Genomic DNA, 108,352 nt, shown 5'->3' on the forward strand with positions numbered 1-108,352 from the left:
CCTGACCCTGCCTGGGGAGCACAGAGCAGGAGCCATGGCTTGGGGAAGGGTTTCCAGGTGGCACTTCCCAGGTCTGGGCTCTGGGACGGGCTCTTCCCAGAGTGCTGGGCTTGGGAAATCCCAGCCCCGACTCACTGCTTTCTCAGGATGCATAATTAGGAGAGCTGAATCCCAGCCTCAGGGATCAGTTGATAAAAAAAACTACCCAAGAATCTCGATGTCGATAAACTCAGAACAGCATCCACTGAAAACCCCGGACTGCGCACATCCAGCACATGGCCAGCAGCAGCTCTTTTCAGCAATCCCCACAGAGGAGGAGGAGGAGGAGCAGGAGCTGATGGTAAGCCCCATGGCAGAGCTCTGCCCAGTGACCCGGGGAGCAAGAGGGTCTGGAACTGCGCAGCAGAAAGCTGCCCCTTCTGCAGCATTGCTGCTGCCAGTCCTCTGAGGTGGCTCCACATGTACCCCGTAAAATCATATCCAAAAACTATTAATAAACTGAAAGGTTAAGGAAAAGTGGAGGGGAAGTAAATGGAGTTATAGCCTGGTTTAGTTAAATGATAACTCCGCATACTCTGCTCTTAGTGCCGGTTGAGTCCCTCATCCTTTAATTCACCCCACTTGGGAAATCAGTCCCTTTGGGAAGGTTGCTGATCTCACCACACTTCCCCAGCCTGGCTCTTTTCAGATACAGGTGCCTAAAACTTTGCACCTAAACCCAGGTATTTTAGAAACCCAAATGCACCCACTAGAGAGGTGTAACAATAAACTGGTGCAATCTCTGTGAAGAGACCAGCTGTCTGCTGGGCAGGACAAAGCTACAGCTGAGCCATTGGCAGGCACCAAGGGGTGACAGAAGACAAGCAAAACAGGAGCTTGTGAGCCCACCAAGGCCAAGCCCTGCTCAAGCATCCTCCTCCATCCCCCAGCTCAATGGCACCAATTCTGCAGCTGCTCTCATCAACCCATTTTGGTGCTCTGCTGCCGCAGCAGTTTTCCTGCACTTTAACCTAACCCACATTCTCCGGAGCTGACTCCACACCCTGCATGAGGAGAGCCTGGCAAACCGAGCCCCGTTGTCTCCTTCCCATCTTTTGCATATTTGAAAGCTCTTATCGTGTTTCACCTGAAACTTTTCCCCTGCCACAGTTCATGTCTGTGGGCACAAAGGCTCGCACGGCGCAGCCCCAGGCTCCCTCCTGCCAGGGTGCCCAAATAAGGCCCCCGCACACCAGCCGCAGCCCCGCATTACTTCATCCCTTGTACATGCAACACACCTATTTATACATTTTAATGGGATGCTTGCCTTTCCTGCAGCCCCATGGTGTTATTGCTGGCGTGGCGATGCCCCAGGGCTGTTCTCCTTCCAGCCCTTCACTCTCCCATCTCGCGACGTGCACTCGCTCGCTCCTGCCCTCCCCTGCTGCTCCTTCTGCCAGACCTCACTCTGGGTTGCCCATCCAAACAGCGTCCCACAGGGACCCAACTCTGGAAAGCTCCTTCCAGTTCATCCCAATAAAAACTACTAACAGATATTCTCCAAATACCCCAATAAAGGAGAAAATTAAACTCTGGGGTCATAACTTGGAAGATGTTGGGTGTTACTTCTCCCTTATTTGCTATGTGCTTGCTGCTAATGTATTTGCTCCTGTGTTTCCCCGGGCCTTTCCACCCTTCCCAAGGGGGTGCTCCTTTCCCCTCAGCCTCTTGGCATCCCACCCCACCTCCGTGCAGTCTCACAAGCTGTTGCAGTTTCCTCTGCATTAATTTCCTCCGATGAATTTCATCACCCACAGCTGCTGGGAAACCCCAGCTGAGCTGTTCTCAATTTCTTTTCCCCTACTGCAGCCCGGCACATGAGCAAAGTTTGCTTTCCTGGCTGCAGCTACAGTGTTTAGTGAAGACTACGGGGAGAAACACCTTGAAGCACTGAACCTTCTAGGGTTCATCATCAGCTTTCCCTTCCTCTGTGTAGGACAAGCATATGTGGGGACTGCCTTACTCTTGCCCTTGCACCCCGTACAAGTGGTGCCCCAGTTTGCATCCGTCTGCAAGCACTGCTCAAGTGCTCCAGGCCGATGTCACACCTCATCTGCAGTTGTTGGTAGAGCCATCACGGCCACAGGCACCGGCCAGCGAGGACAAGGTCCCTCTGGGTGGCACCGAGGGTGTGCACGCTGTGGGAGGAGCAGCTCTGGTGGCACTGGTGGCATTTGGGGACTGGTACGGCTGGCACATTTCTGCGGTACAGCACCACCACTGGATCATTGTCCCATGGTGAAAAAAAAACAACGGTGGTGGGGCTCAGCCTCATCAGCCAGCACTCACCTCTGGAGGCAGCTTTAGGCAGGCTCTGACGGATGGAGCCAGCTCGGATTAGCTCCTTTTTAAGAACACTTGAACACAAACCCCTTCTCCTGGAGGCAGCTGAAGTTATTCAGAGCCCACGCAGAACGCATGCGTGCCCCCGCTTCCTCGGGCTGGAGCTGGGCCATGTTCATGGAGAAATGCAGGGAAAACCCCAACCACCCACCCAGATCCCAGACTGCATGGAGGGGGCTGGGGACACCCCTGGGACAGGGGTGCCCTGCACAGCTTGGCAAGGACATCTCCTGCACCTGGAGGGAAATGAGATGACTTTGAGATGGGGCACAGAGCCCAGCCGGGCTGCCCACAGACTGCATTGGGATTTGCCCCACAACCCAAAGCCAAGCTGCTTTGGCAGGGAAGGGGGTGAAGATATCTGAGGCCAGGCGTCCCCCACCTTGGGGGGGTTCCTCTGGGGAAATGGGAGGGGTTCTGCCAATGCAGGTCACACCCCAGACACAGCTGACCCCAAAAGGAGGGATGTCTCTGTCCACTTTAGATTTAGGCACCCACGGGGAGAAGGCGGTTAGTGCCTTGACCATTTCCTTCCCTTCCATCTTCCCCACCAGCTGCGTGCTCGGCCTGATGGCCTGCCGGCCTTCCCTGGCCCCCACAGTACCTGCATGGGCCACCAGGGCAGGCCCAAGATGGTGGCCAGGTCCAGCTGAGAGCCCAGAGTGAACCAAGAGCCCAGATCCAGCAGCGCCATGGTGCCGAGGTGGGGCCGGGCTGAGGCTGGGAAGTCAGCCCAGGGATCAGGGTTGTGCTGGGCTGGTCCGTGGCGATGAGGTGAGGATGTCGGGCTGTAGGCTGAGCCAGGCACGGGGCTGAGGTGGGCCCCAGCGCTCCTCCGACACAGCTCCCGCAGGGACTGATGTCTCAGCCGCGCTTTTATAGGATTTGGGGGCGACTTGGCACAGGGTGTGGCTGGTCAGGGCAGGCCCTGCTGGTGATCTAATAGCTGTCATTAATTAGGTGTGTCTCTGATATTGGAAGATGCTCCTGGAGCTGCCACTGCCGGGGTCTGACAGTGCCACATGTGGTGGTGACGCAGCCTGTACCCAGGGGCCGTGGGGATCCCCATCCCTGACCTGAGCCCAGAACTGACCAGGCCAACGTGGTCATACCTTCAGTGCTGGGCAAGACAGATGCACCATTTCGTGTTTACTTTCACCCTCCTTTATCCTTTGCCTCTTCCACAGGCAGCAACATCAACAGTTTCCATGTCCTCACCATCACATACCTGGTATCACTCTGTGCTGTCCCCAGGGTAAATGCTAAAAGAGAATTCAGCCCAAACACAGCTCTGGCTTCGGGGTGCAGAGTCCCCACGAGCACCCACCAGCCCGTGATGGGGAGCAGTTCTCACAGCACTGCTTTAATTACCGAGCCAGCTATGCCTTGCTTCAGGGCCAAACGTAGTGCTGTGCCCACAGCAAAGCACGGCTCCAAATTCAACAGGGAGGTGTTTCTGGCTGAACAACAGCTCTCACCTCCTTCTGCCAACCCAGGATGCCATCCCAGCCACACCTACACCAAATATATATGGTGGCTCCCACATTTAGAGCAGCTACCTTTCACCTGTGGAACTGATGAAAGCACAGGACAGAGATGCAGCTGTCATCAGTATCTTTATCCCTAGTGGGATCTCCTACAAAGCCATATTTCCACAACTTTTGACTATAACAAAGATAATAAGAGGAACAGGGGCCAACATGACGTAGCTGCACTGAGCAGTGAGGCTCATTTAGGTGGAGAAACAGGGCTGGAGGGTGAAAGTGGACAACAGGTCCCTGGGAATGCAGAGAGGTTCGTCTACACAAAACCATAGCACCTCAGCCATAGCCATGGAGAGAAATCTCTCTGGGAGCACCCTGGGTCCTGTGTCAGGAGTATTCGAGACAGAAGAGGAATAAGGACAAGCCACCGCTCTTTGGTCATGACATTCAAGCCTCACCAGAGGAGATCTTTACTGCTAGATCCAGATCTCTCACCCAGCATTTCGGTGCCAGGTGGGTGTAAGAGCAGCTCTGGTGATTCAGAGGAGCAGCTCCAGAGAAGCTCTCCATGGTCACAAGAGCTCTCCTGTGTTGTGTGGAGGCCAAGAGCCACAGACATCCTTCATGACCACTAGTGAAAACCATGAGCTTCAACTCTCTTTAGCAGTTCCTTTCCCTTAGACCAGCTTCCCTTGCACACAGCATTCGAGGTATGATCCACAGATCTCCCGGGCCTCAGAGCTGTGGATTGCCTGTGTGCCATCTCCACTGCCCTTTGGAGCACCTGGCATGGCTGGTGACTTTGCAGAGGACCTTGGATCAGCTTGGGGATCAGGGCAGCACAGACAGACGTCAGAGCAGGGATGCTGGGGGAGGGTGGGACTTGGGACAACCTGGAGAAGTTGTCTGAGTTGGGATCCCAATCCTGGAAACAGCCTGGAGAGTCATCCAGCAGGAAAGTCATCTCTCTAGCCTGGAAGTGCCCATGCTTTCCAACAAAGGCCTCCAGAGGTACAAGCTGCCAGGAGTGCTGGGAGCATGGGGAGGGCCAGCACTGGCCCTTCAGCACCGAGGTGGTCCCCAAGATGCCCTTCATGCAGCAGAAAGCTGCGCCTCCTTCTCAGAGGAGCTTCACAAGAAGCAAAAGCCTTGGCAGTTCATTAAATGCACGAGCGCACCTCATGCCTTGTGCTCAGCAGAGGCAGGACTGCTTTGCTCTCTGCAAAGGCAGCACTGCTGCTTGTCCTGACACCACCACAGAAGCCATCTGCAATCCAATGCCCATGGGTGCCTGCTTCAGCAACACCCCGGAGCACGACACGATAGCCACTGGTCACATTTGCCGCTCCCAAGTGCGGGCAGCATGGGTGATGCTTACCCCTCCCGTCATACCCTTGAGCTTTGAGTTCCTCCCAGAAGAGGGAGACCGTGGCAGAAGAAAACGGAAATAACCTCTGTCCCTCTCCCAGCTGGATGGGGAGAGAATCTGGTCCTTGTGTTGTTTCTGTTTCTTATCCAGGATAAAAACACATTAACTGTGCTGGTGGTAAAATCTTACTAAGCTATGGAAACCAGCTCACACACGTCGCTTTTTGTGGAGATCAGCCGTCTTGCACTTGTATCTAGAGGGTGGCTCAGCTTCATTCAGAACCCTTCCCCTAAGCCATGCAACCAGCCCTGTGGACTCTCTGCCCAGCTGCTCTCACAGGCAATTCTGCAGGAGAAAAAGGCTTCTCCACTGGGTAGTTGCAAGAGGAGAAGCCACGCACAGGCTTCCCAGCCCTGCATTGTCTCATCCAAGGGCCCATTTCCATGGTCTCTGACCTCATCCTCCCCCAGGCAGCTCCATAGAGTGGAGGAGCCATGCAGCACCCAGCTTTCATTGCCGCTGCATTGTGTGTTTTGGGGCATTTGGCTTACCACAGGCAAACCCCAGGAGCTGCGCACACTGCGTTGAGGTGGTCTGCAAAAAGCACTCAGCAAAGCTGCAGCCTTTGCTCCCAGTCTGAGTCAGCTGCATTGATGCAGAAGAGAAATTTCAGAGGAAAACCACATTTCAGTGAAATAGAGGAAAAGTACTTTGAGTGATTTTATTCAGGATAGTTTGGATTTATTCCTGACAATAGCTCTGGAAGCAGGAGTTTGTGACAGAAGTCTTTGGAGTCAACAGTTAGAAAGAGGCAAATCAAACAACCAGTGCAAACATCCACAGGATTATGTATATGATAATTCACAGCAAACTGTAGAAGGGGATCTGGGCACAAAACCAAAACCTGAAAAAGCAATGCCATAAATACCTGCTCCGTTTGCCTGCTCAAAACAAGGACCTGTGCTTTTCCTGAGGTGTTTTCAGGCCACATGCTCTCCACGGGGTCTCAGTGGCACAGAACCTCTTTTTGGCCTTGCAGCACTGGGAACAGGCTCAAGATCTCGCCATCCTTGGCCCAGACAGCCCAAATTGTCTTTTCCAGTGTGTGTTGCTTAATATCTGTCAGTTGCTATTTTGGGCTTTCTAGATAATGAGCACGGTGAAGTGTACCCAGGAGCAAAAAGCAGAAGAGCTCTCGGGACAAGTTGCCTGCACCAGACCCTAACCACTCCGGCAGTGCTTTCTGCCCTGGCTGGCACAGCTGAGCAGCCTTCGAGGCGAGCCCAGACAGACTCACAGGGCAAAAACCTCACTGGAGGTGCCAAAGGTGAGCTCAGGTATGAGCTCAGCTGAGCAACAGCTCAGGAACCAGTCCAAGAACACAAAGCAACCTCAGGAGCGTGCGGTCACGTAGGAGATGGAGAAGGCAGAGCTCTGACTGCCCAGGCATTTAGGGGTGAGGAGCCACAAATTCTCCATTCTCAAGGCAACCCCAATGTTGGCAGCATTGCCTCTGCTCTGCAGAGCCACCCGCCTTGCACAACACCAGCCAGGATCAAGAAGAGCGAAGGGGTGAAGACTGAGCCTGGAGAAGGAGCAAGATGCAGCTCCCTTTGCTGCCGAGACAGCAAACCCAAATGGGTCATGGTTCGTTCCCTTTGGTTTGTTCCCCACAACATCTGTTCTCATCTCACAACTCCTTAATGACCAGTATCCTGAATGAGCACATGAGAAACAAACAAAGCGTCTCCAAATTACTGGGAGGCTGCTTGGGCTTTGTTGACCGTGCCTTGTTCACAGCACAGCAGGAACGAGTGAGGCATCTGGAGAAGAGCGATCATGCTGCAGAGGAGCCTGGGCTGCCGTCCCACTGCCTCGACCAGGGCAGCCTCCGAGCAGGCGGCAGAAGGCCGCCTGGACCACAGTCTGCCGTAACACTCCTCTGTAAGCCCAGAATTTTGTAAATCCTGAGCACAGGATTTGGTCTCTGCAGCAAGTCACTACAGCAGGTTGACTTTGGCCACGACCTGCTTGCAGCCCATCCTGGAGTACTGCTTGTCGCCTGTAGTGTAGTAACTGAGCTGGCTGGCTAAATTCTCAACGTGGTCCTGGTCGGGATACAGCCCTTCCCTCCTCATCTCCTCTAGGAAGCAGTTGATGACGTGACTCTTCTCCAGGAGAACGAAGGGGATGACATCTGCAGACTTCCAGAGAGGGTGGGCATGGATCAGCACAGGCTGGACAATGCTCAGCAGCTCTTCAGCTCCCCTCTGCTGACGCAGAAGCTCAGCAGATGCATTCTGGATAACAAACTGAGTTATTTCGCCACCTCCTATGTTGCTTATTAAGATGTAGATGGCATTCAGGAACTCGTTGGTTTGATTGGGTTCAAAGAATCGGCTGAGAGTATCCAGCAGGACTGGAGACATGAGCTCAACCTCATCCAGAATAAACAACGGTATCTTCTCTTCTATTTCAGCTCTTGTAACCATGTCAGAAATTTTCTTAGACAAATCTATTTCGCAAGTAAGAGGAGCCACACCGTTTGGGCAGTGATGCATAACAAAGTACTGAAGCACGAAGTCATTGTCCATGACAGAACGAAAATGTTTGGCCAGCAGCCAGCCAACGTGACTCTTCCCAACCCCTGTTGGGCCATTTAAAGAAATTACTAGAGGCTTGTTGTGTATGTGGGTAGCCAGATAGTCTTTCAGCAGTTCCATAATACTTTCCACAGCAACCTTCTGCCCAAATACTTCCCGGTGCATTGTTTTCTCTAAACCATCGAGGTCGTATTTTTGGAGGTTGTCATCCAGGTTCTCTATAGCATTGAGAATCTGGAAAAAGATGATGACAATGAGCAAGAGGAGGCAGCGTTTCGCATTGCTCTTCTCCTCTGTTGGAAGGTATCTTTTTGTTTTATCTGGATACAGGACTATCCGCGATTTCCTTCGTTTCTTTTTCCGCCTGGATTTGTTCATTGCACGCTGCTCCACAGATGTGTCAAAGGTGAAGTACTGTGACGTTTCAAAGCCACTCTGATTAAAGAAGGACATGGAAGAGCTGTACAGGCTGGATCGGTTCAGGGAAAACTGCCTCTGGAGCAGCCGCGTATGGACATGCTCTGATGATTTTTCTCGAGGGAGCTCTAAATGCAGACGGCTTTTCTTTTGCACCCGGTATCGCCGTCGAAGGCGGACAATTGCCCTCAAGGGAGAAGAAATAAAAGAGATTTTCTTTGAAGAGGCAGGGTTTTCAGTATCAGGCCCTTCTTCCCCATCGCTCTCATAGTACAATGCCTCTCCTCTTGCATCAGTCTCAGCACAGGTCATCTCTCCCTCCCCGTCACTGTCCGTGCAGGGCATCTCTCCTTCCACACTGCCCTCAGCACAAGGGGCCTCTTCTTCTGCATCACTCTCAGCACTGGACACGTCTCCTTTTGCATCACTCTCGGCACTCAGCATCTCTACTTTCGCATCGATCTCGGCGCTCAGCATCTCTACTTTTGCATTGCTCTCAGCACTGGACATCTCTCCTTTTGCGTTGCTCTCAGCACCGGGCATCTCTCCTTTCACATCACTCTCAGCACAGGACATCTCTTCTTTCACATTGCTCTCAGCACTGGGCATCTCTCCTTTTGTATCACTCTCAGCACTGGGCATCTCTCCTCTTGCATCACCCTCAGTACTGGGCATCTCTCCTCTTGCATCACCCTCAGTACTGGGCATTTCTCCTCCCACATCCCCCATGGCAGCCGGCATTTCTCCATCCACCTTCTCACAGGACAGCTCTCCGTCCATCTCACCTGGTTCTTACAGCACATTCACATCGTCTTTTTTTCTAAAAGAAAAAAAAGGACAATATAATATCACACTATGTAAGACCAGAAAGTGGCTAATAGCAGCCAAACGAGGAAGCTATCCCACTGTCTTACAAGCAGAGCAATTATGTGTAGCCGTCAGCCACAGGAGGGTGGCAGAGGGAGACTTTCAGACTTCAGCTAACTTTCTCGAAGACCTTCCAGACACACAAGGCTACAGGTGAACTTCAGTGTGAATAAATGCAAATCGATGCCTCTCCCAGAAGATAACCCTGGCCTCACACACATAAGGAAAACTCGTAGCTGGCTGGATCAGAAGTCATGATGTGTGCTGCCTGGAGTGCATCAGCTCAGTCACCAACAGAGATCAAAAAAAAACCCAAAGCTACATTAAGCATGATTGGAAAAGGAACAGAAAATTAAATGGAAATATCATTATGCCACCGTACAATCCCCCAGTGTGCCCAGACATCAACTCCTGGAGGGCAGATGGTTGCTGGTGGATGGAACCTGGGGCTGGGGACAGGCGGGGACCCCCCTCTGCTCAGCCCAGCTGAGGAAGCAGCAGGACCGTGGGCAGGCAGACCCTGCCCTGGACCAGAACTGCCCCCTCTGATTTCCCTAACATCTGCCAGGCAGGAGCAGCACACGAAAACCACACCTCTGCCCCAGCGTATGCACACATGCACGTACGCACACCTCCATAAGGAAACATTCACCTGTCCTCCATGGAGACCTTTTGGGGTGTGGAAGTGTGCACGGGATAACTCACTGCCAAAAAGCTCAGGCACAGGTTTTCGTGGCACAGCGACTGCCCTGGGGGTGATCATTCCCAGCTGTGCTGAGGCTTTGCAGACAGACACAGGGAGCAGAGTGGAGCTGCCCCACAGCCCCATCACCCTCCTGTCCCCCATCCTTCACTGCCCCAATTCCCATGTGAAACCCCAGAACCGCACAGGGGAGCACAGGGCCACAAGCATCTCCCCAAAATTATAGCCGCATGGGTAATGCACGGACAAACCTCGGTCGGTGAGCAGGGAGGAAGAGGATGCACTCCGGCAGCGGGACACAACGATGGGAGCACAGACCTGCCGGGGAAACCCCCAGGAGGAAGCAGGACTTCAGGTCTGGATGCGGCCACTTCCACGTGCGGCAGCACCAGTGCTGGCTCCGTCCCTGCCCTGCACGAAGATGCTGCCGGCAGAGCTGTGTCACGGTGGGAGGGCATTTCCCCACCGCCTCCAGGCCGCGCCAGCGCTGACGCAAGGGGACAGTTGGCTGCGGTGACATGGCCAAGCCCGTGAGCAGGAAGCGGGGATGGGCAAGGCGAGCAGAGCCGCTTCCATCGGCCACCTGGAAAAAGCCCCTGGCAAAAGCCTCGCGCCTGCGGGGAGGAGGTGGCCACCGTAGGGCTCGGTGCTCTCTCGCCACGGCGCAGCAGGAAGGTGCCAACCTGCAAAACGTCGTGCTTGGGCAAGGGTTTTACTTCGGGGAAGCTGTGCCCAAACCCGGCACTCGGCTCCTTGTGGGAACTGGGCCAGGGCAGGCGGCTTGCCGCGCGCTAATGGCTGTGCGAGCTGCTGCCGTGCAACAATTAGCCCTGAGCACTAATTGCTGACCCTGCGCAGGATTTGGCCGTGCCCTGCAATAAAACCAGCCAGGCAAGATTCCTGCAAGGAAGTGCAGTGGCGGTGGGGGCAGCAGAGCTGGGGGCCGCTGCTGGGGTCCCTGAGCTATCCCCACACCACCCCGGGGCCACACGCTTGCTTCTCCCCAACTCGTTTGGTCTTTGCCCACGCGCTGCCTGCAGCCCCTTGGCGTGGCCATCTCAAAAGCTGCTGGGAGCAGCCCTGCACTATGGAGCTTTGCCTGGGGACCGCCCCCCCGCTGTGCTGCCACACACACACAAAGTTTTCTTATCCCCGTAGGTATAGAGGGATGTGGAAAGGTGAGGGTTCAGAGAGTGGAGCAATAACGTGAGGAGCAGTGCCACATCCCGAATACACCCCAATGGATGCTGCAGGGTCGCAATGCACTGCCCCACTGCTGCCTGCAGCCCTGGCGAAGTGCTGTGCGGCTCCATGACTCTGCCACCGTGGTGCCTGCAACTGGAGCCCGGGGGTCCCCAGGCCCCTTCCCCAGCAGCTGAGAGCCCGAGCAGCCCATCCGTCCCCCAGCACGGGATGGCAAGGCCTCCGTGCTGAGCTGAAGGAGGCTGGGTGGAGGCACCAAGCCCCATCTCCAGCAATGACTACGTCCAGTCATGCATAAAATAATCCTGCTAATACCGTGAGTCAGGGCCTAATACCTGCTGTTACTGAGGACTTGAATTTTGTAAGAGCGGCCCCTGCTTGCTCAACAGGGATGGGGGAGGCAGCCGTGGCAGCATGCGGAGACGTGCCTTCAGCACCCTACTAGGATGTTTGGTGAAAATAATAAGCAAAAACGCCAGCAACGAGATCTGTGGCATCCCCAGTGCTCGTGCAAACACAGTTAGCCGCTTCCCCCCAACTGCTTCAGCCCTACAGAAAGGACTGAGCTTGGAAACGCTCTGGAGGAAGCTCTGGATCTCCTCCGCCAGCTTGTCCCTCAGTCCTTGCTCATCTCTCGCCCTGCTCCAGCCCAGCCTGACCCAGCCTGCGGGGCCACATCCCCACGGCTCTGAGCATCCAGGGAGAAGGGAGCAGCACCCTGAGCCTGGCAATTTGGGAAGCAGAAGAGGGCTGGTGAAGCTGCTGGGAAATAGGGAACAGCTGGAAAACCCCAAAGGATGATTGCCCACCCCCACCGCACTGAAATCAACCACCTCCATCTGCAACCAAACATTTCCGGGGGAAACGTGAGCAAAAGGGCCCCATGCAGAGGGTCAAGGACAAAAGGGCCAGGAGCAGAAACCCTGGCTGTTGGGGAAGTCCGAGATGCCCAATACTCCATGCTGCCCAAATCGCTGTGCCACCCAATTCACTGTGCCACCCAAGTCGACGTGCCACCCACGTCGACGTGCCACCCACATCACTGCACCATGGGGCCAGCCTGGGAGCGTACCCCAAAACCTCTTCGTGTCTCAGGGCACGCACATGCTCACCGTCTCCCAAAACACCGCATGAAGGTGGTAGCAAAGTAAAACCCACCCATGACGCCCCAAAGCCAGCTGTCCACCCAACCCCAGGTTTTCACCAACCAGAGCTCAGTGCGTGTGAGGCCGCAGGGCATGCAGGGGACGGGGACGGATGGAGCGCAGGGACCCGCAGCCTCTCCTCAGGGCCGGCCGCTGGTGCTCCCCTTCAGTCGCCCCAGCCCAGGCTGAGGCCTCGGACGGGCCGGCCGCCGCGCTGCCCCTCACATCCGTATAAAAACCCAGGCGCAGGGAGGAAATGGCGCGGAGGAGTGGCCCCGGCGGCACTTCCTTCTGCTCTGCCGGCCGCTCCGTTTTCGCCCTTCTCTTGCTCAGAGCCCGGTGCGAAGGAGTGCGAAGGCTGCCGGGCGTGGATGGGGCTCCGAGGTGAGCTCATCAGCCTCGAGATCCTTGAGTTTGGGCAAAACATCCCCACCCTGTGGGGTGTGATTAACCCCAGCCCAGCACCGGAGAGGTTACAGCGGTTGCGGTGTGCTCGGGGGTTATCGGTGCAGCTTGGGGCAAAGCCAGAGGGTGAAACCAGGAAAAAGGAGCGAGTCCGTAAAAAAATAGTGAGCCTGCCAAAAACAGTGAGCTGGGAGGCATTGGTTTGTGTCTTCCTGGTCTTGCAGTGCAGGAGCTTTGCGCCCCCCCCCCCCCCCCCAGCCTCCACTGATGCCTTTATCCCCCTACAGCACCCATGCCCGCTGCAGAGGGGACCTGACTGAGCTCGGCCCCATGCAAAAATTCACCCCAGACAGCTTCTTCCACTCACAAGTTTAAGGGAGAGACAAAAAGCAGTGGGGTTTTGTAGCTCTGGTGGTGCAGAGGCTGCTGCACCTGCAGCTCGTCCCCCCAAGCATGTGCCCTGCCATCCCCACATTCTCACCTGGGCTTGCATGGCCCTGCTGGGCTTTTCCCAAAAACCAGCGCCAATTGGCAATGCCTGCCCAGCCCCAGAGCCATCCCTGGGCACTCTTTCAAGCTCTTTTTTTTTTTTTTTCTGGGTGAAACCCCAGGGGAAAGTGGACAGAGGGAGCTGAAACCTGGTCCCCACAAGAGCAGCTGCCCAGGACCAAAAATAGGTGGGAAAAAAATAATCCTAAAACTTTTCCAAGCCTGCATGGGGCTGCTGAATCTGCTGCAGCCAAGGGGATTTGCCTAACAAATCCTTGCAAACGTGGGGATTTCAGAGTCACGAAGGCTCAGCACCTGGGGTGGCAGCCGCAGCAAGGTCCCCTCCAGAGGAGCTGGGGTGGGCATTTTGGGAGCTGCCACCTTCACAGGTGGAAAAAGAGGCATTTTCTGGTTAATTCAGGGGTTTGCAATGGGGGAGCTTCTCCCCAGCAGGGCTCAGCGTGGCTGAACACCATCAAAAATAAAAAAAGGCGATATTCCCCACTTCATTAAAAGCAGCAATTAGGAGGGCAAGAGGCTTCCAGCCACCGCCTGAAGGCTGTTAGGGAATGTTAACAGCCCAGGAAAAATGGGCTGCGATAATTTGGGAGGGGAGTGAAGCGTCCCCAGCGTGTGGCTCAGGGGAGCAGGAAGCCTCCAAAACGCCGCAGGAGAGTGAGAGGAGGGTGAAAGCACCGAGGGATGCTCGCCTGGTGGTGTTGTGGGGCGCCTACATCCCACCAAAGCCGGGGGGACAGACAGATGTGCTGGGGGGGGACAACGCATTGGGGGACCCACGTACAGGCAGTGCAGTGGGGGGGCTGTGTACATAGGGGGGCACGCGGTGGGGGAACAAGTAGGGGCATCAGGCAGTGCAGGGGGAGGCAGAGCATTTGGGAGCACTTGGGGGGGGGCAGTGTGGCTGAGGGGGGCATGCACGTGTGTTGGAGCAGTGCAACAGGGTGGGGGGCGTATGCAGGGGGGAAGGCTGGTGCAGTGGGGGGAGCACGCACGTGCTTTGGGGCAGTGCAGTGGGGAAGGGGGCAAACGCAATTTGGGGGCGAGTCCACGTATTGGGGCAGCGCAGAGGGGGGGCTGTAGGCATGGGGGTCATGCAGGTTGGCAGAGCAGGGGCTGGGTGTTGGGGGCAGCCCCCTCCCCTCCCAAGCCCCCCACTCACCTCGGGACACCTGCGAGGCCCCTGCCCTCGCTCCCTGCCTGCCCCAGCCTGGGCCCCCCCGGGAAGGAAGCGGCTGCTCGCGGGGACCGCACGGGGAACCGAGAGCAACGGCTGCGGGCGCTGCTGCGGCCCTTCCTGCAGGGCCAGGAATGCAAATCCTGCCCAAACACGGCCTCTCCCACGGCTCGGCCCCAGCCAGGGCCTCCCCGGGGATTAAAGGGATGAAAAATCCCAGGGGAAATAATGGGGTACCCATTGACTGCGGGTAAGCGAACCGGTGGGGTACCCCATCCCTCGTGTTGGTACCCAGCACACTGGTTTGGGGCACCCATGCGTTCCCGCTGCTGCCTTTGCTTTCACACCAACTTTGTTATTTTCCTCCACGTTGTGGCATCTGTAAGCCGGGCACATGCAAATCCTGCCCCAGCGTGAGGGAAATGAATCCCCAGGTGCAGCTGGGGCTGAGGATGCTGCCAGGAGCTCAGGAGCACCCCAAGATGCAGCTCCCATGCTCCTGGGAAATATTTTTGGGCCATGGAAGGCAGCTGGTGCTGTGACCCCAAAAAGGGAAGAATAAAAAAATTAAAAAAAAAAAAAGAAAAGGAATTTGTAATCCTTCCCATGGTGGACACAGCAGGGTGGGAGCATCTCAAAACCCAGCGTTTTGGCCAAAATCACAAATTGCAGCAAGCTCAGTGCAAAACCACGCAGCAGAAACGCTGATTAGAGGCTGCCCAGGCAGGATGTGGCCCCGGGGCCACTGAGCTGGCCCCAGCTCCGCGCTGTTCCCTGTTTCACTGTTAGCAAAAATTTCCAACTTTCGTAAGCAGCCCTGGTTTAACGTGTCCTGAGTAACCCAAACAGTTTACGTGTGGGCTGCGGAATGTCCCTTGTAGGGAAGAGGCATCCTGCTCGGTTTATGGTGGGCTTTCTAAACAGTTTATAAATAGAGCAAGGTAAATGATTGCCACCGCTCTTCTCGCAGCAGAGCAAAGGTTTCCGCCCAGTTTCTTTTTAAAGAAACTCGGAGCAGACCAGTCCAGATTAAAACTCTTAAGTGCCAGTTTGAAGCCACTGTTTCTCCCCGAGCAGAACTATATCCCTACCTCGCTAAAACAAAGAGAGAAGGAAAAAACAAAGCAAAGTGGCTTTGGCAGCTTCAGCCCCTCACGTGCCAGGCTCGGTGGTGTCACAGGAACGCTGTGGCCAGGTCAGGGAGGTCCCAGCCATGCAGGGACAGCAAGCGGGGGAGGCACCGGGAGCTTTTTGCATGAGTAAAAATGTGGAAATTCAGGGGTGGAAAAAAAAAAAAAGGAGGAAAAAAATTTGGAAAGTACAGGGAGAGGTGAGCAGCCCCAGCAATCCCTCCCATGTTACCCAAGCACCATCACATCGCTCGCATCCCCCCGATAACATAAATAATGTCTTGTTTCGCAAGCGGTGATAAATAAAGCGATCTTAGCACTTCCCTGTGTAAACGAGCATTCGCCAAAATAGTTTATGTTCTATAGCGGGGGCATTTATAAAGCGCCACAGAGGGACTGAAGCCATTTCTAAGCACCTAAGGAGGCAAGAAGGATCGATACACGTTTTCAGGCTTTACATTTTTCTTTCTTTCCTCTGCCAGTGGAAGAGATTTGCAATGGGCACGTACCTGGGGCTCCCGGCATGGCCTGAGCCGGGGTCCGGTCGGGATGCGGTGTCTCCTCCACTGGCCGGAGCGCTCCCATTGCACAGCGCGGGGATGAGCCAATAGCCCTGGTTTGTTTTTCTTTTTTTTCTAGCTTCCTCAGCTCAGGCTGAAAAATTCCCTCCCTGGCTTGTTTCAATTAACATGAAGCCCTTGAGGTTCCATCGCAGCTGAAGCGCTCATTAAACCGGAGTTTTTCCTACTGTAGCACTTTGAACCTACCGCAGCAAAACTCGCCCTGTGGCTCTGAGTCAGGGACGTGGCGGGGACGGGCGCAGCTCCTGCCCGCGCTGCTCAGCCCCAGCAAACTCATCGGGGTCAGGTTGGTGCAGGCTGCTCGTCCCGTGCTGAGCTCCGCTGCAGCTCCGTGCAGGCTGGGAAGAGCCCCGTGTGCCCCGTGTCATACGCACGCCAATCGAGAAACTTTTTTTTTGTGGCTATCAGCAAAACACAACCAGCCCTGGCAGCGCTTGCAGCTGCTTTCGAGCCCCGGCTGCCAGCTCTTGCTCCATCACTGGTGGTGGCTGGGGACAGCCCCGCTGCAAAGCTGGTGGCGTCTTTGATCTCGTGTGACCGAAATATGTCTGCCCTCCCCGTCCCAGCCATGGAGCATCCAGATGTTTGGCGTTCAGAGCGGGACTATGGCAAATGCACCCGATGCAGCCACTGCCTGGCTGCTGCTGTTCCATTTGCTCAGATGGCTTTATTTCCCAAAACCAATCAAACAAACAAACAAAATAAAATCAGAAGAAAGATGAGAAGGTGTGAAACACGGCCTCTGCTCCTACAGCCCATATAGAAAATAGGTACCCCCTTGGGATGCCCATGCTGTGCTCCCTCTTGCCTTCCCAGGGCATGTGGGGTTGGGGTGGAGCCCAGGTGCCTGGGGGCTGCTTTCATTTATCCAGGGGGGGCAGGGGCTAAGCCAGAGGTGACCAAAGGTACGAGGAGGTGAGCGGTGTTCAAGAGAAGGAGGAAAAGTGCCTGGGAAGCATTTTCTGCAGGGGAGAAAGCGTCCCCTGTATCCAAAACCAGGACCAGCTCCAGGAGCACAGAGACCAAAGCCTGGGACTCGGGAAGATTTTGTCTCGTGTCCTTGTCCTGTGGGTCCTGGACACAGCTCCCAGGGACGTCCCACACTACGTCCTGGCCACCCCACTCCCCTTCCTTGGCCCCAGACAAGTCCAGCAGGGTGTCCTACCAGGGCCTGCTGGGCGCCGCACTTGCTCCTGGCACATTTGGGCACAGATTTCCTTCCCTGTCTGCTGCCCTTTGGGACTTAGCCACCACCTTTCTTGGCTTTGCCTGGAGCAACGTCCCATGCATTTGCTGTTAAAAACAAATTTTCCTGCCCTGCTCAGGGCTCCTGCTCCTTGCAGCACCATGTGTGCGCCCAAAGCCCACCTACATACACCCCACATTCACGCTGTCCCTCCCCACGTCCCCCTTTGGGCCACCAACCCTCAGCTCCACATACCCAGCACCTACCCCACTGCCTGCAGTGCCCCATGTCCCAAACATCCCCATCCCCTTCATCTGGTCGCAGACAGCCCTGCACAAGGTGCCCACCCTCCTGCCACCCGTCCTGCCCACCAGCTGTCACCACGGTCCCCAGGCCATGGACAGGCACAACCCCCCGAAGGTGCTCTGGGGTTGAGGGCTTCTCAGCTTCTCCACCCCGGACAACACAGCTGAGAGTAAAACCAGGATTTGTGGGCAGCACTTGTTCAGCTTCAGGAACCAAAATAGCCTCAACTGCCCCAGGTGCAGCACCACCACCGCCAGCAGCCGAGCCAAACCCTTCTTGGTTTTCCAACGTACCCAAGCACAGCTACTGCGGTGGCAGGGGGCAAAGCCCTGTCCGTCAGCAATGGCTGTCACCCAGAGCGGGAGACCCAGGACATCCTGCTGTCCTTCTCTGAGTGGCAAGAAGCGTTGGACCGGGGATAGCCCAAGTCCAAGTCATCAAGGAACATCCTCATCTGCTGGCTGGGACACAGAGGATCACCACGGGACAGCCTCTGACCAGGGCACGGGGTGGTCCTAGGGCTTTCCCAGCTGGGATTTGCCCACTTGGGGAAGAGCAGGGGGCTTGGAGGACAGCCCCCAGGGCATCTCCAGGCACTGCTTCAAATTGCCAAAACTTGCACCCCCACACCAGCTCTAGCTGCCTGAGAGGAGGACACGGGGCTTTTGTTCCCCTCTGTAAGAGGGACAGAAACCCCTGGTGCATCCTGATCACAGGGGTTTTGAGGGTTTTATTTAGTTATTAACAGCCCCTAGAGCACAGGGAACATTTGAAGCTTAGTAATAAAACATGTTAACCAGTTCCTAGTGCCACAAGACCACGAGCCTGGAGCAAAGTGCCACAAGACATGCTCTCACCCACAGAGGAAGAGCTGCAAATGTGCACAAGAGGGAGATAAGCTGAGAGCCCACAGCAGCGCTAAGGGTGCCCACACTGGGGGACTTACAGGCCTTTAATTTAAGTACAAAAGACAAGGCTGGATGTTAAATACAGGTTGTTTTACCTGCTCTAAGAGTCTCTCATGCACCTGGACCCACAGCAGAGCAGCCAGGGTTACAGACCGACCGCCCCTGTACTCTGTGTGTGGCCGCTGGTAGCAGTTTCAGCTGCCTGGGCTAAAATATTCAGCAGGGGATGGAAAGACTTCTTGGGGTGTGGAAACTCATTTTTTGCCTCACAGAAAGCACATTTTTTAGGAAGAGACAGATTTCCCCAGCATATTCCTCCCAATAAGCAAAACCCACCTGGAAAGCAGGACTGGAACCCTGAATGCTATTCAGCGGAGACTGAATGCAATCCTGAAACACATCCATTGCTCACATCCATTGCTTCATCTTGTATCCAGGCTGGGGACACAGTGTCTAAGCGTAGCTCAGGGATTATCCCATCCAACTGCCTCACTGATCTCAGCAATGCCAGTAACCCTGAAGCACGCCAACAATGCACACTTGGTTGTAACAGCGGTGGTTTTCAAAGGGAGATGTGTGTTCATGCCATGGTGGAGCTGCCCTGCCAGTGCCTGGGTAGTCCGCTTACATCCTCTAGGACTAAAGAGCTTGCCTTGAAGAACTGCTGCATGTCATCATCTAAAGCACTCTTCATTCCACAATAAAATTATTCCACCCATCTTAAAAGTCCTGAACAAGGGTAAGGGGACCTTGGAGTCTCCTCGGAGCCAAAGGAGAGAGGATGAACACCACACTTGTTTTTACATAGGGCCTCACTCACCACAACCAGCCTCAAGAAGCTGCTGGAGCCACACAAGGAGACCCAGACGCAGCTGCAGCCAACAGCCCCCTCCCAAAACCTCCCGGGGCTTCAGCTGGAGACCCAAGGAAAGGACGATGGTGCCCAGCAGGCTGGGGACTTTCCTGCTGGCCCTTTCAGCGTGGGAAAGCTGATGCAAAGAGCACTCTGCCAAGAGGAAAGAAAAGAGTTGGTACCATCTGAAAAAGAGGATTGCTGTTTTTTATTAACCACTGAAGTAGACCCAGACACTCATTTATGAGAGGAAAGTAATGCGAGCAGCGGCTCCAGTCCAGAAGTTCTGTGGGGTGCACAGCCCAGGCCTCTGCTGAGCTGTCGCCACGTGGAGAAGGACACCCTTCTGGGAAGGGGGCACAGCAACACCCCCTCCAGCAAAAAAAGTTACCCAGCAGGACGCAGGGAGCTGGGTGGCACTGAGGAGCTGAGCACAGGCCCAGAGAAGTGACACACAGGAAAGGAGGAACACTTGCAGTCTAGTTGCAGTTCTTGGGCAGGCGATAGACGCCTCCGGAGTAGATGAGTTGCTGGTCCCGCACCTTTTTCTGGAGGAACCCCTGCAGCTCTTGTGTATCTATTTCTGTGACCACTGGGCCCGTCATCACGAACATCTTCAGCATGCTGTGAATCCTCTCCAAGGAGAGGCTCTCGAGGTTGGTCAGCATTGCCTGGATGTATGTCCAAAACAGCTACAAGGGGACAGGCAAACAACAGTAAATCACAATCACATCGGTGCCATGAAGAAAAGGGGTGCTTTAGTATCCCATATCCCAAAAACACAGCAGGGCTGTGGCTGGCAGTAAGTTCTGCTCTCAGCCATGAAGGCCTGGCCTTTAAACAGGAAATATCCAAGAAGAGCATCAGGTATCAGGACACACAGCTAGAAGGCAGGATCTGGCCTGCAGCACATGCATGACCCTTAGTGGATAAACACAGGTAGGACACCTTCATGCTGCAAGGTGGCACAACACACGTGCAACATTGCACACAGGTAAAAAAAAAAGTGCTGGAAGTGTCCAGGGCCCCCACACAGACAAAGGTCCAGCCAATAGTGCTGGGTAAACCTTTTTAGCAGTCTAAGAGCAAATAAATACTGCTTGGGTAAATCCAAGTAATGTCAATTTTCAAATATGAAATCAAATCTCAGGCTACTACTTTTTTTTTCTTTTTAACTGAATTAACACATTTACAAACATCCAAATAGTTGCCTGGCTCAGGCATTTTTCTGGAGTGAAGGCTGCCATACAATACCTGCATCGTCATTGTTAATTATGTTAATTATTTATCACTCCAAAAACCCCTCAAGCTGGACTTGGTCACTGTAGTGGAAAATGCAAACCCAAAGTGCAAGTCAAATCCATCATCCGAATCGGATCCCCCAGAGCCAAACACATTGGATGTCTGCACAGGCACCCAAGACACACGGACAGGTACCTGCAGCTCTTCCTCCTTCTGGTCAGCCTGTGACGCCATGGCAGAGTCCCCCTCCTCGTCACTGTCGATCAGAACAACCTTCTCCACCTGGTCCTTCTGCTCCTCCTCGATCACGGTGAAGGTGCCTGGGGGCTCTTCGCGCAGCACACCCTGCTGCAGCCACAGCGTCATCTTACGCTTCAGCGATGTCACGGGCACCTTGAGCACTTCACTCAGCTCCGTCAGCGTCCACGTACCTGCGGAGACCACCGCTATCAGAGAGGAGCGCAGGGCACCTGCCCACCCTGCAGCACGCCAGGATTTAATCAGAGGATGGGGAAGGCTGGTGAGCCACGGCCAGGAGCAAGCAGCTATGTGCAGTGACTGCCTGAAAGCAGACTGGGTGCTGAGCTGTGGTTCTTCTGGGTGCCGTCTCCTAGCAGAGCTGGAGACCCAGCCCTAGTTACAGTAGATCCAAGCCCAAAGCAGGTCTTGCTCCTTCTGCAAGATCTCTCATGCCCCGCAGCCACCAGAGCAACGTGGCCTTTCCACCCACCCGTGGGTGATACGCAGAGTGCCTGCTGTGTCACTCACTCTTGGTCTCGAAGTGCAGGATGATGGCAGCATGCACAGGAGACACTGACAGGGAGAGGGTGCGATCGGCCAGCTCCACGTCCAAGTTCACCAGGCCCAGGTGGTATTTCCAGTTCAGGGTCCTCATGGCCTGGAAAAGGGGGAAGCAGCAGATCCTCCAGCCCCTCTATTGCCATGGTGAGCTGATCTCTATTCACCTCCAAGAAATACAAAAGCTGCTCCCCTCCCCAGGAGTCTCCATCCCACCATCCATCCATTCCCCACACCCTCAAAGGAAACATCCTTGGCATAAGTTGTTGTCCCACCCTAGCCCAAGACCAAAGCCCCTCTCCTGCCTGAAAACCTCTGGAAGGGTAAGCACAAGTTGAGGAAATGCTGAAATTCCAACTGCACCACTCAGGACAAACTCCTACCAGAATTTAAATACTCATGTGGGGCAGGATTTCCTCAGAAGAGAGGCAATCTCTTCTGATACCAATGTGCAAAGAGCATTGTTTGTTTTGAAGGCTGAAGATGCTATCAAGTACTAGAGTCAAAAAAAAAAATTAAAAAATAAAAGGCCACTATTGTACCACCCCTAACTACTTTTTGCAGGCACAAACATCAGTTGGCATCCACATCTGGCACACAGCTGCAGCAGCAGGAGGAGAGAAAATACAGGATCTAGAGCTAGGAGCCTCCCAGCCTCATGGCATGTACCACCTGGTATGTAACAAGTTCAAGAAAGGATATGGAAAGCCAAGCCTCAAGTGGAGTCAGAGCACAATGGGATAGGCAAATGGAAACATCAATGTGAGACACCAAATTGTGTTCGAGTTAGCTGCAAAGGACCATCTGTGCATGCACAGACTCTACACTGGCATGACAAGCAGCTTTGAGTGATCCATGATCCACAGGCGTGCTCTGCACTCCACCAGGTAAGAAGCAAGGAATAAAGGTAAGATCACAGCTCTGGAAGTGACCTACATCTCTCCATAACTTCCAGACAGATGCTCCTGCTTCCAGCCCATTGGCTAACTGCCAGGACCAAGTGCTGAGCTGCAAAGTGACCAAACCCACTTGCACCTAAATCACCTGTCACAGAGCTGAGGGACCATCCTGAAATGAATGAAACATCCCAGGAAAAAACACAGAGAGAAGACACAATGTTCACCTCGCTCTGGTCTGACATTGAATCTCCTGCAACAGGCTGGAAAGGAGACCATGCGAAAAGGGCTTCTTTTCAAGAGGACAAACAGAAAAGTGACAGGGTACTGAAGATGAGAGGTCCAGCATGGACAGGATGTCACTCTTGTTACTATAACAGTTATGCCAACAAGCTTAGACCAGACTCAGATGCCTAAGTCCTTCCACCTCACTGTCCATTTAACTAACACTGGTCTGTTTTAGAAAATTCTCTAAACTTTTAGAAAACCCCATAAAGGCTACTAGTCAGGCACCCCATAAAGAAACCATTCTTTTTGAAATAGCTAAGCTAGTGCAGCTTCTAATCCAGTTTCAAAACTGAAGAGCTTTGGGATTCCACCATAACAGTGCAGGTGTTGTAGCAGCTACACCTTAATGGATGGTAAAGGGAACTTTGGAAAAACTGTGCAAAACCATGCTATAAAGTGGAGTTAACACCATAAACCTCTTTTAAGGAGGGTTAAGGATGGCTCACCTTTAATTTCTCATACTTCTTGGAATAGGCTTCCATGGCTTCCTTGACCTGCTCTGGAAGCTCTAGCTTCTCCTCTTTCAGCGGTGGCCAGAACTCACTTGACAGGATAACAGCAACGAGGCTGAACGGCGGCCTCTCCTCCTCTGGGAGCTTCTCTTCCTCATCACGAATGTTGGCATTAATGCGCCTCGAGTCAGCCATATCCTGGAAAAGGCAAAGGAGGCTAAGGCAGCTCCTCCTCTTCCAAGTCAGTGCTGAACCTTAGCAAAGGAGAAGCTTAAACAGGGCACCTAACATTGTGTCCAGGAGGTGATGGGGACATTGGAAAAGTCATCATCATTTGTGCCTACTAGCCACTAAGCCAGGCTATTAGATACTCAGAAACATTTGTGGGGAGGCTGGGGAAGGACTGACAACTCAACACCGCTCTACAGCGGAGCCCCTCCAGACTTGTCTTCTTCCCACAGTGCCCCCAGTGAATGAAACTCCATAGCCCCAACCCTGGAGGAGCTGGAATAGTCCAGTTCCTCAACAGCCAGAACCCTGTACTGCAAGAAGGGCAGGAGAAACAACAGCACCGGAGCAACCACCCCCGAGTCAATAATCCTACCCACAGGACTTGAAGAACAGACATCAGTGAATGCAATTCTGCCAATTCAGCCCCCTCATTGGGATTCCCATAACCCCATTTCCCTAAAAGACCCTTTTGGGGTCACTAAATCCCTCACCTTCACCAATGAGCTCAAACACCCAGGACTTGAATTAACAACAACAAAATCACCTTTAACATGACTTCACAATAGTGCATCTGAGCTTCACCAAACCGCAGCTTGAGCAGCTCCACATTGCGGATTTCCCTGACAAGAGAAACAAAGGATCGGACACATGTTCCTCTGACAGGCTAGCCTGGCCTGGCCCCTATCCCTTGTGACACAGCCAAAAAAAAGGAGTCCCTGACATAAGGGTGCTCTTCCTAGGAAGCCTTGTAAGGCTTCTTGTCTGCAGAGGATGCCTCCCAGCATCTCAGTGAGAAACAGTCACTTCCTCTGTAGGCCAGCAGCTTTTTGAAGACCCTCCAACCCCTTTCGTTTGCACAAGCCCAGCAGCAGGCCAGCCTCCCTGACTCCACAGTACAGCCCCAGCATTTGGCGAGCTACGCGCAGGAGACTGCTCATCGCAGACATGGCCCGCACTGGCTGCACGTCACGGAAAGGAAAACCACTGCAGCTGATGATTCAATAGACAAACTGGGTTGTGGCTGAGGTTTCCTGATGCTTCATCCCCTTTTTGTACCTTTACACTTTCTGCTGACCCAAAGCAGCCCCTGCAGGTTGTCAGAGCTACCAGAACATGCGGGATGGAGCTATGAGGGTGTTTGTGCTTCCAGTTTCCTACATTAGTGCAAGCAAAGGGCAACACTGAGCAGGAAACAGCCAGTGAATAGGTGAGCACATGAAATTCTAGATGCAAACCCAAAGCTGCAGGAAAGACAGAAAGATAATCCCGACTCCAGAAATGCCATTTTGTAGGACCAAGTCTGAAGCACAGTTTTGTCAGGTGATTTTACCTGGAAAGCCCTGGGGCTGGGCATTGGGACCTCACCTCTCAGCACTGTAGTTGAACTGATGGAGCAGCCGGTCTGCCAGAAGCGTGCGGTATTCGTTGATAAACAGGTCCTTGCTGCCATAGATGCTCACCAGCAGGCTGATGATGTCTGAGGACCGACGCTTGGAACTTGATTTCCCTAGGGAAATTCAGCAGACAACAGTGGGAGATTAACAAAGACCTGCCCCAGCACAGGTCAGCTCTAGAGGACTAATGAGTGACTCAGGACTACAGACAGCCACGGGAAGAGAGTGGGGTGCCTCGACTTCTGTCCTTGGCATCTAACCTGGATCTGCATCAACCGGGTCAGGAACCCAGTCCCCTGGTTCTGAGATGTCATCATCACTCTCCTGGCCATTCTCCAGCGTCACAGGATCAGCTTTTGAGAGCTCATTTGCAAGATCACCAGAGCCCTCGGCATCCCCTGTAAGGCCCGCCACAATCTGCCGCACTGTGTCTTCCCGAGTCCTGCCGAAAGGCAAGAGAAACAGCAAATGAAGGGGAGGGAAGAGAAAAGGAATGCACAAGACTGCCCTGCAAGCCTCTTACCTGAGGTACTTCCTGATGGGCTCACAGGCAACCTCCAGGATAACCATGGAGGGGTCAAGCTCCCGCAAGGCTTTGATGGCTGAGATGTACAAAGTGATGATGTCTGATGTGTTGACACCTACAAGAGAGGGGCAGGGGGGCAGTTCAGAGTCCCAGAGCACAGACTAACAGTCTGGATGCAAGACAGGCTGCTCCAAGCCCTCTGTTAGATCTATGGAGCCGAAGGCAAAGGGCTTGCTGCCCTTCTGCCCTGTCCACAGGGATAGATCAGACCCATATGACTGAGAAACCAGTCCCAACCACAAACACAGGCTCAGAGACTACTATAAACCAGCTTAGTCCAGGCTGTGTGTTAACAGAGAAGCCTTTAACCGCTTGGATAAAAGCTAAAGTTCTAGCTCGGCTTCTCACTGTACCACAAAAATGAGGCAAGAAGGGGCTGGGATGTAATCAGCTACTAGTGCCCAACACCGGGAGCACACAACGTGCAGAGCCTGGCTGCCTCTCGCTCAACAAACACAAAATGGGATGACAGCTCCCAGCAGATCCCCACTCATGACCAGGCTTCTTACAGTGTTGTGACATATGCAGGGATGTAAAACGCACCAGGATGCAGAAGTCGCATTTCCAGAGCACTTTTCAGGGAGCTGAGCAGCTGCTGCCTCTGATTAGTCCTTTCCAGGCAGAACTTGAGGTCCTCCACAGCAGGCTTTGACTCTGGGAAATCTACAGACCAGGCAGTGATTAGAAACTGTGCCACGCTCCACGGGCAGGCAAGAGGAGATGGCATGGCACATTGGGAGGTGACAGATCTATCATGAATCCAAGCCCAGGAGTGAATGAACACTGAACGGGTCACGCCTACCTCGAATAATGCTGAAGAGCTCTTCAATGCGCATGCTGGCGTAGATGCGGTAGAAGAACCTCTGGACGTGGCACCGCCAGCGTTTCAAGGTGCTGCTAGCTTCTGGAGTGGAGCGAGCCAAGGGACCATCTTGCAGAAAAACTCTGCTGAGCCAGCCAATCACTTTCTCAATCCACTGCAACGGAAGAGGGAGAGCAGAGAGCTGGTGAGCACCACAGCCGATGCACAGCCATGTCCCACACCTCTCCATTACCAGGCAGCTGCTACAGCAAGCAGAAATGAGCAGCCTGCCAAGCATAGCATCACCTCTAGCTGCTCTCCAAACACACCCTAGCTGGGGTTATAGCTGGGGAAAGCCTAACTGGAAGAAGAGCTGAACCCCACTACCTACAGGATGTAGACTGCAGATTTCTGTGAGAAGATCAGAGGTGACTGAGGACCGTGCACAGGCGCTGGGCTCCAAAAAAAAAGGACAAGGTATATTCAAAAACTTGCAGACTATTCAATTCTTGCAAAATTCTGTTCTTTTCTATTCCACACTTGCGGAACTATTCTCTTTATGAAAATTTGAGTAAATTGCCCATCTCACCGTCTTTGGCCCAGAATTTCTGTGCTTCCTGAAATCAATAAAGAACAAGCAAGCCACCTCAAAGACTCGCAGATATAGTCATACCAGCCAAACTCAGGCACTTGAGACAAGACCACAAATACCAACCCTGTCACTTAATAATTAAATCCTACAACCTAGTCAAAGAGCATCAGGAGGCTAACTTTGTATATTGGAGATTTAGTTTTCTACAGAGAAATGTGCATTTGTCTTTACTTCAAATGTACTCAGCTACAATATCCAAATATTCAAAACAAATTGTTTTATTTTCTCTTTAGGGTAACAAAAGCATAACACTACCTGAGGTAGTATTTGAGTATTAATAGTTACTAGATATTATTTTTTGATAACCAGATTTGGACAGCCTGAAACAAAAATGCTAAGTCCAGATCTGTTTTGCTGATGTTAATTTTTAGTTATCTGTTTGACTGAGGGAACACTGAAGACGTGAGGAATGCACAAGTTCTGCTAATAATTACAAGGCAGTACAAACCTGAGAAGTACAGAACACCTGGGCAGCAATTCTGGGCAAAACTGTAGAAAAGCTGATAAGGCATTCTGCTAAAGAACAAAATGAAAGGACTGTGATGCAGAGCAACTCAATTTTAAGGAATACCATTATTATCAATCCAACCCATTTTTTATCCTGGGCATTTGTCTTCTCTGAGTGTTCCTGTTATAGCTGGATTATCAGCTGACATTCCGGACTGCCTCTGACATGTCTGAGAAGGAGGTTTGCTCTTAGCACTTGTACATTTACAAGCTCTTTCTCAGTTTTCTCCTATTTCACCGTTAGCTAGCCAGGTTTGTGCCTTTTTTTCTTTAACGTCTCTTCCTAATGCTAACATCTTCTAATGTCCTGCAGCCAAACACACTGGCCTTTTCTGAAGACGTGGGAGCGTGGGGACCTTCTGCAATGTGTGACAAGTGGAACGCAGCTGCATTTTCCCTGGTGTCCTTAAACAGTCTCCAGGTCACCTGAAAGCATTTTACACTAGGGCCAAAAAAGAAAGTGTTGCGCAGCAACTACAGGGAAGTAAATTCCAAATCGCTGCCGCTGTTTGCAGACAACAAAAAAGGCCAGCATGACAAACAGCGAGGAAACTGGGACAACCACGCAGAGCAGTCTGGTTCGCATGGCAACCTGACCTCACGCTTTGTTCTTCAACGCAGGCAAACGCAAGGGCATGCACCAAGGAACAAAGAGTGCAGAGCAAGCCTGCAGAACAGAGACCATATCCCAGAAGAGCCATAACTCTGAGAAGAATTTTAAGGTCATACAGAGCAAATAACTCAACACAAACTTGGTTTAAGGTAGCAGCAAAAGAACTGGATAGATGCAAGGAATGATTTTAATTCTGTATGCAGCCCACTGGAGAAATCAATACCAGAACCCTATCTCCCTTCATTGCTTCCTGATTTAAAGGGATGCTGAAAAATTAGAAAGTGAAGAGAAAACAGCTGCACAAATTGAAGTTATGGGCCCACCTATACACAGGGAGGGCCTTCTACAGGTTAGGTGGCACTTCACATTCACATAGATTGTAGAACAGAACCACAGAAATTCCCTTGTTAATAGGGACATCACCAGGTGAAATGTAGTGGTGTGCTATGCATAGGTCAGAGCAAACATTCTCCTGTAACATTAAATCAAAATGGAAAGTTTTAACCACTCCTCTTCTGCCTGGGATGGTGGAAGTCACAGCCCAGGAACAGGCATTTTCAGGGAGAATCAGGAATTTCACCTGAGCAGCTACACCAGTAACAGGAGCAGCTCCACATCTCCAGAGCAAGGGCCCTGACTGCCCCCACGCCTTCCTCACCTCCTGGAACTCATTCAGGAAAGAGTGCTCGTATTCGCCCCTGCATCTCTGCTCCATCCTCTCCTCGATCATCCTGTGCAAGATGGTTGTGACAGCATCGGCGCTCACTCTCTCCAGCAAATTCAGCCGGCGGCTGCAGACACAGACAGAGACCTGTTTCAGAGTGACCAAAAGCAAAAGTACAAGCAAATAAAGAAAATCTAACTAACTGAAGGCACCGACCTCCCTGCGTGGTCCATGGATGCAGGAACAGCTCTTAATTTAGATGCTCTGAGAGCCTGCACAGATGCACTACATATATGATAGATGAAACTACTGCTATCCCATCTTATTCAGAAGCATTATTTTCTAGCTATCAAAAGCTTTTTCATTTAGAGAAGTTTGCTTCTTTGGGACAGAAGGCCTTAGAAAAAGACAGTGATATTCCCACAGCCAGTAAAAAGAACTTCAGTCTAAAGATCTGCTCCAGTTCAGCCACCAGCTAGCCAGCAGCCACAGAAACTGTGTGTGAAGTTTCCTAGGCAGTACTATGTCACTGCCTGCGTAACCCCATGCACAACTCCTCCAGTTCTCAGACACAACAAGACCTGCTGCTGCCACCCTCCCTGGACTATCTGCTTGTTCTGTGAGACACCACCACCCCATAACGTACGTACAGAATGTCATTGAGCTGCTGAAACTGCTCCATGGCTTTGGGACACCAGCACTGCTCCCTCTTACTGCCGCAGCCTGCGCACACCTGGCTCTCCCCTCCGCCCTCCTCCGTATCACTCTCTTGCTCGTTCTCACTCATGCTGCTCTCACACTCGTTCATTCCTTCTTCTCCTTTCTTCCACTGCCGCATGTATATCCGGAAAGTGCGGCTATAGAACTGCTGGATCATTTCTTGGAAGGACTTTGTGGTGGAGAAGAAAAGGATAGCTTTGAACATGGTGTAGACCTTCTCTTGCAGCATCTGAGCGCCTGTCCCCAGCAGCAAGCCCGCCTTGGTCCATCTCTCCAGGAGCTCCAGGCTGTTTAGGTAGGGGTCCAGGCGGCACTTGAGAAGACAAAACGCGTCCAGAAGGAGCGAGGAGCACTGAGGCTCCTCCGCAGTGTTTTCATACTGGCCAATGCAGTTCCAGAACTCAGGAGCTATATTTGCCTGAAGGTCCGTCTGCAACACCTCGATGAACCACTCTTCCACGATCGAGTGCAGGTCGTAACAGCGCAGCACCTCCAGGGCAGCCTGCAGGTCGGCATCCTTCAGCGGCCCCACAGGATCAGACCTTGGTGCTGCCTGGAAAGCAGAAGGGACAGCACGTCAAGCACACTTCTGTAGGTAGATCTGTGGCAGAAGAGACTGCTTGGCCCTGAGGAGTGGAGACCAAATGCACGCAGGCTCTGCTGAACAGCACCAGGCCAGGGTCTCGGACCACTGCTGGAAGCCAACCATCCACCTCAGAGGCCCAATTCCCAAACGCCACCCACCGCAGTCCCCGTCGGTGGCTGCTGCAGGAGGCACAGGCTGGTGCCGTGTGCCACCCCAAAACACAAGGCCCTGGAACAAAACCCCAAAATTGTCTTCTGCAGGGAGCAATCAGGCAGAGAGCTGCAGCACCGAGGGAGGAAGCAGCGGTCTTTTTGGCCGCTTTTCCACCACACAGCTCGTCACAGAGGGCGTTTGGGCCATGGCACCTCATCACGGAGGGCTTTGGGGCCACGTCGAGAGGGTGAACAGAAAACCAGACCCGAAAGTTGAGGGGCCGGGGCCGGACCCCGGGACCCCCTCAGGCACCACGGCTCCTCCGGGTCCCCCCCGGCCCCAAGACGAGGGCGGCTGCGGCGCCCTCCCCCGCGGCCGCCGCGAGCCCTCGACACCCCCCGGCCGCCCCCGGCCGCCCCCCGCTCACCAGCCCCAGGGCCGCGGGCGGCACCAGGGCGGTGCTGAGCTGGTGCCAGGCCGCCGAGAGCTCCTCGCCCGCCGGCGGCTCCATGCGGGCAGCGCCGCAGGAAGAGGCGGAGCGCGGCGGGGCCGTTGGCAGGGCCGTGCCGGGCCGGGAGCCGCGATGGGCGAGCAGGGAGCGGCGCTGCAGGGCTACAACGCGGCGCTGCTGGAGGGTGAGCGGGGCCGGGCGGGTGAGCGGGACCGGGCCGGGCCGGGCCGGGTGCTGACGGGCCTGGCCGGGCCGGGCCGTGCCGGGCAGGGCTGGCGGAGCTGCGAGCCCGGCGGGAGGAGCTGAACGGGCGGATCCGGGAGGAGGAGGCGGAGCGCGGCCGGCTGCAGGCCCGGCTCGGGGCGCTGAGCCAGCGGCTGGCCCGCACCAACGAGAGCCTGGCCGGGCACCTGGCCGCACGCAGCGACCTGGACAGGAGCATCGCCGAAACGGAGGCGGCCTACGGCAAGGTACCGGGCCCGACACCCTGCCCGAGGGAGTAAAGGGGATTTGGGGTGGTCTGGGGGCTCTGCTAGGCTGCCCCCGGCTGAGCAGGGGCGGGGGAAGCCACAGCACGCTGTGAAAATAGAGGAAAATGGTCCCTGGGCCCCCAAACCCTGACAAAAGGCCCCCTCACCAACACTGTCGTCCGAGGAGAGGGGAAAGGAAAAGGAGGAAAGCAGACACGGCCAGAAGACCAGGAATCCAAGCAGGTAACAACAAACTGTTGGCCCCGCTCTTGCTGGCCTACGCTCTTTTTGCTTCACTTTCATATAACCTCATCTTCTGTCTTTCTGTGAGGCAGCATCTGCCATATCGTCATTGAAAGAGCAGGAATGTCAGAGCAGTAAGGGGGCAGGAGGCAGGCGAACAGCACAAGGGCTGACCATCGCTGTCATTTCTGTTGTGGGATGGCTCAGTCCCTTCACCTTTCCTGGATTTGTAACCTCTGTTGGGCAGGGACTGCTTCATTCCGCTGACAGGACAACAGCTGAGTTCGCTTTTAAAATAAAACTCCAATCAGCTTTTGAAAAAAGTAAAAGAATCTTTCCAGGTAGTTGCCTAAACTTTCCTTTACCCCATTTTTTTTGAATGCAACAACTGCTCTAAGTGTTGAATCCTCTTATCTCCTCAGGCCAGTACCTTCTGGCCAGCCTTCCTGGCAGCAGCTGTTTTTCAGATGAAGCTGGAGCTGACTTCTCTGCCTGCTTCAAGACCTGATGGTTTAGGGTGAAAGGGAGAACTCACATAGAAAATGTAACAGCTCAGAAATTTTGTTGCAAAGCTACACAAACAACAGCACAGGTTCTAAAAGAAACCTTCCCTGAGATACAAATCACAACCCCCTATTCTACAAACGAATTCATGTTTATTGAAATTAGAAGACAAAGTCACAGTAGGTAAAAAGCCAAGGTGGTTAGGAGAGGAAACGCAGACATCCTGCAAATAGAAACAAGTAACAAAGTTCCTTTCCTGTGGATTTCCATCTCTTGTCTGTAATCATACTCCTTGCCTTTCCCCAGCCCATGAGTCGCAGGACTCCGTCCCCATCCACCGCATTCTTCCATGGACACAGACGACAAAATCCCAACTTCTACTGGCGTCTCGGCCTGCGGGACACTTGCCTTCATCTCTTCTCTGACCACTTAATGATTTCCACAAGTTCACAGGAGTGTAAAAATGATCTTTGGGACTACAACCCTGCTATAACATTTTGTTACAGTTGTCCACCGTGTTAAAACTTTACAACGGGGAGATGGACAGGCAACAAGATTTTCTAAGCCTAGCATAGCCTTGTATCCTAACGCACCACAAGTGCGAGTGCTAAATTATATAAAACATAAGCTAAAAACAGAAGAAAATGAATAAAAGTAGAAAGAATTAGTCTGACTTAAGGTCATTGTGGAGTTGAGTAACATCTTGAAGCAAGAAACCTAAAGTGTGCAGTTTTAGTAGTAGAAGACAGTTGAAACGGTGTCTGAGTACAATTCTAATACTGATCTAAAAAGCCCAAGTATCAGCATCTCTTAAAAACTAAAGTTTAGTCCACAGCCTGCTACAGCAGGAAGTTCTCTGTCCCGTGTTCGAAGACAGATAAATTGCTTAAGTTATTTCTTATTCAAAAAATGGGCATAAACCAGGGAAATTCCTCCACGGATATTCCTGCAGTGAGATAGAATACCTAATTCTCAGCGGTGTATCATCCTAAGGGATGGAGAGTCCCTCTTGCTCCAAGGTAGATCAGGTGAATTCAGAGAGAACTGTTTAGTTGATGTAAAAAAATAAGCTGTTTTTATTTCCTTCCTTCCCAGATTCTGGAGAGTTCTCAGACATTGCTAGATGTCCTGAAGGGAGAAATTGGGAGTGCTAGTAAAGCCAGTGAGCCGAAAAGCACTTCAAAACAAAAAGAAAAACGAACAAGTGGACAAAAGCATTCCTAAACTTGTTCTTCAGCCTGGCAAAGCCTGTTGGGCTGGGACAGCTGCTGTTCTGGTACAAGGATGCCACATTTAATAAAAGTCTTTGTTTGCAGGAGTACGTTTTCCTTTCAAATGCACTTTGGTATTAGTTAGAGGACTGCTAAAGGTAATCCCCTCATGCTAGGGATCAGGGTAGGTATCCTACAAAAATACCCTTTCTTTCGGGCACAGTGATACCAAAGCATATCAGAGGAGGTGACACATGAGCTAATGCTCCTGCCCTGAGCCAGCCTTCAGCTTGCTTTGCCAAGAACAAGCTAAGCATTCGTCTGGTACAGACAGGGATTAGCACGCAAAGCCGGGAAGTGCAAAGGCAGCACTCAGCGAGGTGCGAGTCACAGCCACAAGGCAGAGCGGGCAAACTGGGAGAGGGAAGAGAGAGGTCAGCAGTACACCAGAGCACCATGGGCCCCTTTTGAGATGCACGCTGCACTCTCAGGCCTCCACCGAGCCCGTCCTAAGTAGAGAAGGTGCAGGCACAGAGCTCATTCACTGAGATCAGCACGCAGAGTACCAGAGCAGCATTTCAGTCAGCTGAAGTCAGTGAAGCAACCTGAAGGATATTGTTCACTTTGTTGATCCACAGCAGAATGAAGCCAGGACTAGTTCAAACAGCTTGTCCCTAACTTAAACTGCAAGCAGCTTTTGCTTCACCACTTGCAGTTTTGTTAGGCTGCAACTCTAGAGACGGGGCTGCTATAAGGCCATGGCCTGAGCTTTCTGCAGTAAAAGATGCTCACTGGGACCTTTTCTACTAGAAAAAATGTGCAGAATGTTTTCCTCCCTGCTCACCTTTGGCCCTGTGTGCAGCTACTGGCTGTGGGCACTGCTCAGTGTTCACGTATCTGATAGTTTAGTTTTCCCTTAAATCACCAGCAGTCTTAGCATCTTGCTTTTTAAGTGTTTCATTACTGGGAAAAGACCTCAGCACATGGGATTCGCTGCTCTTTCCACTGTATTTCTGCCATTTCTAGATAATTTTAAAAGGACAAGTCTTAGAAGTGCAAGGAGAAGAAAAGTGCTCCTTATACCTCCAGCCAACATTTAACAAACTGTATCTCATTCTTATGGATTATCTTTCCTGAAATACACAGGCACCCAGGGCAGATGAAGAGAACAGGTATGGCCTAGCATTTATCCTCAACTGTATTTTTCAGCAGAACAAACTTCCTCCTGCTGCTACAATATACACCAAAATGAGTGCAAGGCATACAGAACATTTTCAGTTCTTAGATCGGTGTCAGCTTGACTAGACATTCATTGTCTATATATAATAGACAAACCAATAAAAGCATCAAATGTAAAAGATGCCAGCCGGGTCCTTTAGATAGAGCCACATGCTGGGGTACCACTCATTTCATCAAGCCCAAAGAGGCCGTATCTATTCCAACCGCATCTCTTTTAATCTCAGAAGTACAAATCACATTAGCAGCAGTGTTCAGTCTTTTCCAGAGTGCAGTTTTGACCCTGAGTTTACAGTAGTAAAGAATTTAAATGGAAGAGTCTAGCAGATTCCTTTGCATATTGGCTGCATTAAACATTTACAATGGAACTATAAAAACACTAGAAAAAAATCATATTCCTTGTTCAAGTTCTGCAGAAGAAAGGAGTGAAATAGCCCTTCTGTGCTTTGCATAGAGAAGCAGAGTGAGCATGGCAAGAAGCAAGTCTCCCCACCAAGACAAATACATCTTGGACCTGGCCTCATTAGATTCTGGAACAAAACAAGAGGAACTGGCAAACAAGCACAATTAGTAATTATTAGAGACTGGACAGCAGAGGCAGTTACGGAAAGATCAAAGCTATGGCCAACGTTTGGGAATCTTCAAGAGGCTCAAGCCAAGCTAGCCTGGACGCGTCTTTACAGATCAGTGCAAAAGTGACACCTAAAACTAAAAGCATTTATTCCCCTTCCCACCCCTCACATTCAGCTTCCTTCACAAGAATGTAACTGGCACATAAATTCCCTGACAGCTCAGGGAAACTAGACCCAGAAACATGTTGGGAACAAACTGGGAACCTTCAACAGTTCTCCGAGCTGACACCTGCTGTAATCCCACTGTCATATCACAACCACAACAGCTACCTGCCCAGATATTCCCAGTGCTCAACCTTCAGAACTGTTCTCTCGTTAGGGACCCCAGTGAGGAAGTGTTACAAAAGCTGTCCAGACCCCATACAGTGCTTGGATGAGCGGACTCGGGTAAGCACTAGGAGAATCTACATCCATCCTGTATTACAGATGGGTTCTTAAGAGGCTTGTCTAATCGACAGCTGATCTTGAACAAGGAATATGCAAGGCCACAGGTAGAATAAATCATATGCCCTAAAAGTAGTAGTTAGGTCCCAGAATCCAGTGCAAATATCCTCCATAGACACCCAATGGCATCTAGTCCACCCTTGGCATCAGGATCCTATGAAAACTGTGATGAGGGAGGGACCCAGAAGCTTATTTCTGTGGTGCTTGCGTGGAGTCTCGTGAGGTGCACTGACGGGTTCTGTCCAGCAGCTGCTGCTGCAGGCTACAGGAAGAAGCGATCAGAAGTACAGGGCAGGCTCACTGCTGAAGTCGGAGAGTCCGCCCTTCTCCGCTGGGGTGAGCTGTGGAGAAAGCAGAGTCGAAATGGAGGCCTCATCAAATCTAGAGCAAGCGAGTATCCACACCTCTGGGTGGTGAAGGCTGCATTGGCATCTTGCCCGGGGCTAACGAGCACATTTAATTCCCCTCCAAAAGTGCCCTGCAGTACAAAGTGTGCCAACTGCCTTAAGACTTTCTCACACACAGGGAGAGGCAGGGCTGCTGGGGGCAGTGGAAGATTGTGTTGATCTCTGCTCCCCGTGCCCAGGGAGGCGTGCCACGCAGGTGTTCAGGGGAAGGCACGTCCTGTCCCACCCGCTGTCCAGACTAATCCAAGAGCCGGACAAGAGCGGGACAGGACAAAGCCGCAAACTGCTTTGAAGTCTTACCATGACTTGGTTCCCATGGGAGTCAGCTTCCTTCAGGAGGGGTCTCTCGGAGGCAGGCATCTCCTCGTACTTCTGCTCCTGCCACTCGCTGAACTTCACAGAGTGCTTTGGGGTGTAGCTGGATAGATCTGCTGGAAGGACAAAGCTGACATGAGCATTTCTCACCACCCCAAAAGGAAGAAGGGTCAGGATCCTGGCCAGGGACAGGACGGAAGCTGTCCCTCTGCAGGATGGGCAAGGAACTTGTTCTTTTTGCAGGTAAAAGCCCATGCCCTGCTCTCTCTAGGGGCTGTCAGCTCCCTAGCAGACATCATGGCACCACCTACCCCTCTCAGTTAACCTAGCAAGGAGCATGAAGCGTATTTTTAAGTTTTGGACAACGCATAGCATCTCAGGCAAGAGAGGTCTGGGAGTTCCCTGATCTGGTTCAAGCCCTGTCCCTGCTAAGCCCCAATTCTGCTGTCAGCTGGCAGAAGATCACTTCCATTAACATTTCCAGCTGTGCAGAGTGCCATAATGGGCTGTAGGAAACATGGACAGTGTCAGACGCCTCCAATAACCCCACGATGCAAACAGAGCACCTTGCTCACCTGAGTTAGGTGTACTGGGATGCAAAGTGCTATTTGGGCGTGGAATGTGAAAGGTGCAAGACTTGTCCTCCTCTGTTTCAGAAGCGTGTCCTTCCTCTTCGTCCTCTTCTTCTGCCAGCGAGCTCTCTGATGGATACTCAAACATGGTCTGCAAACTTGTCTCATTGAAGGAGATCTTCATCTAGACAACAGCAAAGAAGAACTGTTACAAAGCAGCATCAGAAACCACTGATCCACAGGTTTCTTCTGGCAAAGACCACCTCCCATCCCAGGGCTCTGCCCTACAGTAAGGAAGCCATCACGTCTTCCCACACTTCTCCCCATATGCCTTGCTGAACCTCATACCGCACTGACAGAAACCACAAAGGCAGATGGCCAAACAGATGGGACAGAGTCAGGAGGCTCAGAGGTGCTCCTGTGTTTTGCCCCAGCACACGCCTTGCCACCATCTAACACCGTGACGCCAGCAGCCAGGGAGCTGCCGGCATGTCCCTCAGGAGGACACTGACAAGGAGAGGAGAGCATCCTCACGTTGAAAAGGTGGCGTCTCTAATGCCTGCCGACTCGTTTGTGTACCCATGCTCTAGGCAATAGAAATATCAGTGACTAGGACCACATTTTTGGGAGGGTATCATGGCAAAAAGCTATTTATGCTCTATAAAAAAAAAAAATTAAACACCAGAATTAAGAAGATGGAAGCAGCTAAAGGAAAGATGGTAACAGGAGGTATTAGAGAGCGAAAATATTGGACAAAGGGGAGGTCCTTAAGGTTCTGTTTCAAAACCGACACACGGGATGATGTTTAAGGCCAGCCCTCGCTCTAAGAGCCTGCTTAGGATTTTAAATTCATCACGTGAATAACTGAGAAAGCACATTCTGAATTGGTTACAGGACTGTAATCATCATTAGGATGCTGCTTAAATAACCCTGGAATGAAGCAAGGAATTTCCACTGGGAACTGGGACTGCCCGGCTCCAACCTCCCTCTAACAGCCATCAGGAAGTGGGAGGCAGGGATCAGAGCCTCCTTCTCTCCTCCAGGCCAGCAAAACGGCTTCCTCAGCTTCCTCGCCAAGCCCAGGGAACCCCTTGGTGGCCTCTGAAGGACTTGCTCCAGTTTCTCAACATCTTCCCTGCAGTGGGAAGGCCAAACCCAGATGCAGTAACTCCAGATGTGGTCTTCCAAGTCCAAAGCAAAAGCTGAGGGCAGGGGTTGTTCACCTGCTGCTTTACCTGTCCTAATCATTAACCAGATCTTCTAAGCAGGACTGTAGGTACAATTCATCATTCTTGAACAGGTCGAGATGAAATTCAGCCCATTCACGCTACCAGAAATAAAGGTCGAGAAAAAGCATAATGGCTCTTTGTAAGTGCACCAAGAAAATAAACACCAAGGAGCAGAGAAGAACTGCTGATGCCAGCATACAACACAGACAAACAAGGACGATAAGCCTGCCAGGAATAACTTTAAGCCAAAAAATAAGGAAGTATCCAGCCAACTAGGATCAAGGTTCAGGACCAGCTGCCTAAAAGGGTGCTGAGATCCCTTTACTTATAACTGCATTTAAAATTGAGCTAATAGGGTTATGAACAGAATTAAACAGACACAGTTGCTTGTGACAGGCAGTAGGAGCCGGACGATTCAGAAGATCTCTTCTGATCCTGTGTAATGACCGGTAGGAAGAAAGTACAGCACATCTGCCCCACGTGCCGTATTCGCAGTTTCCATCACGTACAAAATACACAACAGGCTGAGAAACAGCACACGGCCCTAAGCAGCTTTCAGGCAACCTCACACCAAGCGTGCCGCTCAGACACAAATGCTTCATGCAACAGCAGCAGCTCGGCATCTCCTTCGCCTGGTACAACCCTGCTGCTGCCTTGTGCCCTGCTCAGGCCGAGCCCACAATTGCAGGGGTGGGAGCCTGCGGACACAGTGGAGCTGGCTGCCACGTTGTGCTGCTCTGCCCGAGCCCAGGATGCGCCCCAGGCACAGGCTGGCTCCTTTCCCCACACCCCAGGGGAAGGGGATGGAAACAGAGGGGGCAGCCAGCCGCCTCGCCCCGCTCCCTGCCCCGGCCGCTTTAGCTGTCCCCAGGTGACACGGGGCGCGATTACAGTTCAGAGAAAAGGGACTGCAGTAAAACTGCCCTGAAGTTCAGAGCACCCTGGTTGCTGAGTTTCTCACCCCTGCTGCTGCCCTAGATGCTCCCTGACCCGAGCCAGGCAGCGAGTGCTCACAATGTGGCCTCTGTGCTCCGGGGGCTGTGAGGACGGCCATGCCCGGTGCTCCTGGAAGCTGCGGGGCCACCCCAGGACCAGGCACGGCACTGCCAGCACGTGCTGCAGGGCAATGCATGGCTAAGCATGGCAAGCAAAGGGGACAGGACAGATCAACCTGGTTTCTCTAATTTAAGCTTGGGAGACGCAAGTAGGTTTTCCTGGTTTTCTGGTAACAAAAGGAAATCTCTAAGAAAAATAACTTTGAGACCAATTTAGACCAAAGCCGCGCGTAGAGCAAGGGGAGAAAGCAGCCCCACCCAGGGAGCGAGGCCAGGGTAGGAGCAGGAAGCAGCAGCAGTCACCAGGAGATCCCCGGCAGCACCCGAGGCCGCGTGCCACAGCCCAGCCCAAATCAGAGCAGCCCTGCTTGGTTCGCCCGCGGCCACGCTGGGTGAGCTGCAGGAGGCTCCGCGCTTGCCGAGTCCCTGCCGCTGAGGGGCCACGACGCTGTAGGAGGCAATGCTGAAGTTATTCAAAATGAAAAGCAATCACTGCCTGCAGCAGTGCCAGCCCGACGCATCAGGGCCCGAGGGAGGGCTCGTACCCTGAGGGTCTGCTGCTTCAGCAAGCCCTCCCACTGAGGCAGCGCAGCCTGCAAGAAGGCTGATTCCAAGCACAAATTCATCACGGTGCAGCCCCCCCAGCACCTCGCTGGCCTGCCCCGTGCTGGCATCCCAACCCCTGCACCCAAAGGCGCGGCACCAAGGAGCAGGAAGGGCCCGGCGGCCGCCCCAAGGCTGCAGTAACGCTCTTGAGGACGCGCCCAGGCAAAGCAAACAGTGGGGGAACAACCGCCCGCTGGCACGGGGTCGGACTCCAGCACCACCGCCTTCCCCGCTCCTGCGCACCGCGCCGGGGACACGCGTCCACCCCTGCCCACGCAGAGGGAGAACCGAGGGGAAAGGGCCCCAGAACCAGACACGGCCCCGCGGAGAGCCGGCCGGGGCAGCGCAGAGCTGCTCAATGTAGCCAGGAAAGGATGGAGAAAGACTTATTAAGAGAAAACAAAAAACGAAATGTGGTTATATGGCTGCCTCAAAAAGCCTCTAAGCAGCAAGGAGCAGAGCTGGGCACTGTCAGAAACTGCATGTAAGGAGCACGGGCTGGGTTGGCCCCAGGAGCACCTAGAAATAAATAAACCAGAAACCCAGTAATGGTACAGTCAGCAGCCAGGCAGCCCCTTGCGAGACCGTGCAGACTTTTACAGAAACACGAAAGGTGACGGGGTCATTTTCTTTAGAAGAAAAATGCGTCCCAGAAGAGCCAAGCACGCTGGAGCCCCGTCGGAGGAGCCCGCTCGCGGCGTCTCGGCACGGCTCCCCCGCCTCTGCTGCAGCAGCAGCTGCCAGCTGCGGAAAGGACAAACTCTGCACCCTTCAGCTGTGGATGTTTGCAGGGATTAATCAGTATTTGTTCAACTGAATGCTTTGCGCAGAACCGTGTCGCATAACCAGAGTTCAACCCCATGCTGTGTATCTATACAGGAACAGTCTGCCCAGCCATCAGGGCCACGCTGAGAAGAAAGAAGCAGGTTTTTCAGGGAATATTGTGCGGCTCAGCCACTAGATTCTTGTTGCCATAGCAAAAATCATTTATTTATTTGCTAGGATTTGAGCAGTAATGAGTAATAGAGTACCCAGGAAAGGGATGCCAGGGTAAACATTGGCCAACAAGCCTAAATCTGGGTAGTCATACGTGGCTTAGGAAAACAAAAAGGAAAAAAAGGCGGACTTGCTTCAGGGGATGCTGTCAGGACCCAGTCTGCACCCAGACCAACAGCAAAAGAGCCCCCAAGCGCAGAAACAGATTAGAAATAAAAACAGCCAATTTACAGAAACATGCTACACGAACAACAAAGGTTGGCAGACACCAAGGTGGGAAAGCGTGCGCGACTCTGCAGCTGATGAAAGGGCACACGCACCCGATGGCTTCTCACAACCCACGGATATCAGAGTAAATCTCCGCAGCAAACCATGGGGCTAATCTGCATCATTAGCTCCAGAAGCAAATTCTTTCTTGTGGCTTTTCTCCACCCATTAGCACACTCACTTCTTGGCAGGTGTGGCAGAGCCAAAGCAATGTCAGTGCAGGGTGTTTTACACCTTGTGAAGTCTTCAGAAATTGATATCCTTGTCTTAAAACAGAAGAAATTTGTTCTAGGCATTAAAAGGAAAAAAAAAATCACCCTTTTCTTTAAGCACATTCCAGTGTGGACTCCCCTGACACAGGGACCAGGACAGGGCAGCGGCTGCTGCGTGGTGACAGGAGGGACGTGGCAATTTTTCAGTGATGTGGAGATACTACCCGAGTATTCATAAGACACCAACACTTGCATAACATCAGGGATCAAGAGCTTTTCAGGTACTAACTTCCCTCTAACCATTCTCTCTCTGAGCAGCATGATCCTGAAATGACAGAATTAGGAACTGCACTGTCTCCTACAGCCCTTTGACGTGCACGGGCTGCCAACAAGCTGCTGGGCGTGATTTATGGCAGCTGGTTTAGCAGCTTTTCACGCCTGGTCAGCCAAATGCCTCCTCCTTTCTCAGCAACACCAGCAGGAGGGTTTCGGTTGATACCTGCTGGGAGCATGGACAATTCAGCGTGATTACAAAAGAGTGAGTGACTGAAACCTCAAACAGGCATGAATAAAACCAGTGTTTTGAAGAAAAAATCACCTTGCACTTCTGTATAGCCTTACACTGCATTTTGTTTGACTACACTTTCACACATTTGTTTGACTACACTGGTAGTCAGAGATTTGGCCAATGATACGAGCACAGGACATCGCTCCAGAGACCTGAGGCTGCAACAGCAGACAGCTGGGCATGCATCAGGAAGCCTGCCAATATGCAGCACCCCACAGAGATCCGCAAGAGCTGTCACCAGCAGGGCAGCAAAGCTCCTGACACACCAAGACCCATTCAGCAGGCTGGCTTGGGCGGCAGGGCCGTAACACAGAACATCCTCCAAGCTCCGTGCTGCCATGGGGGGCACTGGGCAAGTACAAATAACTGCCTGTGAGTACAGAGGGTAGAAGCAGACATTTCACAGTGGACAGAGATCCCCAAAGGGTTTTCCCTGGACTTTCCTTCTGATCCAACCTCAGCATTCGCACAGATCAGCAAATTTAGCAGGAGGCGGCGGTGTCCCAAAGGCGCACCCTCTGCAGGGGCTTTCATTGTGACCTGCACTCGGTGATCTCCCACCTGATGCACTTTTCTCTCTACAACTTTTAGATGAAGGATCTTTGGGAAGACTAGCCATTTCAGATGAGTTAGTGATGAGCTTATCATTTAGGAGAAGATAAGGAGCTTTTGTACATCTAAAACCTTTACTTGACACAAGAAGAAAGGTTTTTCCCTTGACGGATATGCCTAAGAATGGAGGAGATGCAAGATTTGGTTCCTCTATCAGATTAACCCCATACTGCTATGGCTGACGCACCCTAAACACGCTCAAAAATTGTAGATGGTTCTGTTCTGCCACTCTGTACAAAACCAAAGAGCTCCGTTGGCTGCTCCACCTTAGGTTCACTTGATCATGCTTTTCTGAGAAGTGTTTTCTAAGAGCAACACTGAGTTCTCCTCGACGATTAACTGCATAACAGAGCTAGTTACTGAATAGAGATAGAAACACTAAAGATTTACAGCGGTAGCACATCAAGGCAGTGCTGTGTTGCTGGCAAAGGAGAGATTGCCTCCAGGACTGCATCCCAGCTCCCAAACCACAGGGCAAAACAGGAAAGTCTCCATTTACAAGGCAACCCACAAAGCCAGCTCTGTGTAATCAATATGCTGAAGCACATGGTAGATAGGAGCAATGCATGGAGATTCGAAATATTAAACTCCTTGTACAAGACACGGGGAAGTTTCAAATTCCTGATGAGAAGGGACAGGGTAGGGACAGTCCCGGCGAGCATCGCAGGGCAGACAGCTCTTGGTTAACTCTTCCCTCGACAGGTCAGCCAAGAAGAGCTCCCAGCGCCCAACCACCCGCCGGGCAGCCGCATCCAAGCCTGACGTGGCACAAAGCAGTCATTCACCAAAGGATCCCTTCATTCCTTCGCACATCTGCAGACAGAGGAGCCAGAGCCCTCGACAGCTTAACAAGCAATTCAGCTATTACTTAGCCCGTAAGAATCGGGCAACTCTCTCTACATATACGGCACAGGTCTCGTCTGAATGCACAAAGAGAGCAGGCACTAACACGATACAATCAGTGCCAAGACTTGGTGTCTTCACGAGCGCCATGCGAGAGGCACACAGCAGAGGATCCTGCTCCAGAGGCAGCTCCGAGGCGATGCAGACAGCCTGTGGCTACAAAGCGGGGCAGTGTTGGGAGAGGCCGCCCACAAACATTTCTGTGCAGCCCAGCCTGACCAGCGCGGTCCAAACAAACGCTTCTGTTTCGGGGGAAGTGAACCTTCTCCAGCTGGAATGGGTCAGAGGGAGCATCATTTTCCAGGCATACAGGGAAGTCAGGAACAGAAGTAATTCCCACCCTTGCAAGGAGCTTATTCCAGACTTCAGGGCCCAAAGGCTTGATGTATATGCTGCACGTCAGAGTTCACACCTCTCTTGCCCTCTGTCTGTACTACAACATGCAAAAGACACTTCCTGGAAGAGAAATGACTAAGTGCAGCAAGTTCACCGTGGGGCTTACAGATGTGTCCTCACACCTGTGTTTTCACTAGCTGCAAGCTATGCAATTTCCCTAAGCACACAAGCGTTTTGCTCTCATACTGTCTTTGAGATGTTTTCCTTCAGCTTACTCATAGTCCATCAGATGCTGGTGAAACAGCAGATCCCTGCCAAATTCCCAGGATCAGCTGAAGGACACTTCTCAGAAAACTTCAGCACAGAGTTCCTTCAGTCCAGATCTTCCCAGGATGTTTACAGAAGTATCTCAGTATGATACAGACACTTCACATGACTTCCTACACAAACCATCCAGATGGAGATAACAGGACAGCCTCACGGCATACCCAGACCCACTGCGGTCGCTGGAAGAGCCTGGCTTTGGAACTGGCTTTACGATGGCACAGGTTTTCCTCAGCAGACGAGTGCTGAAGCTGGGCAGCTGCACAACCCTGGGGTGCCCAGAGGTGGAGGAGATGCTGCTGCAGCTCCTACTGGGATTTCCTTTACTGCCACAGAGGCTGGAAACTTGGTGTTTTCTTTTCTGCAGCCACTTCCCACACAGCAGCCGACAAGCAGGACTTCTCCCCTAGTCAGTCTGAGCATGTGCTCCCTACCCTTTCTCAGGAACACCATGACCACATGCTGGAAAAAACAGAGTGCGTGGGGGGAACCCAAACCCAAGACAAGCTGAATACTTGAGATAGAGGGAAATTACAAACTATCTCCCATCTGGTCCATAGATTGAGGAAACTGATTAAGATAACGTTAGCCGTAATCCGCATGATCAGAACTCAGAGCGCAAAGCACTCCAAATCTCCTCTTGAGCTCTGGGGCCAGGCTAAGCCCTGGGCACGTCCTACCCAGCTTCAAAGGCAGGCTCCTCTCCTATTTGCGTAAGAGTTTCTATTTTAGCTCTTCGGTCCCATTCATCAGGCTGCGGGCAGTGGCAGGAGATGGGAGGAAGAGCACTGCGGGAATTTGGGAGCAGCTCAGGCTGTTGCTGCTGCACGGGGCAAAGCCTGGGAGTGGCAAGGCCACAGAGAACCTCGAGTTGCAGAAACTTTCCCACTACTGAGAGGAGATAAATATGACTCATCTGCTCTGCCAGCGCTTTGGTACAACACAGTACCAGCACTTGAAGGAGTTGGCAGGCAGCAAGGAAACAGAAAAAACAACATACCTCCCCACCGATGTCCTCAGGTCCAGCTTGTGAGGTGGTTTAGACTACAACCACAGTGAGATCCTGGTTTCTACAGTCTTCAGCCATCACCATCATAGTCTAAAATCAGCAGAATTAGAAAAGGGCAGGGAAGTAGCACTGTCCTGGTGTCCTGCTCAGATCTGACCGCTGCTGGAAACCATCTCCACGGGGGAGAGACCAAGTCTGATCATCCGAGACATGTATTTTCTGAGCAGCACTTGTGACTGCTGACCTCGTTTGCCAAAAATTCAATACGTTCATGTCAGATACATACTGCAGTCCCTCCTTAAAGGCAGCAGATGTATTTCCATGACAAAGTGTGGTCACAAGACAGAAAATGGCAAGGTACAGGCTCTCCAAGTAGTTCAATAAAACAAATCTTCAACCCGAGCCCCCCAGAACACAGAGAGGGAATCTGCCAGGTTTTTGCAGACAGATTTCTGCTTCTACCACCAGGCTAATTTACTTGTGCTATACCTTGCAAAAAATACTGCAGGCAGTCACCAGTATTGAGATTCCACACTGTACAGACCTGCTCCAAACAGGTTTGGGCAACAGCTTGAAGTGTTCATCCCTGCCAGCATCCTGAGCCTACATCTGGTTCTCACAGGAGACCATCTCCAGCAGAAGTGAGCAGATGGAAAGCTACAGAGCAAGAAGTTCAGCAGGTTAGACCAACAAAATTGCTGCCCAATCCTGCCCATGCTGAAAAGCTGAGGGGTGTTTACAGTAGTTTTTCAACAGACATTCAAGTGGGCATTTGCAAGCCACGTTCAAGCTTTATGCTGCTCAAAATGTTAGAAAATTGACTGTGCTAAAGTGGACATAAACTGGGAAATTCCATCTTCAAAGACAATTTGCAGAGAAGCAGAGAGGCGTTAGGTTCCAGCTGTTTGGATCCCACTAAACTTCTTCTTGTAGGCCCTGTTGGTACAAAGCTACAGCTCACCTTCCAGCAGTCAGCAAACTGCCAGCCGACAAGCAAAAAACGTTAACACCATCGCCAATCTGATGCCTGTTGGTTCTCAAGCCCTGTTACTTACAGCATTTGGGTTGCCTGGCTTAGAAGTCACCTTTCCTGCAGGATCCTCGACAGGTACCAAGGTCCTGGAGAGGGCAAACTGTGACAGGGGATGCACTGGAGGAGTGACCAGACCTAAGGAAGGAGCAGAGTCTGGGCAACTTCTGTACACACAGGACCTTCACGGCAGAGTCCAAGCTCCATCGGGTTGAGAGCGTGAAGCCTGAGGACCGACAACCACTCCTCGGCACTCCACTGGCTCGGCAGCTGGTAGTCCTTCCCGATCGCTCGCTCCGACATGCCAGTCACATGTTGTACAGAAACTCAGATTTCTATCATGCCGACAACCCTACGTACATTATTTTGACAGTTAACCAAAGACTGGTTCTCATTAGCTCATCCAAGCCAGATTTTATCTGCTGAGATCCAACAGATCCACATCCTGCAGCAAAGCCTTCCCTTCCTCCCGGGGCTGCCGTGCTCCCCGGGGACTGCTGCCAGGCTGAGATTTCTTTATTTCTTCTGTGATAACAGAGGATGAAGACAAGCGCTGAACAGAGGTCACCAGCCGCGCTCTGCATCCTCTCTCCCATCCCCTGTTTAGAACAAGGGTCAGCAGGTCTCCTTCCACCCCACGCACGTATCCTGTCCTCATCGTCATAGCTCAGCCAGCCTCTTCCAGCGACCGCCTAGCGCTCCCCTTGAAACCAAACATATCCGTTCAGGGCAGCGAACGTTCGCTTGGCTTTCCAACTGAAGCCACACCTCTCGCTGTACCTGAACCACATTCTGAGGTCTCTTCGAATGGCCATGGAGCTGAAGGGCCTTGCCATGGCTGCAGGAGGACAAGAGTTCAAACTCCCTGCTTGTACGGGCAGCCCGCTCCCCACTACAAGCACTGCTGGGGCTCTGCCCTCCTCCTGCATGTCTCGACCATGGCTCATCTCACACAACCCCATGTTCACCACCACAGCCCTCAGAGAATGCCTGTCCCACCACGGCAGCTCAAGTTGCCTGAACAGAAGAGATGGGAAAACTATTTTGCCCCCTAACACCTCTATAGCATTTCTCTCTCCCCTTCATCAGCTCCGTATCTACCTGGGGTTGACAGCTCCAGCCCCAAAGCAAACAGCTACTTCACATACTTGAAGCGCTTGGAAGGAGCAATAAAGCTGTTTTCCAAAAGACCTTGAACACCAGCTGCAAGAAGGCAGCGTCCTTCAGGCCGCAGCAAAGCCAGGAGCAGGACTTGGCCCTGCAAAAGCCACCGTGCCCCCGAGAGCTGGGGCTGGAGCTGCTGGCACACAGCCCCCAGCAGCGCTCAACCCACTCCTGCCCAGCCCCAGCACACCAAAACACCCCCAGGGACACGGACAGAGCCAGCCCCATGTCGCTGGCACCTTGGTGGCCACACAAGGGGTCGGGATGGCAGACTGGGAGGCTGAATTTCAGCATTTGAAGAAAAACAGAGCTTGACTTCCCCAGAAGCGTCAGCGTCCCTGCTGACACACCACCGGCCCTGATGCCTGCCCACCCCCAGGAGCACGGCACTCCCAGGCCGATGTTTGTTTTGCCCCGATTCCTCCCACACACCAGCAAGTGGATGAAGATTTTTCAAGTAACCGAAGTCTCACTGAACACTGCTTTGCTGGCACACACAGACCCGCCAGCAAACCCCCGGCTGGGTTCAGACGTGAAGCTGCTGAGGCAGGAGGCGGCTGCACCCAGGGAGTGCGGCCCCAGAAGGCCCCAGGCACCGCGTGCCACAGCCAGCAGCAGGAGCGACGTCAGTTTTACCAAACTACAGCTTCCAGCTCGCAGAAGGGTTTGCTTCTGCCCAATCCAGGCCGAAACCAAGTTTCTGCAAACCCCGGCGTATCTTTAAACAGAACCCTTGGTTTTGGCTGGTTGCCTTGACGACACAGCAATCTCTTGGGAAGAAACCAAGGAATGCGGTCTAATACAAGCTCCTTCCTTTTCAGGCATCAACACGCAGCCTGATTATCCAGAGTAAAAGCCACAAACATCCTCTAGGCTACAAGTAAACAGAAATCTTTCCATTTGCTACAGCATCTTCTAAGTCCTGGCTACAAAGTCAAACAACATCCCTTGCTTGCCACCTCTAGCGAGGGGAAATGAACAGAGAGAAAACCCAGTGCTTCTCCCACTGCATCGCCACGTTTTACCCAGAAACTTAAGTCTCTTTACAGCTTCTCCTTTAGGCTGGATGTTATTTACTGAAGGGCTTACCCATTTATTTCAGCCTCGAACGTAGCCTGCAGCGTAACAGGCAGTTCGCTCCTTGCCTTTAATCTCTCTTTTACCAGAAGGTAGCTCTTTACGCGAGCTCTCCCGCAGGACAGCCCCTGCACACAAGTCAGTACTCACTGCGCTTCATCTTCAAAACGCCTGCAGCGGGGCACAGTTAATGCTATTATGCTGATAAGAACAGAGGCAGAGAAGCTCCGTGACCCTCCCGACACCACACAAATCCAACACACGGCAGACAGAACAGCTGTCAACCCACTGCAAAGGATCATGCGGCATTTCAGGCTGGGGAAGGACCCCTCGAGGTCTCTGTCCCAAAGTCGTGCTCCAGGCAGGCCCAGCCAGACCAGGCTGCTCAGGGCTCTGCCCAGCCACGACTCAGGTAGCCCCGAGGACGGAGATGCCACTGCTTCTCTGGGTTCTGTTGCAGCGTTTGTCTGCCCTTAAACAATTCCATCGCTGCACTAGCCTTGTCCTCATCTCTCTCCCTCCTTCCTGTAATATTTAAGGATGGCTTCCACTGCACAATATTTAACAGGTTTTGTTTACTTGAGGCTTAATTTTCTTACAAGCAAGACTACTTGCTGCTCCAGCAGCAGCATCCTGCACAAAGCAATCAGCTCCTCTGGCAGCATCACGAGTTGGGCATATCTCAGAGTTTGCCCTGCAGGGTTTCCTCTGTATTTTCTGCTCCATCCTCAGAGTACCCGTAACTGTAACACATCTTGATATTTTCACAGTTTATACCATGCATGTCACACGGGATTTGGTGTAAATCCTACTAATGCCCCAAACTGAACAGAGCAAAGCCAAGAAAACAGCTGGAACCAGTGGCAGCGTGGAGGTGTTCAGGAAGCAGAACAACTCCAGCCTGATTAAGAACTTGCCTGCAGGAGACAATGAAAAACTGCAGTAGCACTTAGCGAAAATCCACACCTGTGCAGATTTGCCTATTCTGATGCATGGCTCTCGTGCTTCAGATTTGCCACCTGCCTTAGTCATGATCAGATTAATATACACAGTGTGCTCCTATGAAGGAACTTAAAAACATTAAGCCAAGAGAAACAGCACTTGCTGCCTCGTTTCCAAATGAGATGCATCCTATTCAAAGGATTTCCTTGAATTATAATGCTCAGTGCCTCAGGCACCCATGTAGATTCAGTCCATCAAATATTTAGTTGAATTTAGGTAACGGAATGTCAAACAACACTTCCTGCTATGGAGAAACATGTCACGCCACAACCCTAGAAATCGGGATTTGTAATGACATGATGCCTATGCTGCCTGTCACCACGGTGTGCTGCTTTCTGAGCAGAACGATTCACGCCTACTTCTTCAGTTCAGCAAAATAACCCGCTCTTTCTACATGCCTGTGTCTTGATCATATCCAGACACGTTTCATCGTGCCACACAAAGATTAATTCCCAATTTAAGGCTCCCAAGGATCTAAACTAGATCCCAAGCACTGAGAAAACCTGGCATTCGCTCCAAAGAAACTTGGAGCACTTGAAGTCTCCTGGCTCTTCAGAGATGAGCAGCAACTGCACATGAGCAGACAGGTGGTATAATCATATCAAGAGGAGCTAAGTTGTTGCTGATCTCTTTCTGCCTAATAGAGACCTAATTCTTGAGCCTCTATCAATAGATCACTAATCTGGGGAAGACGCCAACGTCACACTGCCCATCGCACTCTGTAACCAGGCAGTGATCAGAGGGACCTCAACGCATGAGCAAAAACAGAGTGAGGGACAGTCTGCAGCCATTCAAACCATGCAGCTCATCTCAATTTTCTAAATACCACAAATATCTCCCTTTCCGTTATCATACCTCCAAGAAGCAATGGTAGGCAGCCCTGTGGTTATCACAGGTGATATCCCACTCCGACCTACTCAGTGGGACAGCACCAACCCTGCTCCCCACAGGCACGCCTTTGGCTCTCAAAAGGAGCAGAGCACAAAGCTTGCTGCTCATCTCCCCACCCAGCAGCTCACAGGACTGCTTAAGATACAAACAAAGCACTTGCCAAAAGCCAAGCCAAAAGCAGTAGGAAGCTACTTTTGGCCTCCCTATTCAGAGCAGAGGCACCCAAGGCAGTTACCTTCTTGCGGCGAGAGCCTGTCTTGCTCATGCAGGACCTCTCCAGGGACAGGTACCCACCGATCACTTCGATCTCGTTGACGGTGGGGTAGCGCTTTTTATGGGACAACCCCGCCTGGGGCCCATCAGCATTCTCCACAGCTTTGGCTTTTCCTTTGCTTTCCTCCTCCTCCTCCTCTTCCTCCCGCTGAGGCCTTCCACCAGCATCAGTAAGAGTCTGTGGCTCCGAGACAATGGGCTTCCTTTTGGGCACGACAGTGAAGGTGTTGCCTCCCCTCTGATGGAGGCCAGGGGAGGCAGAGTGAGGTCTGTAGAGGGGCACAGAGGAAAACTCCATCTCCAGGTCAGGGCCAGCTCCTCCAGGCTGATCCGCCAAGTTCCCCGTCCTCGTGGCCAAGCTGACCCTGGGGGAGAGCTCCCCGCTGTCTGGCTCCACAATGTCATCGATGTAAGTCACAGGTACCAACGGATCCAGAGGCGCCGGCAGGGAAGCGACAGGCTCTTCCTGCTCTGGAGCGGAAACCCTCAGGGGCTCTTTCTGTACCTTCTGCTCCGAGGACAGTGGCGGCCTCGCTCCTGTGCTCTGTGCTGCAGGCAGAGCCGGGCCGCCCTCCCGTCGGGGCACGAAGACGAAGGAGTTGCGCGAATTCAGGCGCAGTTTGGCCAGGGCCTGCGCTTGCAGGTCATGGGCAGGGATGGCAGCCAAGTCAGGCTTGGGGGCCGGGAGGATCTCAAAGGAGCCCCCAGCCCTGGGGGCAGACGCAGAGAGCGGCTGGGTGGCACTGGGGGCCAGACTGGCACTGGGTGGGGGCGACACAGCCGCTTCGGCCTCCTCCTGCTTTGGCCTCCTGGCGTTGGCAGCGCTGGTGGATGGCACTGTCAGCCCCTTGGGCGGCACGCTCCGGCCGGAAGACTCAGGAACACGGTCGATGGGCTTGGGGACATGGCTGGGGGGCTCAGGGACACGGCTGATGGGCTCAGGAACACGGTCGATGGGCTTGGGGACACAGCCAGGGGGCTCAGGGACATGGCCAGCAGGCTCGGGGACACGGCCGGCGGGGGGCAGACCCCGTGGGGTCACAGTGAAGGAGTTGGAGCCAATCTTGTGGAGGAAGCAGTTGGCCTGGGGAGCCGCGGCCTTAGGGACACCCAGCGGTGCCTGGGGAGGGAGTGGAACTGCCTGGGGGGCCACAGCCCTGGGGGAGACTGGGACCACCTGGGGGGTCACAGCCCTGGGGGAGACCGGGACCGCCTGGGGGGTCACAGCCCTGGGGGAGACCGGGACCGCCTGGGGGGCCACAGCCCTGGGGGAGACCGGGACCGCCTGGGGGGCCACAGCCCTGGGGGAGACCGGGGCTGCCAGTGGAGCCAGGGGCTGGGGGGTGGTAGCCCGGGGGGTCGCCGGGGACTGGGGGGGCGCCGGCAGCGGCTGGGGGGTGGCGGCCCGGGGGGAGGTCGGCAAGGGCAGGGGGGAGCCCGGTGCCGCCGGCAGGAGTCCCGGTCCCGTCTTCGGGGCCGAGGCGCGGGCGGAGCCCGACCCCGCCTTCGGGGGAGCCGCGGCCCGGGGGGAGCCCGGCACCGGCGGCGGGGAAACCGGCCCGGCCCGGGGGGTGGCGGCGGCGGCGGCGGGCCCGGGCAGCGCCTCCCCGCCCCGGCGGCGGCGGCCCCGCGGTCGCTGCCCGAACTTCTCCAGGAGGCGGCTGACGGTGCCCGGCTCGGCCGCCTCGGGCGGCTCGGCCGCCTCGTAGATGAAGACCTGCTCGGCGCGGATCTCGGCGAGCGCGGCGCCCTGCCGGGCCAGCAGCTCCCGCAGCGGGTCCGGGCGGGGAGGCGGGGAGGCGGCGGCCGGCTCCCGGCGGCGTCCCGGCAGCGAGTCCCCGTCGGCGAAGCAGGAGGCGGCGGCGGCGTCGGGCTGCGACTCGATGATGAGGATGTTGTCGGCGCGGATGGTGCGGATGCCCGGCACGGCGCTGTACAGCTCCAGCAGCTGCTGCAGCGGCCGCGCCGCCTCGGGGCCGTGCCCGGGCAGCCCCTGCCGCAGCCGCCGCCGCTCGCTCTCCAGCCGCATGAAGGGGTTCTCCCGGAGCGGGCCCAGGCTCTCGGCCACCACCAGCCGCTCGCCCATCGCCGCCGCCGAGCCCCGCGCCGCCGGCCCGGCCGGGGGCTCCGTCTCGCCGCCGGCCGCCCCGGCCAGCTTGGCCCGCTTGCGCTCCAGGATCTCCCGCTTCCAGGCGGGCTGAGCCCGCGGCCCGGCGCCGAGCGGCGGCGGCGTCTCGGCGCTGCTCATGGCGGCGGCACAGGGGGCACTGCCGCGCCGCGGCCGCCGCCTCCGCCCGCCGCACCTGGGCAGGCCCCGCCGCCGGCCGCGGAGCCGCCCCCGGGGCCGCCCTCGGCGGGGCGGAGCGGGGCGGGCGGCCCCGAGGGCGGGGAGGGCGCCATGACAGGGAGCGGGCACGGCCGCGCCCTGAGGGCCCTGCGGCACCCCAGGGTGTTGGGGCCGGGTTCACGCAAATCCAGTTTCGTACTAAACCCGGCGGGGTTATCACAGCCGTGCGGGCCCCCACGCGGAGAGGGGGCCGCAGGAGCCCCGCCGGGGGGGAACCAACAGGGCCCGCACGAGCTGTGGTGTGGCCGTGGCATCATGGAGATGGAGAGCCCAAGAGTCGGGGCTGTGCGACCCCCAAGCCATCCAACAAGACTGTGGCCCCATCAAGTCGGTCTCTGTTGGCCCCAAACTTTGTTTTCAGCAAGGGCAGTGTGCCCCGCTCAGAGGGGAAGGGGGCTTGGCTGGCTCAGCTCCCCTGGGGCCGGCACCCAGCTGAGGTCTCTGCCCACCAAAGCCTCGCACCAGCTCACGAGGGGACGGCCAGTGGGGCCACAGGGGTGCCAGCATGGTCTTCCCCTCAGCAAGTGGCATAGCTGTCTTGCCCCCAGGCACTGGCTGGCTGACAGGAACTACAGTGACTAACCCTACCAAAAAAAAAAGAAAAGAAAATCTGTTATTTTTTACCCCTCATTTAGCAGCCTGGACTGGCCCATTAAGCGTCAGAACAAGAAGCAGCAGCAGCAGAGGAAGGGAATGAGAGACACTGGTCAGGATCACCTCACTGTCAGCTCAGCCATGGTCTGAGAAAGTGCAGATGTCTGGATGTGAGTGGGCAGCAAGATAAAGGAATAAGCAACAGGCACCAGAGCAGCGTCATACCAGGCCCCTTGTGGACAGCACATCAGAGAAGCGCTTTAAGGGAAGCTCTGGAGGAGACAGTGGGGTTTCTGCATTGCAGGGCCGCAGGCACGGCTGGGGGAGGCCGATGGGGAGCAGGACCACAGGCAGGAGGAGGGCGAGCCTGCAGAGCACTGCGGGAGGTTGGCTCCATGCAACCAGGAGCACAGGAAAACATTTTTCATACTGCTTTCACTATTCTGTGACAGCTGCTCATTACACACAAAAGCACGGAGAAAAGTATCGCCACCACGTTGTTTCCAGGCAGTGCCTGTTATCAACTGCCACCACGTTTCTTTGGGAAGTCTGTGCAATCAGGAAACAATTGAGAGCTCAGGACTTTCCATGCCTCAGATAACACTGTGTGCCGAAATCCTCAGCCCATGAGGTGCGGGGCAAAATGGCACGCTTGCTGGCACACAGTGACGTAAATAACCTTTGGCCAGAACTTGCTGAGGTCCTGGCCTGCCCTGAGCCGCACCCCAGCGTGAGGGCCTCACTCCACCGTCTCGCTGAAAATACAGGTCTGTTTACTGGAAGGAGCACTGTATCTTGCTGGTAAGGCTCTTACCTTTGCACTCCTGAGCCAAAGCAGAGCAATTGTACTCTTTCAATGAGACCTGAAGTGGGCTGGTGGTGGTATTTTGTTGCCAAAGTTGCCAGTGTGCTGGGAACAAATGGTACAATGTCCACATCTGCTGCCTGCCCTGTCTGCGTGCAGGCAAACCTGAGCGAAATGGAAGGAGGCAGCTCTTTGCAGTTAAGCTTTAATAACACAAGGGTGGTTTAAAGTTTACACACAACCCACTGTGCTCAACCAAAGCACAAGACCATGGCACGTCGTCCCGCATCATGGCCCTCACAGTGGCCCTCAGCGGGTGCCCGGGATTGAAAATAAGGACAGGGCAAACGGGTAGTGACATTTCCCCGCCTCTGGTGACTCATGGCTCAGGCACTTACAGAGCCAACAATGTGTCTTTGTATTCATAGATCTCAATGGATTTCTCTTTCATGGTCTTGTCTAGTTGGCTTTTGAGCCCATGTAAAGCCCACAAATCCTGAAATAATGAATCACGCAGTTTGTCTTGCACCTGGTACAAAGAAAACACCTCCCTTTGTGGGGATTGAACCTGACATATGCTGGTTTTGCTGCATGCCCTCTTGCCTTTATTAAAAAAAAAAAAATCCAGCCATTATTCATGTCCTCCCTTGCCAGTCAGGGTTGTAGAGCCTTCTATCATAGTTCCTGTCAACTGTTTTTTTTTTGTTTGTTTGTTTTTTTCTAGGCTGAGTCAGTGAGACAGCATGAAGGACTGGAAAGTGAAACTTGGCTGGCTATTGAATGCTCTGGAGCTAATCCCCTGTGTCACTGTATTTACACCCGTGGATAACCCTGGAGTAGCAGCTGAGTGCTCTAAGAGGCTCCTGGGAATCCCATTCACCTCTCGTATTTTGGCACAAAAACAAGCGCTCGATTACAAAACCCAGGTGTGACAACAGCAGGGGACAGGACCAAGAGCGTGTGATGGCAGGCTGCCACCGTGCAGCACAGGCGTGAGTTTGCAGTGTCCCAGCGGTGTGGCACCAGGGCACAACTGATATGGCATGTACGACACGTCACTACCAGGCATGGCCAACACTGCCTGCGAGAGGGGCAGGGCTGGCACCGATAGTATCTGATGGACAACCCCACGTACAGCCAGGTGGTGAGGGAACAGGGAAAAAGCCGGGCCCAGCGGGACTCAGACGTGCATTATTTCACCTTAACTGCAGTGAGAACTCCACCTGCACAGCTCCTGCTCTGGGTTTGTCCCCAACACATCACCATTTGTGACAAAGCACAAGGAGAGAGGGAAGAAGGTGATAGATAATAATCCATTGTGTCTGGGCTTCTGCAACAAATTTGACTTTGTACCCCATGATACTGATTTCAAAACAGCATGGTATGGACATGAAATGGTTCCAGAATAAGGAACAAAGGCTGTATTTCTGGCCACCAGGTTACTCAGGGCACCAGTAACTCAGTGAAGGCGTTAAGAAGAATAGTGGCCAAGTCTCTGGCCAGAAGCCATCTGCGCAGGCGGTGGTGAGGAGTTAGAAGTGGTTTCTATCATCTGCCACACTGATGAGACAGATAAACACACGTCACACCTGTTGTTGTGGCAGCGCGTGGAGAACAACATTTCTAAATGGGGAGGGTGCAGAAATGAATACTGGAAGATCCCAGAGCTGAAGAAAAGTGCCTTAAATGGTGGCAATAAAGGATGGGAGTGGTCCAATCTGTTTAACTCTGTGCTAAGAGGGACTACAGTTACAGCACTTACCGAAAGGGGAATGTGCAGGTGACTTTCAGCATTGGAGAAAAAGGGAAATCTTGTAGCTGGAAGTTCAAGCCAGATCTACTTACTCTGGAAGTTGAGCAGACCAGGGACAAAGAAAGTGACTTATGTGAATTCAATTTGTGTGTCTTCTGTCCTCCTGGGAGATGTGCTTCATTCAGAGATGCAGCGAGCAGTAGGGTTTGCCTGGGATCCGATGCCCAAGTGGGTCCTTCCCACCGCAGCCCTGTGGGAGAAGCACCTCTGGCAGCAGGGACCCGTCCTCGCTGCACACCTGCACGTGCTGCTCCCTTCTCACACAGGCAAACCCCGTGGCTGCAGCAATCTGCAGAGCTACTGCCCCACTGTCCTGGACCCACACCCCCCTACCCCACCATGCCGGCTGCCCAGGGCCTCCCCTTGTGAGGGCACGGCCCGACGGCGTGCTGCGGGTGCAAAATGTCCTGGCGGAGAAGGGCCAGTCACTAGCTCCTGGAGCTGAGCTGGTTTGCCCAGAAGGACTATCAGGTTTTTAGCCTCCCTTGAATTTCTCCAAGCCTCTGTTTCTGGGATGGTGCTCAGAGATCGGCCTTCCTGCAGGAGAAGGTGCAGTGCTGAATGCTTGGGAAGTTACTCAGAGCTCCAGTCTGTACTCACGAAACCTCAGAGCTGGAAGCCTCAGAGCTCAGAAGCTGGAGCTCTGAATCTCTCCATCCTATCTCCATCACGGGATTTGCCTCCCTCAGGTGGTCCCTTGTTAAAGCATTGGGAGATTTTACTGTTCTCCCCTTCTACCTGCCCTACACCGTGCTGATCCCTGGGGCACAGCACTCATCCTGGCCTCTTGCACCTCCGGAGCTCTGCTCTTCAGTTTTCAGCATTTCCCTCGCTGCTGCCACTCAGAAATGCCTGGCGCCTGTTTCTCCCTCATTTGCTGGCACAGCAAATGCATTTGCCAAATAGCATTTCCTGGTTTTATGAACTCAGCCAGAGAACAACAACAAAAATTAAAAAAAAAAAGAGAGATAAGACCTGCTTTCCCAGACATGTCTCTTTTTATTAAATCACATCTTAAAACCTAGAAACATTCATGTATTTGAAACCTGGTTATCATACACAAAGCAGCAGATAGAGAAATATGTTAACAGTGGCAGCAGAGATGGCAGAGGTCTCCTGCATCGCAGCCAGGGCTGCCCTGTGCCCAGACACCACAGAGCCAGCCAGAAACTGCATCTAGAACCGGGCAGTGCCTCGGAGTAACTTTCTTCTGCCCTCCCCAAGGAGCCAGAGTGCTGGTGCAGGGCCCACTGAGAGCTCAAAGGTTACAGTCCTCGTGTACAAACCTCTCCATTCAGACAGTTTGCCTCAAACCAGCACATCTGAAGCTCGGCTCTCCAGCCCAGAGGCTCTCTAGGGGCCGACGTTTCCAGCCCCTCGTGCACCTGTCCTGTTTGGCTCCCAGCTGAGCTGGGACACGCGGGCTGCTCGGACACGCCGGCGGCCGGTTTCTCGCGGAGCTTCACCTGGGGCGGTGCAGAGGAGCACAGATGAACGCATCGGTGTTTCACTGCTCCTACACACCTTGGTTTTGAAAGCAGTAGGGTGCTGTCAACTCTGAACACGGGTGAAAGCAAAGGCCACAGAATGTTTCATCTGCACAGGATTTGTCAAATGGTCAATTACTATTCACACTCGGGGTTGTTTTCTCCCCCCCTTGTTTTGACAACCACACTTATTTCTTTCATTTTCTCATTTGGATGAACATAATTTGCTCAAGTATCTCAGAGCTTAAAAGCACTGCAGGACATAAAGTATCCTTCTCCACGTTTTCAAAGCCTGCACGCTTACCTTTCCCACTCATTGCTCACATATTTGGGTTTCTTTTCAGAAAACCGATGAGCGGCCTTCACTAGCAGCTCTGCAATAGCAAAGTGAGGGCTTGCAGCTGGGGGGAAGAACTGGAAATGAAAACTGGTGTCTGAACTCAGTGGAAACAGTGAAGATATTAAAAGCATGCTGACCTCCCAGCCCTGCGAGCACAGTTTTTGCTGCGGCTGTCGCCTGACATCACAGCTGAAGTCACCCAGTTCCAGGAATAGTGTTGGTCAGAAACAACAGGAAACACACAGCGGAAAAACTACAGCCCCTTCTTGCTTATTTGGGTACAACTCCAACCCGTTGCCCTGGGATGTGGCACACAAAGCTCACTGGGTTTCTTCAGTATCCCCACCTCAACACCTAATAAAGTAACGTCTCATTCAGCAAGTGGTGCAAGGGGAGCAGGATCCATACTCAAAGCACCTTGCTTTGCTGTACATATCTGAGATGTTTTTAGGGCATTTCGAATGTCAGGGCAAAGATACCTGCCACTTCCCCTCAATTCCCAGCTCTGCACCAGCAGGACCTTCTAGTAGAGACTATACCAGTACAACTGAGCTTTAGCACTTTAAAAAAAAAAAAAAAAAAAGAACTCCAATAAAATAACCTCCCACTTTCTGTTGAAGCTTTTTGAATGCCACCTGCATGCAGGTGTGCTGGTCCTGAGCCAGGCCCAGCGTGACCGCAGCAGCGAGCGGTCCCTGGCCAGTTGCCGCAGCCTTCTTAGCACTGCTGCAATTCCGCTTCCCCAGGTAAGAAACACTCCACGTGTACAAGGCGCCACATCCACGCACAGCCACGAGAGGAAGACGACATTCAGACACACAAAAACCCCACTGACACCCGGGGAGCAGGGGAGGTGCGGTGCTAGCAGGTTATTGCTGTACGTACTCCGTGACTCAAATGAAGGGCTACACCGCTAGGAAGGATAAAAGCTGGGCTTTTTTGGCTGCCTGAGGGTCCCTGGGAAAACGTCTAGGGCCACTACTGCTGTGATCGACCATCAGCTCATCTGGATGCTGCAATAAGAAAGACCAGAGTGACTAATTTTAAGGATACTCTAAAAGCAATACAGTAATGTGAAAATTTACTAGGTCATGTTCTTTAAAGTTTATTAAACATTTATGGAAAAATGCAATTTAGATTCCCTTCAGGTGGATTATTTACATTTAATGTGCATAATTTTGTTACTTCCAGTCTTCCATGTTTTCCACACTGATTGGCAGTATGTTGGGCAGAATTTGTTTTTGAATCAAAGCAGCTATCACTGGGATTGTAGATAGACAGCAAACTCTGATATCTTACTGATTACCTGGGAGTAATGACAATTACAGCCAGGTTCATAGTCATTAAACCACCCATTTACTCACAGCTCCAGTAAACAATTATTATTACAAGCTGACTTCTCATCAAGGCTATAACAGTTTCCAGTTGACTTTGGCTTGTATTTCCACAATGGAGAAATAAAAAAAACAGTTTTATGAAAGACGTAGAAAACCACAGATATTCTGTGACCGGTGGGACAAGATACAGGATCACAACTTTTTATTTTATTTTATTTTTTTACAGATGGCTTGGAAATCCCCAGGGAGGATATCTGTTTGGCATCCTTGAGGAAGGTCTGTCTGTATCACCAGGTCCAGGGAACGTTATGGCAAAACCACGAGTATGGAGTGATTCAGCTGAACATGTACCTGCAAATCTCCTTCCTGCTCCTGGCAGTGTGGTTGGGTTGCTCGGGGAAGGATGACACAGTCCAGCACATCCTCTGATGTTCTGGCAACTCATGCCAATTGCCAACAGCCTCAGAAGGATTTTTTTTAACCATAGTAACATATCACATCCTGGATCATTAGTAATGTATGTGTCACTCTTAAACTGGGTTTTGATGGGTTGAATGTTTACGTGGACACAAAGAAAGCAGAACGAGCCTGTTGTTCCACCTCCTGGCGGGGCTGGCGTTAAGGACAGACTCCCCCTTCCAGGTCCCACCAGGCTATTTAATCAGCACTTCCCTCTTTCAGCTAGCCCCGATTGTGTTGCCTGAAGGTGACAAAGCAGCATTTGCAGCCACTTTGCCAGCAGAGCCCTGGAAACAGGAACTCCCAGCCGCAGGTCACTAACACAGTCGGGTCCTGAAACAACAGCAGCTATTTGCAAAATGGATGCATGCCAAGAGCTGGAGAGATGCTAACACCGCATGGACGACAACGGTGACATTGCCTTATGCTTTACTGCATGTGGCAGAACAAGCGAGGGCAATTGAGGAGGAAAGTCTCCCCCAGAGCATGGGGAACGTGACTGCGTGTGAAGAGACGGTGTGAAAGCACGTACATGCATGCTGTCCAGAAGCCACTGGAGCAGGAAAACTGTGCCGAGCTTCAGACAAGTCCAGGCTGGGAAATAAGGAACAAATTCATTTCCAGAGTCCCCTCAGCAAAGCAGTGCTCCTTGGAGGCAGAGCAGAGCTCCCCAAGGCCATGAGACGTGGCTCAAGCTGCTCCTGAGGCACTCGGAGGCAGAAGTGGGTAGGTCCCACAGTTATGCACAGCAGAGTCCTCACACAGGGACAGGGAGAGTTGGCTGGCTGCCTTTTGCAGTCAGATGTTTCACTAGAGCTACAAGGATTTTTCTGTTTACTTAACGCAGTAAAGGGCTGATCTGCCAGTTCCTGTTTCCCATCCCAGGCCTGGAGGTCAGCTGCAAAGGGAAGCTGGTGGCTGCAGCATGAGGAGGGGTGCCAAAAGCTGTATTAGTTTTTCCTCTGTCCCCCAGGTAACTGAATTTTCTTCTTTCCTTTCCTTCCCAGCCAATGGAAGTGAAAAGAGAAAAGCCTGTCTAGGAAACCTTGTGTAAAACAAGTGCCATCCAAAAAGATGCCCCCCCCCAGGCCTCTACAGCAGAGTGAATGTTCTCTGCAGGCACCACACTGTCAGCAGCTGCTTCCAGTGCCTGAGCCTGGCCGAGGAGCACCAGACTGAGCAGCTGACGCACTTGGGGCTTCCCTTTCTTCTTTCCTGGAAGCGATGATCCCAGCCCAGGGCACTGCAACTAGAATAGCCCTCTGCTGATGTTCATCAGGCCAGGAGAAGGGTTAGAGGTGACATCCTGCACTGCCTCACAGAAAGAAGAGCAGAAGCTCTCACACATGGTTGGGGTGAAACGATTTAGCTATCCCAATTTAATCTACTTCTCTCGGGGTTAAACTGGTGTCCCTGTTTCTCCTGCCCTTGCTAAGAGCAAATCCAGACTGCCCAGGAGCTGCAGTAACACCAGGCAGCCCGCCGTGGTGGGGCAGCACATAACGGTGCAGAGCCCAAAGCAAAAGGGCTGCTGATCCTCTAACAGGGATGGTTAGCATGAGCTCACCTGCTCAACCGCAAACTGCTCACTAGAATTATCCTTATTAGAGGTAAGCTCCAATTTAGACAGCAATTACTGTGTATGAGCAAACCTGTTTTAGGGCTTCCGACAGTCACATCTGAACAGCAGATAGCCCAAAGCTGGAAAAGCCTGAAGAGGTGGAAGGACAAATTGTCCTGTGTGCTCAGCAGCCACAGTTCCCCCAGGCAGAGCGCCCTGCAGGCAAGCTGTGCCTTGCAGGCACTGCCGGGGGCTGCCCTGAACAGAAGCCACTGCACAGGCGCGCGGCGTGCAAGAACGGGCGCCTGACCTCTGCGGAGGGGATGTGCTGGCTGTGCCGTGCCGTGCCCTGATGGCAACTGCACACAGAGGTCATCTTTTACAGGTTGGTCCAACTGAGGAAGTTACAGGCTCTATTTTTAACACTACAGTTTAAATACTTACAATTTTTTTTTCAGCCTATCCTCTGCTGATCCCTTCCTTCCCCAACAGACACTTGAAAAATTCAACAAGTTAAAGAGGAAGAAGTCTTCTTTTCCTCTTTCAAAAACGGTTAACACTTCAATGACACTATTTGCACAGAAGACTTTAAACACCAAAATTCTATTGTCTTTCCCATCACAGCTTTTAGAGTATTTCATCTCTTTAGTTAAATGAATGCTACAAAGGAAATAATACGCTCATGTCATAAACATCACAAACTATGTGGAATATAGATCTTTGGAAAAGAGAGAAATGCATTAATTGTTTGTCATTATACTTGTACTACAGTCAACTGCACCAGTAAAACAGTCGTAGTGTTCATTCAAACATACATCTTCCTACAGAAGTTATGCAACTGTACAATCTACCCTTCTACTTTGCAACCCAAGTTCTACAAGTGGTCAATGATAATAGATATACACTAGTTCTACAGATAAATCACTGAAGTGGATATATAAATGGGCCCTTTCAGAGTTATAGAAGATTTTCAATAGTTCCACAATGCTACATTCATGCTACCAAGTTCACTGAATTGGGATTTTACTTTAGAAAAGAAAGAGGAAGAACAATTTGTTTGTCTCCAGTTAGGAGCATAACCATAGGAGGTAAAAGGGTCAGAAAGGGAGAGAGTTTTAGAAAGGGAGAGAGTTTTGCTTCAGCATTTTCATCCTGCCACTACCATCTCCTCTAAATAACGTATGACTTTTCTTTCTGGTACCTACGGCTCCCACCTCTCACAACCACAGCTGGTGGAAGCTACCATGCTAAATAACAGAAAATTGGCTTTTTTTTTTTTTAATATCTGTCACTTTTTTCCCCAAATCATAGGTCTCTGCTCACTATTCGCTTCACTACAGATCTGGAAAACATGAGTCCGGCCAGGGGCGAGGTGCAGGTACCAGCCCTCCCCATCGTCACGCCAGCTCAACAGGCGCAGGGCAGCCTCCTAACAGCTCTTAACCAGAGGGGGAGGAAACAGCTCACAGCTATTTGGTTCAATGTGTTACTTCCAATGGCTCCAGACTCTCTCTCCACCTATTCCTCTCCTTACTTACCATATGTACAATGTTTCTTTGAAAGCTTTGCTATAAAACTGCTGTAAATGTACAGGGTTCAGCAGTTCTAGCCAGGGACCTGCTCCCCAAAATTACAACCACAGACATGTCACAGAGGGAAGGAGTACTCTACAGGTCAGAACAGCTAGTTCTTTTTCTAAGTATTTAAAACAAGATTTGTACATGTATTTGCCATCACTTCACAATGAAATAATTTAGATAGCAGGAAATGAGGAAAACAAGGTAATCCTTCCCTGTTATTCCCCAGTACATTTCACTTATATAAGAAATAAATTGTATAATCTCCCAGAACAGCTAGTGACCAACACAGACTAAGTAGTATTTATCCTCTGAACTGGAGAGTTGCAGATGAAAAAACAAAACAAAACAAAACCCATCCCAAAACAGAAATCAACCCCCACCCTAAACAAACAAGAAGTAAATATATTCCAAAATATATCCTCAAATATCAAGTACAAATCTGGGTTCTCAAACCACACCTGCTTTGACAAAGCTCTGTGTTTACTTTGTCCTACACAGGAAGGGATGTGAGCAGCTCAGACCAACAAACAGGTCTTTATAGCATTGGAAAAGAGGTGATCTATGCACAAACAACTTGCAATCAAGTGAGCATAGGGAAAATTCAAACTCATGCTACAAACCCGGGCTGTATTCTTCAAGAAGCATTTCTTCCAAATGCCTCAGTCTCCTTGGAGGATTTCCGGTGGTCATGTAACCTCGCTGTTCAACACAGCAGACTAGAAAGAGAACTCATCTCTCAACACGTAGCAAAACACCGGCATGAACAAGTAATTACCATGGCTATTAATTTCTAATTCATTTTTATACCATAGAGAACCTGACCGAGGTTTCCCAGTCAGACACTGTATTCCTAACCTAAAATATTTCAGCAAAACTAAAGTCACATAGTTTTGCAAGCAGCAAAATAGAAAGTAACAAAGTTGTGGCTAACTGGAGGAGAAATATACATTCGTGAGAGCACATACAATTAGTGCAACACAGCTACTCTGAAAGTAACAAACCAAACCAGATTAATCAATGCAGCAGACATGCAGGGTCTGCTAAGTTATGTTAAAACCATGTTTGCTGGTGATTAAATATGTCTACAGAAGATATATTACCATTTTGAATATATTTTCAAGCAGACCAAAAATACCTCATCTATTGGTTACTGGTGTGTTATTTTTAACTAATTAAATATTGGGAGAGATTTTACCCCCCTCTCTATAAAAATTGCACTTATTTTCTATTAAACAAAACAAAAAGTGTTAGACTTCAATTCTATATTCCAGTATATATTCACATTGAAACTGGATCATCTTGATCTAAGCTTGCAGGAGTAGGTGTAGCAGTCCTTGCTCTCCGAGATCCCCCAAGCACAGAAGGTCCCATCAGTACCAAACCCTCCCTCCTCTGTGCTCTGGTCACTTCCTCATTGTAGTGCATGGGTAATTTATTTTTTTTTGTAAGAAAACCTGAGCTTTAAAAGTCTTTAAAAGGACCTGGAATCAAATCTGGCCCATTCTGACCCAAAACAGCTCAGTTCTGCAAGGAACTCCATCCTGTCCTCATTTCACACAGCTCCTCCTGAGACACCACGGCTCTGACCTGAGGCGAGTGAGGTGTCAAACCCTTTCCCTCCAGTCTCTCTTGACCCAGGAGACTTTCCTCCCGATACACTTCTGAGGGCTCCTTCTTCCCTCCCTTTAGCTCTGCTGCCTCCTGTAGGGCTTTGAAGGGCTCCCTGTGCCAATAAAAAAGTCTCTCTGCAATAAGCATGACTTCTTGGACACTGGTGATCAACAACTTCTTGCAAAGTCCTCTCCAGCTCATAAAATGTCATCGTAATCCAAAAGTTTAGAGTGCTGGCGGGTCTTCCAGAGGCGGTAAAGGCGGAAGTCAAAGTAAGTCTCAATCATTTGCTTACCTAGGAGAAAAGAGATGAAGCAGAGGAGTTACACCCTGCAGCACAGGAGAAACAAGACAGGCCACAGCACCATAAACCAAAACACCTACAGGTAGGGGCACAAGAGAACCTGTCTACATGCCTCATTTGGAGAATACTGACATGCAGCATGTACCCAGGGCATGTGAAGGTGCCCACGAGAAGCAAATGTCTTTTTAGAAATCCTCAAACCCTGAAAGGCTCCTCATAATCCCCTGGCAAGGTCTGTCCATGGAGGTGGGAGCTGAACACAGAGTCTGGCTCCAGACTTTGACCTCTGCTGCGACTGCAGAAGGGGGGACCTGTAGAGTATCAGACAACAGCTCCAACAGCCTGCACAAGGCAACATTGCACAGAGAATTTAGAATATTACAAACCATGAGTAAACTCATTGTACAAACGTGTGGGAAACACTAAAACAATTCACATTGAAAATTCAAAAATTTGTGTTTTTTTTTTTTTTTTGCAGGGAGATGGGGAAGGCGAGAATTAGCATTAACAAGGTATCTCTGTCCTGCAGATTTGTCTTCTCACAGCAATAAGCTCAATAGCACACTCTAATACAACTTCTGCACCACTGGCACCACTGATTGAGGGGGGTCTCACAAGGCACTTGCAGGCTGAACAGCATGCACAGGACTGGCACTGGAGGCAACGACTACATTTGAAAACACAAGGGACAAACAACCCTGGACTCGGGGCTCATGGAAGAGATTTTCGCTTTTGAGGCCTGATTAAGATTAGTTTCAGATGACTTTGAGAAGGATTAGAGAGGTTACACTATTAGCGTGTCCCAGATTGATCAACAGGATAAATTCAGACGTAGTCTTCAGCCCAACCTCCTGGAAGATCAACTGCTTAAATGCATGCGCACTGACTCCATGGCCTTGCCTGCTGGGTTGTATATAAAACCAGGAATTTCCCTGCAAGTTGCTTCTTGGTATACATGTACAATCGTGTTTGCTGTGGGATCTGTGCAACCAAACCTCAGCAGGACACGCAAAGAACACTGCACAGCACTAACGTGCTCAGCTGCTGTACATTCCTATGGGTGGTAAGTGGGAGTTATGAATAACCTGTCAGTGCTGATGCCAGCTGTGAGCAGCACGGGAAGGATCCACGTGCAGCAGCCTAGTGCTGCATGTTTTCATCCGAGAGAAGAAAGTACCAAGGACTATGGCAAAGATAAATTAACATAGGCAACTTCAGAATAAGTCAACTACATATCACTTGTGAAACTGCACCCATACTTGCATTAACCAAAACAGGAAAAACCTCTATAGCCCTTGAAATATCTTAAACTACAGGGAAGAAAAAAAAAAAAAACACAAGCAAACAATAAAGTGGACTGAGAGGTGGAATGGCTATAATGGGCTCCATCCAAGACATCCGTTGATGAGACAAGCTGCTTGGTACCAGTGGTGTGAGTCCTCTGGAGAAGAAACCCCTGCACACGCTTGGTTACAGAAAAGGTTCTGCTCGTATGTGCATCTCTCCCAAGGACTTCACATGCCCTAGTGAAATGACGAATCTCCTAAATTCAGACTGGAAAGCAGCCTACAATTCAGGATGCTTTGCCACTTCCAGTAGCCTGGGCAGAGGCTCTGCAGCTTCAGGCACAACAGGATAGCTAAACTGTGAACAGAACTGCAAGGAACAAACTGGTGGCAGAACTGCAAGGGGAAAACCAGGCTTAGCAAATGAACTACACTAAAGGCAACTGCAAGCAAAAGGAAGATCACAACAGGGCTTAACAGAGCTCAAAATTGCTTTTTCATGAAGATGCCCAATAAAAGAGGTAGGTTGATCAGGAAGACGCATTTCTCTGTACAGAAAAGAAATTACCTTGAGCTGATAGTTCAAGTGGAGACTCAAAGGCAACCCTATAAGGATTCATTAAGTTTTTCAGATTCTGAAATAGCTGAAAGGAAAAACGTATCAAGAGTTAGAAGCTGAAAACAAGGATGAACTCTAGGGCATCCAGAATTGCTCATCCTTCTTCCCTACCTCTAGAAAACGTTCCACTACATGTCTTTTAAAACATCTAGTTCAGCAGTAAATAAACTAAATGCTTTGACTGACTGTTCCCCCCTTGAGGCTTTGGCTCCTGTCCCTTCTTGCATGTCACCAACCAGTCCTCCCCTGCCCTCTGGGGATGGCACAATCCTCAGGCGGTTCATCCATTAACAGCCACTCATGCGATAGGACGCAGCATGTTCCACACAGCAGAAGAGGAAGGAAGGTTTCGACTGCATAGTGTGACTGCTCCCTCCCTGGGCTTGGTGCTACTCAGCAGACATTCCCAGAGAGGTGACCCAGGAAGCTCTTACCTTCTCCCCATTGGGGTTTCCGAGAACATAGCAGCCCATGATGTGAATGATATTTGGTTCAGGATTGACTTTACTCATCAGACGGCTCAACCTCTTCCAGAAGCTGGAAGAAACAAAATAAATCATTTAGAAATGTATCTCCTCATATGCATGAATAATCACATGGATGTGTGAGCACAAACAAGGGCCTGAGGCAAGCTGCCCAGGAAGAGCCATTGGCTCTTAGAAAAGAAAGAGCACGGGCAGAACAGGTTCAAGTCACACAGTAGAGAAGGAAGAGCTGCCCATTGAGTCAAAAGAGCTCCAAGGTAAAGACAAGGGAGCAAAGTCCACCAGGAGTGTTTTTAAACTGGCAGTTTTACTAGGCATTCTTTCTGTGGCAGTTCCCTCCCATTTCCCATCTCCCCTCTCCCATTTCTATCAAGAATTGCCCTTTCTAAGCATGAGTGTTATCAGTGTTCATTCCCAGCACATGAAATCAACAGAAAGCAGCCAGAGAGATTATTTTTTTGGCTGTTCAATGTTAGTGAGTGCTTGCTGCTGCTCAGCAGAATCAGACCTGCTTTACATTTTGTCACTGCTGACATACTGTGTCAGTAGTGTCACAGACACCGTATGTCAGTAGTGACAGTAGTGACATACTGTGTCTCAGGGCCATGAAATACAACCACGTTCCTTGGGCAATGGTTATGGCTGTTTGGTGGGCTCTGAAGCCCAGCAGTTCCTCTTTGGGTCTGTGAGCAGATGTTTGTTTGTGGTATAAGCTCTTCTCAGGACTGCCTCCCAGGCATGTACAGGTTGGATGGAGACGTTCGCTTCCAAGCATCCAAGTTTTCAGCTGCACATTCACAGCTTTCTGAAGGTGCCTGAATTACCAACTTCAGACCAGCTATTCTTCTAGTGCATTCAGAAGCATGTATGTGCACACGTGCCTAAGAATTTTATTGACAGTGTTTGTGCCAGAGCATGAGAGTGCTGAACAGATGTGGATTTTAATATTCAACTCTCATGCCAACAGTATGCTGTGTAGGAACAGGTTGGTATACATGCTCTCCCCCACAACGAAGCGCTGTTAGCCAAGTAAGTTTGAGCCAGCACAGGGAAGCAGGCAGCAAAACAGGCAAAGCTTAACTCTCTGCAAGGAGAAGTAGAATTGCCTCAGCAACGTGCTGGACTTTGAGCAGGCTTTGCAGAGACAAATTCCATTTCCCCCTGCAATTAGAAGGACAGTTATCAGAGACAGCTGTGGGGGAATGACTTGGATTTCTGCCACTACTCGCCTGCTTAGAAAAGCTACCTCAGCCACTTCCAAGCACCAGAGGCATGAGGTGCATGTTCTGCTTTCTGGTCAGCAAAGCCTTTGTTAAGACAGGGAACTTCTTTTTTTCTCTTTTGCTAATCACTAGTCCAGAGACACACTAAACAGCAGATAAGAGCATAAATCTTCTGCTGACTCGTCCCAGGGCTAACACCAGCCCAGGGTTGAGTTCGGCTCTGTCATCTTTGCAGCTCTCCCTCAAGGGGAGAACTGTTAGGGTAAGCTGCTATTAAATTCCCCCTCGTCCTCCTCTTCCCCAGGCTAAACCATCCTAGCTCCCTCTGCCTCTACTTCTAAGCCACTTACTACAAACAGAGCAAAGAGATCAGAAAAACGCTATGCGAGTCTAGAACATAACAGAATCACTCACAGGATCATATCTTCCTCCTTCTCCACTTTGGCGAAGGTGGCAACTTTGTTCTTTAATAAGTATAAGTGGCCGGGACCTCCCTGCAAGAGAGAGACAGACAGATGCCAACCACCTAAAGAAGCAGACCCTGGACACATTTCTTATTCCGTACAGCCATACCCAGAAGTGCCACAAGGGAGCAGAGCGGACACGCCAGGCTGGCACAGCAGCTACAACCTCCAGAGGAGAAACCGTAGGCACTAACTCAGAAAATATTCACATACAGAGAGTATGGTGGGGGTTGGATTCTCTGGTTTTTTTTTAATGTTACATGCCCACCTCACTCTAGAAAGAGGCAGTAAAAGAAAAAGAAAACTTCACTGTGGGTGACTGGAGAGCAATAGGGAAGACAAGAAAGTCCCTTTCATTTGGGGATGTTAGGGGACTTGCCATGGTGGGCAGACAAGAAGGGATAAGCAGACAAGATATCACTGTAGAAGAACTGCTATTTGGCAGTAGCAGACATAAAAAGATTGAGCACAACCCCAGGAAAATTAAGAACTGCAATCTCCAGCTCAGTGGGGTGCAAACACTACTGCTCTGCAGCGTTAGGCATGCACGAGGAAGTTCAAGTCAGTTCGTGTCCTCACTTCCCATTTCAAGGTTCCCTGCACAGCTGCCGGGGGAGTCCAGAGATGACCACCCCAGGAACAAGAGCCTTGGGAAGGAAATCCCCAGCAAGGCCCAGACAGAGCAGGGCCTAAATCTGTCCCAGCCACAGTTCCGTATGTCTGTACCCTGACCACTCTCCCTCCACTGAGGCTGCAAACTGTGCCATCTGCTGGTCAGATCAACAACACCCTCCATTGTCAGCGTCACACTGAAGCTGCATGAAAACTTAGAACCATCGTATCAGAAATGCTTCTTTCTTTCTTTCTCCAAAGGCCTTCTTTTGAGGTCTGTGCTAATACAGGTTTGCCTGGGTTTCCTTGAAAGTAGCTGAGAAGCTGCCCAGCTCTGGAGCTGGCTACACTAAGTCAGATTTTATTTGCTGCTGTCACAGCATCTTGTGACTGCTCACTGTCTGGGGAAATGAGATGTGAAAGCTGTATACATGCGCTTACTCTAACAGAACCTGACTTTGGAATATTGGTTCCTCCATGTAATTTCCCCCAAAGAAAAAGAGGAATTTGTAACAAACTACCCAAGCGTTTAAGAACTTTCATGTACCTGGCAAAATATCAGCATCTTCCAGATCTTGCAGCCTTTCCGATAGATGTTAAGCTTCTTCTCTATTTCCTCTGAAAACAAAACAAAAACAAACAAACAAACATGTTGGAAAAGATAAACCATGGAGGAAGTTAAAAATTAATCTCTCAGAATCTTTCTTCTTCGCATCAGAGTTTAATCTTGCAGGCAGGAGGCCAAGCTGTGAGAGGTGCTCAGCACCTACATTCACACTGACGTCAAAGCAAACCCTTTGCTTTCATGCCATGGAAAGCAGGAGAACGTGGCACGTCACAGGACAGGCAAGGTATGGTGCAGCACCAGACACTGCTCTGCTGTGACCACAGCACTGTACCAGACCTAACTGTCCTCACCCCATCAATACTTCCACTCACCTAAATACCACAAACCAGTATCTTTGCTGACCTGTGCTTCAAACTTCCCTTTCGTAATCTGTGACTGTGGCATAAAAAATCACCTACAGAAGTGAAGTTTTATTGCTGCAGCACATCCAATAGTAGTTGACTGAGCGTCAGGTATCACTGTAGTGATAAAAACACCATGGCATGTGGCAGGTAAGGCACGGGGCAGTGACTTTAACGCACTGATAATTATATTTGCAGCAGGCAGGAGTAAAGAAAAAGAAATAACACTCAACATACCTAAGATGTCATCAAAGGTGGCGTGTTCATGGTCCTGGAAACCAAGAGAGGGAAGACATATCAAGGTCACTACACCAGCTCCCCTGACATATCTCTAATATTGCATACAGTCATATGCCCAGACAAACATACTGTAAAGCATGATCAAAACAGCTGATGGCTTCTAGTCAACATCACAGGAATTACCACCCTAAAACACATCTCAAAGAAACTGAATTCTGAGTGGTTGTCCTGGTTTCAGGTAGGACAGAGTTAATTTTCCTCCTAGTAGCTGGCAGGGTGCTATGTTTTGGATTAGAATGAGAAGAGCGCTGATAACATGCTGATGTTTTAATTGTTGTAGAGCAGTGCTTACACCAATGCAAGGACTTTTCAGCTTCTTGCTCTGTCCTGCTAGCGAGCAGGCTAGGGATGCAGCAGGAGCTGGGAGGGGACAGACCCAGGACAGCTGACCCAAACTGGCCAAAGGGGTATTCCATACCATCTGATGTCATGCTGAACAATATATAGGGGTGGCTAGCCGGGGTGGAGGGGGGGCCGGCTGCTCGGGGATAGGCTGGGCATCGGTCAACGGGTGGTGAGCAATTGCATTGTGCATCACTTATTTCGTACACATTATTACTATTAATACTATTATTATTATTATTATTATTATTGTTATTGTTATTCTTTTCCCTGTCTTAATGAACTGTCTTTATCTCAACTCACAGACTTCACTTTCCCGTTTCTCTCCCCCATCCCGGAGAGGGAGGGGGGAGGGTGAGCGAACGGCTGTGTGGTGTTTGGCTGCCAGCCAGGCTAAACCACAACAGTGGTCCATGAAGACCAAGTCCATCTAAAGACTGGGAGATGAAACCCACAGACAAGTCCAAAGCACGTGCCATCAGATGCAGTCAATGCTATTGTGTATTTTCCTCTTGGCCCATGTTTTGTAGCCAAATGATGGCTTTACACATGTCCAAGCTGGCTAACAAATAGCCACGCTCCAAACACACCTGCCTCTGGCAGGGTCAGCAGGACAACTGTACAGCTCTCAGAGAGAGAGAAGTAACAAAGCTCCAGCAGCACTGTCTGCTGCACGTGGAAACTGAATTCTCTGGGCTGTCAGTCCAACCCTTCCCTTTCAGTTTAAGTGAATATGAAGTGATTAGGAAAAAGAGACCCATGATTCCCTGGTGGTATTTCAGACACCTGCTCAGGCAAGACTCCTAGTGAAAATCAAGGTTAAATTAATGACTGCTGGGGATGCACCACTGCACATAGTGGGATGGTCCACTGCAGAGCTCTGAGGTCCTGCACTGCCTAAGTATGAGCATAAGGAGGAGCCCCGAACCTTGCAATACACAGCTTTGCTGATATGCTCAGGCCTGCCTTGCCTTCCCTTGTTCGCCTTCCCACACTGCCTGGCTGTGCCTACATAGTCTGACAACCCACATGTGCAATTTTCACTCCACTTTGCTCTTCCACCTAGGCCTCAGCCCTCAAAGAACTGTGCAAGACCCCAAATCTGGGTCCAGCAGTGTTTCCAAATCACTGTAACAGGAATTAGGGATAAGGACAAAAACAATAACAAAAGAAAAAAAATATCTGTGTGGAGCCAGCTTCTGCACTGCTGGACACAGCAGAAGCGATATACTTACATAGAGAATGGGGATGATAGAGGGATCGTCCCTGCGGATAATTGTTGGGACATACTCAGCTTTGGGCACCTTGGAAGAAATGAGCTGTAAGGGGAAAAAAGAAGTGCAAGAGGATAAGGAGAAGCCAATAAAGTCCGTTCAGAAGCACAAAGGCCTTGCTAACAGTGTCCTGCTCAGTTGCTCCCAGGTCTTACCGAAACCAGCAGCTCATCCAGCCCACCTGCATTGCTGGGGAAGGTCCTCCCAGCCCGTGGTCCCCTACGGAGCACCTAAGGCATCACAGTCTCCCCAGCACCCAGCAACTGAGCGCACAGCTCTGCCCAGTGAGCAGGACTGAGTCTGAGGTAACAGTTTGTAAAGAGGAGACAGCTGTGCACAGAGGATGCAGCAGCTGGTGCATCACCACAGACAGCTGTATCCCAGTAAAGATCACCCTGTGTGAGGGTCTGTGCCTTTGAATTTGCACGCACAGCTGGCCAGTGGTGGGATGACTGCATGCCTGAGCTGACATGAGCCAGGGCTGAGCTCAGCAGTTGCCAAGGGATAAAATGGCATCAGACACAGGTATGTGCACAGCCGTAGGATGTCAGGCAGATGCAAGTTGCCTGGCAACTCTGGCTGAAGCATTCAGCCAGCTCTGTAAGAGTCTAAGCAGATAGACCTGTCTCAGCACAAGCCAGAGGGCTATTGAAACACAGCTGATCCGGCTGTGCTGTGATTTCAGGCACCTCTGTTCACCACTGGGAGAGTGAAGCAGGCACTGGTGGGCCTGGAAGCACAGCCGGGGCTCCAGCTTTGGCTGCCTTCAAAGCTCTCCCTCCTGGCAGGCAGCACACTGCTGCTTCGGCCACATGGGAGATAATGTAAAACTCCTGAAGAGGCACAATGTGCAGAGTCCAGAAATGGACACCTCACATTCACATGAAGATACTGAACTTAGCAGCTGTTACAAGACAGACAGGGCATGAGCAGATAAAGATAGCTGGCTTGGAAACCCTCACCATTATTTTTGGTGGAATAAAGTCTTCTCCATCGCATGCCATGGCTTCAAGCTCCTTTTCTGCTTCCCAGTTCAAGTCAAAGTCGCCATCCAAAGTGCCGCAGGAATCCTGAAGGTCATGGCCTGTCAGAACACAGGTGCATTACGAGGGCAGATCAGCTTGCCTTCTCCACTCGATCCTATCTAGCAGCTACCTCGCAAGAAGTAGCACAAGCCATGAGACTTGTGCCCTCCTTTCCTCCAACAGAGCAACAGACACCACACTTTGGGGCTGGCGTCTCTATACAGACAAACACTCTTAAGAAACGAAGAGTGCACACACAAAGCCTGATACCACATACCACGTAACATTTCACCACTCTCACAGTCACCAAGTTTAGCTTTCAAATGCTAATTCACAACATTCCCTGTCATTTCAGAAATGGAGGAAGAGATGGAATGCAGACAGACTCTCTACACTTTAACATTGCCAAGCTGATGAGCAAAAGTCCAGAGACTTCAAAGCTGGTCTCTTGTATTAATTACTGGACTACATCTGCTGAGTGCTTATACAGAAACTCCGCCTTTTTAGTCAAACTGATCCTGGCAGAGAATCCCGGAGTGTGAGGACAGCCGTAGCAAACACAGTAGTATTTCAACAATATACTTGAATTTGCTCTCCAAATTCACCTTACCTGTTGGCCTTCAATGCCTCCTGGGGAAAAAAACATCTGGAAGGAATATAATTGACCATTAAAGGTTAATAATAGAGGTGGTCCCTGAAGCCTGAGGAGAGAGAACCATGATGCTTCTACTTGTGCCTTTGGGGATGTCCAAGTACCAGTGGCAGTGTCTGGAGCACCGAACATTTCTGTCTGAACCATGTCTTTTCCATTCGCCTCTGAGTTAGCTGAGGGAGCGGGGAGGAATCAGACTGCACAGGAACAATCGGGTCATGTTTTGAACCTGGCCTTTCATATATCTCCCCCTGCAACCTGGTATGGTGCCTTCTATAGCTAGGAGGGCTGGACCTCATGCTTACCTGAAATTGAATTCGTTAGTTGATTTCATTAGTGAAATTTATGTAATGAATACAACCCATTTCAGCATGGACAAACTCATTACCACAAAGTCCCTTGCCTGGATTTCAAATGAAAACTGTGTAAAACAGCCATTCCCTTTAGAAAAAAAAAAGACAGTGGGAAGATGCTGGCACTTCCTCCTGCAAATTAGCACAACAGCATCTCTGTCCCCACAAGCAAAACACTGCAGCATTACTGGGGATTCCCAGAGGAATTCCTGGCAGCCCAAATGAAGATCAGATTGCCCCCAGCTATCACCTGTGCAGCCAGCACAGCCAGGAAATCAAAATTACACCTCTCAGAGCACTACAGCTGTGCTCTGAGTCATTCCAGCCTAGGAAAGAGCTCAGAAGAGGCTCTTGCACAGGCAGCTGGGCAGGTTAGCCCCACTATGGTGAATGTAGCCTTGGACGGGTGTGCTTCCAGGTAGGGTGTTTGGTCCCAAGCAAATAAGGGATGAAGGGAATAGAGGACCATAAGAGAGCTGTACCGCTGGGTATCCTTTGGCCACTGCACAATAGCATGAGGTTAGATGTGCTTGCACTCTACATATAGATACACACAGATAAACATGTGCATATACCTGCAGTGTTATTTGCTCAGATCTCACAAAACTAAAAGGATCACAGATGGGACAAAAGGGCACAGAGAAATTACTCCAGTGGGACTCCAGTCAACACCTCAGCTGGAGGGTTTGGCCACAGGAGGAAGCTCAAAGGACTCAGAACTCACTTTCTCGAGAGTCATGGAAGGAATCAGCTTTGATGGGAGTCGGGTCACTCCAGGACCTGCTGAAGCTCCTCTCACGCCGTTCGGCAAATGCTAGGATAAAACCAAAGCACGACATTAACAGACTCCACAGCCACCTCTGTTGCTGCCAGCAAAACAAAACATCCAGTAGATTCCACCAAAGCTACACATCATGATCTCCCCTGTGCTTGTTCTTCCACCTGCCAAATGGGTGTCCTTTCCACACAGCAAACAAGGGTCTTCTGACAGCAGCAAAGTGCCCACTTTCTGACCATAGCCACTGCAGGATACATAACACAGAAAAAGGAGGACACTTCATGGTCTCTCCTTAAATGCACACTGCTCAAACCTCAAATTAATCAGGGCTATTCCAATGTCCCAGAGTAAATGCTCTGACTCAAAGGCCTTCACAGGAAGGTGCACTCAACAGCCAACAACACTTGTGACCAGAAAAAGGCAACTGTCCAGTCATTTCTCCCTGTTTCAGGGCATGTTCTTGCTCTGTTTCCATCAGAGTTGGACCAAACAGAAGGGGTCTCTGGAAAGCTTATGCTTTCTGAGTTTTGTTGCCAAAGAAGAAATCCTTCAGTTTTTGCTTGCCTACAGTATCACAAACATTTTTCTCCCCCACAACCTTCTTTTTTTTTTGTTTCTCCCTCTCTCCCCCCAGTGGCGTTTGTACTGGCATTTCCCAAGCAGAATCCACGCAGCTTGGCCCAGGCTGGCTGCCCCACAGGAAAATCCCTGGGAATTGCTAACCACAATGTCTGATTTGGCAAGTCCCTGTGAGAGTCATTACACCTAGATTAATGGCCACTTATAGACACTAATACCTATTTCTGATAGCGGACAGATCAAGCTTGCTGCAGTATATATCTAGTAACAGCATCTTGTGTCGGGGCACAGGAATTCACTGCAGATTTGCGTTACAAGAGCTGAGAAGCAACCTGTCCTCCGCTGCAGTGTGTCCAAGTGTGGGTGTCCAGGGAGACAAGTCACACAGTAAGTTGTTCAGGTGATCTCCATCCTCAGCTTTCATTTAAAACCACACACGTAGCTATGGTGCACATGAAGAAAGCTTTGAAAACATGACCCGAGAGTTACCAAGGCAGAGAGACATGCCTGAACTTCCAGACAGCTCTAGGGGAAGGTGAGCCCTGTTCATTTCAGGCAGTGCTAACTCAGATGCCAATAAAGACACTTCAAAGGGCAAACCTGTTTGCTGTCTACTTCCCACAGTGTAAGAGAATGGAGACAAAAGAATGCAAATTCAACCCAGCAACACTTCTGTGGGCAGTTTGTACGTGATGCCTGGCCAGGGGGTGGGAAGAACAAGCTGTTTCCTCTTCTGGAACAATCCTCAGCTCTCAGGAGCTGGTTACACCACTCCCATTCCACAGCAATAAAGGAGCCATCCCAGCCAAGTTCTGGCGAAGCGTTACCTTGTTCAGGAAAGGAACTGCTGTTTCCCCAGCCTAAGAGGTGATTTCTTCCCCAGTGAGGAATAATGCTCCCCTTATTTACCCCTTGCTCCAATCTCTTTGATGTTCTTCTTTCTCTCCTCCACCTTCCTCTAAGCTCCCACTGGGCAACTTTCCCCCAGGTCCTGCTGCAGAGAAGACGTTGTGGTGGGTCAGGGGAGGAGAAAAGGGAAAGCCACCAGTCCACATGGCACATGAAGCACTGACAGTCCCCAAGGAGCCACAGCAGGCACACAGCTCCAGTAAGAGGCCAGGCAGCCCTCGCTTGCTCAGCTCAGCTCTGATTCTCCTCTCAGGTGTCTACATCGGTGATCGCTGAATACCAGGCAAACACGGGACAAGGACGCTGCAGCTCTCCTTCCACATCTCGTGCTGAGGACACAGGCCTCCCGCAGCCAAGACAGCGGGTCCGTGGAAATAGCTTAAAGGCTGCTTGCAGATATCCGTGTGTCTTGGAGACTTGCAACAATCTGGCCTCCTCCTCGTAAGGTAAAATGGCATCAGCAAGTCAAATCCTTTCTCCAACCAATGCTAGGTCCTTTCTACCCACATGTGTGCACAACATAGGGCTCCCTGTGTCCCACCAGCACAAAGCTCAACTCCTCACAGCCACATCTTACAGGTTGTCACTTACTTTGTGCTTTAACCCTTCGGCTCCCCACCATGCGGAGGTGCTTCCGAAAATTCCTGAAAGAAAGGCCAAACAAAATCTCTGAGAAAAGTGATATAAAGCTGGGCCCAGCGGAACTGAAAAAGCTGGGGAGGAAAAAAAAAAAAAAAAAAAAAAGGAAGACAGCATATTTCCCTCTGGGCATTCGAACACTGGAGACCGGGTCCCCAACCTGCATCTATCCAGCTGGGGAGCATTACAGCTGTCAAGCGTGCAGTTGTTGTTCCTGAACTCTCTGGGCCAGTGGTACAGGGCAAGGAAGCTCTACCCGGCAGTCCCATGGCCTGCTCTGGGCTCTTCGCCCACTCTCCTAGGACTAAGGTACCTGCGCTGCAGCTTTGCTGAACGGACTGCTGCTGCCCTTGCTGGCAACACTCCCTCTTCTCCTGGCAAGCAGCAGGAGCTGCTCCCCTCTCCTCTCTCTTCCACACATGCTCCAGCAGGAAAGTGGGGTGCCCCGGGCTCTGCCCTGCTAGGCAGCGTGCTCACACAGCTCAGGGCTGTGCTCATTCCCAAACACGTTTGTAGCAGCTGCTAAAATCTCACCAGTGCTGTTAGCAGCCACACAGCCCATATTGCTCTCTGGGGCAAAATGCTGGGAAATACCAAAGTGGCTTCTTCCTTCTTGGAAGCACTGCTCAGCAGGGCTGACTGTCCTCGTGGGCCAGCTGGCTGCTGTTGCTGCCTGTCTAACCATGTGCTTTCCTGCCCAGGACTGCAAGCAGATTTCAGGGGGGCTGCAGAGTGCACAGCTCCAGGGGAAAGCCCACCAGAGGGTAGCCTCCAGTATGCAGCCGTGCCTGTACTCAGGTCTGCGGAAAACAGACCATCCTGGCCACTGCTGAGAGCGTGAGGCAGAGGGACTCTTCGTCCAGCCCCTCCGAGAGTCAGGGACTCTTCTCCCTTGGTTTCTCATCGCTCACTGAGACAGGAACCACACAGGACAGCAGAAGAGACACAGGGAATGAGCAGCAGGTGGACTAGCAAGGAAAGGCTCACTCCTCATGAACTCTGCTCAGCCAGGGTGACTTCACCCTGCACCGCAGCCCCCGTGGCCCCCGGGGGATGTCAGCGAGCCCACGTACCAGCGGCCTGCACGTTCCTAGATTCCCTCCTGTTCCACCAACACACACCACAGACATCAAGCAACAGAGCCTACTGCTGGTGAAAGAGGTGAAATGACAAGTCATCTGGCTCACACGCGAGTTAGTGGGATGAGTAATGAAGTGTTACAACCATGCAGACACTTCAACAAACTGACTGGACTGGAAGACACTTCCAGCACTGACACTGAGGCATTCAGAGCAAGTCAGAGGCACCTACTCCGATTCAGAGAGATCAACACAGCCCTCGCGAGAGGAAGAGCACTTAACCCACACCGTGGTCTGCACTGTGCCCTCTTTGGCCTTGGATCCCATCAAGTCAACAGAATCCAAATTCAGCAACTCAGGAAGGAAAACCAGCAGTGCACAGAGAAGCCAGGAGTAGCACTATTCCATGATGAATTTCCACCTGCGCTTTGGCTATTTATGACATTTTTCAAAGGTTTATTTCAGCTCTACTTGAATACATGAAGATTCACTGCTGTGGATCAGACAACAGGCCTCTCCGAACAAGCAACTAAAACAAGATGTTTCTCAGCCATATGCTGGACCAGAACTGTATGCAAAGCCTTCTTGGGTGCATGATGACTGATAACCTGGGCTGTTTTACAGCATGTTAGATTCAAATCAAATAAATACAATGTTCTAAGGGAACCAGGCATGTTCTTTATCAGATAGGTCTTAAATATGTTGTAAGCCACTGGAGTGAAAGTCTTTGTGGTCCATTGTGAAACTAAGCTCACATCAGACACTGAGCACCAATGTTAAATGCCAAGGCTACCATTAATTACATCCTTCAGGGCTTTTGGCATTTCAGAATAGAATTAATTTCTCCGTTATATGCTCAGTCGTCCTCTCCACAGAGGAGCTTCTTCAGGCCCTGGAGGTGGGGGGAGCAGACTTTGCCATAAAGTAGTGCTGCTCCCAGCTGCTTAGACAGCTTTGTCTCTCCCATTAGTGAGGGCTGAGAGCAGCTCTCTAGATACATCTTCTAAAAACTGCTGCAAGCAGCTCCAGGCAGAATTCAGGGCTAACCAACGCACTAAAAACCTGGAGAATGGGACAAAAGTGATTTTTGTCTGCTCAGCTCTTCTAGAAAAAAGCACTTAGGAAAAGAGATCCAAGCCTGAGACTACTTCAATGTGGGCATCTTACAGCTATCGTGCAGCCTTCTGAGAGCTTTTTGCAGCTGTTTTGGTCCTCAGGCCCCTCTGTGCCTGCATGTCAGCATGGCAGGACTGGCACAACACTGCCCAGTCAGCAGCACGTGGGGAGCAGCAATCTGCTCCGTGAGCAGTCAGGCTACAGAAACCTGCCCAGCCATCCTGCCTGGCTCCCGCACTTGCACCCCAAAAGCCCAGTGTTATCTGATCACTAGCAAGATCTCTTCACCCACTGAAATCCAACAAGCACCCCTGAAGTTACAGTAATAAAATCCCGTTATTACTCCCTGTCCTGCAGTGCCAGCTGCAGTGACTCATCTCCACTCTGAAGAGAAGCACCTTCGTTATCTGAACAGAGGTCAGAGACAGCGATGGAATGGCTGAAGTACATCGGTGCTCTGCAGAGCTCCCGACAACACCTCTCACTTTCTCCTCCCCAAATTCTACCTGCAGTGGTCACTAGTTCAGCAAATCACTGGGCATCGCTCTCTCGAGACAACATCTATCACACTGGTACATGTGTCATGCCACACAAACCAGCCTCCCTGTGCACCAGGCACAGGACCGTGCACGGACAGGGTTGTGTGATAACCACTGAACTTCCAAAATATCTGAGGCCATGAAGGGCTACACAACTAGCATCCAAACTGAGATGGGGCTGGGATCTCACTCCTCAGTGCTGACTGCCAGGCAATCCTTACAGCTCGGCAGGGTCTGCTTGCATGGCACGGCCACAAACCCACACCAACTTCAGCATTATTGCAATCCTACCTCCTCTTTACCACCAATAAATGCAGACTGGCTCCCACGGTACAATCCTGTCTAGACATTAAGTGTCCACAGGAGGCTGAGCTGTCCACATAACACGAGGATGGCACAACAACCTTAGTCCCGATTATGCAGTATCACCGATGTATGCAACTCCTATTCCTGACTTGCAAGCTGCAGGAACAAGTCATTTTCTAACAGCCTCATCTCTGTCTAGCAAATTCTGAGAAATCTTTCTTTTTAAAGATACACTGTCTATTTATTTACCACGTCTTCAGTTTTGATTCTTATTTGTCTTCATTATCGATGGAAAAAAAACACACAGCCCCTAAGTTACTGAAAAAAAAATCTTCCTGGCAATTGCCCCATTGAAAAAATTATGTTTTTCTCCCACTTTGTTTTGAACAGTGCTGAGGTGATCATGGCAGTTTTTAGCCAATGACACAAATGCTATGTTATCCTTCCTAGTAGGCTGCCAAAATACACAAGCCTTGGCACATCTGAAAAAAACGGAACAGTTCTGATTACCACAGTGACCAAGTGATGTGCCTTGTGAAACCAGCAGAGGGTAACCAGGGCCCTTTTGAAATAACTGAACAAGAAATCAATCCAATTCCCCTTTTCCTTCCTTTGCGTTTTCTTGAGGTACATATGTAGGTGCAACAATAGCACATAAAAGTCACTGTTTAGGTATTCAGTTACCCTCAATCAAATTCCAAGTATCTGTGAATGGGCTGGGGGAATTACATGTATTAATATATATATATATATATATATATATATATATATATATATTCTTCACCCTGAGACATAGATCCTGTATATTTGGAAGCTTAAAAGAGACTTGACAGTGTTCATTTAAGAAGACAGAGAGAAGCTATCTCGAGTACTGCAGCATCATTCACCTCCACATTTCCAACGCAGCCACTGCTAGGGTCCCTATGAACAGCAACACAGACAGGGACAACCATACTCAACGTCATCAAGCGTCACTAATGACACCCAAAGGGCCCATGCAACACCAGGCAAGGTTACGGCTATCGGAGAAAGCGGGCCCTACCTCTGTATAACAGCTGCAGAATCATTCTCTCGTTTCCGTCTCTTCCTTTCTGCGTAGCCCCTGAACGCCCTGGGAAACCATTTTAAGCCATTAACCAACTACGCAGCTTTGAACTAGAAAGGACATGAAACAGACAGCAAAGCTCTCACCAGACAACAAAAAGAGTTTAGGCTGACTGAAGAAGACAGCCAGGCCTTGCAGGACTGGGTGTGAGTCAGGGGCTGGGCAATAGTCACCAAACCAAAGGTCCTCAACTTTCTAGAGTAGGTGGCTGGACAAGCTCCTAAAGAAAGCATAAGAGTGGCCAGAATACAGCCCAAAGAATAGGGGCGAAGAGCCATCATCCCTGCTACAGACAAATGGGCCAACCAGACTGCAGACATAAAACCTCTGTACACCAGCTTCAAAAGGGACAAAAGCTTGCTAGCCTCTATAATCTCTGTTTTGAAGATGAGGATGGGTGTGGTGTGATGTAGGCTTATCAGGTGTAGCCATCTAACCAACCTTTTGCCAGCTGACAAATAGCCTTAGGATAGGGAAAGCACGAATGAATATGATAGACAGGAGAGGAGAGGACAGTTTATTCGAGACACCAACAGACAAGGAAATAAAAAATGAAGATTATACTTACGAGATGCTAGAGATTCCAGGAGACGCAGGGAAAAAGAGAAAGAAGAGGAATTCATTAGTGCTCAGCCCTGGCCAGCATCCTGAGGGAATCCTCACTCCAGAAGGGAGAAGCGTTTCTTGTTAGGTGGAAGGAAATTGCTTTTTAAGTTAGTTCTCCGTGATGAAACTCATGCTTGACCAAGCTAAAACCTCTCTGGGGCAGTGATGGCATGTGGCTTGGACACAAATTAAGCTCCGCGTAGACCCAAAGAGCATGCAGATGTACAACTGAGAGCTGAATGTGGCCCATCAGGATACAACAGCAGCTCAGTACCAAGGGCTTCTGGAGCAGGGAGGCCTTCTCCCTTGTGCAACCAAGACTCGTGAAATCAGCTCACACTGTCCAGTCTATGAAGGAAGCAAGCCCTGGGCTGAAAACACTAGAGCAGAGGCCATGTGGACAAGGGCACCTGGGGCAACCTCCCAGCCAGCTCAGGGAGGTGCCCTGAACACAGATGTTTCTGTGTGACTTCCAGAGGCAGCACACTCTGCAGAAATGTTAACTGAGGAGCTACGTTAACCAAGAGCTCTGCTCCTCATGGGTTTCCTTAGGGCACTGTTCTCCAAACCAATCTGACTTTGGCCTCCAAGAACTCCAAGCCCTGATAGGGGTCGCCATCCTGCAACAAACCCCATACGCAGTAAGGATGACTTCAGAGAGCAAAGGATGTGCCCATAGGCAAAGGAAAAGTGCTGGTTTTGCACATTGTCTGGTTTGCCAGATCAGACTTGTAAAATACCAGTCACTGTTACCAACCAATATTTGTAGGGCAAAGCAAGAATCCGTCACGTTGTCCTCAGACTGCTCACAGGCCCTGTCAGCCTGGTGCCAACGAGCATTAACCAGCCAGGGGTGCCACCAGACCTACAGTCCTTGAAGAGGAGGCAGGAGGACACAGGGACTAAGTAACAGAAGCAGCACAAGGGTCTGCAGGCCGGCACCAAGCAATGCCCCCCAGTAATGTTCCCCAGGCTGGGAGGTGGGCTGCACCTCCAGCTGAGGTGGTATGGTGAGGAGTGAAAGGGCATGAAAACAGAGTTTTCTTCTGGGGACAGAGATCCCTTCCATATCTCGGCAGCCCCCTCTCCCCAACACTGAATACAGCCCTCCTGGCCTTAGTGCCTACAGGCCTGATTCAGCCTGGGTTATCCCAAGATCAACCACCAGCTTCTTTGGGGGATCTGGGGAGGGCAGAGAAATAGACTACAAAATGGAGAGAGCAGATCAGACAAAGAGAAATAAAGGGTATAGTAGAGCTGTGGCTGACATGGATGTAGGAAGGAAGAAGGACACAGGAAGAAGGTGACAAGGCTGGAGAAAAGCCTTAGAAGACATGACATTATCTCATTTCCCTCATCACCTGCCTTCAATTTTTATCCAGGTATGAAACACTTGAAACCAGAAAGATGTCATTTCCTGGTAACTGGGTACAACCTTGAAATGAGGCTTCCTTTACACCCTCCTGTCCTTCGAGAACAGCATTCCCCCAGTGCACAGTGGCACATCTCATAATACAGAAACGTTCTTGTCTGGAGCGATGGATGGTGCCTGGATTAACATTCCCTCAGAGCAGCGGCTGCAGCATAAGTACCTGGTGGAGGGTCTCAGCTGGTGTTCCCACCAGACCCTTGCTCTGCAGAGGCACTCAGGGACAGGGTACAGTGTCACAGAGAAAATAAAGGAAGCAGAGAACTGGATAGCCCAAGGACTTAGAGAAGGGAATAACAAACAAGTGGGAATAATAGGAAAGAGAAATTATGAGTGCAAAAAAGAAGAAATGAGACACAAGGTTCTCTCATCCCCTGACTGCAGTGCCAAACATACAACTTAGTTTGCTTCATGCTCTCAGATACTGTTTTGAGTGGGCCACAAACTTTGAGATATAGGATCAAAGTTAAGGAAGTAGTTTCACTTACGCTTGCATAGTTGTAGTAGCAGTTTGAAAACTGAAGAGGTTCTCTTTTGGGAACCAGGTTCGTATGGGGACATCATCTGGAAGAGAGAGAGCAAAACTTGAGAATCCAGCAGGCAGAGCCACGGTTCAGGCAGCAAGACTTCCCAGGCTCTTTCTCTTAGTACATTTCTTCAGCATCCTGCCCTGTGTTAAACAAGAGAGTCTCATCCCCTCATTTGGTATGTATGCTACCACCAAATGTTTTGTAAATTTATGCTAAGCCTGTCTATCACACTACTAATGAAGAATGAAAGCTCTCTCCTAAGCACAGAAGACTAGGATAATCTAGGAACTACAGAAGAGACATTTGAACAAGAGGAAAAAAAAAAAAGGGGGGGGAAAAACATTTTTCATTAAAAGCGTTTTCCTGCCTCTGCTTTTTCCTTAGTACCATTAGTTTGAAACGTCCCATTCATCCAGTTCTTTCTGATACAGCCTCCTGTGGAAGATGAAAAGCATTCAGCTTCTTCTATTCAGAAGTGTAAGCCAGAAATATACTTTCTATTTCTCCCACTGAGGTTTTCCAATATACATCTCATACAGTCGTTTCTGATGACCTGGACTTCGGGAGTTTTTCTGGTTGTAGAAGTCAAACAGAACATCAGCTGTGTAATCTGGAGATAACTGCGCTGATTTGTCCTCTATGTTTACACCCTGACCTGCCTGAACCAACTGAGGATTATTTCCTAATTACGTTAGGACACCACATCATCTTCACATAATGCCCACTAAGACAAAAAGCAGGCAGCAAAATAAGTCGCTAATTATGCTTGTGGAATGGTGGCGACACAGGAGGAGGAACTCGATCAAGAAGCAGCTCCTGTTGAGAAATCTCAGGCTGGGGTCAGTCAGTCAGGGAACCAGAGGTAACATTAAAATCCACTGACACCAGCTGTGTGAGATCTTGCTGCGCTGGATCCCCAGGATTTGGAGCTAGCTGATTCTCCATCTTGCTTCACTCCCAGTTTGTGGTTTCCTTGCTTAATGCTTTGCCTCATATTGCTGATCATGTCTAGATTCACTCACTCAAGTTTTAAGATCAGTAGCAACTACAGTATCTTAGTCACTGATATTCTGGCATTATCTAGAGTATTTTGTTTTTAAACTAACTTTTGATGGCCAAAACCCAATCAATCCCACAAAATAGCTGCAATTGCAGACACACACACAAAAAGCCTAGATGTAAGTGGGGAGACTGCCTTTGAAGTGGAGCTTCTTAGAAATTACACAGGAAGCTGTAACAGACACTCCTTCTCAGCTAACAGTTTATGTCAAGCCTTGTATAAAGGCACCCTAAGGAAATAAATATTTTAAATGAAGTCTGAATTCTAGTATGTTAAATACTTATTATGAAATTCCTCTGCTTGCTCTCCTCCAAAAACCAGCTAGAGAAGAAATGCAAAACAGCTCAGAACGCAAACGAATTATTTGTTTAAAGCCTCAAACCCACAAAAGCAGCAAAGGAGGAGAAACAGTACAAATTCTCGTTTAGCCAACAGTTCTGTACAGAATTCTCAGGGACTACACATCTCAAAAGATTACAACCTCTTAATACATTTTACAGCTTTTAAGTCACTAGTTTGAATTCAAAGCAGAGCTTATGAGCAGCAGCTAATATCTTCGTGAGGTGCTGTCTGGACTATGGCTGGAAGCCTCCTCTCCTCTTCTGACAGAGGGAAGTCAACCTAATAAAAATGTCTCTCCCCTACCCACAGTATTTAATGGAGAGTAAAAGGATTTGTGACCCTTCGGAGGTGCCTCTCTACCAGCCAGAGGTGGAGCAGGAGCAGAGAAGCACCCAGCTGGGGACTAGGGAGCAGAGCACAACTCCAGAGCTCATCTGCAAGATTATACCCGTTCTGCTTCCAGGTGCAGGTAGGAGGCTCCTTTTTAGCTAAGTAGAACATCTCATTCTCCTTTCTTGTTATCATCAACTGGGATGAAATAGCCAAGGAACCACGGGTAAGAATGAAGGAATGATGACACCATATCAGCATTTCTAGCACCTGCCAGGCTGCATGGAAATCTCAGCACCTCTGTCCGTGAATGGATGTGTTTGTATCAGAGGCTGGGTGCAGCACAGGAGACAACAGCTTGTGCTTCTTGAATGGTGTTAGGCGTCATAAACTCAGCATAAAAATCCATATTAAATTATGCCAATCTGGCCTAACTGCCATGAGTGTTGGTTTGCAGCAATAACATGTCATGTCAATCCAAATGGAGATAGCAGCATTGGAAAACAAATCTCGGGGGAAATCAGTCTCTCTCTCAGCTCCATTCATCTCTGCTCTGATTTCTTTGCTAGCCATGCATGAAGGACATTCCAAGAAACATTTCTCGCAACCTGCTATAAATGTGCAACTCAATTCTCTCCATTTTTTTTTCTCCCCTGAGCAACATTGCTTGGACAGACTGAGCAAATGAGACCAAGTCGAGAAAACTTTCAGCCCGCGGTGCCAGTGCTAGGACAGGATTTGGTCTCAGAGGCACAGTGCTGCCAGTGCAGCCACACGTGCAAGCGCTCAGATGCTGGGGACAAGCACTGAGGGTGGCCGTTGCCTGCCCGTACAAAATGTGAAATATTCATGGAGGCATCTGCAGGTTCAGCACTATCTACTTTGTTCCCATTTAAGCAACTACTCTGCTGTATTTTCAGAACACAATCTCCAGCCCTAATGAAAACTGCTGCCTAGTTGAAAATGCATATTACAGACCCCAAGTCTCAGAACTGCAGCATGGCATCTCTCTGTAGCATTTGCTAGATCATGTTTTTTCCAGCAAACAAAGTTTGGCTTCAGCTACAAGGAATTAAACTTCTCCATTAGCAATCCGGAGCCTTCCTTTGGCTCTGTATCAAGCGACCTGCTTCAGTCCCGCAGCACAGAGTACAATTTTGATTTGTTCAGGAAAGCTTTCAACAGAAGTCTTTCACCACCAGAACCAGAAACACTCACTTTCTTAATTCAGAAAGTGTTATGAGGCTGCAAATTATTCAACTTAGCACCCTCACCTCCACAAGACCAAGCCCCTGGGATTGTGATCTCTTTCCTGAAAGGCTATGACTGATAGGGCTTTCTTCTTCTACATTCAAACAAGATTCTGGCTGTGTCATCATCTGCAGAGCCATCTTTCAACTGGTAAAACACATACGATTGTAAAACATGCAAGAAAAGGAGAAAGATTTTTCCTGTACTTCAGCAATAAAAATAAGAAATTCTAAACTGTACATGTAGTGTCTGAGGTAAAGCCCCAAAATCATAGGGTACAAGCAGAGAAACAGTGGTTGAAATTACACGCAGAAGTTAGTTGGACTCGAGGTGTTCTGTACATTTGATTATCAGTTATTTTTTAATTCTTTTTTTTTTTAATTTTATTTCTTTAAGATTAACCCATATATGAATTTAGTTATGTAATTCTAAGCATCCAACTGTGAAATTACAGTCCAGAACCCAAGCTTGCTGTAATTTTACGTGCAGTAAGTGTCACTGTGAACCCAGGAAAGGTGTACAGTGGGATCTCCACAGTCCTTACACTCTACCTAAATCTTTTCAAGGGGAAAACAATGACATTTCCTGGCTGGACGCTCATCTCTAAAAGCCTTGATGTGTGTTTACCTAAAAAAATATATATAGGCATTAAAAAAATCAGACAAATTTGGTCAGACTTGGCCAGCCACATATAGAGCTGACAAAGATGGACTGTGTTCTAGCTTATTAATTCAAAGTGCATAGATTGTGACAAATATTTGATTAACGGTTAACTTTTTAAACATGATCAGGAATTTTTTAATGTAATTAAACAATTACAATCCAAAGTCCCTGAAAACATTCAGCAAATTGATAGTAAGTGTGGGAAAAAGTCCAGTATTATTTGCTATTATTTATGGAAAGACTGAGGTGGCACTACGTGAGGGACCTTGCTAAACTGCTTCCAGCCACATGGATGAGCATTTTGGGGATGCAACATGGTACAGAATGATCTACCTGAGCTTGAGGCTCCCTCTGAGCACCCTGGCACATTCAGAAGGGTCTCACCTGTCTCAACCCCCAAACGAGGCAAAGGAGAGAGTCCTGCCCTGAATGGCCTCCTGGACAAGCAAAAAAAACCGCAGGTGCTTTGACACAGCCCCTCCTCTCCTGCTCTTCCCTCAACAGTAAGGGAGCCCACAGAGATCGTCCTCACTAAGGTGCACCAAGCCACTGGGAAAAGCACCCAGCTCGTGTGCTGCTGATGAGCAGAGACGATGGGGCTTGGACGAGCTGGCCTCAAATGGAGCTCAGCTTATTGTAGACTCCCCCTCTGACAATCCCTCTTTGTGGACGCCAGCAAGGAGCTGAAGGGGAAACACTATGGGGCCCAGCTCAAGGCACGTGGCAATGACACCGCCACGCTGGAAAGAGACAGGTGTCACCCTTCACACGTGCGGACACGTCCCTTTGTGTCCTTCCAGCATCCAGCACTTGCCTTTACTTACCAGACACTCGATCGACACTGTACATCCTCTCCAGCCTTTTTCTGTGCCACCCAGTCTCACTGGATTGATGCTGCTCCAGGTCAAAGGAATGATGGGAAGGGGCAGCAAGCCGGGAGCAGTTTGGGCACTCCTTGGAGCCCTGCCGGCTGCCTGGCCAGCCCTTGCAGTGCCTGCTGACGCCGTGAGAGCCGCCAGCGCTGTGCGCATGGTGGCCGTGGTGGCATTCCTCTTGGGCAGCCCCCTTCATCACCACCAGTTCCATGCTTTCGTTCTCGTGGTCTGACAGCATCGGCCTCTCGCCGGAGATCGTGTAGACCCGTGGCTTCGGTCCCTCGCTTGGCATCTTCTCTGTCTGCTCCTCAGAGAAGCTCCTCTCAAACTTGCCATCGGAGATGACGGAGAGCCTGCGCTTGTTCTGTGCTGCCTGCTGCATCTCGGGGGAGTCCTCCTGGCCGATATAGGAGTCTGCTAACAGGTGATCTGAAACAAATTGCACACTTTACTGCTTCACACCAAAGCACCCCAGACACTGACACATTCAGGAGGCTGTTACAGAAAGGGGAAAGGAGAGAGAGATGGTAGGCTCCCCCCAAGGAACCTTTTATGACAAATGTGTGCCCATAGCCTTGAAGACCTCCAGAACTCGTACTGAAATGAGAGATATTCCTCACAGATATGCCCAATATTTCAAGCTTGTACGTGGCCACCATACAAGATGGGGCGAGAAGCAAATGCAGCTCTTGGTGCACAGCCTGAAATGACTTATGTGCAAAACAGCCCTTGTTCAGCTGTGCAGTCCCGTCTACTTCATGGGTTTAGCCACAGATGGGCTGCTGAGCCGGGGAGGGGTTGCAGGACAAGGGCCAGCATCATTTTCTGTAAGAAGTCACAAACGCTGAATGTTCTTTGTGCACCAATTCATTATTATTTTTTAAACTAAAAGGGGCAAACCACTGTTTTTTGTTTTTTTTTTCCTATTTTTCTGCCAATTGGTTTGACATGAAAGAAATGCAAAAAGACTTCAGCTGACAGCTGCAACACAGCGCCCCACTCTCCACAGCACCCATGGTTATAGCAGGCTTCATCGTGCGTGCAGATGGCGATAGCACCGCCTGCAGAAGCTGTCCGGAAGGAAAATGCAGCCGCTCCCTTTGTAGGGTAGTGAGATCGAAAGGAGAGAGGCCCATGAGTGCAACTATCTTTGGAGCCCACACACTGGATGAAGTGCCAGGAAATCTCAGCATTTCCATGGCAATTCCATGCATGAACCCAACAGTAGCTCCCACCCACCTGCTAATCCTTTTTTCAAGTGGCTGCTAATTACCTCTTACACTTCCCTTCAGATGGGAAGCAGCTAGGGGACTGTTAAAAAGGCTCAGCAGGGAATGCATTATTCATGTGACTACTACCCCCAGAAAAAATAAAATCATTAGCGTCCAGCATAGACAGCAGCATTGCAAACAGAAGCAGAAAGCAAACCCAAGTCTCTACTTCACCAGCTATTTAACGAATATCCTTCCATTAGCTCCTGAGCCATGATCTGGAAGGACGTGACAACAACCTGAGGTTTGGCTACCTTTTGGCTGGCCATGGAGAGATGAGGGAGGAATAGACAAGCTACCTCGGAACAAGCCTGCTCTCACATGTGCAACACGGAGCTTGCACTGCTGCCACATTATGCTTCCTATAAAGCGCTCCCGTGCTGCTCTGAAAAGAGCCCTCCCAAGCTGAGGACGTACACAACCAGCTCTTGAATTTGAAGCCCAGCCCGGGTTGTGCTCACATCGCCAAGAGCCTCTCCTGGTGTTCCACCTGCAGCTGAGACTGAACTGAATTTAGCTGGTACTGGTACAGCGTGCCACCCTTCTCTCGTTTTTCTGTTTGAGATACAACTTCCCCCAGCACCACGAAGAGATAAATATGTCCCTGGCCTCTCTGCTCCAGAAGGGACTGTCAGGACCATTTAGGCTGACACGACTGGCAGCTCTGTGACTCTACTTGAGCGGGCCAGGAGAAGGAGCCCATAGGAGTCCTACAGGGAGATCTGTGCCCTTGAACCTACAGCCGATGCTGTCTTTCCAGACTTCACATGAAGTCCAAAATGCATGCCTGAGTGTAGCGAGGAGTCATGCACCTCACTGATACTGTCCAGGTAAAATATGAAAGGTGGGCAGTGGTCTACTTCACCCTTAGTCCCCTGCCCAGAGGCACCACGGACATCTGTACCTCCCCCAGGAGGAGAGCCACAGGGACTACAAGGGCCACCAGCAGAACATTTTCAAGCCCTACCATTCAAGTGGAAGAAGTTGCTCCATCAGCTGTTGCTCAACAGCTTGGCCACTGAGTGCTGGCAGCTGCATGATATGGTGTCCCAGACCAACCAGTGCAGTAAGCAGCCACGGGCTCCAAAGTAGCTCCAATTACTTTTCACCCCTTAAGAGGCAGCAGGACACCACATTTGTCCTCCAGTGACTCAGACCCTCTCCAGTCCCACATCTAACTGTGCTCTAGAGAGGGCACGTCTTGGGAAAACACCGGCATACAACTCTTCAGGGTCTGCCAATATCTGCGCTGACTAATAGTGCCAAGAACACCATTTTTTAAATTAAAAACAAAGGCCAGTTCTAGGTACTTATCTCATCTTATCAAACTTACCCATCTGTGCAAGCATAATGACACTCCATATTTCTTAAGACACCACAAAACACTGGCTGCCAGCTGGCCCTGTTCCTCCTAAAATGAATATTTCTATGGAGGACGCACAGCATCACAAGAGCAAAGACACGGGGTTATGCACTCTATGCACGCACTGACAGCATCACACCTCCCGTGCTAAAAACATGTCAGGTGTTTGGTTCTCAAAGTCAGCCACGTCTGAGCTCTGGTATCTGACAGCAAATGGTACTGCAAACAGTCTGAAACGTGGGGCCTTTTGCTGAGGTTCTTACACCACAGTCATCGCGGGGAAAACAAAGTGCCCAGAGTATAGCAGGTCTGAAAATGCTGATGACTGCAAGTGGAGAGAGACCAACCACAATCTCAGCTTCCTAAGCGCTGTTTGGGCTCCACAAAATTTACAGATGTAAATGGGACATGACAGGTTTCAAGTAAGAGACAACTTTTTACTGAAATCATGGCAGTTTTACAGTTCTTGACTGGATATATTTGAGAAGCTGCCTGTCTGATCTAGTCTGCAGAACGTGAGGATAATCTTTTCTTCCTACCCTACCTGTCCCCTTCTCAAGGTGTTTTCACTTGTTCTTATCTAGGAGTTTTCATGGTGAAACACCACAAAGGTCTACTACCACTCCAATGTTTTCTCTGGGTCAAACAACTGGATACTTATTTCTTTTCAGTGAATTTAGCACCTTCAATACCTATACGCTGGAGAAACAACTTCATGTGTAAAGGAAACATGAAGCTTTATTCAAGACCTTTATTAATAAAGAATTTATCTACAAAGATAAGTATAAAGGAAAAAACAAAGATCTTCAAGCATGCATCGTAACCAACTCTTGGCCTCCCAAAATGAACATGCACTTGCTTCAGGGAGTTCACACGTGTTCATGTGCACCAGCACATGAGATGTTACCAGGTAAAAGCAACCGATTCCCTTATCTATCCTTGCAACGAACTGGATCCAGGTGCCAGAGCACTGCAACTGCTTCCACCATGGCATTTAAGGTTAATAGTTTGCTTCTGCTAGAGAAGAAGCCCAGCTGGTCCAGAAATCAATGCTGAATTAAATCAGAGGCACAGAGACCATTAGTGAGGAGAACTGAGAAACTGTAACAGGGGACTTCAGCAATAACTGGAATTGCCTTCCAAGAGCCAGCTGAAGCAGACTGCTGTTAACACGCTCTGCCTGCTTACTGCTGCTCCGTTCCACTTCACTCGCACGTTGCTCTTGCCACCTCTCCCACCGCCAGCTGCTCCCCCACGCTGCCACGCCAGCCCAGGGCACCGTGCCCTCCCCAGGAACAACGCTGCTCTCCCGACTGCTTTCAGCAACAGCACGTTTGTCTCGCACAGCTGCAACACTACCTTGGAGCAGACAAATCAGGGCTCTTAAGCGGATTTCTTTTCATCCATATTTGTGCTCTGCGAGGATTTATTGTGCCTGAGATATTTAATAGCGAGATGCAGGGATGTAAGCAGACCAACATGTTTTCCACTACTGATCACGTGTCTATTGGTAACAAACATCCACATCATATTTTCATTGCTTCCACGCTCACCTGAGCTAAGTCTAACAGGCTGTCCAGGGCTGGGGGCTCAACAGTCCAGTCCTGGGAGCCAACCCACCTCTCATTCCTCTTGCAATTTACTTGAACACATTTCTCACAGGCTTCACTTGCTCCTTTATGGTTTTTCTTTCTCCATCTTGTGCACAGCACTGCCCAACGCAGTCATTAGAGAATATGCATGGCCAAACACACGGCCGCTGACAGCAGTCAGCAATACCTTGGGGGAAAAAAAGAATCCATATTTTTTGTGCATGCAGTTCCTGATGAGTAGGCACTTAATTACTACTAGATAGTTACTGAATGCTAAAGAATGTATTGTGAGTATTTCGAGCACATGCCCTGACCCAGGTAACCAATAAAAGGCTTTTGCATTTTCTTTCCCTATCAGAGCATTTCTAGAGAAGAGGTAACACGCTGGGATAAGCCTCAGCTGACTGATGCCTATTCATAACAGTGGAGATGCTCACTGAGCCAAACTCATATCTGATGCAGGCTGCCTTGTAACCTCATGGGATGAGAAGTTTATAAATCAAGGCAGAATATATCCACAAGGCATAGACAGAAGCTTAAAAAAATAGCCCCAAATTTATTACTGTTTTTAGCAGCCAATCTGATGATTAAAGCACCTTAGATTTAAAACCTCAGCTCCAGCACTGGAAGCGGAGTGGCAAAGGGGAATCTAGATAAACTCCATTAAAAATACATCTGTCATCTCAGAAAAATACAGTTCAGAGAGCCAGTTCCCTCTTCCCTGCTCCACCTCAGCTAGACCCCTCCACACCTGATACTCAGCCACTGAAGATGAATAGAAAGATTTCAGACGTACACAATATGGACTTGCAGTATTGTTTCCAGCAGGGGAAATGAGATTAACACACTTATTTTTATTATTTTTCTTTTACACCAGAAGGAGTCCAGGTGACACCTTCAAAGAGAGGGCAGATGGGTGAGCTGGCTAGAGCCTACGGCACTGCAAATAGGGTAACAGCTTTTCAACCAGCAAGGCTGAGCAGGTTGTCCTGCAGTTTCAGTTCTGATGCATCCCATATGCCTGCCACTGCCCTCGGGCCTGCTCTGACACCGTCAGGTCTTCTCCTCATGGGGCACAGAGGCAGCATTGTAGCTGCAACACAAAGCTCCCCACCGTGTCAGCTCTGTCCTTCCCAAAACTGCTAACGTACGGCATTGTGTCCCAGCCAGTACAAGGACGGACGGGCAGCTGACTGCACCCCACTGCAGGGCTGAACAGTCGTGGTAAAAGAAAAAGAAAAAACAACAGGAAACTTATTCCAAATATTGAAACATGAGGCAGGGAGGTTAACATGGAGACAACAATTATTAACAAGTCAGAGAAGCATTTTAGCTGCTCGGTAGCTGGTGAGCTGCTGGTTAGGTACGACAAGAGCAGCATGGCTGTGACAAGGGCAATGCCCAGCACGGGGTTACAGAGCCTGACCAAGCCAGCCCCACCACGACGTTACCGGGCGCTCTGACGCCGACTGTACGCACTTCTCAGCAAAACCACAGGAAAAGGCAAGGCCTGCTTCTGCGAGGGAACAGCTGAGAGAACTGGCGGTCACTTAAATATGACAAGATGGATCCAATCAGACTTCTGAGCTGAAACGGGTCTAGAAAACAAACCGACGCTGCTGACATTGCCTCACGGTTACACTCTCAGTAGCTTCCTAGCCCGGCCTGTAACATCAGCACAAGCAGACGAAGTGGTTCCTGCAAGGCATGACCCCAGGGAGCAAGAGGCAGCTACCACCAGCGCCTCTGCATTTCCATGGAAAGTCCCCGAGCTTCGTTCCCAGTCACCTTACGGGCACCAACACGTTCTGCGCCAGGTTTAGGACACATCCACACCACAGCCGTGCAGGCTGATGCCAGAAGCAGCCCGAAACCTGCAGGGATGAGATTTCGCATCCCCACTCTACCCTTGCAGCAGGCCAGGCTGCAGGGCCAGGCCCACGGCTGGGACCCATCCGGGGAACAGGGGAAGCCATGGAGGAAAAGGCAGACTTGCCCTGAATCAGGCCCCACTGGCAGGCCCACGGCCCGAACATTGGCTCATTGAAGGTCCCTCTTAGACCACAGCCCCAGCTTCGTCGAAAGCACAGCTCACAGGGTGCTCACTGGACCTGAAGCACCTGCAAAGCCTCACACCGGAGCTTCTCAAGCTCACCGTAAGTTCCTGGCAGTGTGAGAAACCTACTGCACTTCCCTGACAGCATGAAACCTCTCTGCCACACGGCTGCTGCTCTCCGCACACGCTCACACCCATTCCTCTGAAGATCAAGGTGTGAACACAGGCGTTTGCTTCGATGAAGTGCACGCATGTGGCACAGTAGCCTCAGCAAACACAGACTTCTCTTGCCATCATTACCCATTGCTATCTGGCTCGAGGAAGGCTGTGAGCTGCCCATTTCTCCTTATGTTTTCAGTGTTTCCACTGCTGGCTGAAGCGTAGCGCACAAATAAAGGTAAGAAGCGAAGATGGCTTCTTTGAACTTAAAAAGAAGCTTCTTCCAGTTTCAGGTAACGACCCATTTTGGTCCACGCTGATGCAAAGCACACACTGGTTTTGCTAATAACCACAGCAAATTTGAGTCAAGATCTGCTAGGCAGCTCTAGCCCAAGGCCCATCACCTCTGCAGCACTAAGAACACCTTTTACTTGCTGGGATCTTTCTCTCCCTTGCTCCCAGAGCCTTTCACATACAGGTTGCCCACAGCAGGCAGCCTACAGTGGGGCAGCCCAGCGCTGCATCCTCCAGAGACAGCCCCAGTGCTCCAGCAGCAGCAGCTGCCCTCCAAACAGCCCAGCTCAGCAAAACAGAAGCTGCCTGGTTAAGAAGCACCAGCACAGCTCCTTCCTTCCCTCTGCAAAGGATCCTTGTGTCTGAATCCCACCTCACTGGGATGTACCACTGCTCCCCCGAGGCAGGAGAAGGTATCTTAAGTGCTCCGCTTGCCATCATTTTTAACTTTACTGCTCCACGTCCTGGGCATCTGCTTCCCCTCACAGTTCCAGTACATGGGTATAAAGGAATTTAAACTGGTACCTCAGTGTGGGGGTCTCTGATGCTTACAATAGGAGAAGGAGACTCTGGGAATCTCCAAAACTCCTTATCCCATGAGCACTGGTGAGCCCCTGAGTGATTATTTCTTACACATTTTACTATCTCCAGCCTTTTTATATTCACCTTTTACAACATTTTAATCTTTTTCCCTCTCTGTCTTCTAGGTCTGTCCCTAGGGACACCCACTCCTACACTAAAGTCATTCCACAGACAAGATGGAAAGTCTTTGGAAGGTGCCAGAAAGCTACAAGAGTCAACGAGGACTCTGACAACAGCCCTGTAGTCAGAATGAATGCTGAACGTGGGAGAGCACTCTTCTTGGGAGCCCTTCCAGACCTTCAGTCTGCATGAATAAGGAAGCAAAGAACAGAGGCAGGAGATGCATTAACACCTCTGCACCAGCCCCTTAACAGATCCGTGTCCTTTCGGCTGCGGCAGAGACCAACCCTCCTTTCCCCCCCCCCCCCCCCCCCCAGTTCCACAAAATAACCTAAGGATCAATGGGAAAAAAGAAAAAAAAAAACAGAGCAATCCCCAGGGGCCAAGTCCTCTGACAGCAACACATATCCCACTGCCAGGCCTGCTGCAAAAGGGAAGCGAAGAGAAGAAAACAGTATATTGCCACCCGTGCTATAACCAGACGGAACACAGTCAGAGTACCCCAAGCCAAGCAACAGAGGAGAAGAGGTAAGTGTTCCTCCCCAGTCACCTGGAAAAACCTCCTCCAGAATAAGACAATGAGTTCCTAGGGCTAGTTACATAATATTTCTGATCCATGAAGTTCTCAGGCCTCACATCAGGAAGAATCAGAAGCCATAACCAACAACACTCTCCCTCACCCTTTTCTTGCTACAGGTACACCCCGCAGTCCTCTTCATCTTGTGCTGACGTTCAACTCTGTACCCACTGCCCTAGTGACAGAAGTAAAGCACGGACAGACCGCAATTTTATTGAAAACAGAAGTCAAACAGCCTTGCAAGTAAATCACCCCTCATTAAAATGCTCAGACGTGGCAGCTGGCCCATCCTGCCGCTATACAATCCCTCTGTAGTTCTCTGTTTCTAACTTCTCAAAGCCGTTCTGCCACATGCACACACACAAGCACTCCAAAGGAGCCACTAGAGAGAGACTCTGGGGCATAAAACTTACCACCAAAGAAAAAAGCTCTTTGATCTGTAGGGCAATGTGAAGTAAGAGGTGGGACTGCAAAAGCTGTTATATTACCCCCTTTTCCTCAAGGGACTCTAAAGATACAAAAGTCAAACCAGAACGGATGATCCTCGGAGAACAAAGTGCAGCAGAAATGGAGTAGTTTGAGGCAGCCTCTGCACACTTGGCACCTCCACGCAGATGGTGGGTCTCCTGCATCTGCCTGGGGAGTTAGAGCTCCTCCCTTCTGCCTAGGAGCTGAATCAACAGGTAAAGCAGCAAAAGAAGTGGCATCCCAGACTCACACCCACCTCGTTTTCTGCATGAGGACTTGTCCCTTTGCCAGCCCCTCTGCAGGTAGGGGAGAGGGTTCTACCTCCTGGATCTGCAGAAGAGGAGGATCCTGCCCTTCCCTCCTTCTCTGCTGTCCCACTGATGGCTCTGTCACCTTGCCCTTCCTCCTCCTCAAAGACCACCATCCCTCTCCCTCACTGCATTCAACAATGACTTTAAACGCCACTCAGTAGCTGCTTAAAAGGTTTTTTGTTTTTTTGTTTGTTTGTTTGTTTTGTTTTGTTTTCCCGGACAATAAACTACTGAAGTCAAAGCCTGTCTCCTTCCATTCACATTTAGGCTAGAGCCTTAATCCCTGCCGCAGTCTGCTGACAGTGCAGGGAGCAGCCACACATACAGCTGGGGTTATTACAGCAGAACGCAGGCATGTGTCACAAGGTAAAGACACCCATGGTAGAGGCCCAGAGCACTACCAGCAGAGACACACAGGCACTGAGGGCTCTGTTCTTCAGTGTGCTGAGCTTCCTGGACCTAAGCCACCAACACATGCAAGTGGGATTAACTACAGGATACCAGTGGGTGTGTGCAGCCACGACAGTGCTTCTTCCCTGCTCCCTTCAGCCCAGCTGGCGAGTTGGAGCAGATTCAGGTACTCCTAGATATGTGCTACATCTTCAACTAGTGTCAAAGACATCCTTCATTTGTTCAGTGGGAGTCATCGGATCGAAGCTAATCGTACAGCTGAGCCAAAGGTGAAGTGTTCAGAAAGTTGCAAAGCAACACTGAGATGCACTGAATTTCTGCAGGAAGGAAAGAGTTGAGTTCTCTCTTATTGCACAACTGGGATGAACAAAAGGGAGACAGATTTTCTACATTCAACGTTTTTATAGAATAGCAGCCTTCCTACCACAGTTATTTATAAAGAAATGCTACAGACTGTGTTAAATTATATGCTGCAGAATTTCAAAAGATGACTTTAGAAGTGATAAATTTTTTTTTCTTCTTCTATAAACACTCAGAATCATTTCTAGGGAATTTTACTGATTTATTTCCAATTTAATACTGACAGATCCTGTAAGAATTTTGGTATATCCACATGTACCTGTCTCTGCTCAATTCTTAACTATGGCAACTAAATTCACTTGCATTCAAAAAGGAATTCTTGTTTTGCCTGCAAGAAAGGACCAGCAAAGGCTCCAGCTGACAGAAGCAGCTGCAAAAACGGCCACCATAAAGTCTGCTTTTGCCATTCTGGGAAGTCTCCTCAGATCTGCCTGGCCTGTCTCTGCAGGCTGTCCAACCCTCTCCTTCCCCATGCCTCAGACTCCACATCTCAGCTACATTAAACCCCAGCCTTTTCCTACCCTTTCTCCTCCCCCACCACCACAGGTTGTTCTTAGATCAAATGCTGTTAACAAGTAATGTGTCGCTGGAGTTTTCCAAGCCTGAAAAAAATATCAGAGAAAACAGCAGTACATTGTTTAAAAGCCCTTCCATTCACAAAGCTAGCACAACTCAGCCAAGGACAACTTGAAGGTCATCAGCACAGATCCAAGAAAAAAGGCAGGGACTCCTTCACCAGGCTGTCACACACTAGAGTGACCTTACTCTTGCTCTCTGAGTAAGAAGCTTTTCCTGCCTGTAGAGGTCTAAACAAACACACATTTACAGTTTACATAAAATGATAACGTCACTCTACATTGCATTCTATCTGAAACTCTTACAGGGGACAAAGTTGTTAATGTTACAGAACAAGCTATTATCCGTTCACACAGGATTTTCCATGGATTCCACAGGATTTTCTAATGGATTTTTTGTAGTGAATTTAATGCCTGCAAAACATTTTCTTTCCTCACTGAGAAGGCACAGCCCTGTTACAAGCCAAGTGAGTTTCTCTCATGCCCCCTGTCCATCAAGTAAAACTCATCATAGGCTGACAGGGACAATTTCTGTATCTACGAAATTAACACATTAGCTAGCATATGCTGGTGTCCTCAACTAGAGGAGGCAAATCGCTTTTTAACCCCTGCTGAAGCAAACCCTGGGAACAAATCCAAAGGTTACCTTTGCCAGCAAAGACAGATTGCAGAACACATACTACGCAAGTCAGCTAACACACCAGAAATCACTTTTTTTTTTATTCCCCAGTGAAATTAAGACCTAAGAGTGACAAACCAGTGCAGAAGTCTTGTGCAGTGTGGTCTTTCATTCTTCAGCTTAAGACTCTTCCAAGAACATCAGCTCTAGGGGCGAGTTTATGACAAGGGACAGGGACAGCTCCACTAAGACTGAACTTGTCCCCACAGCCCACCCAACACTTGGGTCACCAAACTGCCTTTCCTCCTCCGGGGCGCCACACAGATCCAGAGGGTGACTCCTGTCTCTCTGCAGCCGAGATCTCACACTAACCCTTTATGATAAATCAACGTACTTTAATTCTGAGGCCTATTTATTAAATAGGTGCATGCACATACAGATACAAACAATGCATGTCTGCAAACTCTTACCTGAGCCATTTCTGCCTTCGGGGTGGTTTTGTGAAAGATATTCTCCAAAAGCCCTTGCCGCTCTGCACATCCAAGCACCACAGAAGGCAATGAGAAGAGAAAAAAAGAGATGAGTAATGGTTAAATGCCAAAGAAAGAAGGAACAGTTCAATACACACTGCTGCTTTCCCTCAGCTTCAGGGAAGCTTAAACAACTTAAACAAGCTGCAGTAATGGTGCAGGCTACCCCATTAACGCGCCTCAGTTTTCCCCTGGCCAAAGCATTTCCTTAAACAGAGTCGGATTACAAAGACAGGACTGGTTTAGCCTTCAATTTCTCTGCTAAGATTGAAAGTGATGAAATGTACCTGTGCTAAACTTGGTCTAATTTCTGTGGTGCCTTTATCTCCCAGCTAGGAACTGGGCCACTGCCTCTAGCCACCCTGTCCGAGTGACACTCCTCCCTGCAGCCCAGGGGAGAAGGTATCTCCATCCCAACCATCACCCCCATCTGCCTTTCTACTCTGGTTCTGGATGCTCTCATCTGTGAACAATCACAGCTCAGATATTCATCTTAACACCCATTTCACCTGCCTCGACCCTAAATTCTCAAGCACTCACTACGTCAGGATTACTGGACGACCTTATTTGAGAGACTCCACAAAAGCAGTTCCCTGTTCTCCGATGGATTTAGGTCCCATGGATGACAGATTTTACTGAAATATATTCATACTCAACCAGGCAGGGTGAGCTTAACCCTTATTACACATCAAGGCCTACGTAAGACAGCAAACCTATGAATATTCCAACCTGGGAAAAGCTTTCTGCATTCAGCCCACACATGAAAGGGAAGGTCAAGGCATGCATTCCCCAATATAACACCGGGTGGAGGCTCGCAGACAGCGGGATCAAACAGGCACCCCCCTCCTTGGGAAGCCAAGATGAGTACTCTCAGCCTGTGAGCACGCTGGCATCTCTTGCAGGGGGAGGCGATGAAGACGTGGCAATAGGGAAGAATCTTCGTGCCACAGCATCACGTCCACCAGCCTCCTCCTTCAGGGGTGCTCAGCCACAGAAAACCCCCCTCCAGCTCAAGGTGCACCAAAAGGCCATGCTCAGAAAGGCCACTCAATGCCTAAGTGCAGAAGGGCTTTGACCTCCAAAACAACCTTCTGCTCTGCTACCCAACGCCACACTATATCCCAGTCTGGGTAGCCAGGATTTTCTCCTGCTGCTTTTATACGTCCCCTCCCAAAGGGGCAAAGATGAAAAAAGCTAAAAGGTATCTCCCATAGCGACTAGGGCTGGAAGGAGTGGGAAGTCCATTTGTCATCCACAGCCAGCAAAGGGGATCGATATGAATGATGAAGAAAGAGAGCAATTTAATCTCTCTGGGACTGAATTTCAGCACAGCCAAGTGCAAAACGCTTTGGAGCAGTGCAGCTGGAGCTGTGCAAGAAGCGAGGTTTAACCTCTGCGTCATTATAGGCTAATATATGGAGCTGAGGCTCTTCTGTTTCCAGACTCCTGCCCGTCTAGTACCAGGCTGTACCTTTAGACACCAGCCTGGGGTGGCAGTTGCCCAAACTGTCTTGCCCAGTGCCTACGTGCTCCCCAAGACGGTCACGCACAGGCTGCGTCACACGGAGGAGCTGTACAATTAGCGCGGCAGTCTACAAAGCACGAAGGGATGACTGTCATGGTTCACCCATTTGGGAGGACAAGTGCCTCATGGCTGTTCCTTGTCCCCGTTACCCTTCCATCAGGGCAAAACGCAGGACTTGGTCTTGGGACAACAGACAAATGCAAATTTGGGAGCTGGAGCGTGGCACCACCAGGCCATGGCTCTCCTCCTGAGCTGCTCCCACACTCCAGCTCAAAAGGGGCGAAGGCTCAGCTAAAAGCCACGGCTGGTCTCACTTAGCACTGAAAACAGCTCTGCTTCCAGCAGAAGGCTGGGCTAGGGACTTCCAACATCTCTTCAGTGAGGACAACGGGACACTTCTATCCTTGGAAAAGACTTTGAAGTTTCTCTCGTGCATCAGCAATCACTCCATGGAGAACAATAATAATGAGCAAATTATCAGTGAGAGAGCACAGGGATTTATGCATAAATATACTCTGAACTATGAAGATAAAACTTAGTTTATAACTAGTTCAAAAGCTCCAAGAGCATCTATTGCTATCCTCCATTCATCTCTACCGACCCATCTGCCCTAAAATCTGAACCAAGGCTTCATCCTTAGCTTGCAGACTGTGGGGTCCCGACCTGCCAGTGGCTAACATGGAGCCAGGGAAGCGCTGCTGCCCTCCATCCCACTCGTTCCACAGCAAGAACAGCATCGCTCAGAACCAGAGCCCGAGTTTAAAGGTGCTCCAGAGCCTCCCATTTCCCAGGCAGAAGAGGCAGGAGGGTTGAATCCTGCATGCCAGAGCCCCCTGACAACAGGCGACTGCCCGGACTTCTCCTCGCAGAGCAGAAGCCCAGTTGAGGAGCACAGAGCTACTCAAAACGCTGCTGCTGATGCCAGGCTGAGCCTGCAGCTGTGGCCCTGCTGCTCCACTGCTCTTGCACGCCACCGGCCAACCCACGAGCAAACGACCAGGGACACTCGATCGCAGCTCTCCAGTGACAGCCAATGAGCCAGAGAAGCCCGCACGGAACAGTGTGCATCGGGGGCTTTCCAGCCAATTACACTCCAAACTTCAGACTAATTTTTTGCCTGTTATCTCAGTGGTTCCCTTCTACATTCCTGCCTCCCATGTGCCACCGGCTTCTCCTTGGCTGCGCCTCAGCAGATCTCCCACAGATGTCTGCATGTGCCCTTTGCCAGGGGGACTCTGATGGCCACGCTTGCTCCTTATGCCTGGCCTTGCTTTGCCAAGCCTTTTGTGCTCCTTCCCTGCCTCACTGTGCTCAGTCACCCCAGTTCGCCAGTATTATCAGTGTGCCATTTACACCATCTCCTCGTCTCTCTGCTGACACGATCAAAATGAAGTCAGAGCAAAATCCAGACGGATGGTAACTGCTCTGTTCACCCCATTCTTTTATCAACACGCAGTATTAACGCAGGCTGCATGATCGCAGTTTTCCCTAAGCTCAGTTCTGCCACCGCTATCACAGCCACCACCGCCAAAGCCCATCAAGCCTACTCGTGGCATTGGACAGAAACCATCCAGCTGGGCTCAGAGCTGAGACACCTTGGGACAAGTTAACTTGTAAGAGAGAAAAGAAGGAAACCTGCTTCACCCAAGTGACATGAAGCACAAGGTGCCTTACAGATACACGGCAGAGGAACTATAACCCTGCGAAAGCAGCATCCAAATGAGCAGGTAATACTGAGATGTAGTCAGCTGATGGCATGACAAGTTCAGCCCTGACTCATCTAGAGGGAGGTTTTCATTTGGTGGCAGATCAGACCTGCACGTAACACAGCCAGTACAGTGTCATTTAGCAGAAGGACATCAACCAGGGACTGCTGCCTTCGTACGCTGCGCTATTGACCATAACCAGCAAAAAGAAGACTGCCACTGCCTCAGAGGGAACACTACCATCTTCTCGGGCTGCTTCTCCATCAGAATGACTTCCAGGCTGCGGAGGGTGGGATGGGGTAGTGTGACGCTGGCAGCAAAAGCAGCTGCCCCTCTGTGGGCGTTTCTCAGTACTCACGGTGCACTAGGTGCCAAAGCTGGACTCAGGTCTGGAAGAGAAACAGACTGAGAGCTTGTAACGAAGCACAGAAATTTAGACATACATTTGCTAGAAGGAGGAAAGCGGCCAAATAACAGAGATATCAATTACAACGTGATGAGCATGGAATAGCCTTTATGTCTCTGAAATAATCACATCAGCAGGATAGAGGGGGCCTTGATGCCTACTGGCAGCTATGAGAAATTGATGCACACAAATTTATGCACTCCGCTAAACTGACACTGAACTGAGAGGAAAAAACGTGTATTGAAACACTCGGTGATACACGAAAGCCTCGTGATAACTCCATTTCAAGCACTGCTGCAGGATAAGCAAAACTTAGAGTATTTGGGAGGATTACATTGGAAAATAAAGAACATCCACCACCCTCTTATGCATCCTCAGAAGTACTTACTGCCCAGAGCAGGAATCTGTTGTGACAGTGTCTGACCTCAGGAATGTGGGAGTGAGACCTCCTGCCCCAGCAGGACCCACATCCTACAGCAGCAGCCCTGCTCACCATCAGGCAGGGAAGGGAACACCGGCAGCATGCCCACTGCGAACAGCTCAGTCATTGCAGACTGTTGATGCCTACGTTGTTTAAACCTGATAGTAACAATACCCCGACAAAAATTAGTCTTCTGCCATATCTGCGTACCTGGAAAATTTTAAGTTCTCACTCAAGAAAGGGAAATCGGAAGTCACTGATGGAACTTAAAGTCCCCACAGTCTTGGGGGAATTTATGTTCACAAAGCTCTGGCAGGAGGAATGAGGACAAAGCAGGAAGAAGATGAAGAAGAAGGTAACTGAAACATGAAAGAGTTCGTACCATTCACAGGAAAATTCACAATCAGAAAAAAGGAATCTAGACTGCATGGAGAACCCTGACCTAAGCCAAGAAATTACTCACGCGGTAAGAAACCTGAGGCAAGGCACACATTCAGCGTTTGTCGGTATAAGATATGCCCTTTCTCAGCAACTAGATCTTCGCGGCCTTGTTTAAAGGCATCCTCTGGATGCCTCTAGTCAGCAGAGGGGAAGCGTGATCAAATCCTCCTCTCTCCAAGGGGTACCTTGGACCAGACACCAAGGTCCTGGGTAAGATGAAGTACACACAATTCATGTGTTTCTCGTGACAACTGTAACAAGGAGAGGTGCTTCTGGAACACCCAGCAAAAGTCTCACGTCTTACTTGCCCACACTATCACACAGCTGCTGGCCAGAGCCATGCAAAGTGGACCTGAAGGGAAAGACTTGGTTTATTGCCACATTTGGGCTGCCAGTGCTGTTCTGCAGGGGCCAAGGCTACAAGGATGGAGGCAGCCTGTTTCTAAAGGCTTTGGCTCATCTGTGCCCTTGAAAGCGTGCTGAGGAAGCCAAGGAGAGCGTGTCAGACGCTTCTTGGCCAGGACCCTGACGAGAACCGCAGCAGCCGGGGAGCTGCCGGCAGAGGGGCAGCACCAAGGTCGGGACTCGAGGACAACCACACCATCCCCGCCACCCGTGTTGTGCCCCAGAAGCTGCAAGGCCAAAAAGCCCACAGGAAGGAAGCAGCGCAACAGCGAGATCTCACGTCCCCGCACTTCAAACCCGAGCAAAGCCCCACCGCCACGCCAGCGCCGCCGGCCGCAGGTTGGGTGCACTGTGCTGCAGCTCTCTCAGGAGAGGACAAGGCTACAGAGACCACAGCTGGCAGCACCACGGATGCCCTCAACAGGGCTAACACCGAGCAACTACGCCGTTATTTCTGAGAGCTACTTAAAAGACCTAACACACAACAAACTGCATGGAGCTTAATTAATTCTCCTGGGACAGGAGACTCCCCTGAGATGCTCTGCAGAGATTTTAATTAAAGAATCTAGGGAGCTTGCACCTTCTGCTTAAATCGCATTACTCACAACAGCAAACAAATGATGCTCCCTGCTCAGTAAGACGGGTAAATGCGCACACATACTCCAGCCATGCATAATAAAAATATATCAGTGGCCACTCGGACTTACAGTAACTTTCAAGATCTGATTTATCCTCTCAAGAAGTCACCTGCCCCAGGTGAAATATTAACAGGGCAGAGCTCAGGAGGTGCAGAGAAACAATCCCTGAGCATCTCCTGCCCCATAAAATCAGGATCCCGCAGCTGCCTACACAAAAGCGCAGGGGACCTGATCATTGCAGCGCTGTTACCAGCGCAGGTAACCCAAGTCCCCAGCCCTCCTGGGAAGGACAGAGTAGCCTCTCTCTGTAGCCTTACCTACCGTCCTGCAGAGTCCTCTCCATAGATAAAGAAGGACATGTAGGATGCATGGAGGAGGACCCAGGGCAGGGCAGAGAGGATGTGCCTGCCCCAGGAAGCCCAGAGGAAACCCATCAGCAGGCAGATCGTCACTGCTGTAGAAATGCCGAGGGTGGCTGGGACTGCACAAGCCAGGGGCTGAGATGCCTGGCGCGGCAGGATGGAGGCAAACGAGCAGCGCCTGCTCCCCACCAACACCCTCTTCACCCAAAGCTACAACCCAGGGAGCTCTCAACCCGTTTTCTGCCCTCCCCGAAGGCTTTTGCAATGAGGCATTTCTAAGTCAGGTCATGAATGTGGAGACAGAGGAGCACCTGTCCTGTGCTATAATCTACGTGACCAGACACCCCTCAGAGACCTTACATTCCCTAGCCCAAGCCCACTCACCCAACCTTCCTGGTCAAACCACCACCAGGCACCTCCGAGCTCCCACGTAGCAGCAGCGTGCCGGTAGTTGCAGCAGGTATGTGGCAGACCAGAACCCCCGAGACACCTCCTGGACTCTGCAGAGTAGACACTACACGAGTAGTATCTGCCCATCCTGATGCGGGCATTTGTATTCAAAACGCGTTCGCTGCTCTCGAACACCCACACTACCATTTGAAATCTTCTCGCCTATTACAGAATATGTTGTTTGTGTGACTGCCTGTCTAATCCTACTCCCAGAGCCCCATTACAACATTTATGGTGCATTTTGTGTCATTTCTTTACATCCACTTGGCTGACATCTGCCAAAGGGAATTTCACTGCCAAATCTTTGAACACCATTGAAAGCACTCACGTTTGCAGTTACAAACACGGTGCAGCATTACATGCGGAAAAGTTCCAGGTTCTGCCTGGACAGCTTTCTCCAGATGCACTCCAGACTCTGAACGATGGATTTCTTTACAACGCAAACAGACAGCAACATATAGACATCTTTGGATGTGCTCCCCTCATGCCATAAGACGATATCCTTCCTTTTGGCACAGCAGAGATGCCATAATGCTGAGTTAAAGTCTCAGCGAGGTGACTGAGATCCCTCAGCAGCACGCACCAAGTCCTACACACGACTCCGGGTTATTCTAATGCAATTTTGTCTAACACAAAGGAGGCGTTACGTAACGCAGCTGAAAAGTTTATTTCTTCCCATTTTTCTCAGCCTGCCTGGGTGTAGCAGGCTCTGACAGACCTACCGGTTACAGGGCTGTGCTGGGGGAGCGGCTGGCCGCCGAGCCCGTGCCCCAGGTATCGCGACGCTCGCCGCAGCGTGGCAGAAGGGTCACTGCTGTCCTTCCAGGCAAAGGGCACGGACACAAGGCTCGTCTGCGGTAGCTTTGTAAACTTAAGCATGATCGAGCCCCAGATACATTTTCCAGGACCTCCTACGCTCGATGCTAGGAGCACCGGGACCAGACAATAAGCGGAATTCTGCACTGTAGGACGAACGGCATGGAACCAGGACAGGCGCAGTGACGAGCCCAAGTCTCCTGGCCGGCCGGGGTGGCGGCTGAGGACACTGCGGGATGGGGCAGACGCGGTGGGTCCGGGTTTCCACGCGGGTGGGTCCCCACTCTGAGGCAGGAGCCCCCTTGAAGAAAGCCTCCGACTCTGCCCTCGGACACGCGGGTGGCATGCGAGGCGAGGAAACCCACCGAGCAAACTGACCGTGCTCCCGGTTCCCTGAGAGCACCGGCTCCCAGCCCTGCCGAATCCTCCCCCGACCCCTCCGAAGCCCTGCTCCGACTCACCTCGCCCACGGCCGGGGTGCGCCCGGCAGCCGCAGCGGGGCCGCAGGGGCCCCCCGAGGGCTCCGGGGAAAGGACGGGGCCCGGGGGTCGGCGCACCGCGCCCGGGGTCGTTGCCGCCCCGCCGCCACCCACCTCACTTTGGCCGCCACCGACGACATGGCCTCGTTCCTCAGCGTCTTCCTTTTGGACACGGCTGTGCCCATATTCGCGCGGGGGGCAGCGCTCATCGCACGACCCCGCGGCTGCCCATGCCGCGGCGGGGCCGGCTGCCGGGCGGCGCTCCCTCAGCGCCCCGCCATGGCGCGGCGGCGGCGCCCCCCGACCCTCCCCGCCCCGCCGCGCTGCCCCCGGCGAGTGCGGAGCTCCGCCGCGGCCGCTGCCTCCTCATTGACTGCGGCAGGAGGGAGGGCCCGGGCGCTGCCCGCCGCCCAGGAAGCGCCGCTATATTTGGCCGCCGGCTCCCTCCTCCGCCCCCGCCTCCTCCTGGCGGCTGGCAGCGGACGCCTCGGGCTGGGCAGACCCCCGGGAAGGGTCCCTGAGCCGAGCCCCCGCCGGCTTCTGCTTGGACCTGAGGTGAATTTGCAGCCCCCGAGGGCGGCCGGGGCCGGGGGGCGCTTCCCCGCGCTCCCGGCAGAGAACGGCTCCGTCGCCTGCAGCCGGCTCGACCTCGAGCCGCCGCCCTGCTCTGAGGGGAGCGGAGCCGCCCTGGCCGCAGGTGGACGCTGGCCAAAGCAGGAGGTTTTATGAGGGGTTTGGTTTCCACAGACCGCCCTCGCACCCCGAGCCGGGGCCGTGAGGGGACCCCGAGTTGGGGCCCCCACAGGCTCAGGGGCTGAGCAGATGGGGACCGCGGGTCAGGCCTGGCCACGGGAGTCCTGCCGTCAGGCTTCACCTCAGAAGGGTCGCTGCAAACATGCATTCTCCTCTGTTAATTTCAGCCTCGCGGGGAACGTTTGCCACCAGCCCAGAACAGCACCCGTGGGGGCACAAGAGGTGACCAGAGGCAGCAGAGCCACGAGGGGCCTCGGTGGAGTCCTCCTCATCCCCGCTGCCACCCGCCACAGCAAACACCTTCCTCAGGGTCATCGGCTGCTAGAGAACAAACCCAGGGCGAGGGGCTTCCCTTCTGACCTGCTGCTCCGTCAGCAAAGCCCCGACACATTGTCAATTCACGTATGTATGTCTTGAGCCCAAGGAGGGTCTGGAAAAGTGCTTTTCGTGCAGAGAGTAGATAAAAATCTGCTTTCAGGGCACCTGAGTCAGTGGGGACGGTTCATTTTTAATTATTATTCACAGTATATGCAGAAAAAGCACTTGGGCTGTCCCACTGACTCTGCAAGCCTTCCTTGTATGGAAGAGACTGAAAGTTTGGGGGAAAAAAAAAAAACTTCAGCCCTCTCTCTCTCCATAGACTCCAAAGTAAAATCTGCAAGAAAACAGACTTAATTTGTTCAAGTCTTCATGCAACTATTTGGTTCTATTAACCTACCACTTGAAAAACAAAGCAATTCATACAGAGAGCAGAAAACCCAGCTCCTCTGGCGTGTACAGACACAAGGACCTGTACAGACAATATGTGAATAACAAATCTGCAGAAATGTATCTT

General features: G+C 50.9%; 5 protein-coding genes across 11 annotated transcripts; 1 reads left to right on the plus strand and 4 right to left on the minus strand.

Annotated features, from left to right (window-relative positions):
• Nucleotides 1-5,920: 5,920 nt before the first annotated feature.
• Nucleotides 5,921-16,469, minus strand: TOR4A (torsin family 4 member A). Of its 4 annotated transcripts, none has more exons than XM_035564606.2 (2): nucleotides 15,902-16,469; nucleotides 5,921-9,075 (listed from the first exon to the last, which is right to left on the minus strand). In XM_035564606.2, the coding sequence occupies exon 2, from the start codon at nucleotides 9,033-9,035 to the stop codon at nucleotides 7,236-7,238; it is 1,800 nt and encodes a 599-aa protein (XP_035420499.1). In that variant the 5' UTR covers nucleotides 9,036-9,075; nucleotides 15,902-16,469; the 3' UTR covers nucleotides 5,921-7,235. The 4 variants fall into 4 exon arrangements, with proteins under 4 accessions (XP_035420499.1, XP_035420501.1, XP_035420500.1 ...); XM_035564608.2 differs by lacking the exon at nucleotides 15,902-16,469 and adding an exon at nucleotides 14,248-14,412; XM_035564607.2 differs by lacking the exon at nucleotides 15,902-16,469 and adding an exon at nucleotides 12,237-12,782.
• Nucleotides 16,470-19,415: 2,946 nt separating this feature from the next.
• Nucleotides 19,416-30,375, minus strand: ANAPC2 (anaphase promoting complex subunit 2). Its single transcript, XM_035564613.2, has 13 exons — nucleotides 30,238-30,375; nucleotides 29,002-29,624; nucleotides 28,346-28,478; nucleotides 25,916-26,090; nucleotides 25,657-25,776; nucleotides 25,051-25,168; nucleotides 24,788-24,969; nucleotides 24,499-24,640; nucleotides 23,678-23,753; nucleotides 22,897-23,100; nucleotides 21,237-21,366; nucleotides 20,664-20,899; nucleotides 19,416-19,918 (listed from the first exon to the last, which is right to left on the minus strand). Exons 1-13 carry the CDS (start codon nucleotides 30,319-30,321, stop codon nucleotides 19,706-19,708), a joined length of 2,436 nt encoding a protein of 811 aa, XP_035420506.1. The 5' UTR covers nucleotides 30,322-30,375; the 3' UTR covers nucleotides 19,416-19,705.
• On the plus strand, nucleotides 30,346-32,796 carry SSNA1 (SS nuclear autoantigen 1). 2 transcript variants are annotated; one of them, XM_035564614.2, is made up of 3 exons: nucleotides 30,346-30,445; nucleotides 30,532-30,731; nucleotides 31,785-32,796. In XM_035564614.2, exons 1-3 carry the CDS (start codon nucleotides 30,394-30,396, stop codon nucleotides 31,998-32,000), a joined length of 468 nt encoding a protein of 155 aa, XP_035420507.1. In that variant the 5' UTR covers nucleotides 30,346-30,393; the 3' UTR covers nucleotides 32,001-32,796. The 2 variants fall into 2 exon arrangements, with proteins under 2 accessions (XP_035420507.1, XP_035420508.1); XM_035564615.2 differs by having other exon boundaries at nucleotides 32,574-32,796.
• Nucleotides 32,797-32,940: 144 nt separating this feature from the next.
• On the minus strand, nucleotides 32,941-52,097 carry TPRN (taperin). Its single transcript, XM_050714576.1, has 6 exons — nucleotides 51,114-52,097; nucleotides 50,847-50,969; nucleotides 49,812-50,744; nucleotides 36,299-36,479; nucleotides 35,709-35,839; nucleotides 32,941-35,342 (listed from the first exon to the last, which is right to left on the minus strand). The coding sequence occupies exons 1-6, from the start codon at nucleotides 52,095-52,097 to the stop codon at nucleotides 35,280-35,282; spliced, it is 2,415 nt and encodes an 804-aa protein (XP_050570533.1). The 3' UTR covers nucleotides 32,941-35,279.
• Nucleotides 52,098-58,327: 6,230 nt separating this feature from the next.
• On the minus strand, nucleotides 58,328-107,103 carry NSMF (NMDA receptor synaptonuclear signaling and neuronal migration factor). Of its 3 annotated transcripts, XM_035564703.1 has the most exons (15): nucleotides 106,879-107,103; nucleotides 99,056-99,117; nucleotides 87,777-88,256; nucleotides 83,265-83,340; nucleotides 80,679-80,747; nucleotides 76,549-76,601; nucleotides 74,416-74,505; nucleotides 72,624-72,745; nucleotides 71,623-71,706; nucleotides 69,983-70,016; nucleotides 69,324-69,394; nucleotides 68,115-68,194; nucleotides 66,427-66,529; nucleotides 65,942-66,017; nucleotides 58,328-64,078 (listed from the first exon to the last, which is right to left on the minus strand). In XM_035564703.1, the coding sequence occupies exons 1-15, from the start codon at nucleotides 106,971-106,973 to the stop codon at nucleotides 63,981-63,983; spliced, it is 1,593 nt and encodes a 530-aa protein (XP_035420596.1). In that variant the 5' UTR covers nucleotides 106,974-107,103; the 3' UTR covers nucleotides 58,328-63,980. The 3 variants fall into 3 exon arrangements, with proteins under 3 accessions (XP_035420596.1, XP_035420597.1, XP_035420598.1); XM_035564704.1 differs by lacking the exon at nucleotides 80,679-80,747 and having other exon boundaries at nucleotides 106,879-107,005; XM_035564705.1 differs by lacking the exon at nucleotides 99,056-99,117 and having other exon boundaries at nucleotides 106,879-106,995.
• Between the last annotated feature and the right edge of the window lie 1,249 nt (nucleotides 107,104-108,352).

This window comes from Cygnus atratus, chromosome 19 (assembly GCF_013377495.2).
Source record: "Cygnus atratus isolate AKBS03 ecotype Queensland, Australia chromosome 19, CAtr_DNAZoo_HiC_assembly, whole genome shotgun sequence".
Lineage (NCBI taxonomy): Eukaryota > Metazoa > Chordata > Aves > Anseriformes > Anatidae > Cygnus > Cygnus atratus.

Bases quoted from the DNA above. Each gene is read 5' to 3' on its own strand.
- TOR4A (XM_035564606.2), bottom strand. From the start codon at position 9,035: ATGGACGGAGAGCTGTCCTGTGAGAAGGTGGATGGAGAAATGCCGGCT.
- ANAPC2 (XM_035564613.2), bottom strand. From the start codon at position 30,321: ATGGAGCCGCCGGCGGGCGAGGAGCTCTCGGCGGCCTGGCACCAGCTC. The intron at 25,169-25,656 runs GTGCGTTTTACA...CCTCTCTTGTAG, and splicing joins AATGCGACTTCTGCATCCTG to GTGTCAACACATCAGACATC. The intron at 24,970-25,050 runs GTAAGAGGCTTG...GCCTTTCGGCAG, and splicing joins CCCATCAGGAAGTACCTCAG to GACTCGGGAAGACACAGTGC.
- SSNA1 (XM_035564614.2), top strand. From the start codon at position 30,394: ATGGGCGAGCAGGGAGCGGCGCTGCAGGGCTACAACGCGGCGCTGCTG. The intron at 30,446-30,531 runs GTGAGCGGGGCC...CGTGCCGGGCAG, and splicing joins CAACGCGGCGCTGCTGGAGG to GGCTGGCGGAGCTGCGAGCC. The intron at 30,732-31,784 runs GTACCGGGCCCG...GCCTTTCCCCAG, and splicing joins CGGAGGCGGCCTACGGCAAG to CCCATGAGTCGCAGGACTCC.
- TPRN (XM_050714576.1), bottom strand. From the start codon at position 52,097: ATGAGCAGCGCCGAGACGCCGCCGCCGCTCGGCGCCGGGCCGCGGGCT. The intron at 36,480-49,811 runs GTAACTGCCTTG...GCTGTTGTCTAG, and splicing joins CAGGCTCTCGCCGCAAGAAG to ATGAAGATCTCCTTCAATGA. The intron at 35,343-35,708 runs GTAAGACTTCAA...CTTTCTCCACAG, and splicing joins CCCATGGGAACCAAGTCATG to CTCACCCCAGCGGAGAAGGG.
- NSMF (XM_035564703.1), bottom strand. From the start codon at position 106,973: ATGAGCGCTGCCCCCCGCGCGAATATGGGCACAGCCGTGTCCAAAAGG. The intron at 99,118-106,878 runs GTGGGTGGCGGC...TTGGATGTGCAG, and splicing joins TCGGTGGCGGCCAAAGTGAG to AGCGGCAAGGGCTTTTGGAG. The intron at 83,341-87,776 runs GTAAGTAAAGGC...TCTCTCTTCCAG, and splicing joins CAGTGTCGATCGAGTGTCTG to ATGATGTCCCCATACGAACC.